The sequence below is a fragment of the Leptonotus elevatus genome, chromosome 2, assembly GCF_054856555.1.
Source record: "Leptonotus elevatus isolate MCC_2025b chromosome 2, RoL_Lele_1.0, whole genome shotgun sequence".
NCBI lineage: Eukaryota > Metazoa > Chordata > Actinopteri > Syngnathiformes > Syngnathidae > Leptonotus > Leptonotus elevatus.
Window position 1 is genome coordinate 19,800,947 of NC_141240.1, and position 139,785 is coordinate 19,940,731.

A 139,785-nucleotide genomic window follows, 5' to 3' on the forward strand; every position below is an offset into this window, starting at 1 on the left:
GGCACAACCCAATAGAGATACTAACTGTTGGCTGGAACTAGAACAGAAGGATTGTAATAACCTCAGACTCCTAGATTTACTCTTTATTACAACATCGATTAAGCGACATAACTGCTTTAAAAATCCAATGATTTCCGCCACCCTGACTGCCTGGTGGAAGGCACTAGAAATGACAAAAGCCCAAGTAGAGCCCAGCGGGCTTTCTCCCCTATGGCATAACCCCGACTTTCAAATTAACAACCAATCGTTTTATTTGAATGTGTGGGAGCAGAAAGGAATTACACATCTCCACCATCTCTTCTCAGATAATATGTTTATATCATATACATCCTTGCTCCAAAAATATAAAATAAAAAACGGAAACTTTTTACATTATTTGCAAGTCAAAAGTATGATAAAGAAACAAATTCCAACACTCCAGGGTACGCTCCAACCGCCTGTTTTAGCTAAAGATATTACCAAGCTTTCTCCGACAACAACAAAAAAACTCTCAAAAATATATAAGTTACTTTCATATACTGATAAAACGTCTTTACCCATCTCAAAATGGGAAACAGACTTGTCTATAGCTCCGGAATCTGTCTTTTGGATTCAAGTTTGTGAAAATGTTTTTAAAATGACAAAACACACAAATTTACAACTTATCCAATATAAAATTATTCACAGAACATACATTACTCAATATATGATGAAGAAAATGGGACGCTCAGACTCCGACATTTGTCTCCAGTGTTTACAAAACACTACAGACACTTATTTTCATGCTTTATGGTTATGTACTCCGGTTATGTGTTTCTGGACTAAAGTCTTAGAAAAACTTTCCGCTGTCTTGGACTGTAGGATACCGTTCTCTCCAAACTTGTGTTTGCTAGGTGACTTAACAACAATTGACTTACCACATAAACAATTTCAATCTATACTTGTAGCCCTTACTATCGCAAAAAAAACAATTCTTGTTAACTGGAAAAATAAACAAACTTTGAATATCGACCAATGGTCTAACCTCCTAATAAATCATATTTTAATGGAAAAAATATCTGCCTCAAATAAAAACCAAATGTCAAAATTTAAAGAAACATGGTCTACGTATATAGAATTTTTTAACCTAAACTTGGATTTTAATTCTGCCTGTTAGCGAGAGCCACAGCAGCGTTATAACTTGCATTGATGTTTCTGTATTAGGCAATTTGTAACTAATGGTTGTGTTTCTATAGTCAGGAACCCGGCTGCTGCCAGCGGGATCGAGCGGATTCACCTCCGATGGGCACCAGGGGTTGATATTCGGATTCACGGCATGCCAGTGGGTTAATTCTGTGGGTGCTGTCCCCCCTGGCTGGGCGTGGGCGGGTCTGCCCCTCTGTTGGCTGCTGGGTGGCGGCTGCGTCTTGGCCGTTCCCTGGGTCTCTTGGGGGGTGCTGCGTTGCGGGGCTTTCCCTGGTGTCGGGGGCGTCGCTCTGGGCCCGGCGACGCGGTTCGGGGCCTGTGGGCCGCCGGGGTGCCCGGTGGTTCCCTCTCCCCTCCCCCTTCCTCCCCCTTGCTGCCTCTCCCTCCTCGCCTCTCCCCGCCCGTCCTCCGCCTCCCTGTCCCCTCTCCCTCGTCACCCTTCCTCCTCCTCTCCCCCTCTCCTTGCGTCCCTGCCGCTGCCCCCTGCCCTTCTTGTCGTCCACTTCCCCCCTCCCTTCCCCCTCCCCGGTACACCTTCCTTCCCCTCCCCTGGGCCGGGGGCTCCATCCATGGCCCGGGTCTCGGTGCTACGGGGGCCGGCGGGGGTGGCTGGGGTTTGGTGTCGTGCCCGCCCCGCTCCGGTGGGCGTCCTGTCACCTCGGGTGGGACCCAGTATCCGGGGGGCGAGCCCTATCGCCCCTCCGGACGGGTCCCATATGCCTGCCGGGGTCCTGGTGGGGTGGGTGGGGGCTTGGTGGGCCGGTGCGCCTCCTGCCCCCGCCCGGTTGGGGAGGGCCCCGCTGGTCACTCCTCTTAACTCACTACACTAGGTTTGCACAATACACTTTTATAGACATATAGGGCACATAACACACTTTGGGGGGTGGGGTAGGGTGGAAACACCGTCTTCACCCTACAACTCCCCTCCAATTTTAATACACCACACAACTTGTGTGGGGGGGGGCGTGTGGGGGTGCCATCGGTTGGGGGCCGCAGTATAGAGCAGTGCTGCGGTCCCCTCTCCGTGTCCCCGGGGGTTGGGGGGCTGCCGGTTGGTCGGGGTGGGCGGCTTTGTTGGGGGGGGGCGGTGGTGGGGGTTGCGGGGTGCTGGGGGTGGGTGGCGGGGGTGGATGGGGGGCAGGGGGTCGTGGGGGGTGCGGGGGTTGGGGGCCGGTGGGGTGCCTGGTGGGCCTGCAGTGCCCCGTCCTGCTGCGTTGGGCCGGGGGCACGGGCCGTGTTGGGGCGGGGGGCGCTCCTGCTCCTGGGTTTGCTCTCCGGCCGGTGGCCCTGGCGGGGCCCGGGGGTCGTCCTTTGGCGCTGCCGCGGCCTGGGGGGCCCTGAGGTGTTGCGCTTGCTCTGTTCCGGCGGGGGTCGACGGCTCCCCTCTTTGGTGGAGATTTTCATGCATGCCAGATCCACCACACCAGCATCTACCGAAACTCAGACACAATCTGTTTCCTCCTCAGGTTATTGAATCGGTGGAGGCTGGTGTCTGCGGATCTAACGCGGCTTCGTCTGTCCTTCCTTCCTTTTCTCGGTCTCTCCTTTGGTCTCTTGAGGCCTCCCTGATTTTATGTTTTTTGGATTTGTTGGGGTCTGGATGTTTCTTGGGCTGGGGAGGAGTTCTGGTGGGGGGGTGTCTGGTCGGTGCTGGATTTCACCTTCCTTGGTTTTCTTTGGTCCCCTCGGGTCTCCTGGTGTTCGGTTTAGGTGAACGGTATGAGATTTTTTCTAATAGGTTTTCTGGTGAGCTAACAAATACACGCACGCACGCACGCACGCACGCACATACACATACTCACCTACACACACACACACACACACAAAAAAAAATATATATATATATATATATATATATATATATATTAACTCTTTGACCGCCATAAACGTTATAAAACGTTTAGCATAAACCTAGGGAAGGGCGCCGAGGACGTTAACTCTTTGACTGCCATAAACATTATAAAACGTTTAGCATAAACCTAGGGAAGGGCGCCGAGGACGTTAAAAGACGTCCCCTATGTTTTTTTGTTTTTTTTTCAAAAACGGGTGCAGGAAAGCCTTGGGCAGCTGTGCTGAAAGTATCAGGCAGATCTGATTAGTAAAAGACTCGTTTTGGCCCCTAGAGGGCAGCGATGACTCTCTTTGCACAAGGTTGGATGGGCCGCCCACCGTGGGCGTCAGTAGAAGACGTGAGGCGGAGCTAGAGTGTTGAGGAGACAATGGCTGGTTCAAGCCATTGTGGCTTGACCAAGCAACCGGTTGCAAGCAACTCACGCTTGAGCATTTTTTTCAAAGACGGAAAGCATCAATCAATACTAAAAAGCGCATTGATGTCGACGATGATGATGACTCCGAGCTTGACGCCAAAGTTGGAAGCCTTGACGCGACTATTACGATCTCGTAGTAAGCCTCACCGGCTAAGCGCGGCTAGCGCGGCTAGCGCTGCTAAGGCCGGAAAACGCGCACAATAGCCGACCGGGTACTTCTACACAATCGGACATTCGATCGGGCGATGGAGAGTTGGCATCGACCAATGCAGATTGATGATGATGATGATGACTCCGAGCTTGACGCCAAAGTTGGAAGCCTTTGACGCGACTGTTTATGATCACGTAGTAAGCCTCACCGGCTAAGCGCGGCTAGAGCGGCTAGCGCTGCTAAGGCCGGAAAACGCGCACAATAGCCGGCCGGGTACTTCTACACAATCGGACATTCGATCGGGCGATGGAGAGTTGGCATCGACCAATGCAGATTGATGATGATGATGATGATGACTCCGAGCTTGACGCCAAAGTTGGAAGCCTTGACGCGACTGTTCATGATTACGTAGTAAGCCTCACCGGCTAAGCGCGGCTACCGCTGCTAACGCCGGAGCTGCACAAGCGGACATTCGATCGGACAATGAAGAGTACCCCGAGTCCAATGCATATTCATCGGAGGAGCGGGTACAGTCTGATCACGGAGAAGACACTGTTTCTGGACTACGATGCCACCATGAATGGAGTGGATAAAATGGATCAAAACATCTCTTATAACCCCGGTGTAGCAACTGAAGGACACGAGGAAGCGAGACGTAACGAAACCGTAACGTAACCGTAGCATGATCCTGATATTAGACTTGATGGCAACACACACTGCAGTGTATACTTGCTATTCCCCGGAAAAAACGGCCTGCAAGAAAGTGGAGCACGCGAAGAGGCAATCTGTTGTGCAAATGCTGTTGCGTCTCCTTGCACGCAGGAGAGTGTTACAAAAAGAAAAACTGTCGTTGAAACATCCACATATTTGTAAATAGCACCACAGTTGCACACATTTGTAAATAGTTTGCCAAATTGTTGTCAAATTGTTATACTGTTGAATGTAAATAAACGTATTTTGCTATCAAAAAACACTTTTTCATTCTTGGTGGTAGTGTTTTATAGAAGTAAAGCACTATTTAGGTGTTTGTGGCATCATTCATGGACAAAAAGAAGTGTCAAATTCACTAGAATGCATGAAATAATATCGTTTCACTAAAAGCTTGATTTCTCCGTATTTTGGTCCAAAACAGGCGAAATTGGGTCAAACTAACCATTTTCTATTGTTGATTACTAAAGAACGGAATAAGGTAGAAACAAACTTTTTTTTCTGATGAAAGATGAAAGTCCAATCTTTCATTTGGTAGTACGTGTGTTTCCATAGTCCAAACAGAACATTTTCTGTGGACCTTGAAAGATCAGTCAAAATGCTTAAATCGGCTGGCACTGACGGCATCCCTTTTCTGAAAACGTCTGGCAGTCAAAGAGTTAAAAGACGTCCCCTATGTTTTTTTTTGTTTTTTTTGAAAACGGGTGCAGGAAAGCCTTGGGCAGCTGTGCTGAAAGTATCAGGCAGATCTGATTAGTAAAAGACTCGTTTTGGCCCCTAGAGGGCAGCGATGACTCTCTTTGCACAAGGTTGGATGGGCCGCCCACCGTGGGCGTCAGTAGAAGACGTGAGGCGGAGCTAGAGTGTTGAGGAGACAATGGCTGATGAAGCCACAATGGCTGACCAAGCAACCGGTTGCAAGCAGCTCACGCTTGAGCATTTTTTTCAAAGACGGAAAGCATCAATCAATACTAAAAAGCGCATTGATGTCGACGATGATGATGACTCCGAGCTTGACGCCAAAGTTGGAAGCCTTGACGCGACTGTTATGATCACGTAGTAAGCCTCACCGGCTAAGCGCGGCTAGCGCTGCTAAGGCCGGAAAACGCGCACAATAACCGACCGGGTACTTCTACACAATCGGACATTCGATCGGGCGATGGAGAGTTGGCATCGACCAATGCAGATTGATGATGATGATGATGATGACTCCGAGCTTGACGCCAAAGTTGGAAGCCTTGACGCGACTGTTATGATCACGTAGTAAGCCTCACCGGCTAGCGCGGCTAGCGCGGCTACCGCTGCTAACGCCGGAGCTTTCACATGCGGACATTTTGTCGGACAATGAAGAGTACCCCGAGTCCAATGCATATTCATCGGAGGAGCGGGTACAGTCTGATCACGGAGAAGACACTGTTTCTGGACTACGATGCCACCATGAATGGAGTGGATAAAATGGATCAGAACATCTCTTACAACCCGGTGTAGCAACTGAAGGACACGAGGAAGCGAGACGTAACGAAACCGTAGCATGATCCTGATATTAGACTTGATGGCAACACACACTGCAGTATATACTTGCTATTCCCCGGAAAAAACGGCCTGCAAGAAAGTGGAGCACGCGAAGAGGCAATCTGTTGTGCAAATGCTGTTGCGTCTTCTTGCACGCAGGAGAGTGTTACAAAAAGAAAAACTGTCGTTGAAACATCCACATATTTGTAAATAGCACCACAGTTGCACACATTTGTAAATAGTTTGCCAAATTGTTGTCAAATTGTTACACTGTTGAATGTAAATAAACGTATTTTGCTATCAAAAAACACTTTTTCATTCTTGGTGGTAGTGTTTTATAGAAGTAAAGCACTATTTAGGTGTTTGTGGCATCATTCATGGACAAAAAGAAGTGTAAAATTCACTAGAATGCATGAAATAATATAGTTTCACTAAAAGCTTGATTTCTCCGTATTTTGGTCCAAAACAGGCGAAATTGGGTCAAACTAACCATTTTCTATTGTTGATTACTAAAGAACGGAATAAGGTAGAAACAAACTTTTTTTTCTGATGAAAGATGAAAGTCCAATCTTTCATTTGGTAGTACGTGTGTTTCCATAGTCCAAACAGAACATTTTCTGTGGACCTTGAAAGATCAGTCAAAATGCTTAAATCGGCTGGCACTGACGGCATCCCTTTTCTGAAAACGTCTGGCAGTCAAAGAGTTAAAAAAAAAAAAGAGCAATGATGATGATGACATTTCCGAATGAACAATACTGAGCTCTTAAAAAAAAAAAAAAGTACTTCAAATAGTGGAAAATGTTTTCTAATGCTAAGGATCGGTTTTGGCTTGCCGTTGCCATCTTTTCATTTATTTATTTTTTTAAGTCACTCGGAGTCGCACATACCAGGGTGCTTTAGTTCAATGTGTCATTTCATGTTTGCTTTTGTGTTGATGTGAGGAGTTGCTTTTGAAACCTGGCGGGCAAAGTTTACTCAAAACATTTTCCCACCGGAATTTTCACTAACCTTTAAATTAAATTATTTTCTGTAATAATAAGAAGCTGCCATATTAATGGTGGAGGCAGAGTCTGAAGTAGTGCTGTTGCCTTCAATAGGTTTTCCTCCATTCTTTGCATTTTGATGACCCATGTGTGTGCGTGACTGTGGGTGGTGATTTTGATTGGGTGTTTTCCCACACAAATATTATAGGGGAAGTGAAAATGTTTGTGACAATAATATGTTCTATGCGCAACCACTAGTCTAAACACAGTATACTGAATAATTTTGTGTTTGTGTAATATAAGTTAAGCAAAAAAATCCACCTGTTTTTCATCTCAGGGCAGCCATTTTGCCTTGTATTGCCACTTGCGGTCGACTAAAAATGACTTTAGTGCCAAATGCTAGGTCCAGACCGAAAACAAAATTGCATCACCTTGCATGCTTTTTTCGCAAAGATGACTATATCGGGGTTACTCGAGGGGAGAAAATGGTTGGGCTCCTCCTCCAACAGAAAAAAAGGTTGATAAATGCTGTTTTTAACGTCTAAATGCTATCTTGGTTGACAGTTCAACAGCTGTAAACAACAATCCACTCACCAGATATGCCAACTTGCTTGCTCCCCATTACCTAAATCTGTTTCTTTTTGGCTTGGTCCCCTTGAGAAGCTGGCTATGTTGTATAGCACCAGGTCCCACAGACCACCATGATATTGTCCCACATTGGGGGGTTTTCACCACACTGTGTCTGTATTTGTTTTGTTTTTTACTTTATTTGGCTATGTGTCTGTTTGTACTGCTTCTTCATGTTACGTAGTAAGTTCATTCTCGACGCCGATTGAGTGTCAGCGTCGCCGCCAAACATTCACATCAGCAAAGCATTGTGAAATTAGCCTGGCAATAGCCAGATTTATTTGTGCTTCACTCAAGGGAGTTCTCCATAATATCAGTCTGGGACTGCTCCGCGTTGATTTGAACGGGAAAGGCGGGGCATGCTGTACAACACATCGAACTGATTGGACGAAGCAGAATCGTGTGCACGTCGACCTAACTTTTGTTTACGACCAATCACGGCAAAGGATGAAAATGTCGTCACCGACATGTGACTACTGTAACTAGCTGATATCATGGTGTTGAGTTCATGTTGTCAGTTTTGCAATGTTGATATGCGGATACAAGAGACTAGTTCAGCGAGAACAGAATTAAATGAAGCGTCCACGCATTCGTCCACCGGTGTCGCCATTTTTGGTTTGTTTCTTCCGGCGGCTTTTGTCACAGCTGCATATCCCGCCCCCAAATACAATGTCGCTCTGTGATTGGTCCGAACCATCAGTGGTTCGTATTGGTGGAAATCAATAGGAGGGGTACAAGATGGATTCTCAGGAGTTTGGGAACTCACAAATACCGCGAGAATACATCTTGCGAGGGCAAGGTTATGTAAAATGGGTGACGGACGAAAATGTTCACTTGAAACGCATGGCCCGGCATGCAATCGCATGTGACCACGCTAACTACATTGACTATATATGGAAATGCGTGGCCAGAAACGCAAACTGACTGCAACTTAGGCCTCAGGTAACAACCGTTATGGCTCACCTATTTTGGGGCTTGGTCATGTGACATTCGTAAGCTGAGACCTTAGATGTCATTTTCAGTTGATAGGAAATGGTAAAGGTAAAATGACAGCCCCCCCAGCCCCAAGATGGTTAAGAATGGCTTAATCTGCTTATTTTATATTCCATCAATGCAATATTAATCAGAATATAGCGCTTAGACTAATGGGGGGAGTGCATAGAACGTATTATGGTGAAGAAAAGTTTTGACTCGACTTTCCTTTTAGGGCCGTTCCGATGTGTGTTTTAGCCGTGTTTTCGCCTGGTAAGCTCTATGGAAATCTGGCACACACTCTCTTGAACAAAGTTAAACTGTGAGAGAGAGAGAGATGTTCATAAACGTCAGAATGAGTGTGCTCACAAGCAGGCAGAAATACAGTACTTTCCGTTGAGGTTCACCCAAAATATAAACAAGCTCATAAATGGACAATTCACTGAACTTGTTCATGCACAACGTTGGCGTGAGATGTTGTGGGACTGACTTTACCGGTAACTATTTGTTGAACTTAAATTATGTAAAACATAACACAACACAAACAGTCTTGAACCTCTAAAGACAGCTATAATGACAATACACCACAGCAATTTCAAATAAGTGGATGACAGCATATTTCGAACATCTCTGTCCAACGACCAACCAACAGCAGAACTACCAACATTGACATCATGGAAAGGGTTGAATGAAGTTTGACAAGAAAGTGACTGTGTGTGTTAGACTTTCCAGAGCTGCTGCTGGGTTAAATATTTACATGTAAAATAGTGGTACACGATGCAAATACACAGAGAGTGTTCCATAACAACCACCAAACATTCTAACAGATTCTCCAGTGAGAAAACATGATATATTTTTAATGACGGCTTTATTGGTCAAAAACATGCTCAAGGCTGACATTAGTTACTGTATTTTTACTCTGTGCATAATAATGTAGTGTAATCACGCACAAAAAGGGTACTTGCCCAGACTAAGCATGAAATCTGAATTGGAGCATAACTTGTGAGATTTCCGTTCAATTAACATTAAGGATCAACACTTCACAAGCAAGTAGGTTTATATTTTTTTGTCTTATTTGTTGATGACCAACACAGAAGTGTACAGCTGATTGCTGCGGTGTGATGATGACCATTGGCCAACCACCTTCCCCTCACCACCACTATCTACAACTCCACCGAACATGCAGTCACCCATGCATGTCATCCAAGACTTTCCATTTCGATGTGAGTTTTTAAATGGTGATGCTGCAAAGTGGGTTCAACTTCAAATATAGTTGCTGGCATTTATATTTTGCTAAATGATGTATTACTATTCCATAATCTACAACACTTGCTCCTTTCTCATCTCAGAGAAGAAGTCACCCGGACTCCTTCTACCTACATTTTTGGAGGTCTTTAACCAAAGCTGTGCTTCTTATTAACATTTTTAACTTGTGGTTTGGTTTGTAAAATAAATATTTCTGTGTCAAGTGCAAGACCCATACATTTTATATTTGAGTGCATTCACACAATAATTTGATGCATAACAGAAAATAATTTATCGACTCAACACAGTATTGTGTTTTTGTTACTCAAAGACTTTTTTTTTTTTGAGGACATCTTGTACAATAATGAAACCATGAAACAAGTGTAAAAGTTACGAAGAACACCACACAGCACTGCATCTGCCCCAAAATCACTGAATCCGACCAAATTAATGTCTCTCCAGTAATGCCATTTATGATACTATTCATTGAAAACATAAGCAGAGTAAATAAACAAACCTGCAAAGTCCGAAGTAAACTATCCAACCATGCTTCCTCTCCTATTTGATCTCACTAAGTCTTCCTGTATAGTGACAGGGAATCAGAAGCTTAGCTAACGAGAGAGAGCAAGAGCGAGAGCGAGAGACAGAGAGAGAGTGAGAGAGAAGGGTGTGGCCGTGTGACAGAGAGCATGAGAGCCTCAACTAGGGACAAAAATAAACCAGCATGTACTTCCTTGATACTGTGAGTGTAACAACACTTTCCCAATATACTATACAGAAAACAATCAACTTGAAAGGCACCGAATAAATTTACAACAAAAGGAATAGTAGTGTGGCGTGATGCAATAAAATGATTCAATTTTTCTTTCAGAGAGCTCTTGAATGTGTCAAGAAATAGTCAGACATGTAGGGGGGAATAACATCCAACTGGAATTTCCAGTAATGGGAGTAAGGAATCCCATCTGTTGATATACACAGTACGTAATTAACTCAGAAAGTAACAAGCATTCACGCGAATGCTATTGATTGTACATTTTCCCCCCCTTCTCGACTTTGCAGTCCAACACATGGAAAATTTGTAAAATAACCTGGATTTTCAGGGGAGAAAAAAAGCCTTTAAGGTTGCACTTTGCCAGCATCCAAAATTTGACTGGCACAACCACAGATGACAAAACTGGTGTTCTACATATCACTTCTTGTATCATCATAAATGTATTAGATTTTAACGTGCAATCCAAATGCCTGTGACTTAAAAATTTTCTTACTTTATTTACAATCAATATGCTCAGTTAAAATGCACACATGTAGATGATAAGTTTAAGCAAATTGCAGATTTGGTTGCCGGCAATGGTTTTCTAAACATGTACTTGTATTGCTTTGCATTCAAAACAAACGGGTAAACACTAAACACCAACTTATTGTATTTTCTATTAATATTATGGTATGATTTTACTGGTCCGGCCCACACGACATCAAATGAGTTTGACGCCACCTACCAGGAAATAAATGTTAAAACGCTGGTGAAGAGAACACTGAACAAATGGCGCCACCTGTCGTCAACATACATCATTACACTTGTAGCCTATCTGGCTCTTACCTTCTTGTGAAGAGTTTTAGCCCAGTGAATGATTTGGAGCAGCCGAAAAGCATCTCCTTCTCTTCCTCTATACAGTTTGGAGGCAGGCTGGGGGTAAAAGGGGGAAGAGGGGAGCAGGAGCGTAGTGAAGAAGTAGATGAGCTGGAACTAAATCCTCCATCTCGATCGTCTTTTCTAAGGAATTCCTCTCCATCAACTGCTTTTTCCTTCCGAGAACAATCGTGGTGGTTCATGCCTGTAACTAACACCTGATCGATGTTGATATCCATGAGGGACAATTTTCGAAGTCTTCTGCTCAAAGGTTTAAGCCTGCCTCATTTTGACAGGAGCTTGTGGAATGTTCTTGTTCAAGCATACTGAACCAAAAGAATTAAAGAACAGTGTAGAATCTCTAAATATCTTCAGTGTCACACAGCATAGAACTTAAATGTTTGACAGCTGACAGCTCAATGACAATTTAAAAGTGTAATCATATACAACCTGCTCACAAATATTAATATATAAAAAATGTTCGCCTTAACGTATTCACCCAATGTAAACGTGAAGATAAATATCACAATGTTACAGTTCACATGACTCAAAAAGACTTCAAATATGGCTACCCCACAAGGCTACAAAGTAAATAATCCACAAGCCAAAGGTCTTTAAACAAGGCACACAAGGTGTGTGTGTATGTAGAGATTAGTGTTGACTTAATCCTTGCTCGCATTTCTCTCCAACTCAGTAGTTTTTACAGTGTCACTCATATCTCACTTCTCTCAGTCCTCCACTGTTTTCCTCAGAGGTTTCTTCGTCCTCCATTTAATTTCATTTCTCTTCTAGAAGTTCACACTTCTCTCCTTCCGTCTTTATCGTCATCGTCGCTGTTTATTTAATCAGTACTCAATTTTCGTAAACGTTGACACGCACGAGAGCTTGCCAGTTGCCACGCTCACGCTCACACTCATGCCCACACACACCCACAACCACACGGATACTTTCACGCGCCCGCCGTGATTCTCTCATTCCCGGCCCGTCCGGCTCAAAACCCGGAAGTGACTAATAACAACAATTCCGCGATCAGGTCCTCACTGTTAGTTGCCCTGTTACATGCCTGAAGAAAATACTTCCCCCCTCACCCCCCCCCCTTTTTTTGTAACTACTACACATACCCCTTTTTTGTAACTACTACACATACGAAGAAAACAATAATAATAATATTAATAATAATAATAATAATAATAATTATTATTATTATAATTATATATAATTAAATTAATGAGCCCTAGACATAACATGGGGAAAAAAATACAACATGTTATATAACATTCTTTCTACCTACCACCGTTTAAGCGTAATACTGTATATCTCAACATTGCAAAGAAGAGCATCAAATTGTGTATAAGAGCACTATTGATTGCTCTGATCCTACTATCCCACATTATTGTGTATCAATTTTATTTATCATTATCATATAATTTTACCTGTGGGAAGTTATAAAGTGCAAATACTACTTTGCTGTAGCCTACTTTTGGTATCTGAACTTTATTTGATTGTTTATATTTCTGAGATGACTTTTTACTTTCGCACCCTGCATTTGAACACAGTTAAAGTGTCAATAAAAAAAAAATCATCAGCCCTGTGATAAATTTGACCTTTTGTCACCTTCACCTTGGAAATTGTTATCAAGTTAAATAATAAATTAAAATTAAAATAAGTTTGATTATTTAATGTCTTATTATTATTGATTCAAATAAGTTTGATTTAGTTTATTGTAATTTCTAGGGTGCAAGGAGAAAGTTTTTCACAGGGTATGATGATTTTTTTATAGGCGTGTTACTTTCTGTTTGTCGCGTCTTTGACTTAGACACATTACTTTTTTCCAACCTGTGCAGATGACAACACATTTTAAAAGTGATGTAAATAGTGAGAGGTAAAGTCAACCATAGTTGAGATCTGGATTGATTCATTGAGATCCTATACATTGGAACGGCAGGGACCACAGCACCATGGAGTAACATGAACCAGGGAACAATAACGACAAAGATGCAACAGATTTGGAAAAACAAGATATTCCCTATCCATGGCCTTATTTACAGGATGTTGACTCGAGGAATGATTCGCGCCGGAGGCGTTGTATCTTGTACAAGCCTAAAAACCACCAGGTTTTGGCGTTCAATACATTTTCATCTAATTAGAAAAATCCCATAGACCTGACAAGATGCTTTTTTTTAGTTGACATTACTAGATAATTTAGCATGTTTTATAATAAAACACAGAACACATTTGTGCCAATTTATCAAATCAGGTATTGTATATAGATTGTGAAAATTATAGTAGACAGTAGACACTGGTCAAAAGTGGCCTAAAAGTGGCTTTTTACACACAGAGAGAGAGAGCGAGATTCCTATATTTATCAACTAACTTCAACTTGCACTGCGCCGTTTAATGTATTTTGTCTGTTTGGTTGGGGGATTGCGGGTAAACATTGCAATGCCGCAACAATTTCCTATATGTTTCTACACAAATGACCTAATAAAGCAATCTTGAATCTTGACATTGTGCACGTGAGAAAGGAGTGTGCATTTCATTTTTTGGGCCACACGTGGCAGTAGCGTTTCAAAATACGATTTTCTGCAATGAGCTGCATTAAAATGAAATATAGATCAGTAACAGGGGTTAATTTTCACAAAGAACGCTGGGGTGACGACCGGGGCCTTCCCCCGCTGGGCCTGGGGTTCGGGGGTGTCGGCCGCCCTCCGGTGCCCCCATCTCCCCCTTCTGCCCCCGGTGTTCCGTCCTTCCACACGGCGGGGGGTGGGGTGGGCGCGGCTGCCCTCTCCGCTCCGCTGTCCGGCCCCTCTTCGGCGCCGGTGCCTGGGTGCGGGTGGTCCCCGGGGGCTGGGGGTCGGGGGTTGGGGGGCTGCCGGTTGGTCGGGGTGGGGTCGGGGGGGGGGGCGGCTTTGTTGGGGGGGGGGGGGCGGTGGTGGGGGTTGCGGGGTGGGGGGGTGCTGGGGGTGGGGGGTGTCTGGGGGATTGGGGGCATGGGGGCGGCTGGGGCTGGGTTGGGGTGGGTGGCGGGGGGTGGATGGGGGGCGGGGGGTGGTGGGGGGGGGCGGGGGTTGGGGGCCGGTGGGGTGCCTGGTGGGCCTGCAGTGCCCCGTCCTGCTGCGTTGGGCCGGGGGCGCGGGCCGTGTTGGGGCGGGGGGCGCTCCTGCTCCTGGGTTTGCTCTCCGGCCGGTGGCCCTGGTGGGGCCCGGGGGTCGTCCTTTGGCGCTGCCGCGGCCTGGGGGGCCCTGAGGTGTTGCGCTTGCTCTGTTCCGGCGGGGGTCGACGGCTCCCCTCTTTGGTGGAGATTTTCATGCATGCCAGATCCACCACACCAGCATCTACCGAAACTCAGACACAATCTGTTTCCTCCTCAGGTTATTGAATCGGTGGAGGCTGGTGTCTCGGATCTCACGCGGCTTCGTCTGTCCTTCCTTCCTTTTCTCGGTCTCTCCGTTGGTCTCTTGAGGCCTCCCTGACTTTATGTTTTTTGGATTTGTTGGGGTCTGGATGTTTCTTGGGCTGGGGAGGAGTTCTGGTGGGGGGTGTCTGGTCGGTGCTGGATTTCACCTTCCTTGGTTTTCTTCGGTCCCCTCGGGTCTCCTGGTGTTCGATTTAGGTGAACGGTATAAGATTTTTTTTTTTCTAATAGGTTTTCTGGTGAGCTAACAAACACACGCACGCACGCACGCACACACACATACTCACCCACACACACACAAAAAAAAAAAAAAGGTATGTATGTATGTATGTATATATGTATATATGTATGTATATATGTGTATATATATATATATATATATTTAAAAAAAAAAAAAAAAAAAAAAAAAAGAGCAATGATGATGACATTTCCGAATGAACAATACTGAGCTCTAAAAAAAAAAAAAAAAAAAAAAAAAAAAAAAAAAAAAAAAAAAAAATGAAATATAGAAATTGATGCTCAAACAAAATCTCAGACCAAACATTTTGACAATGATTGGGATTGCAAAATACCTGTATTGTGCATTCTGGAATGATTTGGCAATATTTGTCTGTCTTGCCCTGAGTCAAACTTCTATGCTAAAACTCCACCCCTATCGTACACAACAGCACGTGCACACCCCTACACACACACACACACACACACACACACACACACACACACACACACACACACACACACACACACCCCACACACACACACACACACACTCCAGGTGGTGGAGTGGTACCGTCACTTCCCTCTGATGCAGGTTGATGAGGGTTTGTTTCCCCACCTGGGAGGTCATGTTTGTATGTGTATGTGTGTGTGTTTGTGTGAGTGAGTGCCCAAAAAAAACTACACACACACACGCACACACACCTGCTCACTTTTTATTTCATCCATCGCCCACTCTGCATTGACGTGACAAATAAAATGCCACTCAGAACCCTGACACAATTTTCCAAGAGATCCTTTCAACACCCACCACTGACCCATTTTCTCTGTTTCATTCCAGTAAAGGACTATAACTGCGAATTTGTCATCAGTAACCCTGAACATGATCCCCTTGCATTTTGCAATCACGTATCTTTTTTGACATTTTAAATAGGAATTAATAAATGTGAATTTCTGTCTGTGTCCAGAACACATACTGTATATCTGGCTTATGTAATTGAATTTGGACATAGTTTCTGAAACAAACTTTCAAAATTGCATATGACCAAAATAAGTTGAATATTAAAAACAATGTATGTATAAATATAAGATGACCTTAAAATATGTATTTTACAATGATTAATATCTTGTCAAACAGTCCCATAGAAGTGTATTACTTAGTTAATGTTTAATTAACATTACATTTATGCAACTGCTTTGTGCTAATTTTGTGGAACTGACCAAAATAAAGAAGTAAAGTAAGGCTGGTCAAATTAGTGCTTTCTCTGTATTGCCATGACTAATGACTATGACAGTATTCTACTTATTGCAAACCACTACTACACAGCACAGTATCATAAACCTTTTTGAGCTGAAAGAGAATGGATTCATGGTTGGATGGACGTGCTTAATATTGCTTTATTTTACATTTTGACTACGTTGTATCTGTAATGCAGTTCATCCTCTCTATACTGTGCAGCTCCATTGATTGACCTACTTTTTGTAGCCCATCGGATTTGATCAAAAAACTGGTCTTAGCTGGCTGCTAACTGACACAATATGCATGGTGAGCCAAACGTAAGTAATTTTTCGGGGGTTATGTTAAGAATTGCCATTTTAACATATAGCCAAAAAGCAACCTGAGAACAAAATCAGGTACGAGTGGAAATAAGTGCAGCAAAAATGCTAACAGTTGCTAAGTTTTGCATTGTTCCGCCAGCAGGGCCATAATTAACATTATCTTAAAGTAAATTCAGAAATTTGGATAGAGCTAAATTTTGCTCATATGTTTAGGATCATAAACAGATCATTTCCAAGCTTGAGCCTTTTCCATTGAACCTTTTCTATTAGTAGAAAGGTTCATCTTTATCTCAAAGGTACATTAACATTACTCCAAGAATTTATGAGGTGCATCTCTTTATTGTTAGCCAAATTCCAATCTGGCCTTCTTATTCTTGTTGCTAATGACTGGTTTACATATTGTCATATATCCTTGATGTGCAGATTGATAATGAATTATCGATTTCTGCGAGTGATGCACCGAATATTCAGCCACCGAAATAAAATTTAACTCGAAAGAATAGGACCAAAATAGGTTGTGGTAACGCAAGCAAAAAAACTGCTGCAAGCAAGCGTCTGTTTGAATTAAACAGCGAACGCGGGGGTGAGTTTGCACCGGTCGGTCGCAGCAGCTCCCGGGGTCATTACGCACACCGGAGGAGAGGGGCGCCGCTTGGTGCACAAAATTTAAGTGGGTCGAAAAAAGACAGAACTGCCGTGTACTGCAGTAGAGGTGACCCACTCTTTCTCCCGCGGCGCCTTCCCTTTTTTTTTTTTATAAGAGACCCTCGAACGCTTCCAGTTTTTCACTGGCATCCCGGTGGCCGTGCTAAATACTTTAGCTAATGCTAGCGCTATTGCTACTAACAGTTTTAAACACAGAAAACTTACCGCTATCTCCGGGTGGCGATAGACCTGTCTGTTCCCGAAGCCGAGTAGCTGGTGCAAACAAATGTATCTATTTATTTTTAAACGTTGGTGAATATGTGAATGTGCCGATTTTAAGTGCGCCGCACCTTGTCCCGCCGCACGCATCCGTCCCCCACCTGTGCGACTTTTCGACTGATTTCTTTATTATCTGTTTTATCTGTTTGACGTCAAATTGGTTGATAATTGCCGATAATTATCGGTCGCCGATATTATCGTGCATCCCTAATCATAACATCACAACCTCATAACTATAAGACCATCAACATTCAATAACGCCATGTTCTGTCATCATTGTGTTGATTAAAGACATTCAAACCAATCTGTAGTCTTTCTAAACGAAGACTTAGGCCAGACAAGTGTAAACCCAGCCTACTTACAATAAATAATATTCCACACTTGGCCTCATGAGAAATGTGGTTCTTTCAAGGGAAATTAAAGGGAAAACAATACCACTTTTGTCCAAAGATTCTACCATAATCAACAAAAAACCAAATGCTCATTTGTGCTACTTTAATTGATTTCCATAATGATTCAGAGGGTTTGAATCACAATGTTGTTATATTTATGAATGAAATACAACACTTCCATTTTAACTCATTCACTGCCATTGACGGCTATAGACGTAAAAAATTAATTTGAACTATTTCTATTAGTTAAACATTTTTTTCCACTTTTGTTAACGAGAGTATGAAAACCTAGATTTTTTTATTGTACATTTAGAACTGATATAAAATGTGTTTAATCGTGAGTTAACTCGTGAAGTCATGCGATTCAATTACGATTACAAATTTTAATCACCCCAATTTTTAATAATCTTTTCTTTTTTTTATCTCGTCAGGCGATTAATTTTTTCAATTGTAATTAATTGCATGACTTCAATAGTTAACTCATGATTAATCACAAATTTTATATCTGTTCTAAATGTACAGTATTTTTTTCCTAGGTTTTCTTACTCACTTACTTAAAAATGTTAAACTAATAAAAATAATTCAAATGAATTTTTGACGTCTATAGCCGTCAATGGCAGTGAATGAGTTAATAATTATATTTCTCAAACCAAAATATCCTTACTTTTGATACTAACAAATATATAAATCGACAATTCAGTATCAATCTGAACATCAAGGCTACATGACAACATGTAAACCACTCATTAGCAAGAAGAATAAGAAGGTCAGACGGGAATCTGGCAAATAATACAGAGATAATTATAATGTTTTGTACTACTTAATTATAATGTAACATGACACGTGGGCAACAAACCACAAGCCAATCACAAGTATACAATACTTTTGCTCACAGGATGTGTGGATTTAAACAAAACCTGTATTGTGTGTTCTAAATTGTGTGAGCGATCTAGATGTAAATTCCTGGAAATAAAAGATGAATTAATGACGTCTTGCCTCCTATTTCTCGTTGCATAGCAAACCCAAATGTTTTCATTCTATAGCAAAAACAGGAATTGGCATGTATTGCCATGCATAGTACTTGTCGCATAGTTTCATTACTGCATAATAGAATAAAAAATGAAGTGAGGCGGAAGAGGAGACCAGACTGAGTTGCCACTACTTTTTTTTCTCTGTTTTGTTGTTTTCCATCCTTCTGGTACATGATGTGGTGCTATGTTATACAACTTTCTGGCTCCAGGCAAGGAGTGCATTGTTCCTCCCCTCCCACTCCCTCAGCTGCTTGACAAATCAACGCTTGTCAATATTAATCACAAGTTTGATCTCGCCCGAGGCAGCATCAGAAACCTCTCAGCTTGAATGCAATTCATCAGAGTTTAAACTATTAAAGAGCTTCAAATTGCAAATGAAAGGTGAACTTTTTATTATTTTAGAAGAGGTGATGCAACAAATAACTACATTTAAAAAAAACATATCTCCATCATTACTGCTAATCATGTTTTATACCATTCATAATACATACTTCCTGGACATTGTGGAATAATTTTACATTTTGTACAATTATGATTACGGTATTAACAAATGTCCTACATTATTATCCACATTTATTATTCTCAATATTATTAGCACATACATTTTGCACTAACATCTAAATGTTCTGTTTTTAATAATAAATCAATCCATCTATCCATCAATCTATCATCTACCTTTATCTTATAAAGCTACAACTCTTGCACTGATTTCCTTCGATTGAGATTTTGGCTGGTCCTGTTTCAGCATATAGTTCAGTTCCATTTGGTACAAAATTGTCACATAAAAAAAAAGGTGTCCAGGGGGCAACACGTTCATTTACTGAATGATTTTGTTATGATTGCGCTTAGGTTGAGTGCGGTTTATTTATTTTGGACTTGATTGGCCACTGAGAAGTTGATTAAAAGGGATTGGAGAGGAACCATGAAGAAGGTACTTATGGCTGACGGTGTAAACATTTTGTGTTTCGAGGAGGGGATTCCATTTTGTTGTTTACGAGTCATACAGTAGATACACAAATGTGTTGTTTATCTTGCATCCATCCAATTTATGTACCACTTAGGGTCGCAGATTAACTGGGGCGTATCCCAGATGACTTTGGGCGAGAGGCCAGGTACAACCTGGATTGGTCACGGCCAATCGCAGGGCCCATACAGTACAGACCACTGGTTCTTGGAAAACCACTGTCTGTACTTTTAACACCAACAACCACCTTGAAAATGACTTAGTTATCCATTAACTACGTTTCTCTGAAACCCGAATGACCGCCAGAGCGCTCTGTCAATCAAACTTCTCGTGTTCACGCCAGAAGATTTTGTGGGATTGACCCTCGGGCAACATTGGCTCTTCTTATAACCAGAACCAAACAAAGTGAAGCTTTGGCGCAAAACAGGGTTCAGTGTCTTGCTCAAGTACGAACCCACAACCTCACGGATGAGAGACGACCACACTACCAAGAGCACACCGACTTTCCTTCCCTGCTTCCCTCCATTTTGATCGTCGACTGCAAAATGATAGCAGCAAAATCCCCACATAAAAGAGGAGAGCTGAGATTTGAACCCCACACCTCATAATTGTGAGTCAGATGTGCCAAATCCACTGTGCTGCTTCATGTTCATCTCGTCTGTTTCATTTGAAGCTGTGCATCCTTCAAAGTCCTGATCTAATTATACAGAATAAATGCATTAAATCCAGGAAGGCAGCGCTTAATGTCTGGCTCTTGTCGATGTTTATTATCTCTAATAAAACAACACATGGCAGGTGCTACCCTTCTGAAACTGGGATGAATGCACAGAGAAGAAAACACGGGGTGATATATAATACCACAGTCCACAAAGAGGCCAGAAAAGAATAATGAGGGGTGGTAAATATCACAGGAGGGCGGGATTTTAAAAATAAAACAGCCATGAATATGATTTCAAAGTCCCTGCTTACATTTCTATTTTGAGATCTCTAATTTCGAAATGCATATATTACGAATAAAACCTCACCGGAGAGAGATTAAACTGCAGAAGCCAAAAAAAAAACACTGACACTTACATAACTCAGTCGTGTCAGTATTAACAGCAGGCAGCTGGCCAGCCATGACCCCGTTCCCTCCCCGCACCACCTCACTTTCACACATATCCTGTGTTAGCGATTATTCTAACATGGGGATGAGAGTAAGATCCGTGCTTACGGGGCCTCTGCACCACCGAGGGGGTGGGGGGGATTGCAATTCACTTTTGTGCCGCACACATTGCATAATATGGATCTATCTATCTGCACGATTCAGACATGCTCTCGCCAAGTGTCTTGTGTCATTGCACTTCACAAATATGACCTGGTTCCTCATTAAGACTGCATCTGACAACTGACTGCATTTACATGCAGTCAGTAACCTTTCAAAACTCTATTAGTTGCAATATTCAGGTTTTAAAAGGCCACGTAAAAACCCAAATATGCTCTCATTTGGGTTTTACACCTTTCATAACCCGAAAATCTTGTTCATACAAACACATTTGAAATACCTTGATTTAAAAGGGGCATTGTTTTGTTTTCTGTGCATGCTCTATTTGAACGGTATTTTGGTCTTTTGAGTACAGGAACTACTTGTATGCGTAGCGCTGTCCTAGCATTTCCAATTTCGATTGGGATATTCCAATTGATCACAATGACCATGTAAACGGGAGTAACTCTGTCCGCTCACGTTATGTTAACGAGTTATTCCGAATGTTTCAAAAACCGAAAATCTGACCTTAATCCGAATTTTGATTACATAAAAACGTAGTCACTGAGCGGAAGAAGGTTTGCAAGTGTTTACGCGCGTAGCAAATGCTGGTTTTTCGTCAGGGTTCGTTAAAGGTTGTCAAGGGTTGAAAAATGTTGCAAAGGTGTTCCCAAACAGTTTTGACTAGTGGCAAACAAAACAGAAGAACAGACACTTCAGGATATGTGCCGATGTTTCCTGAGTTTTTCCCAGAAAAGTCTTGCATTGGAAAATACTTATTGTCTTCAGGGTGTTTCTTTTATGTGCTGCATTCCGTTCACTTCACAGTTTATGGAGTCAAATTACTCAAGTGGAGTCAGCTTTCCACACACACGCAAAGATTTTTGGTCAGAAACTGCGTATTCAATCTTCACATCATTGTGTCATTTGTGAGCATATACAAAATATTTTTCATTTACTTGAAAAAGTTGCAAATGCTTTATTTAGCACATCTATACAAATGATTTTGTACAATTATCAGCTGTCGCTTACACAATCGCATGCTGACGTCATATTGATCAAAATGTATTATAATGGGTCTCTGTTGAATTGTCTCACCTCCCACTATATATTGGCAAAAGAAACGTCAGCGGGTGTGTGGAAAGACTTTTACCTTTTTTTTTCTTTTCTTTGTGCTGTGCAGTACTGTCTTTTCGTTTATATATCGCAATGAGGTCCGTCAGCGCACCAGAGCATCCTTCCAGACTACACTTATATTGACAACATGACTAAGCAATTAAACGTTCTTATCCCGACACAAGACTTGTCATTCGGATGTTCTCTGACACAGATATTTACTGCCGTGTTCGGACGATCACTGATGTTTTGCTATTTGTCTAAATTGGTTTGATAAATGCTCTTACTGTTTGGCAAATCCCCTCTTTTTTAGTGGGATTTACTCTAATTATCATTTTATTTTCATTATTTTGACTCTTATATAAATAGCTATAAAGTATATATTTAGAATACTGTATGAATAGATGATATTATTAGCAGGTTTACGGTGTTGTAATAAGCCCACACAAACACACAACAAGGCCACAGTGTCAACACTTTCAGGTTGAACAGGTTAGCAAGGAATTACATTCCACTTTTTCTTTTGCTTTCAACTACTTTCTTACCTGTAAGACACCTGCTTCCTGAACGTAAGCTGCACAAATTCAGCTTCCATCTGCGAGGCTGATTGCTTGCATTCCTTTTCCAACTCTTCCTCCACGCCTGCAATCTAAAACAATAAATACGTTGTTTTCAAATTCCTGCTTTAATTATCTTGGGCTTTTAAGTGTTTAAGGTATTTCACTTCATTAGGTATACCTGCACAATTTATCCATCCGCTGAACTGCACCCAACTAAAAGCTGTTTCTTGTACTCAAATGTTGACCCTCTCACACAGCTATAAGGGAAACTGAGATTCTACAAGCATCATTCTCTAATTAGTGATTTTCGGTTAAGAACAATTTTTGATTCAAAATGATTTGTTTGACAATGATTTTTGCTTCAATTTACAGATGTTCAAGGAATCGTAATGATCTACTCCAGTCTGACTCGCTAATGCTAACTAGTGCCCTACTCACAGCAATTTTATCACTCAAAAGAATGGCTCCACGCTGCAAAAAAATTTTTTTTATTGGAATAAATTGATTGGGACTTTTTCCTTCTACTGTCTAATGTGGCTACAACTTAACAGTGTATTAGACCGTGTGGAACCACACTGCCAGTGTGCCAGTGGCCAAACCGGGTACAACATGAACAGCGCTCCAAATAAAGGCACACACAGACAAAGGCAAGAGAGTATAAAATAATTTAAATAAAATCAATTTTGGGACATTTAAAATCGATTCTGAATCGTACTAAATGAGAATCGTGATTTTTATGAGAATCAATTTTTTGGGCACACCCCTAACGACTAGGGACTTGATCGTACTTTAAAAAAATAATATAAATAAATCACATTTAGGATTTTACTGTTTATTTTATTCAATACTCAATTTTTGTTTATTTTAACACTTAAGTTATGTTATTATTGAACTTATTGAACTTCATTATATTATTTGTTGCACATCATTGCTGTTCTTATGCAATAAATGTTGCTGTTATAGTTTTTTCAAATCAAAATAACATGCTTACATTAAATGCATACTGCTTATTGTTGTTACTTTTAGTAAGCCTGGCCATAGCTGAATGATATTCAATAATATCCCACTTCGTGCTTTACCACTTGAAATCCGCTCTTGTAGTGTAAAACAGCTGCAACAAGTTTATAGTAGATCAGTTAAGTACTTATGATAGGATGACGTATTGATGGCAGAAAGAGAGCTCCAAAATCAAACTTTGGGTGATTATTATAGTGTCATAGACCACAATGCAAAACAAGAAAATAAACATTTGATTGGTATGGTATGACAATGTAGCTACTCAAAGAGTGCTTGCATTGATACATGAGGGGAAAACACACACACACAAACGGGACCATAAAAAAAGAGATAAACAAACGCTCATACACACACAGACTCACCCGGCGGCAGCTCCCACATTCCTCGTCGCCGAACACGTCCTCGTTTGCGGACTCGTCTTCCAGTTCGGGCCGCTCCACCACAGGAGGCACGGCGGACCCGGAGTTCCTCAGTGAGCCCCTCAACATTTCCAAGCCAAGGGTGCCGCTTGTTCGCTCCTCCGCGGAGACGCGAGAGAGCCACGCTTGTCTCTCAACCGCTTCCTGTTTTTCTTTTTGACCGCTTTTGTTTGACTTTATAACGTGTTGTTTTTGTAATAAAACGGTTTCTTCTCGTCGTGCGCCAGTGGCTGTGCCATGATCGATGTGTCAAGCTACGGACACGCGTTCAATGAAGCACACAGTACAGTACACTGATGTTTACTCGTCTACTTCTATTCTACTATGACGTCACGCGTAATGTTGCAGGAAATAGTCTCGCTCAGTCGCTCTTCTACACATCTCTTTCTCTCCCTCTCTCTCGCCCTCTTTTTTCGCAATTAAACATTTCTCTCCCTCTCTCTCGCTCTTTTTTTCTCAATTAAACAAAGTGCAGTGACTTACTAGTAACGTTTTCCCCATAACAGTTATCACCTTTGGCCTGCAAATAAACCATTACGTTTAAAATGTATCATTATATATTATTATATATTTTTATTAAGTTTAAATACCGAATGTGACGCATTGTAGCACTTTGAGCAGCTAAGATGAGTACACCCTTTGTCTTCAATAGTAACTCAATTCAGTGCACTAGTTTAAACTACTATATGTGCTGCACCAAATATAAAAAAATATTTTTCATTTCATTAAATAATATGCAATCTAAGCCAAAGAAAATGTCACCAAACAACTTGAGTCATGATGTTTAGTTTTGTCTCTAAGAACCTTGCAATAGTTTATTCGTGAATTCTGAGAGGTAACTTGTCACTGGGTGGAAAACAATTTTCCTGTCATTTAATATTTGTCCAGGAGAGGGCGGCAGAACTCGCCTCAGCCAAAATGACAACTCAAACATTGCCCCTTCATGTTATTCATATTTCAAATTTCTTCACCAAAACAGAAGCAACACATAATAATGTAAGTTATATACATAAAAAGACAAACATCTGTGGGTTACAGTTTGTGCAGGGGTTCGCTTAACTGCCTTAAACTGGCCCAAACTCGTTAGCCCATTCCCAGTGATTGTTGTTCAGGGTCCCAATTTAGAAAAAACAGAAAATGGTAAGGAAAATGGATCAATGGCCTTATAACCATTTTGCAGTAAGCAGGAAAGGAATGATGATCTGATAACTATTTGTCTGTTTTGTTGAGTTCAGTTCAAATTGGTGTCATCTTTTTCTTTACAGGCCAACTGACAGGTTTTTTATTACGTGATCCGTAGTTCGCCATATTAGAGGTAGAAATCGGGAGGATAATCTATAGGCTTGAAATGGAAAAACTTGTAGACCGGCCCATGTTCGTTATTTCTGTTTTAGCCTAATGAGTTGTAAAAATAAAATTCCAATCTCCTCAGATGTGCTATGATGATGGCTAAAAAGCTGACAGAGGATAGATAAACTTTGGATGTAGTAGTGGTAAAGAAACAACGTAATGACAAAGTGTCTTAAGCAACTACCATCCCTGCACAATCATCTCCAACATTACAAATATCTCTCACACACACGTACACTACTGATACTGCAGACAATACACACACCGTTGTTGGTTATTCTTTGATTTCGTTTTTTTTCATTTGTAATCATTTCATTTGTATTCACGAAAGCGGTCTCCCCTGTTAATTTGTCATGGCTTATGAGCCGGGTCATGACAATCTGTTGCCTATCTTTAGCCGAGTATTGTGGGAGTCAACTAACATTCTGGTGCATAAGGTATATATTTTAGAAATACATGCAAGACTAAGAGTAAGAAACTGAAATGTAAACATTGAAAATGGGAAGATGTACTTGATGTACAGTACATAAGATACGTTTTGTTTTTTTCAAGCTTTGTAATTATGTTTTGGGGTTTTTTTGGGGGGGGGGGTTGCCTATAAACTACAATAGGGCTGTTAAACATGACACAAAGTGCACCTTGTTGTTTTGTCACTTAAGGCTTATAAACAATGCAATTGCGAGCTTTAAGGTGTGCAGTTTAGGTATGCCCTTTCAGCACTCTAATCTCTACCATTCAAAATCACAGCGACTGCTACTTTCTTTGGCAGCCAACATTTTTAAACTTGATTCATTGCGATTTCAATGCAATGTACGCTTCGCTTGCTTTGAAATTGCATTATTAACCTGCAAATAGTGCAAATAATGTAGTGGTGTGTTTTATGTGAAATAAAAACATTTACTGTTCACAATTTCTGTTGATTTATTAAAATGTTGACAAACACTGGTGGGGTTGGGGGGGTTCAGTTATTTTCTTCTTGGAGCCCCAACAGACCCTAGAATCGCCTCTAGTTGCAGCCAAACACCATGCAGTAATTCACCTATTTTTTATTTTATTTTATTTTTCAATATTTTGTTCAGAATAGAACATAGATGACAGGTCAAAAGTTTAAACTGAAAAAAATTATAATTTTAAGGGAAAAATATGTAGATTGTAAATTTCATGGTGTCAACAAATCAAAAAAAAAAGTTGGGACAGGTAGCAATAAGAGGCTGGAAAAGTAAATTGCACTTATAAAAAAAAAAGCTGTAAGACCAGTTACCGCTAATGAGGTCCATTGGCAACTTGATTGGAGTATAAAAAGAGCTTCTTGGAATGGCAGTGTCTCTCAGAAGCGAAGATGAGAATCACCAATTCCTCCAATGTTGCGGAGAAAGATAGTAGAGAAATATTAGAATGGTGTTTACTAGTGAAAATGTGCAAAAAGGTTGAAGTAATCATCATCTACAGTGCATAATATCATCCAAAGATTCAGAGAATCTGGAACAATCTCTGTGTGTAAGGGTCAAGGCCGAAAAATCATACTGGATGCCCATGATCTTCGGGCCCTTAAATGGCACTGCACCGAAAACAGGAATGCTTACTGTCAGGGAAATCCCAGAAAGGGCTCAGCAATACTTCCAGAAAACATTGTGGGTGAACGCAAGATGAAACTCTAAAGTACGAAGAAGAAGCCATTTCTAAAGCAGACCAAGAAGCGCAGGCGTTTCTCTGGGCCAACGGTTATTTAAAATAGAGTGTGGCAAAGTGGAAACCTGTTTTGTGGTCAGACTAATCACGATTCGAGGTTCTTTGTGGAAAACTGGGGCGCTATATCATACTGACTAAAGAGGACAAGGACAACCCAAGTTGTTATCAGCACTCATGGGTTGCATGAGTGCGTGTGGCATGGACAGCTTCCAGATCTGGAAAGGCATCATCAATGCAGAAAGGTATATTCAGATTCGAGAACAACATATGCTCCCATCTAGGCATCATCACATTCAGAGAAGGTCTTGCATTTCTCAACACGATAATGCCAGACCACATGCAGCACCAATTACAACAGCATGGCTGCGTAGGAAAAGGATCCGGGTATTGAAATGGCCAGCCTGCAGTTTACTTCTTTTACTTATAGAGCACATATGGCGCATCATAAAGGGGAAGGTCCAAGACAGTTGAACAGTTAGAGAGATAAGCGTATGAGAAAAGAATGGGACAGCATTCCTATTTCTGAACTTGAAAAACTTGTCTCCTCGATCCTCCTGCGGTGGAACTGAACTATCACCTGACCTGTGCAACACATACTGTATTTTCCTCTTCAATGTCAAATACAAAATACAGACGTGTATTTAGCTCATTTTGGCACCCCAGAAATCTTGGGAGTATATTTTTGTGTTGTGCCCGCCCCACTCCGGTGGACCTCTTGGCACCTCGGGGTGGGGTGCCATCGGTTGGGGCAGACCGCAGTACAGAGCAGTGCTGCGATCCTCTGTCCGTGTCCCCGCCGCGCCATCGTGCCCCCCCTATTTATTTTTTGAATGCACCACATCCACTCACTGACATGACTGGGAGGCAGGTGGATCGGAGCGTGGGGATATAATTTCCATCTGCTCCGGCTCACCTGCACCCAATTTTAATGCACCACACACACACACTTGTATATACACTGGGTGGGGTCACATTCAAGGTGTAGGGGTAGAGTTCGCCAGTCGGCGAGCTGGCGAACTCAGTAACAGGGTTAGCTTTCACTAAGAAGGCTGGAGTGACGACCGGGGCCTTTCCCCGCTGGGCCTGGGGTTCAGGGGTGCCGCCCCGGTGCCCCCATCTCCCCTTCTGCCCCCGGTGTTCCGTCCCTCCACGCGGCGGGAGGTGAGGTGGGCGCGGGTGCCCTCTCCGCTCTGCTGTCCGGCCCCTCTTCGGCACCGATGCCTGGGTACGGGGGTCCCCGGGGTTTGGGGGTCGGGGGCTGGCGGTTGGTGGGGGTGGGGTCGGGCGGCTTGATTGGGGGGGTGGGTGTTGGTGGGGGTGGGGGTGGCTGGGTGGGGGGTGCTGGAGGTGGGGTTGTCTGGGGGTTTGGGGGCCTGGGGCTGGGTTGGGGTGGATGGGGGGCGGGTGGGGGGCTCGTGGAGGGAGCGGGGGCTGTGGACCGGTGGGGGGCTCGTGGAGGGAGCGGGGGCTGTGGACCGGTGGAGTGCCTGGCGGGCCTACAGTGCTGCGTTGGGTGGGGGGCGCTCCTGGCTCCTGGGTTTGCTCTCCGGGGGTTGTCCCTTGGCGCTGCCGTGGCCTGGGGGGCCCTGAGGTGTTGCGCTTGCTCTGTTCTGGCAGGGGTCGACGGCTGCCCTCTTTGGTGGAGATTTTCATGCATGCCAGATCCACCACACCAGCATCTATCGAAACTCAAACACAATCTGCTTCTTCCTCTGGTCGTTGAATCGGTGGAGGCTGGTGTCTGTGGATCTCACTCTGCTTCATCTGCCCTTCCTTCCTTTCCTCAGTTTCTCCTTTGGTCTCTTGAGTTCTCCCTAATTTGTTTGAATTTAGATGTTTCTGGGGTTGGTGAAAGACTCTGGTTGGTAACCCGGTGGGTAGTATGTAATGTCTGGTCGGTGCTGGATTTCACTTTCCTTTCTTTTCTTTGATCCTTCCTCGGGTCTCCTGACAACCTCACGACTCTAGCTGGATTCTGAAGTATTCGGTTTAGGTGAACGGTATGGGATTTTTAATAGGTTTTAGGTGAACTAATGAATACACACTCACAACCACGCACACACACACACGCACATGCACATACATATACTCACCCACATACAAAATAAAAAAATTAAAAAATAAAATAAAATAAAACATAAAAAGAGAGCAATGATGATGACATGTCAAATCGGTAAAATTACCAAATGAACAATACTGAGCTCTCCAGAAAAAAAAAATATATTAAAAAAAGAAAAAGAATTCTCGCTTCCCATGTGAGAGGCCTGGGTTCGATTCCCAGCCAATGCACTTTGCCTTTACAGAGGCAGCAGCTCATTCTCTAATTTGCTATCGACAGTTATAATCAAACTCATATCGTAATGTAGCATTACTGCTACGAATTGTTATCTCAATGTATAGTTATTTATGGTTATCGGCAAGTGTTGTTATCTCAAAGTGTTGTTAAAATTGCTATTGCATTGGATATTTCCAAAATCGTTATCGCAGAGTGTTGTTATTGCAAAGTATCGTTATCAAAATAATAATATATGTTGCTATGATACATTCCAACAGCGATACGTCCCTTGATAATGTTTTGCTTTGTTGGAGGTTTACATGGTATTCAGAAAGTAGCATTGGTAGTTCAGTGGTAGAATTCTCGCTTGCCATGTGAGAGGCCCGGGTTCGATTCCCGGCCAATGCACTTTGACAGAGTTGTCTCAAATTTTCTTACACAATGTAAAAGTATTGGGATTTCCCCGGAGGAACTTGATGAACTGGTTTGGGAGAAAGAAGTTAGGCTTCCCTGCTCATGCTGCTGCCCTCATGACCCGACCCCGAATAAGTTGTAGTAGACGGATAGAGAAATGTTGTATAATTGTTATTTGTATGGATCATTGGATAGTTCCAAATTGTTATCGCAGAGTCTTGTTGTTTTATAATTTGATGATAGCAATATATATATTGCTATAATGACATATTCCAAGAACAATACAGCGAGTCTCTTGAAATTGCGTTGAGGAAGGACTACAGCCCAGTGGAACACTAGCACCAAGCATTGGCATTTCAGTGGTAGAATTCTCGCTTCCCATGTTAGAGGCCTGGGTTCGATTCTCAGCCAATGCACTTTACCTTTACAGAGGCAGCAGCTCATTCTCTAATTTGCTATCGACAGTTATAATCGAACTCGTATCGTAATATAGCATTACTGCTATGAATTGTTATCTCAATGTATAGTTATTTATGGTTATCGGCAAGTGTTGTTATCTCAAAGTGTTGTTAAAATTGCTATCACATTGGGTATTTCCAAAATCGTTATCGCAGAGTGTTGTTACTGCAAAGTATCATTATCAAAATAGTAATATATGTTGCTATGATACATTCCAACAGCGATACGTCCCTTGATAATGTTTTGCTTTGTTGGAGGAGGTCTACACATTTTTCAAAAACTAGCATTGGTATTTCAGTGGTAGAATTCTTGCTTGCAATGCAAGAGGCCTGAGTTTGATTCCCGGCCAATGCAATTAATTTTTTACGGAGACAGCAGCAGCTTATGTTGGAATTTGTTTGCGCAATGTATCGTAATCTACTGTTATCGTTATTGATCGTGATCCCGATGTGTAGTTATTTACTATCAAGTCTTCATGATGCTGCTGGTGGTGGCCATATTGAGCATTTGTAAAACATTCAAGAAAAACCTGAAGGCATGTACAGCACGTGTCTAAGGTAGAGTTTTCTATTGTTTTTCGTTTATTAACCCCTTATCGGATTAACCCCTGTAATATTGCAATTACTCTACATTCCAAAAACGGCACATTAACAGCCATATCCTCAAATATTTTACCTTCGTTGAGGTCTTTAGCCTAATCATGAAGCAGAACAAGCAAGCATTGGTAGTTTAGTAGTAGAATTCTCGCTTGCCATGTGAGAGGCCTGGGTTCGATTCCCAGCCAATGCAATTTGCCTTCTGAGCTGTAGCAGCAGAGTCTCAAATCTGTTCTCACAATTTATTGAAATCGTGATGCGTGGTTAGCATTAAGTGTTGGTAATGTATAAGAGTCAACAGCAGCTTAGTCTTAAAATGTTCTAATATGTTTCCTCAATGCGATATTATCAACTGTAAAATCAGCAAGTTTTGTTACAGCAATTGAGCATCATCTCACTGTGTTGTTTTCGTAACAAAAACAACAACAACAAAAACAGTATCATTATGGCAACACTGCCGCGAGGTTAATTCTAGATAACTAGCGAGTCCCTTGAAAAGATTTTGCCTTAGTGGAGGTCTCCACCCTATTGGGCAGCCATCACAGAGCATTGGTGGTTCAATGGTAGAATTCTCACTTGCTATGTGAGAGGCCTGGGTTCGATTCCCAGCCAATGCACTTTGACAGAGGCGGCAGCAGCTTACTCTCAAATTGTTCAATTGTTGTTTCTCTGCGTAATGTAAAAGACTTGGGATTTCCCCGGAGGAGCTTGACGAAGTGGCTGGGGAGAAAGAAGTTATGCTTCCCTGCTCATGCTGCTGCCCCCATGACCCGACCCCGAATAAATTGTAGGAGATGGATAGAGAAATGTAGTATGATTGTTTGTAATTTGTATGGATTATCGCTGAGTCTTGTTATTTTAATGTATCATTATGAAGATAGCAATATATATGTTGCTATAACGATACATTCCAAGAGTGATACAATAACAAGACATAGCGAGTCCCTTGGGGATTGCCTTGAGGGAGTTCTACAGCCCATTGGGAACATAACACCAAGCATTGGTAGTTCATCCCGCACCCCCAAACGTCTTTAAGCACCCATAACCCTAGAATCGCCTCTGTCAAAATACATCCATTCATACTCATTCTGGTCTTGTTTTTACATCGATGTATTTTATAAAAAAATTTACACCTACGTACTTTGTTTTTCATGTTTCATTGCAGTGTCTTTATTTGGCAGCTTTGGAGTTATATTCAAATATAAATGCAATATTATTATAATAAACGTGTTCTTTCTGATCCTTCCTGGTGCCATGTGCCCCCATATCAAACTCAGAATGAATGAATAAGTGCATGTTCACACAGCCAGAAGGAGATAGGTTGAAGGCCAAAACAGCTCGTTTGAACACACATTCATTGTCTGTCCCATTGATTAAAAAGCCAGAGTGCTGACTCTGGTGATCTGGAGCCAGTCTAATCAACGTCTGTGTCCGGTCGGCAGCAGCTAGCCGACCCCGAACTTCGGAAAACCTCTACCACCCTACCGTACAACAGATGCGGCTGACCGGCTCAGTTGCTCTTGGCCCACGATTATATGGAGCAACTAAGCCCCTGTGTTAGCAGGCCAAAGCCCAGCAGGATTAGCCTAATACCACTAGTGGTGAAGCGGGCATGGGAAATAACCCTTTTTTTTTTGTGCATTTCATACATTTTGTCAAAACTGAATGTTAAGATTTGTGGTCTTTAATTGTTGATGTTGCTACCATAAATTTAAGCAATACTCTACAGCAAATTGACGTTGAAAATAGACTACATGGTTGTAAACATGCATAGTGCCTACATTGTCTAAATGCCCAAAAAACAAAATAAATACAATTATAACCTATTATGCTGTCGTGCTTGACACATTTAATTCGATCTTCTCACATCCAGCAAACAAAGTGCTTTAATGTGGACTATGTTGACATTTAACCATTTTTAAAAGCAATAAGGAATTTCAAAGTAAATCTCTCTATTCATACCAAAATTTGAAAAGGATCACTTGGTTTCTCTGAGAAATAAAAAATCTATCAGCATAAAGTGATACTTTCTCTGTAGAGGAATTCTCTCTTGCTCACTCACTAAACACAAATCTTATCCTTGATTATTTTTAATTTAACGGAGAGGTTGACAAGTCCAGGCACGTGACAAAAGACAACCATTCACACTCCCATTGATGCTTACAGTAACTAAGCTAACCTAAGGGTCATCTTCATTAACTTTGTTAGATAACCACAGTATCAGTACCTTGAGAGAACTCAAAGGACAGAGATAACCTGCCAACTTCATTCAAAAAGTCAGCATGGTCAAGCCGGAGACACTTCTTTGCTACACAGACAAGAAAACTAACTACTCAGCCACTGTGCTGCCACTGGCGCCAAATATATATGTTTTAAATATGACATCTGATGTTTGGACATTTTCAATAAATCAGGCTTTCTGAGACAAAATGGGAAATTAATGCCTGATGACTAAAATAAGGACGCTCCATTGGAAATCTCCCTGAAGTGAGTAAGCGTGCATAACTGACTTTGATGTAAAACCAGAGCTCTGCTCAGTTTGTTTAATCTGTTGTCATCCTGTGTGCTTTCGTTCGTATAATTTTATACTTGCACTCACAAGGGAAGGGATAGATGAAAAAAGACAGCAGGCAGCGATGAAAAGAGAAATATTTTCCTGGTAAAGTTTTGACTATGGAGATGGTTGACTTTTATATCAATAGATTTCCTGCTGAGTTATGGAGCAGCGAGAAAAAAAAAAAGGTTGAGAATGACCAGTATGACATGTTACTGGTGAAAATACAAACCTATCTGACCCTTGAACCTAATAGCGAGTTGAGTCACCGTTGGCAGCAATAACTTAAATCAAACGTTTCTCGTTTCTCAATATCAGAAGGCAGCCATTTTGCCACTTGCTGTCGAGTGAAAAGGATATCACAGTTGCTCAAGTCTCAGGTAACAACCAATCACAGCTCAGCTTCAGAAAACAGGTGAGGTGTGATTGGTTGTTGCCTGAGCCCTGAGCAACTGTGATGTTATCTTCAGTCGACAACAAGTGGCAAAATGGCCGCCTCCTGAAATGGATAAAAAAGACTGGATGTTGCTGCATAACTCTTACTCCACAAATCTGTTCAGTTTAGACTAGTGAGGTCACATATAATATATTGTTGACAAGAAATGTTTAAGGTTGACTTCTCCTTTAAAGTGAGTTTTTGATTCAACCAAAGGTTGTGGCAATTAGGTGTGCGTGTGGCCTGTGAAATTGAACTATTTTCCACAGCTGTGGTTAGTCACAGTTGCTTCGTGATTTAACAAGGGGGGCAATTACTTTTTCACAGAGGGTGAGATAGGTTTGTATCCCCCCGGTAAATAAATTATTGTTTTCATTGCATGTAGGTAAAATGTTTGCATTCATTTTTCAGCTCACCTTCGCTGAACCTTTTCTTCCTTTGCCCAACAATGTCTCTAAATCTACTCTTGGCCCAGACACCCATGCGGAACAATACAGAGCTGCGCATTGCTTCCTGGCCTTATTGTATTGGCCATGCCTTCCACATCAAGAGCAGTTTGTATTGGCAGCCCCGGGTGTCTGGCGCGTAGGTGGCACTGAGTCACGCCAGCCCCTGGACCCAGAAACACCCCCATCCCCACCCCCAGTCTGTCCATCCTCAACTCAAATTCTGCTGAGTGTGCTAAACGCAACATGACATAATGCCATTCCAGAGGGATCGTGGCTAAAGCCCCTCTTTCTGGTTCTTAGGTATATAAAGAGGATGCAGCCGTTGGGCAGAAAACACCCAGGTTACTCTTATCCACTCGCTGTTTTCAACATCGTTCTTTGATTACTCTCTTCACCTGCTGCACCCCAAGCTGAGCAGCCACATTTCAACACCTAAGCCAAGCCAAGCTGTACCAGACCAAAACCTCTCTGCAGTCATGGATATTGCCATCCAGCACCCCTGGTTCAGACGCGCCCTAGGCTCCATTTACCCAGCTCGACTCTTCGACCAGTTTTTTGGCGAGGGCATGTTCGATTACGACCTCTTCCCCTACACTGCCTCCACTATCAGCCCCTATTACAGACAGTCACTGTTTCGTAGCTTTTTGGATTCTTCCAACTCCGGAATGTCAGAGGTAAAAGCAAGCTGGAACTGTCTGTCTCGATTCACTTACATTTATGTCTCTGCTAATAAATTCCCCAGGTGAGGTATGACAGGGAAAAGTTCACGGTCTACCTGGATGTCAAGCACTTTTCTCCCGACGAGCTGAGTGTGAAGGTCACAGACGACTATGTGGAGATCCAGGGCAAGCATGGAGAAAGACAGGTGAGTCATAGCCGTTTTTTTTTTTTTTTGGTAGGTTTGTGCAAATTCGCTTAGTCTTAACTGATTTGTCTTCCAGGATGACCACGGTTACATCTCCCGTGAATTTCACCGCCGCTACCGCCTCCCATCCAGCGTGGACCAATCCGCCATTACCTGCACTCTCTCCGCTGACGGCCTGCTGACACTGACCGGGCCAAAGGTTAGCGGAGGGAACGAATCCGGCCGTAGTGAGCGCAACATCCCTGTCACTCGTGATGACAAGCCCAATGCTGCTGCCTCTTCCTAAAGGCTCGTGTGGTGGGCGTCGACCAAATAGGACGGCAGCCTCGTATCCTCCACTCATTCTTCCTCTTTTCCCTATCAAGGACACATGGGTCCTTCGTGCTTCATTATTTTCTCTCAAAATAATTCTTAGCATACTCCTAGAGCATCACTAGTAGTCTGGTTTTAACAAAAGTGTCCCAGTGAAGATGCTAAAATTAAGGTCCTCATGATTGTTTGGCTTGCAGGTAACATCAGACTTATTTTGTCACATATTTCTTTAAAGTTCAAAGCGCTGACTGCTTCCATTCATGCTCAGACCCTTTGAACCTTCTACTCTCATGTCTCCAATATATCCTGTCTTTTAGTCTATGCCTTGTTCACTGGATACCTCGATAATGAGAAGTCCATGCGAAAGAAAATCATAATAAAGCTGCAAAATTATCAGAAGGCTACTCCTGTGTCATCAATTGCCCTGAAGTATTTACGGACATTCATTGTAATGAAACCAGAATATGCAAACTTCCTCTTTAATTTTCTTTGCACATAACTCCAATATAATATACATAGATGTTTCAAAATGACTCTACAACAAACAAGTCATATACAAACATACACACACACATAAACACACACTCATCTAACTGCTCTGGTCAACTCTCTGTACCATGAGTCTTCCCAAACAAGAACAGAATAGAGCAAAAAAAACGGAGGAAAACAGGTCAACAAAACATCGAAAGGCATGTCACTTATTTTTCTGTTGACATCCTTGAGCCTGGAAACACACAAATGTTTTGGTTTCACATGAATTTGCAGTAAGGTGGTCATTAACTATTATCACATTTTTAGCCCACCAAATTTCTGGATTATCTTTACTGTATTTTTGTATGTTCCTGTAATTTACAGTTATGTGCTTTACACTAAAATTGGTAAAAATATTTGAATCCCTTTTAAACCTTATGTTACACACATTTACTATCTTATATTTTTACTATCTTATTTTCCTGTCCAAATTGTGCTTTTTAACCCAACAATCATATTTAGTGTTAAGTTACTCATCACCTGTCAGAAATTGCACCCAATCACACTATTTTTTAATGTATTACCTGCATGAGCACCTGGAGGTCCACCAAGGTCTGCTGAGCTAACAGTCTCAAGCTAGGCTGAACACTGGAGGTGAACCTGCTAATACGGGCCTGGAGGTCTGAATCCTGCAGAGCCGCGCCCAGGCAAGGCTGCGCTACATCCTCCAGTAACACTGACTGCAGGAGACGCAAGGAGTGGAGGCACACTTCCCATGATCTGTCTGTTGCATAGACAAATATATGTAAGGCACATGGTGTTGGAGATGAAGTCTCCAAATAAACTTGTTGATCACTCCTTTAATTTCGATGAGAACACTCAACATTGGATTGCCACTGTGTGGAGTTATTTCTCACTGTGCTTTTGCGAGGTTTTTTTTTCAGCTTCCTCACACATTCCAAAAACATGGATGTTGGACTCTATAATGTCCATAAGTGTGAATGTGTGTGTGTATGAATGGTTGTTACTTAATTACATCACAGAAAGTGCATTCTGCTCCTTGGCCTAAAAGTCAGCTGAGATAGACCCCAATTGACGAATAGCAGTATTCAAAAAGGGTGGGTGGATGGATGGAAAATACTGTGACAAAGCATGAGCCATTAAGTCAGTTCATATTGAGGTGACAGCGCCATCTAGTGAGGAATTCATCAACAATGCACAGGAGCTATGTAATTATAGCTCTGAAAGTTATCAACTTAAATTGGACATTTTTATTCAGTTTATTTGACATTATCTTGTTATCGTTTTAAGATTTCTTTCCTCTGACTATTTACCTTCAAGCAGAGTCCAAATAAGAGGCAGCAGTGCTGGGTTCTCAATCATGTACTTGAGCCCCTTCACACTGATACTGGCATTATAGAGACCCATTAGCAGCAATCTGCCGCAAAACACCAGCAATAAACAAAAACATGAACACAACACACCTTGTTAAATGCTGAGAAGAAAGAATTTGACTCATTAAAAACATTTACTTACATCTAAATCATGTAAATTACCTCATCAACTAAGATTTATAGACACAATATAGAAATGATTACACTCTGACTGTTTTTAAATTAATTCCTCTCTGCAGTCATCTTGTTAGTGCAAGAAAAGCACATCAATGAAATAGTCGCTTAAAAGAATTAAAGGAATCAATTAAACCAATAAATATAAATCTCCATACGTACACTTTTAGTTTGGGGAATGCACCAGGCTTCATCAGCTCTAACAGCTTTATCAACGTGTCCAACAGATCATGCGCTGAGCCAGACAAGAAATCGCGCCCACTGGTCACAGCCGCTATGTCTGATTGGCAAGAAGCAAAGAGCAGTTACAGTAGGCATAGTTTCATGAACCTAGCTTTTTTCTAAATACTTGTGTATGACTGCTTCTTACTAGTAATGGTTCCAGCGAGCGCCAAAACAAATTGGTACTCTTGGGTATTGTAGTCCTCAGATCGACTCTTTACATCCTCATCGAGAGTTCTCACAAAGCTCCCCAGAGTCTGAGTGGCCACAGTTAGAAAGGCCGGCAGGCTTCCCTACTCCAAAAGAATTGAACACACGATGGATACACAAAAGTTGTACAGAAGTGCAGTGAACCTCCAAAGATTTGCGGTTCGCCATTCGCACAAGTTCAACAATTTGCAGATTTATTTTTTTACCGATCCACTGTACAGGCCTGTGGGATTGAATATATACCATTGCCAAGCCTTTACAAAGAACTTGATTTTGCATTTTTCTTTGATAAAAGGTAGTTTGCAGCCTTAAAAAAAAATCACTTCTTGCCAAAGTGTCAGTATGTTATACTATAATATTATTAACATTTTAAAATTCTTGGTTCCATTTTATTCATCTAATTTATTTTTTAAATTATCATTTCTAAACTTATCAATGGTGCGATGTGACTATAATGGCCAACCCGAGACCGAAGGCTTAATATTTGTCATGATGATTTCCTATAGGAATATCGGAGGGCTGCATCGCTGGGCCTGGAAAACCACCATTTAGTCATCACTCTCACCATGTTGTCAGGTAAGTTGACCACGTCTCTTCTATTTTTAATTGATTGTATATTCCATAAAGTACAACAACAAACCAGTAACATTTCATGTTTGGAAACTTTCCAACATGAATAAGCCATGCATGCTACCAAGGTAGCAACCTTGGCAAGCATTTGCTTGTACACAATGCCTGTCTTAAGTTCATGTCAGTTCATGTCAGTGCATGTCGTGCGCTCGTTCGCAGGGGTGTAGTATTGGTCTCGGACGCAAGGTGTGTGCGGGTTTGATCTTGCTAACAGCTTAGATATCGCACACTGCACCTTTAACTTATTTTTTTGCCTCCTTTGTTTCTTGTTTTCTAATTACTGCATAAATTGCGTTACTTCTGCATATACAGTATAGCAGAAAATGATTTTCTCCGAAATGCTATGGAGGACATCTGGTGGTCATTGTAGAGTACAACTTTCAACCCGCTTTTGCCAAGTGAAGACTTTTGATTGGTAGCTTTTAATTAAATCTTTGTCCTGTTTTAAACTGTTGATTTGCTACCAAAACCCTAAATATGTCATGAGTTATTCAAGATGACCAACTCATTACATTAAAAAAAAAAATTGTAATTTGTAAGTTTTTAAGTCACATTTTCTGCTGTTGTTTGAGTTTTGCAAGCTAATACTATTGATAAGCCTCATGCATTTTGTTGAATAATTCAACTACTAAATAGTCGTTTATATAACATTGGTTCATGATTGTGTACACACTAAATGCATGATAACGACGCTTTCCTCATTTTTCTTTGTGATAAACGGTTCAGAAAATGGATGGATGGATTTGTTGTTACAAACTTACAGGCCACCGTAAACAAATCAATCTAAACTGCATGCCAGTGTTTTGACACTGTCTTATGGCATCTGTAGGCAATTACAAACCCCTTTTAGCGGTGTGTCAATTACTTATAGAATTTCTCTATATGCGGCAGGAATCTGTGCCTATTGTCCGTGAATAGCGGCAATTCGCCGCACAACATAACAGTAACACACAAAGATAAGTCTTACATCAGCTAGCCACTGCTTAACCATGTCTTCACTTGTAGAGCAGTTCCACAGAAGGCTGCAGACTGCAGAACCAAGACTGAAGCAGTAGTCAGCCTGTTGCTGCAACTCGGCTCCACTCTGCCAGAGTTGCTCACGTAACAGCAATTTCTCCTGCACACATAAAAATGGACAGAAAACACACACACTGAGTAAATCAGCTATCAATTCAACATATTTGATTTGAAGAGTTGCACCATTTCACAAAGTGGAGGAACATAAAAGATGTATTAAAATAAAATCCTTCACAAAGATAATACTGCTCAGTGTATAGCACAGAGGCATACTGTAGTTACCTATACTAGGGTGATTATGTTTTTATGCCACGTGTCATCGACTAAGATAACTCATAAATTGATCTACTCAATTTTCATGAATATTGTCGAGTAAGCATGTGCCATAGAACAATCCATAAGGTTGGCATGTATAAAGAAGGTAGGTGTGGGGAAATCTCGAGCAGCCGAATGATTCTCCACTGACTTTTTGATTACCAATTATCAATGCATCTTTCCCACCATGTTGTTTTTCATTACTTTCCTACAGTGACACACTTTGTAATTTCATGGTTGAAAACTTGCAATTAATTATGTCAATGTTAAATGACATGACTAAAACCTGTTTGTAATGACACAGTGTACTTGTACTTATAAATAAAATAAATTCGATGATTTGAAGTAATGACTTTAATTTGTCAACATAGTGGTAAAAATGTGTGTATTTTAAGATTTTGGCCTAAAATCATCATAGCAATATTTGTAATCTATGGTGTTGAATAATTTGAATTAGGCTTTATCCGTCTAATCACACACAAATCAAGCCACGCATCACTCATTTTAATAACAAGGGATCACACAATTCCAATTAACAATAATACAATACATTTTTTATTATTTGTGCAAGGCATACACTTCTCCGTTCTCCAGTTGAATCATAATTACTTTTTACTGTGGTTATAGTTTGCATTTGTATAAAATTGCACTGTATGCTAAGAGACTGTAAAAACAAGCCATTTGTAATATAATTACACCACCGCAAAAAAAATTATTAAATGAACACCTTTCTAAAAAAAAAAATGTTAAGCCGATTTGAACATGCTGTTATATTTGTAAAGGCAAAATTGGTGACGTATTGAATCTCATGATGCTGAAATTGTTGTTGTTAAAACTACTGTTAAAAATGTATCCAGATCCAGACCTGTAGCTCTCACCTCTCTCTCTCTCTGACATTCAATTTGCAACACCTCCAGTCTGGACTGAAGATGAAGACACTCCTGCTTTAAATGCTCTTGTTCCTGTGTAAGATGCTCTTTCACTACTCACAGACACACACATATGAACACATGATGAATCACGACAATGGTAATTTTGAGTCACATCAACATTCAGTTATGTATCAGTCTCTCCATATTCACACAATAAATGAAAAGCAAGGAAACTGTGAGTTTATGAATATAATCAACACTCTCATCTGCTCTCCTACATTAATTTCAACACTAGTGCTTCCTAGCCTTTATTGAGCCAACGCAACCACCATTGTACATTAGTAACATCTCATTGTACACCACCAAACAAAAATGTCACAAAAAGTATTCATACTTAAATAATATCTTTATTCACAAACTGACTTTCTCCGTGGGAAATCTTAATCTGTTTAATTGAACACAAAGTTGAAATACTTGCAAGAAGTTATGACTTATATGATTCTCTTGTATGAATGAATAGCAACAGGTTTATTGTATACCTTCTGCCATCTATTTGAAGAGCATTTGTTTTTCCTGCCTGTCCCTATACATCACCGGCATAGATAGATGAACAAAGATATATTTATTATTAATATATTTTAAAAAATTCTAACAAAATAAGTGATGATGGGTTCAGGGTCATATGGATGGAACTGATCTGATCTGAGTGGTATTTAGGTCAAAACCTGTCCATCACAAGGCTTGTCTTCTCTCAGTAATTTGCTGGCTTATCCTTGAGAAAATTCTGCAGAAAATGGATGGGTGGATGGATAATTCTAGTCATAGGTTCAGCATGTCTTACCTGTTTTTGTTACTCGAGTTTTGTGTAGCATGTCAATCAAATCACCGTTTACAACTTTAGGCAGGAACTCCCTTAACTGCATAACCTCTGTGGTTAACTTTTCCAGGTCTCTTTTCCTCACTCGAACAAAACCATCCTGAGGAGAAGACGATAGACAGAGGGCAATGGTGGGCAAACTCGGTCCTCGAGGGCCGGAGTCCTGCAGGTTTTGGATGTTTCCCTGCTCCAACGCAGCTGATTCCAATCAACAGGATTGTTATCAGGCTTATGCAGCGGGTGCTGATGAGCTGATCATATATCGGATGTGTTGGAGAAGGGAAACATCCAGAACCTGCAGGACTCCGGCCCTCGAGGACCGAGTTTGCCCGCCCCTGACATAGGGGGATGTCAGACACCAAACTTGTCAAACAGAGAAAGCTCGCTAGTCAAGACGTTTGTTAAACATTGCTTAACCTTTTTAAATGATTATTATGAGAATTGGAATTGTACATAATCACCAATTTTCCTCATATCCAGCTCAATCGTACTAAACTTGTCTACAGCAGACTTTGACAAAGCTGACTTATTCAATTACATTTTGTCTGACCCATGACAAGTAGCTAACAGGTTCCGAGCGCACATTTTATTATAGTCTACCAAAGGCAGTATCAACAGCAACAAAAGTCAATGTATATGATTGAAATTCCAGGGCGATTTCACAGCATGTTCAGACAAAAAGCCAAATGTGAATGAGTTTTGGATTGATTTTACATCATACATGATTTTACCTTAGCTCCATCACACAAGAGAAGTGATGACCCGCCAAATGATGAAGACATGCTATGCTAGGTTCACTTTCTACGTTTATCTTCTGTCAATCCAAATTTAACGATTCCTGGAGAAGAAATGAAGAACAGTATGACTAAAGATTTGACTTTTTTTTTTTCCAAAACGAATTAATACACGACAAAAAATAATCCTCGTACTTTACCACGACGGATAAATGATCGCAAAAACCTGATTTTTTTAAAACGACTTCCTGACTCCCGGTTTAATTTCCGTGTTTTCACTTCAACCGACTGTCATTGCCCAAACCAGTCTGGGGGAAAAAGTCCAGTCCGGTTCTTGTTTGTTTCCAGCGGAGTCGAAAAGCTTATCTCGACTTCCTTTGTGTTTGAATTAAATTGAAACGTGTTTAGACGGCTCCGTGTCACCAGGAAGAACCTCGGAGAGTTTTCATACTTTACTCATGTCTATAGAACGAGACTTTTCCAGCGACGATGAGGCGTTCACGAGCATGTTCCCTATCCACCGCGCTTGTCGTGATGGAGATCTTGGAGCTTTGCTGTCACTGTACCAGCATCACACTCATCTAACAACCGAGGACTCCTACTACGGTTGGACCCCCATTCACTGGGCTGCTCACTGTGGACAGGTGCGGATTAGCTTCAAAGTTCGTAGAAGGAGGATATTCGTGTGTTGTGTCGGCTTTTTCCACGCACACAGCGAGAATCATGATACGGTCGTAAAAAGTATTGTGTTCAAATTTACTGTTGACATTTTGTGGTTTCTCTGCAATTGTGTGTTAATCGTGTGAGCGAATACAGTAGTGATAGGGTAGTCTAGGTAGTGAGTGAAGAGATTTTGTTATTTGAACGTCGAACGTGACTGGTGAGCAAGTTTGTATGTACAATAAAGTTGTGAGGTGGAAAAGAAAGAGAAAAAAAGGCTTGGAATATTTTTGATTGGTTGTGGGGAAACGACACCGAGCCAATAGTAGCTTTAGGCGCCAAGGCGCACAGGAAGTGTCCGGGTGACCCAGTTCGTTTATTTAGTTCGTGTACTAAAAAATAAATAAATACAACTTAAAAATAAAACAAAAAAAGTTAGTGTACTAAATAGATAAATTAAAAAACCATTATGTCATGAACAATGTGCATTCGTGGTTTGAACAAACTGTGTTCCTTGACTTCTGATTTCAAAATAACTTTCCCATAAATTTGTACATGCAACAATATTATAACTATGAATATGTACAGAAACGGATCAGAAAATATATTACACAAATAGTAGCACATCAAACTCTTGATTTTTTTTAATTTAATGTTTCTGAACAGCAACATACAAAGCAAGTAGTATTAGTAGTATGTAATTATATCAAAGAAATAAGCTAAATTTGGTTGCAGCCAAACTCGATGAAAGTGAGATAAACTACTATTTTTCTGTCTCTCTGCCCTTGTGTTGTCCCCCCTAAATAAAAAAATAAAAAATAAAAAACATTTGTCAGCCATCTCATTTGAATGTTTTCATGGTTCCATGCAGTTGGAGTGTGTCATACGCCTGGTGCAGATGGGTTGCAACGTGAACACGGTGTCCAGTCGCTTCAATCAAACCCCAACACACACAGCTGCGCTTGGAGGGCATCCTCGCTGTGTTTTGTGGCTATCGCAGGCTGGTGCAGATGTCAACCGGCAGGTGAGCTGCAATATTAGTGTAAATGTAAATGAAGTTAGTATGACCACTATGGAAAGCTATTTGAGAACTTAGTTAATGTCATATACTAGAACAACTATACTGTATCTTGCTAGTAACCTTTTTTCCAGTACTGCATGACATTTTGGCGCACTGGTATGTGTTATTGTTGGGAATCTTGTAAATTAATACAATTTTAAAATTAAGATTGTAATGCACTGCAGGTCTGTGCTTCTGATAGTGTTAAGGCCAGCTGAGAAGACCTTGCTTGTAGAAAGCTGTTTGAATTAGAGATATTTGATATACAGCTTGAAGTGCATTCACTTAATATGCACTTTGTCCTCACTAGTAGGACAACTTTGGCATACTAGGACAACTAGATCAGGGGTTAAAGTTCTCCGTCGTGGGGACGGATTTCCGTCATTTTGATAATGAGACAAGGGTGCACCACATAAACAAGTTCCCATTGAGACTGCACGTTTGTTGATTATGATCACATCACTAACATTGCTTTCACGCATTGAATTGATTACTTTGGAAACGCCACCTTTAAAATTCTTGAACATTTTTTGAATTTTAATATCTAATTTCATGGTGTGTGTACCTTCTCCGTGGAGAAGCAGCAAGCCATATTAGGAGAAGTTGGCGGAACTGTCCCTAGAGTGCAAGGGTGGCATTGCGGATGGGACATGTCGAGAGTAGAGTCCTCCACGCATTACGCGGCCAATTTGAATGTAGGAGAGGAAAGAGGAAGTTTTTTTTAATCGCTATTCACAGTTTGGAATATACTCACTGAAGAAAAATAAAAAGTTTGAACTGTCAGGGTGCTGCGACATCCTGCAACGGAGGAGCTAGTTGCTAACCCGCTGCATGCTAACGTGAGTCAGAGTTCCACCTCCTTAAATATCACGCACCGATGTACTATTTAAACACCATGTTAACAATAAAAATGTTACGACTGGGATAAAAGTTTGTTTTGCGGTTGATACGCATCGTCATAGCGTAATTAGGTCATAATTACGGCGCGCGTGTGTGTGTGTGTGCGCACGCGCCTGGGTCTTTGTGAAAGATGATGGCAAGGTTATTTGGGTGTAAATCTGTAAATGTTGCCTTTTTAAGCGTTATATGTCCGCTTTTTCCCAATTTCACACGTTATGTAGGCAACAACTGTTATGGAGAAAGCTCACCACCCATCTGCATCCATCCATCCATCTAAATGGGTGTCAGTTATACTAGAATTTTTGTTATTTGTGGCCCGGCCGGGTGTCTACCCCTGCAAATAGTTAGGGTCCACTGTTACATTATTTTAATAGTATGGTGATTGGATTACGTTAATAACTACATTGTTTTAACAGGTAACTAGAAACTGTATCAGAAGAATACAATTTAAAAGTAAGCCTCCCAACCCTGCATATATAGCGTAACATGACCATGTATGGATAGATATTTTATTATCCATTGATACTGTCTTTTAAGTATGCTTGATTTTTATCACTCAAAGTGCATCAAATTTATGTTTTTAATTATAAAATATAAAAAATAAAAATAAATTGCATTCCCAATTACCCTCCTAGAGCAGTCGTGCCACACTTTTCATCCCTGATTTGTGTTAACTGCAGTCAATAAACTTTTTTTTTTTTTGTCATAATATTTATTGTGTGTTAAGGTTGGGATGTAGTGGTATCGACATTAATGATATTAATATTTTGATAGGATATTAATATTTCTAGCCTGTGTTTTCAGGATTTGGTAGGTGAGGCTCCAATCCACAAAGCTGCCAGGGCAGCTTCCATGGAGTGCATCCAAGTTCTGCTGATAGCCGGTGCTAAACTACAGTAAGTAACTTGCTAAGTGGAAATCATGACCACCACACCTTAGCTTTGCTTTGCTTAAAGGTTTAACTTAATCTATCCTAGGACAGTAGTCAACCTGTCTAAGGTTTAACTTGTGAATATAATGTTCTTATAGAAAATACAGTGGTACATTCACTTACGACTTTAAACGCGTTTGATAGTGCAGTGGATTGTAAAATGTAAAGTTAAAAGCATAAAAATTAACAAAACAGAATGTATAAACTAGTTTTATGAAAAATAATAGTAGTGTCCATGTGTTGTGCTGTTACGAATTATTGTGCAAATTATGTTTTTTATATCATTTCTATTAACAGTCTGTGGCAAAAGGAAATCAGCATAATGTTCAAGTCATCAACAGTAAGAGTTTTTATGTTTTGAAACAAGCCTGCCAATGATTTAAAAAAAACTGAAATAAAAATTATTTTTTAAATATGAGTCATCATTGGAAGGTTTGTTAAAAAAAACATTCAAATTATTATCTAGCTGTTGATGACATGAGAATTATGCTGAGTCCATTTGCATGAATATACTTTTTTTAAAAATCTGAGAAAAACATAATTTGCATAGTAATTTGGAACACTGTAAGTGTGTTTTAGGCGTGGCCTTGGGAGTGAGTCAGGAGCTTCTGTAGGCCATTTACATCATAGTTAGTTCAGTGTGAGCTTCTTCCTTTTGCATTGTCGCTTTGCTATTTTTTCCCACCTAAATCAATGAAAGGCTTGAAGCTCGCTCATTTGAAAGCAAAATTTTGACCAAGCAACAGCACGTTACTCCAAAAACTACAGACACTAATTAGTGGTGTTTTGCTATCCATTCACTTATCTTGGCTTTACTGTCCAGTTTAAGGAACAGCAGCGGGCAGACCGCAGCTGACCTCGCACGCACTCACGGCTCAGACGACTGTCTCCGCCTCATTGCCAACTTGCAGGAGCATCTGCTGCAGCTCGGTGAGCTCCAGTGCAATGGGGAAAGAAATGGGAACGTCCCCGTCCATGGTCCTGGTCTGCTCTGTAGGAAAAGGCTACAGTCTGCTTTTGAGAATGGTCAAATGAAGAAGGCAAGGAGAGGTAAACAATGACTCCCATTACTTTCATTAGCAGCATAGGTGGACCTTTATTTGGTCTCTAATTGTGGACGGTGTCTTGCAGAAGTGTCACTGCAGATGCCGCATTCTGAACTTGAGGACAGCATGGAATCCAACTGTGGAAGTGAGTAGACCACATAACCTTAATGCATGTTGTAGTGTGTGTGATGCAGACTAGGATTGCATTTTGCATATTTTATAAGGGGAAAATCTCATGGCACACTATCATATGATATGTCCCAAAAAGTATATACAGTGCAAGTGCTGAGGAATACGAGTTTAATTCATTTCGGGAATGCTAAAACCTCAAAATGCTCATATCACAACTCGTCTTTTTCCCCATTGAAATGAATCGAAATGCCATGAATCTGGTCTAGCACCTACAAAAAAATACAAATGTTTGAAATATGTTATTCAATAAGGAAAAGTTCACAATATGGTACCTATATTAATGACAATCGAATTAAATGTTAAGAAAATACATCTATATTTGCCATATATATATATAATTATTTTTTTTTTAACTTAAATCTGATGGCATTAACTGCTTGCGGCAGTTAACAAACTTGTCAGCAAACCCCAACACCAGATCCCGTCTCGGGCTGTTACCAACTACTGGATGTGGAATATACAGTATGTTTGCACTCTGCACCAATACCAATAGAGTGGACCGACCCCTGCTTACTTGCGGTCCGGCACCTGCAGATTTGCATATTTACAGATCGTTTACCCAATTGTTTTTTCAGTATTTAAAAATAGTTTTGAAGTAACCCTCCCACCACCACCACCCAGGTCAAACATGTAAAATGAATATAGAATGTTTATCAGGATTTTTTTGATTTTTTTTTTTAATTTTGGGGGGGGGGGGGGGTATTAATTTTTTTGTTCCAATGCGCAGGGCAGCCCAACCTGCGAATAGCAGGTGTCAACTATACTACAAATAATTGGAATAAAGAAGTAATTTTTGGACTAATTAAATGAAACTGGGTACTTTAACATAGTGTTGGGTTTGGTTGCACCTCCCTGTTTTCTGGAGTGCATCAAAGTAAAATGAATGTGGTACAAAACATGAAATGCATGGCAATATTCAGTGTGTGTGGAGTGACATCACTTGATTACATTTTAGGTCATGTACTCCCCCCTGCCCCCCGACCAGATATTGCTGCCGGCACTGAGAGCGTCCATCCACCTTCTCCTGTTAACCACGATGACGACGAACCAATGAAAGGCATTCCCGCCTGCGACGAAATCTTGACACGGTTGTCTTGGCAGCAGGGTGGTTTGCAATCCAGTCAGCACAACTCAGCTGACATGTGCGGCTCATTGCATCTGACAGGGAGTCCCAATGGATGCGTCTCCCATCAGCCAGAGTTAGAGAGCCTACAAGGAGCTGATTGCGGCGAATTTCTACTTTATGGACATTATCATGGCTTTGGGGACACAGCAGAGGAGCTGTCTGACAGAGGCTACATTGGACATTAGTCCTCTCAAAATGAAGAAGGTGCCATGCATTTGTGCCAGGACACATAAGCCTCTTGCCTTTTTCTATTTTCTCTGAAAATATTTATCTGACTATTGCTTGTAAAAAAAAAAAAAAAAAACTGTTTCCCAACCTTTGAGGTATGGTACATATTTTACATTAGGAAAAAAACACCACACAAAAATTCCACTGCATGTGAAATTTACAACGTAAACTGCAAACAGGTGGCTGGTGCTACACAGGTAGATTATACCTTCTGCCATCATGAAAAACGTAATTGTTCTGCGGATGCCCATCACCGTCATTATACATCACAGGCTTATGATGAGATCAAAAATTTAGTGGTTGGGAATCACTGTTATGGAATACCAAGCAGGAATTGCCTCTTTTCCTAATACTTAATGTAAACGTTTTGCATTTTTGTAAAGAAATGAGCACGGCAACTAGTGACTTTGTCAGGGTTAGCTTTAAAATGTGTAATGGTTGCATCCTCATGTTACTTCAAATAAACTATCCTGCTGCTTTTTGTTGTTGCTGCAAGCAGGTGGGCTGCGAGACATCTGATCCGCGATGTTATTTCAACTAATTTAATGTTAGCCCAAGAAAACTATTGGTTCATCTGACATGAACGTGAGCCGCTTTGCATTCTTTAGTTATGTTTGAATTGTGCTATGCAGCTAAATATTTAGCATAAACCTTTTTTTTGTTGCTTTCCTGTCAACATTCTCACCATCAAAAATAAAAATTTGTAAAATGCTCAATGAATCTCATCAGATTGTACAAGTGTATCTAGCATCAACTGATTATAAAACAGTCCTCATAAGCACAGAGTGAATTTTTTTATTAGTAATTATGTGTCATATTAAAAGGATAAAAATGAAGTAAAAATCCATCTTCTATACCACCTATTCTGATCAGGGGTGTGGGGACCCGGAGCCTATTGCATCTGACATCAAGCGATAGACCAACTACCCCCTGGCCTGATTGCCAGTCAATCGTAGAGCACAGAAAGAGACAACCATTCATTCGTTCTCGCATTCACACAAAACACTGAATAGGAACTGAACTCACACTTTGAGGCCAGACCAGGCCAGTGAACCGTGACATTCAAGTACAGTCATCTTCCTAAATCCTGTTTGATTGTTTTCTGCAAACTGGCTATGCTGGCATCCAGCGCTGCCAATCCGTCTCGGAATGCCGCCTCATCTCTCGTGTCATAGGTTGACATTGACCTCATACTGCAGTCGGACGAGAGAGTATCCACTTTGCCTTCAGAAAGGAACGAGTCAAAAAGTCGCCGTCGCTCTTTTCCCGTCTGCTGCTCTGATAATTGTACTCCCGGGAAACTGTCGCTGTGTGTCTGACTGTGATCATGGTATAGATGACATGGTGATTTTTCGAGCAGGGTCATTTTCGCTTCATCTGGTGTTTTCGCGTCCCTCTCTGCAGCCATGTGTCCATTACCACCGATGAACGAGGCCTCCGGTTGGCCCACAGTCATCAGGTATTTAGTGATGTGTTCAGTGCCACTGCTCTGGTCAACATAAAGCTCCTTGAGTGCCTCGTCAGACATCGCAAGGTCAACAACTGGGTCATTCTCAGATGCGTTGCCACTCCTAATAATTCTGAAACAGGAAAGCAAATTAAGCTTTGCTACCAAGTTTAATAGCAAACTTGAGTATACAGTAGACCAAGACCTACCTCCTGAGATGTTGTATCTGTTCCAGTCTTTGCTGGGCAAGTGAGGCCAGTTCGCTCTTTACCTGTTCACTGTGGACAAATTTGGCTCTCATGGTCTCCAAATCTGCACATATAGACACACAGGACGGACGGTCTTGTCATTGCACATAATCAATGTGTTGTTGGTTATGCGGGCCACTACTTTGACGTGAGAACATTATGTGCAATGAAAATATGTTTGAAATATTCTGCTGCAAAGTTCTGCCTAATAATTCCAAAACAGTCCCATGGTTATTGATAAGTAATCATGTGTGTTTTTGCTCTGTAAAAAAATTGCTCGTCCGAGTAGGATTGCTGTACAACTCCAAAACTAAATGCAGGTCAGCAAGTAGGTTCCCAAGACTCAACCTGATTTCAACAGCGCATTTTCAGCCTCTCTGTCGCATAACTGTTTCTTTGTGTCCAGGAGAGATTTCCGCACTTCGCCAAGAACGACTTGAAGCTCCTGCAGTCTGGATTGAGCGTCGGCAAGATCTTCTGGCAGATTAAGCACTAAAGAAAAAACATTTGCCTTTAGTCATTTAAAAGACAAGAGTATTTTCTCACAATATATAACAGTACTCATGTATCATCGAAATAGCCCATGGATAGATGATCGATTACAGTGAACTCCTTTTTATTGCAGCAGCACATTCCACAGGCCCACCCACAATATGTGAACAACTGCAGCACAGTAAAGCAAAAACAGATAAATGCTTGAACATGCCAGACATGTTGCTGCACAACACTGTGCTACACTGAAGGTCCACAACTCTGTGCACTGTAAAAACCCAAGCAATAGGAGGATCCTTGAGAGGATTTATTTAAATTGGCCATCATATGAATTAAAATGGGCAGACACAAAACTTTTACCTTGAGAGTTGCACAGGATTTCTGTGTTTTGTTGTCTCTCTTTCCCCTTTAACTGTTTGTTCAGAAACGCCACTCGTCTGAAATAAAGATATGCATTAACATGATGGTGTCCCACGCTGCAACAACTTCTAACCTTTTGCTGTACCTGTGAAGCTGAGCGTTCAGGTTTTGCAAAGCCTGCAGGTCTGCAGATTTCTCAGGGGCGAGACCACTGGAGTTTAACTGCGGTGAGGACACGGTCATCTCCAGATGACTGAGCAGCTTCTCTGCAATACTGCCTGCGCAACCAAAACAGCAACAAATGGAGATAGAAACATGCATGTTGTTATGATCTGATTATTTACTGATCATTTAGTGCTAATTATTTAGCTCCAAGCAACAGCTAATGGCCTCCCCGGGGCTTCATGGACTAATTTCAGAACAGCAGAACTTTACAGGGGGCTGAGAATTACCATTAGCACTCAAAAAAGTCAACACAAATAAACATACCTTTTCCAGCTATCAATGTCTTGAGCTCTCCTAGAAGATACTGAACAGTCCTAAGTTTGCCAGCATTAATGTCCTCCCCACTGTGTGTGTCATGATGGCTGTCATACGGCTGACCGGGATCATACTTCGTGTCGTAGGCCTGCACCCTCAAGAGTGTCTTACTTTGGGTGTCTGTGTCTTTCACAGGCACAGAATCAACATCCTCGCCATTAATGGAGGCCCTGTGGTAACCGGCAACTAACTGGCAGTTGGTCTGTGCATGAGTCTGTTGACTTGAGGGGTGGGTGGAGTGGAGCGCAGAATCAGACTGGGTCACAGAAAGAAGGACGGATGTCAAGGGCTGGGAGGGAGCAGAATCATGAAGCGGTTGAGACGCCCGCAGTGACGGTAGTAAGTGAGACTGTTGGATGGTGTGTGCCTTCTTCACTCCCGATTGGGAAGATGGAGGGCATTTTGCTCTTGGAACTTGATTAGAACTGTGTTCTGAAGGTGGAATAATGCAAATGTCAATTAACACCTTCAGAGCAATACAGCCCCCTCCCCCAAATACTATATGTTTCAGGTGCAAAATACCTTGAATGATATCTCAGGTTATATTAATAGTTTACACCGCAAAACCAGAAGCAAGTTAGTTTTTGAGTTTAAAAAATAATAATCTGAAGACAATGATTAATAAATCCAAATGCCCTGCAATGTTGTCAAATCCACTGATTGATGTATTTAGCTGTCTGTAAAATGGTGGAAACCATTTTGCGCATTTGCATTATAGCCACATTCAAATCTTGCTAGCAGTTTAAATTGTGTCTTGAATGTAATGTTATTTTTTTAAGTAATTCCCTGCCCAGTCATTTGAGAACATTTACATTTTTTCAACAACCATACAATATTGTGGTCTATAAATTCCACTGAATCTATCAAATGACCTAATCAATACCTAAAATGAAACTATAAGAGTGATGACCAGTCAAAGAATGAGTACATTTTCAGGGGACTACCTGTCTTTGGAGGGTGTTTTGTGCTGGACTTTGTCCCCTGTCTGGTGGATGATTTTGGTTTGGCAGCACCCCCGTTCACTGCTCTGGGAGGTAATGTCAAGGGTTCTAAGCACAGGCACATACCAAACAGACAGTTACATTGCAGCACAAATGATTTCTATAGTACTAGCTGTTAATCTGTGACTTAAGTGACAAGAAAGCCCTCTGACCTTTGTTGTCCGCCTGGAGCATGCCAGAGAGCAAAACTGCACAGCGATCCAGCCCCGAGTGCAGATTGGCAACCTGAGACAAAAATGTGGGATGTTTTCACAATAATTTACAATTTATGTACTTTGTTGCACAAATGGCATGTTGGATTGATGATTGTCAGTGGTTGGATGGATGGCATAAATGGATATTAATACTACTAATAAATAAATATTATCTCTTAATGGTCTGAAATGTCATCACCAATCCCTCGAAACACAACTCTTCCAAGACTAGTGGTGCTAAGTAACAAAGTACAAATACTTTTTTTTTTTTAAACAGTTCTCGGGTATCTGTGCATATACATATATTGTGCGTTTCTTTTTTGATAATTTTTCTTCCTTCGTTTGAAAACTATCTGTAGTTTCTACTCCTTTGTCAAAATAGGCTTGTTACTTTTTTCAACATCCACCAATGATGACGCTACACAAAAAAATGCAAATAGAGAACCCTAAACTCAACAGCAATTACTTGATTGAAAACTTTGTTTCCTTCCATCCATCCATTTTCTCAATTGCTTATCCTCACAAGGGTCGCGGGGGGCTGAAGCCTATCCAAGCTGGCTTCGGGCAGTAGGCAGGGTACACCCTGAACTGGTTGCCAGCCAATCGCAGAATTAGGACTTTTGAAAGTGTGTCACACAGAAGTGACATCATCTCGCAGCAGCCAATAGAAAAGCACCTTCAGATGATGTTGCTCCGAGGCGACAATTTTGCGTGCTTGACTTTTGGCTCCAATGGCTGGGTTTGCCTACTTTTTCCATTTAATTCAGCCGAAATGCAACACTAGGTAAGAAATACAACACTTTTTTCATTTTACCATGGTGTTTTTTTTTTTATATTGCACACAAGTAATACAATTTCTTTTAAACTAATACTGAAATTAAAACTAAGCATTTATTAAATAACTCAAATTAATAAAAACGAACAAAACCACCCTGAACACTAAATAAGACTAACTAAATAAAAAGAAAAACTCAAAATGAAATGAATTTCAAAACTATAATAACCCGGTATGAACATACTGTAAGTTTATAGGAGGAAAAATATTGTGTGTGTTTTTGTTTTGTCAAATAGGTATTGTATATTATTGACTGTAATAATTCAGTTTACTTTTGACTTGCATTATATACACATACTTTTTTACTTGTACATAAGTACAGGGTTTAATCAGTAACTTTACTGTTACAAATCTTTTTTTGGTTACTGTACTACTACTTAAGTACAGTGTACGTACTTTTCCCCTTCATATTGCTTTTTACAAAGTACCCCAAATTATCAAGAATTGTTATATAAAACCACGATCACTGACCACAAACATCCATCCTTGTGTGCTATATTTTTCGAAAAAGTTCACCTCGTCTTGGGGGTCTGTGGAATACAAAGAGTATGCCGGTTCTTTTCGTCCTGGAAAGGTGGCTCTGTTCATGTAATAGGAGAAAAAAATTCTGAATTAGGAGCATGTCTTGTATGGAAGAATAGTGTAAAATACAAAAGGAATGAACTTGCCGTTTCCTGACCTGTTGAACCTTGGCTCCTCCACCTGTCAGCCTTCCAGATGTTAATACCTGTCAATCACAATCTTATTGCTTCAATTCATTAAATTCACTTGTGTCCATACCACTTATTCTGTGTAAGGTCATACAGTCAAACTTGTGCCTGTCCCAGCTAGGTGAGAAGTACCAGACCAGACTGATTACGTTTCAATCAGTGTGCCGAGTTAATGGAGGTAATGACCTGCAATAAAGTCAACTATCCACATCAGGTCTGTCACTTAAGAGGCAGACAACCATTCAAAATAACATACACGCCTATGGACAATTTTGAGATTTCTGTTAACGTATTTATTAATTTAGTCTGGATTTAGACTGCAGGTAACAGTGCTCAATTCCCATACATGAACATTGCAAGTGTCACATATCCAATACGAGAGTGTAAACATTTAGAATAATCAGATTAAAAACCATGCGCATTATTTTGGTGTACAATACACCCGTTTCCCAAATGTATTCGTATGTGTGTGTGCCACTGAGTGAATTAGAAGCAATAACTTCGTGCACTTTGATGTCGCTCTATCAGGTTGATTAGGACAGGTCTGCCACATCGAATATGGCGGACGCGCAGACGTATTACAGCCACGGGCCAACCAGTTGGATGCGAACCTCTCTCAAACATCCACTTCCTTCAATTTAGAAAAATCCACAGCTAAATGAGTTGCACAGAGTATCGTGACCACATAGCGTTGGGGTAATAGATATGGTTTGTCCATAGATAGCTGGGCTAAAGAGCCAATTGAACACAAATGTAAAGCAAGTGACACACATGAGACGCACCAAAAAAAGTACAGCGAAAGTAATCGAAATCGTGCCCGTAAACGTTGACAACGGTCTGACCTTTCGTTTCATACTTCCTTTCATTGCTGAGACACTTCATCAGCAAAAAGCCAACCTCTGCCGCTCCTTTAATGTTGCTACTGTGCAATCACACAGAGTGAACTTAGCGTCTTCATTTGGAATATTCTTCTTCTTGTTATCTTCCTTTATGGCGGGTAGCAAGCTGCAACCAACCATAGTGCACTACCGCCACCTATCATGGTGGAGCGTCACAACATTATCGTTCCTGAGTGAAAAAAACCACATTGTTTTTCCGTATATATTTAAATACATTTAACCTTACCTCTTCTAAATTAGGTGCCCTCTTGATTAGATTACCCAACTGTCCAGTAATTATATATTGTACATCTAATTTGTAGCCATAAATTACTTCTTTTTTCTTCTTCATTTGTGACCACGTGTCTAATTATATCTACATTGTGGCCAAACTTTAAAGAAAGAAAGAAAGAGTCCGAGAAGTGAGAGCAGTAGCAACTGAAGTTTTGAAATAAATACTTCAACATTGTTAAACTGAACATTTAAGTAAATAGAAAAACATTGTAGAAATAGCTCAGTTTAAAAATGTAACTATCTATATAGTTAGTCAACTTTACATTTGGGTAGTTAAGTGATAATCCATTAGGCGGGAAAGTCGCAGACCTGGCAACCCGCGCTAGCCTAGCTTAGTTTTTCTGCCGCGCGCTAATTGTGCACAGCTGAGCAGCAGCAGCAGCCCGTGACACACCAACGCGAAAAGAGACTTTTGAGTAAAACTCACCTGCCAGGAAAAAGATTTTACAGTACAGTATGCATGTTTCTCTATAAATTGTCTCGATTTGTGTTTCCGTGAAAACAAAAGTTAGTTGGCAATTGAGTTTTGTCCGTAATTTTAACTGCGTCATAGTTTCGTCAAGAACAAATTGACTCTCAAGGTAGTTGGGCTAGTTTGAGCTAAATGGGCGCCTATATGTGTCTGTTCCTTTTTAGTAAATCGACTATTTGTGCAATGGCTACTCGTTTCCCCCCATTTTTGGTGACTTGCTTATTCGGATACTCTTGTTAAAAAAAAAAAAGAAGAAAAAAAAGACCGCCATTGTTGGAGGGCTGCGTAGAATACCGTTGTAGTTAAAAGGCCTACTTTTTGCGGACCACACTTTTTTAAATTCTAGTTGGCTCATAAAGAGGTCAAGCTCCACAAAATACGTCTGAGCTGAAGTTACACAAATGCACCTACTTAAAAGAAGTCTTATAATTTATATCGATGATTTTTCTTGTAAAAATTAAAATTCTCAAGTCTAGTCCAATTGTTTGAGGTCAGCCATTTTACAGCCTATTCCAGTATCGTAAATGTCCTTGAGATAGATTTTGCGACAATTGCCTTGTCAGTTACCTTTATGTAATTTTGTATTTCTTTTAGGTGACTTGAAATGGATTCTTTTGACGAACAGGTGAGCTTGCTGTTCTCAACCTGCTGCAAGTAATTATCTAATCAAGCCCCACCTTCATGCTCCCGTTAACACTTGTTTTTACCGAATTTGTTTGCAGGAATTTGGGAGCAGCCCCTCTCGGGATCACAGTATGTTAACTTGGCGTATTTATACTGTTAAGATGTTGCATTGCAAGTTGTTGATCATCACCCCTCATCTTGCAAAGTATGCTTTAAAGGAGAAGTCAACCCCAGAAATTCTTTACAATATGTTCTCTGCAGCTACCCTAGTCTAAACATAGTATTTTGATTATTATTGTGTTTGTGGAATATGAGTTAGTAATGAGTGAGTAGCAAAATCCACCCATATTTATCCATCTCAGGGGATGGTCATTGCGACGACTGAAAATGGCATCAGTTGCTCATGTAAAAAGTTTGACTTTTTAAAATTTCATGTTGAAGTCAGGTTTTAATATTTTTATGCAAACAAGATGACTTCTGGAATGTAGATGATAGGTTAAATGTAAATTTAAGACAACAGTACAGCAGGTACCAAAGATACAAACACATTTGGTTTCAAGAGGCTTTTTGTCAGCTGAATTGTTTATAAGCCGTTACTAGTGATGGAGAAACCGAAGCTTTCTGAAGCAGTCAATCAATATGAAGCAATGTGTTGAAATGTTTCAGTGTTATGAAGCATTTGCCACGAATCAGTGTGGTGACATCTGCTGGACAAAAATATATTTCATTTACATTCAGCAAAAGGGCAAAATGTCATTAAGAAATAAGACACTCTTGTGTCAGTTTTAAATGAAAAAGTGAAATGCTTGTGCAACAGAAAATTGGCGATGGTATTTGAATAAAATGCTTTTGACACTGGGACACGGATTTTTAATGCAGCATTTGGTTTCAGTCGGTTCCTATAACCTCCAGCTTTGGAGAAGGTACTTTCGGTGATTTGATTTATATTGTAAATCAGTGTATATAATGTGTGAATGAATGCCTCAAATATGTGCAATTGAAAATTAATCTATAGCATAATCTAACCACCTCCACTGTAAAAAAAAAAAAAAAAAAAAAGGGGGGGGGGAGGTAGTGATATTTACTTGGGGGGGAAAAAACTACTAAACTTTTTTATTATATTGTAAATTTTGCAAGGAGAGTTTTTGGTACATTTTCCCAGTTTATTTTAAAAAGTTACATGACTGTTGAGCGAACTCATGAGCTTCTGCTTTGTAGGCAGACACTCGAATTAGTCTTGTTGTTTGCCATTGTAGGCTAATGTATTTCTGGTGTGACTAAATGGAGCAAAAAATGTCTTGAAAGATACGAGGATTCCACCTGAAACCAGCAACACAGCGGGAGTGGCGTGGCTCAGCTCCTACCAACACACTTTTCCATATATGGCACGAAATACGATACCCAAGGTCCTAGATTAGCCCAGTAAATCCCAAGATTTATGAAAATTAAAGTTTAACAAAAAAATTAATACATTTGATAGAGTTGAGGGAAATGCTTATTTAGGTTTTGAATGCGTGCAAAGATGCAGTTCAGCAAACGTATGGGTGCAGCAAAATGAAAATGCAAGAGGCTTGAATTTGACGTGATTTTTATAAGGTCTTTTAGTACTACACAAAAAGAATAGAGTTCATGAATGAAGTGTTTTATGTGCAGGGGTAAATGGGCATAAGGCTATGATGGTAGTTTTGAAGTTGGTTTTATTCATCATGATTTCAATTTCAGTCAGAGTAATCCTGATATTTTCCACAATCGTCCAGACCTAGTCGATGTGCATGTTCATCTTCATCAAGTACATTTAGGGGCACATTACAGTGTAAATTAACTTGCAATGTAAATATTCATCCCACTGCCCACTCATTATTACAATATTACTGGTTAATGGGCTGAAGTGTGGAACAGAAGTGTATGACAGCAACAACAACAAATATTCAATAGTCGTAATTATTTAAACAAAAATCTGCCAACTTAGTGGTTGCACTGGTGCGAGAAGTTGACATTTTTAGTTGTCTCAAATTTTAGGAGCAAAATGCTCCCATTTGAGGAGTCAAGGCCAAGAAAACATCAGTGAGGATGGATTTGATGAAGTGTCAAACTCAAGATGGCACGAAAAATAATCCAGACCAACAAATAACTGATGAGGAAAAATACAATGATGAGAATGACAATGCTGAGGTTACTGTCACATTTAAAGGGGAAGTTAACCCATTAACATGAAAAGTGGCCGAGAAAAACACATCTGGGAAATTGGTCAACATGTATGAAGACATTTATCATGGAATTGTCAAATGCAGTTTTGGGAGAAATTCTTTGGTGTACATGATTTAAAATAAAGCATGGTCATTTTTGACCTAGAAACACAACAGGTGTTACTATTTCTAACTAAAGACAAATTCTAATGGTTTCAAAGCAAATGTCAATGGTAACGTTGACCTAAAGTACTCTCTAATAAACAGTATGCCTACTGTCATCTGATTATGTATTATACTAACAATAACTGAGAAATAGTTTTTTAAGTACTTGTTTTAGAGTATATGAGATCAGATCAGTAAGGCACACAGGCCACTAAAAACATGCCGGTAGTTCCAAATAAATGGTAACATTCACTTAGAAACTTGAGTCAAACAAGCAGCGATATGCACAAATTAAAATTTTTATCATGACTCTTGGTGGAATGGTAATTTTTGTCTGGGAGCACAAAATTGTTTAGCATGAAATGAACACAACAGGGTTCATGCCGGTGTGAACAATTGCACATCGTCTTAGGTTAGCAATTAGCATGGCTTCTCTGTCTTTACTCCAGTCATCCATTTGTGTGCGTGATACTGAAGTGTAGCTTATTCATCGCCATGGTGGAAATAACAGATTTAGGAGTGTTGCACTATCTAGCCGGCCTAAAATCGTTGCCATCATCTCACTGTTGTGGCATAAGTAGGACTTACTGCACCTTGGTAACATAAGCGAGTTACATCACGTTAACGTGCATGCATCCAGCCCACTTTCTCTGCAGTTGAATTTTTGGAAGAACTTAAACATTTGTGATTCTCAGATTTGCTATGGGCTATATGCCACGGAGGAGGCAGGACTTCCATGTGTCACACACCGGTGCTGTTTCCGTTTGCGGTTTGCGACGTCTGGGCTGCGCCACGGTGCTTGCGCTTCCGCCCTTGTGCTATTTGGTTGCGCGTTCCCGTCGATGGGTGCGTGTATGTAGTGTGTCTCAGTTCTCCGAAGCGTTTTAGAGAGCTGAGACGCCCTGTGTGCTCGCGCCCATCGTTGATGGCGGGAGGTGTTGGGACGCGGCCTGCGTTTCTCAGGGTGCGTTGCGTGTGTGACTTACAGAAGTCTGGCATCTATCCCATTCACAGTTGAAATGTGACACAAAATGCCATTTTGACTCGCTAACTGTGAGGCCTAAACTGCTTATTTTGAGCCTTGCTTTGTTAACTTTATTTGCTTCATAGGTCGTGGCAGAAGAGGGAGAGGAGAAGGATTTAAGAGCTCATTTTCTTCAGGTGCATATGAATGTAATTACACTATACTGATGAGGAATCTTTGTACACTTAAAGATGCCATGTGTCCCACCTAAGTTAGTTCTACCTGATGGTGATGTTGTACATTTAAACCAGTGGTGGGCGGTGACCTTTTAGAGTGGGCATACTGGAGTGACACACATGCGATTTTGGGGTATTTTTATTCTGAATGTTAATATTAAATATGATTTAATTATTATTTTATACCACTGTATAGGTATAAAATTAAAGCGTAAATATTCAGGACTGACGCAGGTTGATGCGCACACTCACTGTAATGTAACCAGCTCTGTGGTGAGTGAAATGACACAATTGCATGCCCACAAATTTGCCAATGCGTAGGAATTTACAGTATTTTGAACTGGTTCGTGCCCATGAAGTGGCCTCAACCCAGAAGAGGAAAAAAATGACATCGCAGAGAAGCAGTAAGAGATTTCAACCAATAATCAAGTTTGCTAACCTGTGGACAGCCAGCTAGGAATTAATCTTTCTCGTACGTCCTGGCTTGAAAGTGACGGATGAAATTCTTCCCTGTTTTCGTGATGATTACTTCAGTAGGACAACCACTAACCACTTGAAATTATATTCTCCTTTTCCTCAAAAGTTCTCCGGGAAAACGGCACTCATTGTGACTCGGCGATGAACTGAACCACTAACTGTTTACCGCAGAACATTTCAAATAAGCCTATCATTCGCATGCACGTTGACAGATAAGCTGCGTCACTGAGAGCTTTTTTGCCATTCACAATGCACACGTACAGTCAAGAGCCTCTCGGAACTGACACAACTTGATATCTTATTGCCCATGCGTGAAACAAGCTGTTGGCTTTTCAGTTTTCCGCAGCGAAAACAGGACAAATTACACAGAAATATAAGACCAAAACAGAACTAAGGTATTGTGTAGGACACTGACAGATAAATATTTTCAATGATTTTATTGAAGGGCGTGGGCATGCACTGCATTTATAGCTTATGACCGCTCGCCACTGATTCAAACTGTAATTTATCTTACGCAAAGATGTGACATTACGTTATTAACGTAATCATACATATAATTTGTATTGTATCAATCGTCTCAAAAACACATGCAAAGTAAAGATTAAGATTATGTGTTGAAGCCAAAGTATAAAGTATTGTTTTGTGTTATAGTGACTGATGAGAACAGGAATGTGAATGTTTGTTTTTGTGTCCTTTAGAAATGGACAGCTGGAACGATGGAGGAGAAAGAGGATCTTTCAGAGGAAGAGGCAGAGGTGTGAGGTGTTTTAAAAATAATAACAATAATTGGAATTTCCTCTATTATAATTTTCTGTCACCTGTTACTGTAGGGGTGTATAGTTGGGGAATGTATTTTGGCGTGTGTGTGTGTGTGTGTGTCCTGCCTCATTAAGTATTGCCTTTCCAGTTTACCACGTCTTACTAATAGACACCTAAAACTAGAGGTTTAACATTGATGAAAATGTGATGGTAACAGCTTTTGGACAATATTGTAATCGTAAAGAAAGAGAAACTGATTTGAGTAACTAAGCCTATTAAAGTTTGTATGTGAATCTCCAAGTTCCTTTCCAGACATGAACCACCTTCCATTTAATGTTTTTTTTTTTTAACTACTAGTCCTTGACTTTTTTCATGTTGTGAACAGCCTTCAGAGGAGAAATACGAGGCAGAGGAAGCCACGGTGAAGGTATTTTGTGAAGCAAAATTTAATTACAAAGGCGGATTAATCTTTTCTTTTTTATTTCAAGGTCGTGGTCGAGGTGGCTTTGGAGGAGGTACAGGACAATTCTTATATTAGAATATATATATTTTAGGCGGGCAGGGTAAATTATTTTCACACAAAAATGTGTCTCAAATCTTTGCAGGATATCGTGGAACAAATGAGGAAGTCCTCGCCCATGGTGGTAAAGTTTTTAGACGCAATTCTTTAAACATGCACAGATGTGATGTTTGACTATTTTATTTTTCCCCCAATCAATACAGCAGATACTAAGGAATCAGAGACAGAAAATCCAGACGGTAGTGTCCGTAAGTTGATGGGTTATGTTTAATATGTATCAATAGTGTGATAGAGCTTGTAATTAAAGTCTGTACTTTTAACCTACAGGACCAAAAGTCACCTATGTTCCTCCAGCCCTCCCTGAAGACGAGAAGTCTGTGTTTGCACACTATCAGCAAGGCATTAACTTTGATAAATACGATGAAATCACAGTGGATGTGAGTGGAAACAACCCACCACCTGCCATAATGGTAAGTTGTTTTTTTCAGTTGCTTAGCAGCCAACCATAATCCTTTTGTATACTTGTAACTAGGGGTGCAACGGTACAGGTAGCCTCGGTTTTTGAGCCATGGTTTCGGTTCATGAATTGTGCGTAAAAGAACTATTTTTTTCCCTAAAAATTCTCTTTATTTAGCTTGTCAGCAAAAATTGCGTTGTGCAACGACAGTTTTAACACTATACAGTAGTAAATATGTATACAAAACCACATCATAATAATATACAAAAAATCCGTATACATCAGGGCATTGATGCTGGAGATGCTTGTTCATGTTGCAAGTGTTTTATTTTTTTACCAATTTTGGCCAGGAGCAAATTGCCGCGTTTCTGCCTTTGAGGCCGGGAGAGTGTCATTTGTTTTTATTTTTTCTCGGTGTCTTGGCTTTGTGTCTCGGCATTTCCTGGAGTTTTGTTCGGCATTTATGGCTGGCGCAGATTCGCAGGAATTGTAGGGTGGATGGCAGTGAAGGACAGCACCGTCTGTCTCCGTCATTTGTTTCAGACAGTAACATTTCTGTTCGCTGTTTTCACTGCCTCGTCGTTGTATTCGATAACAAAGCAGAAAGGGGGTGAGTTGGCGGAACCGCAACAGTGATTGGACATAAGCTCGCGGGGGGAGAGCTATTCTGCAGCAGGCTGCCGCCGCATGTGGACACCGGAGAGGCACGCACACACACAGTGGCCTGTAAAGCATCGATACAAAATTTGCTGCAGAACCGAAAACCCGTAGTCCATAAGGGCGTATTGTCCCGTGCAGGGCGGAATGAGCGGTTTTGTCTAAGACCGAGAACTGTTGCATCCCTACTTATAAATATATGACCATATATAACCACGTTTCCATGCAGACCTTTGATGAGGCAGCCTTGTGCGATTCCCTGCGACAAAATGTCAGCAAATCCGGTTATTTAAAGCCCACCCCAGTTCAGAAGCATGCCATTCCAATTGTCTCTGCTGGTCGAGATCTCATGGCCTGTGCCCAGACCGGATCTGGAAAAACAGTAAGAAAATTTGTCGTTGTAGTCCTCTTCGGTACAATGTGTTGTGACCCCTCGTTGTGCTTGTGTCCCCAAGGCTGCATTCCTACTTCCAATTCTGCAGCAGCTAATGGTGGACGGTGTGGCTGCCAGCAGCTTTATTGAGCAGCAGGAGCCTGAGGCAATCATTGTTGCCCCAACCAGGGAGCTCATCAACCAGATTTTCCTGGAGGCCAGGAAGTTTTCCTACGGGTATTATTACGTTTCACTCTCAGCCTTTGCAATGCTTTACTTGTCTTTGTTGTCTTTGTTCTCTGGTTTTACCAAGCAGAAAAGTAAAGTTTTTCTTGGCAGATTTCTACCCTTCAATGGGGGCAGATTTGCCAACCTTTGAGCCAAGACACACCATCACAGGGTACACCACCAAACAAGAAGTGGATGCACAAATTAATATATAGACTTTCTGCCATCTTGTGGAAGAGCATTTAAGTGTTATGCCTGTCTTACTTAAACGTACTGTAGATGCATTTGCATTTGGGCCGATTAAATATAATTGGAAATTTTCCCACAGCACACCTGATGATCTCTCATGCCACACTAGAGCAGCTTGAGTGGTTGAGTCATTGCATTCGGATACTAGCTCAGTGGTACAGGCGCAATACAGTCACCTGATAGATGGTGATGAATCATGTGGAAACAAACAAAAGCCTCTTCTTTCAACTAAGGTGGTCTTTTTATTGTAATGTGAAAAATGTCAAAATCATTTGCCTTATTCAGTCCATTGGTAAGATTAACTTCTGTCAAATGTCACACTATTAGCCACATCAGAATTTATCATTTCAGGCTGTATTGTCGAAGCTGAAATTAATTGAATTGAACTGTACTGTACTGCTTGATGAAAATTTGACTTTGCGATCTCTCTTCTTGCAGAACCTGTGTGCGTCCAGTGGTTGTGTATGGTGGAGTGAACACTGGATTTCAGCTAAGAGAAATTTCTAAGGGCTGCAACATAGTGTGTGGAACGCCAGGCAGATTGTTGGATGTAATTGGACGTGGAAAGGTAAGCTAAACAAATGAAATCAAAATTTCTGCTTTCTAACCTGAAATTGTGGTTTGACCTCATCTGAATTTTGGCAGTCCTACTTTTGAGACTGGGACCAAATTGTAATCCTTGATTTAAAAACCCACATTCTAAATGTGGGTTTTGTCAGCCTTCTGTAAGGTGAAGCACGGCCCATGAATATAATTAGTGATTACGAGACCTATGGTTATATGAATAATGTACGTTGATAGATAATCACTTTAAAAATAATAATAATAATAATCATGGACCACATTACTTAAACAGGTTGAAAATATTTGGTAGGTAATTGCGATCTACTGTTTGGCAACACGCCGTGGTGTTCTTCTGCCGGTGACTTAATGCATCACTGCTCCACTCCACTGCAGTTAAATGCTAGCAGTATCAGAATCAGATCTGTTAGCCAACAGCTACTTGAGGCTAACCACAATCGCTGAGGGTCTGAATAGATTCACATCAGTGGCGAGGACCAAGGTGAAGTTTCATCGCCAGATTATGTCCAATAATATGCAGACAGCAACTGCGTGCTATCAACGACTTCATTTGTCATAGAATAAACGCTGAGCACTGCACTGCACTGCACTGCCATTACTGTTAAACCTAATACTAGAGATGGGCGAGTACTAATACCAGGTATCGGTGCCGATACCAGCCTTATTTTAAGGTATCGGTACTCATGACAGTGGCCGATACTAAGGCTGAACAATTAATTCCATTGTCAAATTGCGATTTGACATAACGCAATTATGTAATTGTGAAAGGCTGCAATTTAAATGCCAATTGGAAGGAAAGGGAGAAAGAGGGAGGGGGGGAGCAGGAACGTCACCGCTGTAACTAAAGCCTGGTGCCATAAGTGCACGTAATTTTGGTGAGTTTTATTTGTCTCATGAGACCTTGTGACGAGTGTCTAACGTGTTTAATCTGTTTGATCTTGGTTTTAAAACAACACGTTAAAAATAAGACTGGTATTGGCACTGATACCTGATATCAGTAGTTGCCAATCAGTCAGGGTGATACCAAAAAATAAAAAATACCTGAGCAGGTATAATTTTCCTTTGCCGACACTTAAGCATCTGTGAGTTCACTGACTGGAGATTGCTAAGTTTTATTTTATTAAATATGTATATTGAATTTATTTATTGATAAATACAGTATTTACATGGCATGTTTCATGCAACATGAAAAGTTGGATATGTTGAAGTGATAAATTGTAACTAACTGTAATTGTAGAAAAAAAACGGATATAATGGCTTCATTTTCCTTTATCTTAAGGTCCTGTAATAATAATAGATCTGATATTGTTTATTATAATTAAGTTTTTGTTGGGTAAAAAAAATCATTGAAAAAGACTTTAGAGGACAAAAAACGAGAATTGAGTATTGATATTGGTCTGAAAAAAAGTGGTATAGAACATCCCTACTTAATACTAATAATACTTTTAATACCAAGCGGCCATGGCTCATTAAAGTGTAGGTGATGGTGAGTGATACTTTTAATCATTTGTTTCAGCCTTGAAAATATGTCTTAACGGGGAAATTGCTGGTGAGTGTACCTGCTTGTGTATTCTCTTACATTGGTTGTATCATTAATAGTGTACCTTGGGACCATATAGAACTGAGAAGCCTGTGTGCATGCAAACAAACGCACTACTTGTTAAAACGCATCACATTAGGGTTGCTGTAAAAAGTGCCTGACACATGGGTTTCAGATCGGGCTGACCAAGCTGCGGTATCTGGTTCTGGATGAAGCTGACAGGATGTTGGACATGGGCTTTGAACCTGACATGCGCCGCCTGGTTAGTTCACCCGGGATGCCGCCCAAAGAGAACCGCCACACTCTAATGTTTAGCGCCACCTTCCCTGAAGACATCCAGAGGTGTGTCTCCTGACAGCAGCATTTGTGTTTTGTATCTTGAAGCTCATCTTTTCAAGGTCTCAAAAGACTAGCTCTTGAGACCTTGCCAATGTCAAATGACCAAACTCAGAAGACAGGTGTGCCATAATTGGTCATTACCTTAGTTCTGGGCAACTGTGATGTCATTTTCGTCCGACAGCAAGTAGCAAAATTGCCTGAGATGGATAAAAAGGGTCGACTTTTGCTACTTAATTCATATTCCACAAACACATCATCAGTCACAATACCATACACTGGTGAGGGCACATACAACAGGGCCCAATCATCCTATTTATGAAAAAAATATGGCAAGCTTTTTCAAGATGTGCGTTTAATAAATGTCCCTTACAACGATTTCATGAGACGTTAACTAGTTTTGTTTTATTTTGTTAATTAAAGGTTGGCTGGTGACTTCCTCAAGGGGGACTATTTGTTCCTGGCTGTTGGCATAGTAGGTGGGGCTTGTAGTGACGTTGAGCAGACATTTGTCCAAGTCACCAAGTTTTCAAAGAGGGAGCAGCTTCTTGACCTTCTTAAGACCACCGGTAAAAAATAAATAAAAAAATCCAAATTCTCTGCTCTGTCAATGTTGATGGTAATGACTGCTGGCATTTGCAGGAAAGGAGCGCACAATGGTGTTTGTGGAGACAAAGAGACAAGCTGATTTTATTGCTACTTTCCTGTGCCAAGAGAAACTTCCCACAACTAGTATTCACGGGCAAGCATTGCTTCATTCGATATCACACCTGCTCACTTCCAATGAACTTGTAACATATTGTGAATGTGTGTCACGTCACAGGGATCGCGAACAGCGTGAACGAGAGCAAGCCTTGGCCGACTTCAAGACCGGCAAATGTCCCATCCTTGTTGCGACGTCGGTCGCTGCGCGCGGCCTGGACATTCCAGATGTGCAACATGTGGTGAACTTTGACCTTCCCAACAACATCGATGAATATGTCCACCGCATCGGCAGAACCGGCCGCTGTGGTAACATTGGCAGGGCGGTGTCTTTCTACGATCCAGACGGCGACAGTCAGCTGGCTCCGTCCTTGGTCACAATCCTGTCCAAGGTTAGGATCATCACTTAACAATCTGGGCTCCATTTTATTCTATTCAGTTATAGGCACAACTTCAAGGTCGTAGGGTTGAATACTAGAAGGCTACTCTAAGGCTGCGTTCACACTGCACCTCAATGCCAATTTTTTTCACACCAGACCTTGGCCTCTTTTGTATGTGGATATAAATCGGATATGTATGCGATGCGTCTGCACTGTGAACGCTCATCTGCACTAGTGTCACGACACCAAAATTTTGACTTTGATACTATACCTGCATGAAATGCCTCTATCGGTACTGAAACGGTACCGCGACAAAACTCTAAAACATCAGCAAAAGCAGCAAAATTAAAAATGACAAAAGAACTTCAAATCATTTTTATTTATTATGAATTCAAAATATTGGGATGTATACATGTTAATTTATGTACATACTGTATATATTTATGTTTATAATGTATGTACTTTCACACAATTCATGCCATATTCGTGAAGTACTGTATTTGACTGCATTTGATGTCATCCGTTTTAAATATAGGCAATACAGTGCCACTCCAATGACTCAATGTAACGTTGCTTGAGTGTGCGTGCATGTCTCTGCTCTTCTCCATTACGCTCCCAATTAGTCGAATGCGTAATCAAATACTACAAACTTGGAACAGAATAATTCACGCTCCACTTATTTTTAAGAGAAGTGTCAAAACTGCGTCACAACCTGTGTCTGTTGCTTTGTCAGTCGTCTGAGCTTTTTCTATGCATAAATATGATTTCCTACTGTGTGCTTGTTCCTGAACACACCTTGAGCCCACTGCAGGAATGATTGCTGCTTTTTCTTCTGCTTCGCCGCGAAAAACATTTGCTCTTATTACAAAACGTTTCTAAAATTGAAAACCACACGTATGTTCTTCATTTGTTTATTGAAAACATGCGGAGCCAATGCTATCGCATGGCTTCCACTCTGCTTGCGCGCTCCCGTGGAGCCTCAATTAACGCGTCATACTTCTCAACGAGGAGTGCACATCCAGCCATCTTCCTGCGCCCTCTCGCACACACGCTGAAAGAGTCGTGTCGTTTACTTAAGGCGTTTTCTGCATATCGGTAGACAGGCGGCCATGCGTGTATGTGTACCTGCCTTTAAAACAGAGTTGGCGGGCTGTCTCGTATTATTATTTTTTTTTAGTACCGGTATTAAGAAAAATTGATACAGAGCGGTTTTTGATGTCAAAACATCGGGTTCCAGTACCAGTATCCCGTGCAACACTAATCTGCACGCATCTGATCTATACGTCATCAAAAGCCAGTGTTAACTTTGTATTTGTCTTTAATTTAATCACACTGGAAGCATAAAGTTGACGTGTGGCGATTCGTAGAAATTCAGCCCTGCAGACGATTCATCACGAACGGCGATGATGCAACGTCATCTTCGGTAGCTTTCCCAATGAAATGAGAAAATCGACGTGTCCCCTAATTCCCCCCAAATATTTCTATTACCTCGCTACTCTGGCGACTTGAGATGAAAAAAATGAGTGACTGATTTCTGTTACTGTTTGTAAACAGCACGTTCAAAACTGATGCACGAAGAAGCAGAGGACAGCAGCCAAACAGCAGCGAGCATGAAAACATTCCACCAACCAGGAGCGCGGGCGTTCGCACAGCTGAATTTGCATAATGTTTGCAGACAAGACACATGAATCGAACTCCTAACACATCCGCGAAACGAGTCCACCAGACCACCAATCTGTAGCGTGCGTTGGCACAGCTAAATTTGCATATGACACTAATAAAACTGGCTTGCCTCGATTGGCTGGGGATGAAACGTTACGAGTCGGGTTACTTCCGTGAACACTGCGTGATGTTGTTTTGGGTGTACGTCATTTGACGTGTGCTCTTTGTGCATGCGTGTCGCATCACGGGCTGTCACATTAGATGTAATGTAATGTGAGAATGGTACATAAAAAGATCGGATTTAACAAAAGATCTGAATTGGGCATCACGCTCTGCAATGTGAATAGCCCAAGTGTTGATTCAAGCTTTGTTGTTGACAGGCCCAACAAGAAGTGCCATCATGGCTGGAGGAGTCTGCATTCAGTGGAGGCACCACCAGCTTTAACCAGGCCAAGAGCTTTACCTCAGACTCCAGGAAGGTAGTCCCCTTTTTTGTGGCTTCTTTCTTTTTTTTCATACACAATCCCCACCCCAAATTTAAGTATCTTGATCCTTTCTCTAAAACTTTCTTCAGTTTCAACAGGCAAGGGGTGAGAGGACCCAGCCAGCTCCTCAGGTTGCTGTTGCTGCAGACGATGACGATTGGGAATAGAGCCCCACCCAAGCACTGGCTCTTTTTTTTTCTTTTCTTTTTTTTGCGTGAACAGTTAATTAGTGCTCCGTGTTTTTATCGCCACGGAAAAGATTGTTTAAAAGTGCATGTTGGTGTTAACTGAGAAAAGATTGGGTTTGTGAACAAGTGTTTTCATCTGCAGGATGTAAAAAAATAATAATAATACATTGATTTTATTTGATTTTTTTACGACTATTATTCACCGTTTAAAATGGAACTATGGCAATGTGGCAATGTGGAAGGAAGAGGAGTCATTTAAGATCTGTTTTGTTTGTCTACTTGGATAATAAATATTTGTTCAATGCAATGACAATGCTGTTTGAATTTAGTATCGCTGTTATTACATTACAGCTGCGAGAACATTATGAAATTAAACCTTAACTTGACTTTAGCTGTTATGCAAAAAGTTATTTTAACTTTTCAATAAGTTAACTGCACAAAACTAAAACCTGTGAAGCGTTTTTACTAAATGTAAAACATTTGTGTTGAGTTTAATGTTGGTGTATATTGTGGACAAATAATGTAAAAAAAAAAAAAGGGAGAAATGGAAATTAAATTATTTTGTAAGAGACCTCTAATGGAGCTAGTTGCTTGACGTTTTAAGTTGGCTTCTTAGGTAACAGTCATATTTAATTGTTAACCAAAACGTGTTTACATTGTTTCTATTCACAATGAAGTGAATATACACAGAATAATTGGATTGCATAAATGTAGATACAAATATTAGGGGTGAAACAAAAAACTGTTTGAACTGGGAGGGAATAATAACATTTTGGGGGGATATCTGCGGCTATGCAAATCGTGGGTGCCAAACCGAGTTAAGGGACACAAAAATGCTATTTAGCCAATAGTACAATAAGATTGATATTCTAACATAGTTCTTATTTACAGATGGATAGTGTTAAGTTATTAACATTGTTTTTTAGTTTTAAATTATATTTTAGCCGTTTATAATTTAGTTAACTCAGTATGGCTAAATGAATAGCATTTTTTTGTGTCTCACACTCCTGAGAAAATAAGGGAGTGTATGGGTCTGGTATCTGTCTCTTCCGAAGGAGACGGGCCGATGTGTGATTGTTTCTCTCTAATCTGATTTATAGCTATGGGAACTTGCTGAACTTGCAGAAGGGAGGAGAGAGGGATTTTCTTGTATTCATTTAGTTGTAAACAGGTGTGTTGTGGGCTGACCTTTATCTGAACCCTTTTTGTGAATAAATAACGATGTGAGCTGGAGAGAGGGAGCCACATTTGAACAGAGACATCGCTTGGATGAATTTGTCAATGTGGACCAGAAGCTTCTGTTAATAAAAAACCTTTGCAAAGGAACTCCTTCAACAGAATCTCACCATTCAGTTAATTGAACACGCAAAGAGTACAATACTTAATATTGTCTACTCTAACAATAGTTTTAGCCACACCTATTCAAAACAAAGGGGAAGATGTGGCTCTATCCAGCCATCCATTTCAAACATAAAATTATAAATATCTTTCCAAAAATTTATCACAGAGGGCATTCTAAAAACAAATGCACCGGGTTGGGGAATCCAGGTCCAGAAAGTATAAACTACCAGATTGGCTTTAGCCACAGGTGCACGAGATTGTTTAAGGGTTTTTACTTTGTAGACCTGGATTCCCCAACCCTACACACGCTGAGGAGATCCTTCACCAATAGGAGTAATCAATGTCGATACTTTTTTTTTTTTAAACCGGAAGGGGGGTTATTTCGATACAGCATTCGGAGCGGGATTGCTTCCATGTTGACTTGGGAACACAACTGATTTCCGCTAGATTTTGTCGTCGAGCCGCGGTGCATTCTGGGTCGAAGTCTGACAGTGAAGCCGAGCCAAATATGGCTGCTAACCTCAGGCAGCGGAAAGAGCCTTCAGATTTAAGCTTATGAATGAAGTTTGTAATTTTAAATATCCCCCGCCAGTCGCACCGATCCACCTGTGAATGACTTAACACGTTCGCTCACCGCAACCGAATTACAAACAAGTGAGGTTAAAGTCTCGTATGAATTCCGACGAGAAGGAGGACTGTGAGTGTGCGCCACCACAGGCCGACATTAGCCCAGAAGGAGGAGCTGACAGGTGGGTACGCGACGAGGAAAGAGTCGGGGATGCTGCAGCGTTAGCTGACTATTTTCTCAGCTGCTCGTGTGACGTTTTGTGCTCTTTTTTGCTCGGTAGTGTCCAACATAATACCATTGTGAATACATAAAATTATTGTTCTAATGAACAAGAATAATAATAAAAAGCCAATTTTTCTAAGTCGGCACAGTCTTTGGATGTGTTAGCTTGCTACTAGCTTGTTTAGGCACTACAATATCATTTCTCGTTCTCTATTCTGTGACCCATTGTGCGAATTGATTCTACTTTTCTCTTTCGTGTCTTTTTAAATAGACTGTGAAGTGTCATTCTGAACGTTTATTCACAACTATATACATTTGTCAAATGTTAATGTTGTTTGCCTGGCGCTTTGCATCATCTTGACTTGGACTCCCTTTTGCTAATTAGCTGCAACGCTGTGATAGTATAGTATTTTAAGTGTAATGTGCACTCACTCTCATACCCACACTGTTTATGCATTAAGCGTGCTAATTTTTTATTTTTTGCTTGTTCCATTAGACAATACGACGAGCCTGAAATAGAAAACCCAGAAGCAAGCCGAATGTAAGTGGTTTCCAAACACTAAAGCCCTGTATACATTTATTGTTGGGAATCTGTATTCCGATGTCAACAAAATGTCAAGGGGAGTGTCAGAGTCAAAGTACTGCCAATAATCCAGATGCTACTGTGTCTGTGTTGTAGGATGATAATTACGTTGTTGTTTTTTTTGTATATGGGGAGCACAGTGGGTGAGTGGTTAGCACATCTGCCTAGCAGTTTTAACATTTTAGGTTTGAAGCTCGTCTCCGGCATTCCTGTGTGTAGTATGCATGTTATCTTCGTACTTGCGTGGGTCTTCTCCAGGTGCTCCCTCCACCATTCCAAAAAACGTGCCTCACGGGTTAAAATACTAAATTGTCCAAAGATGTGAATGTGAGTGTAAATGTTTGTTTGTCTGTATGCTGGACAACTGGTCCCGGATGTCCCCTGCTTCTCACCCAAATTCAACTGGGAGAGGCTCCATGCAGCTCACACGGGACATGAGTACGGAAAAATGCTATAGAAAATTGATGGATGGATTGTTTGTATATATTTGGGCTTACATACATGTCATTTTCCTATGCTCTTAAATTACATTTTGCCTCCCTTCTGACAAAGCAGCATTAGCTGCCTGACAACAGTACACATCTTTAGTGAAAACTTGGCCTCAGCGTATGAATATGAAAGGTTATAAGTAAAAAATAGTTAATTATCTACTTAGAACAAGTGTTAGATTATTTTAGCATATAGCAAGCAAGATATGTGTGGGCTTAGCACACAACTCTGAATATTAAAGTTTGTGCTAGATTAGATTTTTCATCATACCTATTCATAATTTTTCAGATTTTGTGATTTTTCAAACACTATCTTTCACGTATGACTATGAATACGTAATATAACATTGGTACGAGCCACCGATGTATAATCAACAAACATAAACGGTGTCGTGACTATGCTAAGGGTAGCTAACATCAGAAACTAGAATTTGACATTTTCCTTAGTAAATCCTGAATGTAATTTCACACGTACAGTAGAAACTTTGTACTTCCTAGCAGCTAGCATGGATGAATTTACTTTGATGATACGACTCGCGTTATTCAGGTGATTTTGTTGTTGTTACTTTATGTCATTTTGTGAAGAATCCAGCCATTTTGCTTGGAAATGGACTGGGGAGAAGAAAAAAACGAACTCGCTGAGTACATGCAACATGTGTGTGTTGTGTGAGTGGCATATAATGTGACATTGGACATGATTCATGTTCTTATAATACGCTATTCATTGTGCCGCTATTTATTCCTTGCTCTTTTGTTACTGTACACGCAGGAAGCGAGCAGCCGCCAAGCATCTAATAGAGCGCTATTACCACCAGTTAACGGAAGGCTGTGGGAATGGTTCGTGCTCCAACTCATGGTGTGCCTCTTCTTCCGGCTTCTGCCGCATGGACAATAACGCGGCAGCTGTCAAAGCCCTCCAGCTCTACAAGGTCAATGCAAAACTCTGTGACCCCCACCCCTCAAAGAAAGGTACAGCTTCGGTTTACCTTGAGAACTCGTCGTGTAGCAATACCAAGATGAACCATAAGGATGTCCACTCTGTACGGGACAATTTTAAAGGTCAGTTAAAAATCAAATAGAAGTTCATAATAACGTCTGACGATTAATATTTTTGCCTTTTTCTTTTTTTTCTTTAAACAATGGATTGCACGCCAACAGAGTTGCAACACATGTAGAAAGACAATATAAAAGTACTCAGTTATATATAATATATCAGTTTATCTATTCTTTGTGTTTTGATGAGGCGCAAAATGCTAATTTAGACTTGTACACTGCTATGCAAAACTGCTTATTCTAAGCCTTGTGTGGTTTAAAGGAGAACTTAGCATGCCTTGAGGCAACCATTCTACTGTTGTCTTTTTTTTTCAGTAATTGGTAGTTTTCATTATTTGCATTCACCCACCTCATTGTTTAATTTGACAAGTGGCATGGCTTTTCTATCTTCTTCATGGTTTATATTTTTGTATCGCAAGACGCATATACTACAGAATGTAAGCCTACTGTATGGACACTTTATAAAGCCATGTTTATTTCTTTACATTCCTTCTGTTTTTAAACAATGCATTGCTATTTTTCTTTATTTAAAAACAACATTGCCGCGTGTAATAACTGAGCCGTCTGCGTGGCTAAATTACTATCACCACCACAAATGTCATCTTTATACTTCATGTTTCAAGTGGGATTGAATTCAAGTCAAATATAAAGTCAAAGCTGTTACTCGAAACAAATTTGCCCATTCACGTACGTCTCCCGAGACGTGCGGACCTTGCGTATGCGTCAAGCATAAATCAAGCTGAATGCCCCCGCCTACGCGGAGTGCATATTGGACTTTTGCTGACGTCGAGGTTGGACATATGCGGTCGCATTGCAAAAATTCGGATACGTATCCGATCTAGGACCACATATGAAAGGGGCTCAAAATTGAGCCGTTCAGACTGACGTAAAAAAAGTCAGATACAGGTCGCATTTGGGCAAAAAAATCCGATCTGGGTGGCATTTGCCTGCAGTGTGACCAGGAGTAATTCACCACTATCTGGCATAAAAATGAGGACTTGACTATTGTGTGTTGTCTTTTCAAATTTACATTCTAGTTTTGGATTTAATCTTGTCTGATGCCTCTACAGATGTAAATTACCTGACAGAGGAGAAAGTGTACGAGATTTTGGATATCTGCGGTGAGAACGAGGATTACTCCCCTCTTATCAGAGTAATCGGCCGAGTGTTCTCTAGCGCCGAGGTCCTGGTGCAGAGCTTCAGACGGTCGAATCCACACACCAAGGAGGAGCTTAAGTCCCTTCAGGAAAAGGACGAGGACAAAGATGAGGACGAAAAGGAGGCCGCGACCTGCTCGACCATAGCCATGGAAGAGGACTTCTCGACTTCTTCATCATCACGGCTCGGAGAGGGCTCATCCGGAGACAACGCTGTCCAAAAGCTGGCCCCCGACGAGGTGACGGTGGACATTGAAGCGGTGCGCCGGGTGTACGATCGCCTGCTGTCCAATGAGAAGATAGAGGCTGCCTTCTTGAACGCACTGGTCTACCTCTCGCCCAATGTAGAGTGTGACCTAACATACCATAATGTTTATTCCCGTGACCCGAATTACCTGAACCTGTTTGTTATAGTCATGGAGAACAGCAACCTCCATAGCCCAGAGTACTTAGAAATTGCCCTCCCGCAGTTCTGCAAGGCCATGAGCAAACTCCCGCTGTCCGCTCAGGCCAAACTCTCTCGACTGTGGGCGCACTACAGCACCGAGCACATTCGGCGAATGGTGGAGACCTTCCAGCAGCTCATTACCTACAAAGTGATCAGCAACGAGTTCAACAGCCGCAACCTGGTGAACGACGACGACTCCGTGGTGGCGGCCACCAAGTGCTTGAAGATCGTCTACTATGCAAATGTGCTGGGCGGCGACCTTGATACGGAGCACAACGAGGACGAGGACGAGGAGCCCATCCCGGAGTCGAGCGAGCTCACCCTGCAGGAGCTGCTGGGCGAGGAGAGGCGGAACAAGAAGGGTCCTCGGGTGGACCCCCTGGAGACAGAGTTGGGCATCCGCACCAACGACTGTCGGCGGCCACTCATCCCCTTCGAGGAATTTGTCAACGAGCCTCTGAACGAGGTGCTCGAGATGGACAAGGACTACACTTTCTTTAAGGTTGAAACTGAAAACAAGTTCTCTTTTATGACGTGCCCCTTCATCCTTAATGCTGTCACCAAGAATCTGGGCCTGTACTACGACAACCGCATCCGCATGTACAGCGAGCGGCGCATTACGGTGCTGTACAGCTTAGTGCAAGGCCAGCAGCTCAATCCGTACCTGAGGCTGAAGGTCCGCCGGGACCACATCATTGATGATGCTCTGGTCAGGGTACGTGTGGCTCGGTCGTCTGCTTTCAAGGATTAAGACCATTGATAACTGAAGAAATGTACTTCTGAACAGCTGGAAATGATCGCAATGGAGAATCCTGCAGACTTGAAGAAGCAGCTCTATGTGGAGTTTGAAGGAGAGCAAGGTGTCGATGAAGGAGGCGTTTCCAAAGAGTTCTTTCAGCTGGTGGTTGAGGAGATCTTCAACCCAGATATTGGTAAGACAACCCAGCCTTACTGAAACGTCAGTAAAACTGATTGTAGGGAGCCACTGTAAAATTTGGAACGGGAGTTTATGCAGGTGGGGATGTTACACTGTAAAAACTGGGCTGTTTAAACAAAAAAGTAATTTATACATGTATAGAATTATAATATATATTATATAACAGGCCGCAAAATCCTCAATGTCTTGAAATAATTTAATTTTTACTATACTGGAGCTCTTGCACTTTGACTAAAAAATGCTCCGATACTGTAAGGTAAAATTTAAAAGACGACCGCATTTTATTAGCCGACTGTAAATAATGATATGCAAAATGAAAGAACTCCTGAGTTGCTGCAACAGGCCGTCCAGCAAACATCAAGTTTCTCAAGCCCTATTGCCAACTTCTCTCCACACTGCTCAGCTCCAGCCGAGCGCTAGTCACAAAGAAGCTGCAGAGAAGCATGTGACGTAAAGAGAATTAAATGTCTTGGCACAATTTTATTTTATAATTTGTGGTATTGTCAAGACACAGCCTTATATTTATGTTTACTTACATTATTTTATAGCTGACATGGCAGATAGATTCATACTTATATATCCACCAAACTTGACGTTCTTCATCTCTTTACTACTTTATGTAATGCTTTGACATAGTGCCTTCTTGTGATCTGGCTGAGACACAACTTAACTGAAATGCCTTGTTGCACAGGTTACTTCAAAATGGTTGATAAGACTGTTAGGAAAAAATATAGCTGAATGTGAAAATGTCAGTAATGGCACGTTTCTACCCTTAAAAAAACGCAATAGCAAATGCAATGGCACTATTTGAAGAAAAACGTACTCGTGAGCTGTAGTAAAATCTCAGAAATTGCCTTGTGATTTTTAAGGACAAAATGCTTGAAGCAAATGAAATGTAACGCTCTTACACAAAAACTGTCCATTAAGAAGAATTATCTTGGAAGTCAAGGAACAAGCATATTTTGCTTTGAGTTGATATATTTAATCATGGTTTGACTTTTGAACTGCGCTGCTCAGTGGAAACAAGGCTTGGGTATTAATGCAACAAGTGTTGTTTTCCTCTGGCAGGCATGTTCACATATGATGAACTCACCAAACTCTTTTGGTTCAACTCTTCGTCATTTGAGAACGAGGGCCAGTACACGCTGATCGGCATCGTTCTCGGCCTCGCCATCTACAATAACTGCATCCTGGATGTTCACTTTCCAATGGTGGTCTACAGGAAGCTGATGGGCAAGAAAGGAACCTTCCGAGACCTTGCCGATGCCAATCCTGTAAGTGTCCAGTTGTCTGTAATTCAAGTTGACTGTTTCCATTTACAATCAGGCTTTTTTCCAACTTGTGCTGGACAGATTCTGCACCAGAGCCTTAAGGAACTTCTGGAGTATACGGGCAGCGTGGAGGAGGACATGATGATCACGTTCCAGATTTCTCAGACAGACCTCTTCGGGAACCCACTCATGTATGATTTAAGGGAAAACGGGGATAAAATTCCAGTGACAAATGAAAACCGAAAGGTGAGCCACGCCCGCCGTCTTGTAACGCTGGAACCGTTAGACACAATTATTTTCATTGTTCGATGTGTGCAGGAGTTTGTGGCACAGTATGCAGAATACATGTTGAACAAAAGTGTGGAGAAGCAGTTCAAAGCGTTCAGGAGAGGTTTCCACATGGTGACCAACGAGTCGCCACTCAAGTACCTCTTCAGACCGGAAGAAATTGAGCTGCTTATATGTGGGAGCAGGGTGAGCGATCACGTATATCGTACAAAATTAAGAGCAACGGCCACTTGATTAGGTACACCTGTCATACACCATCAGAGGTCGGATTAAAAAGCTTGATCAAATACTGACTTGGCAAAGACGTATGTATGTTTGTACTTTGGCTTATTCTATGCACGTTTTTGTGGTCTTGCCTTCCAATCGGCCAATTTACAGAAGATGGTTGAGTCTGCTGTTGCTGGATTATAACGCTCTGTAGAGCAGCGAAATGTCTGACCACCAAGATGGAGACGTTCTTAATATTTTAGAGCCTGGCTCGTATCTGCTATGTTCTACTTTAGAGCAAACTATGCTATGGAAAGCAATATGAGTTTGGCCTGCCTCACTATGAACATAACATAAATAGCTGTGCAGGTGTACCTAATGAGGTGGCCGGTCAGTCCGCCCAATTGCTCAGTTGGCTTAAGTTCCTGTTTTGTTGTTTGTTCAGAATTTAGACTTCATGGCATTAGAAGACACAACGGAATACGATGGAGGCTACAACCGAGATTGTAGAATCATCAAGTAAGCTAAATCAACATGTAAAGCAGGTTCCATGCAAGCTGATGGTTTTTTATGTCAACGGATTTTGCAAATGTTTCCTCATTGTGGGGTTTGTTACATTTGCAAAAATTCGCTGACATAAAAAAACATCAGCTTGCAGGTTCTTGCTTTGTGATTACTGTTGTTGTGTTGAGATTGCCAGTGCAGTAATCCCCCTTTTTTTTGGGGGTGTAGGGAGTTTTGGGAGACATTGCACTCTTTTGGTGAAGAACAGAAGCGCCTCTTCCTTCAGTTCACCACAGGCACTGACAGAGCACCCGTGGGCGGGCTCGGCAAACTGAAGATGATTATCGCCAAGAACGGGCAAGACACAGATCGGTGAGCACCACATTCCCGCTACTATGGAAAGTCATTTGAGCATTTAATGACCATGTACTAGTGCACTATTTGTCCTCCCTAGTAATAGGGTTACAAATTTTCAAAGTTGGAAACTTTTTTACTTTGTGTTGAAAGCTGCTCGAGTGGAGTGAAAACATTGACGGCTAGAAGATTATATTACTGTAATGCCCTTGCATATGGGCAAGGACAGCTGTGACAAAACAAAATGTTTCTTTTATTGTGCTTGGATATAAAACCATGAAATTAGCAGGGAAGGCAATTTGGCCTATTTCCAAAATTCCCTATCTTAAAATGTCTATGGGAAATTATTGAAAATGTCACCACTTTACAAACCTACTTGTAATACAATTCAGTAGAAGAACCACTACGGTGCACTAGTAGAATATCTTTCTTACTAGTAACGTCCAGCATTGTCCAATATCAATCTGGGACTGCTCCACGGTGATTTGTTGGGGAAAGGCGGGACATTCTGTACAAAACTTCAAGGTGATTGGACGATGCGGCATCTTGTTCACATTTGTTTTGACCAATCACGGTAACAGATGAAAACTCGTCTTCGGTCTCGTCTTAGAAGAAAAAGCAACCCATGAACATATTCACCAGATAAAACATGTATAAAGCGCCGCTGTTCAACATTCAACAAGGAAACGGTGAGTAATTCTGCAAGAACAGAATTAATTGCAGCGTCCGTTCGTCAATTTTAGATTAGTTTGTTTCCCACGGTGTCTGTGATTGGTCCAAACATTCTCCGGAGTTTGTGAACTCACAAATACCCCCCCCCAAATAGTCATACATATTTCCATTTAAATGTATTCATCCAACAGCATAGACAGGTAACAAAGTCTTTGAAACAAACAGAAAAAGAAATGAAAAAACTCATAAAATAGACCAAAAAAACAGTTGCACGTGTCAAGAAAATTAAACAAATACATATATATATATATCATAGTGTCGTCCTTGTTAATCACGAAAATACATTCTTAAAAAAAAAATCTAGAGAACATTTAGTGCCCAAGTGTTTCTACACCTTTTTTTTTTTTAATGTGTAAAGCATTTTGAGTTGCTTCTTTACAAGGTGCTAGACCAAAAAAAAAAAAGTTGACTTGATACGTTGTGGCACAGTGCTATGGTTGCAAACTTGGAAGAATTTACAAAGTTAAGGAGAATGAACCAGAGATGTACAAAATGCTGGCTCTTAATTAATAGGGAGCTTACTACACAACTGCACAATTGTGACTAAAACAACCACATTTTGTGAAAGTGCAGTTAAACATTAGGAATTTTTTTACTTCATATTCATGTTTTTGAGTTTAAAATAATTGCTTACCTTGTTCAACAAAATATTAAAAACTCGAGAGTTCTACGTACATATGAGCACAGACTTGACATACAAGTGACTTGACTTGGGTGGTGTTTCAAGATAGGTGCCATTGTACTGACTTTGAAAAAAATCTATATAGATTTTTATGTTTTATTTTGCTTTGACTTGGATGCAAAAATGTAAGATGTGCGCTGTATGATGGCAGTGAACTTGACTCACAATTCTTTAATAAAGAGGTTTGGAGCTGTTTATTGCAAATCCCGGTTGAAGTTTTACTGCCAAAATAAACAACTCAGAGATGCAAACAATTCAAAATGCCAGAGAGGGGCTAAGTAATAGCCTTGGTGTTGCAGTTGTTATACCCCTTTAATCAATGTGCATTTGAATGCAAACAGTGGTGTGCCTCACGTAGACACATTTTCTTATACCCTCTACCAAAAACGTATTACTGCAGCTTACTGAGGAGCCGTGACGGTCTCACGTCTATCCATATGTATAAGGTGCACATACCAGATGGAGCAGCACAATGTCCAATGAAGTGAAGCAAAAAAGTGGCAAAACTGTTTAATTATTTACTTTGTATTTATTTATCATTTGTCATTGCTGTTTGTTATTTTATTATTAAAAATAATATTATAGTTTTTTTTTCTCATTAATGAAACCCATTAGAAAAATTGTGGTTACGTTTTTGCAGGGGGGCTGGAACAGTGGCATTTCTCAGTTCTCAGTTATGCACGTGGCTGCGGAATGAATTAAATTAGTATCTCAAAGCACCACCGTCCGTACTTGTAAATGAATCTGTTGATATCTCACGCTTGATATTTGTCTTATTTTGCGTGGTTGTCTCCTCCTGACAAAACAAAATGTTTAAATTCATGCTTATCTACGACACCCCGTTCTTAACTTCCCATGAAAGTTGACCATCCGATACAGTTGTGGAAAAACTTTACTAGTAAAACAGTTGTTCTACTAGTGCACTCACTAACTTGTCTTATTAAAGGGGACAAAGCATACTAGTTCATGGACCTAAAGCCAGATAAACTTGCCATAAACTATCTTGCATAATCCTGACTATGTCATACGTTTCCCCTCAACAGGCTACCAACATCTCACACTTGCTTTAATGTGCTACTGCTGCCCGAGTACAGCAGCAGGGAGAAGCTGAGGGAGCGACTGCTGAAAGCCATCACCTATGCCAAAGGGTTTGGCATGCTCTGAGCCCCCCACCCCACACGGCACAATACCACTCTTACACCACCTTCTCCAAACGCACTGCGAATAGACTTCTTTTCCAACCCGTCTAGCTCTGCCCACTATTTTTATTTTTTTTATCCGACACAATGTTAGCGGCAGCAGGAGGAAATAAATCCTTCTACTGTGCTTGCATTATCAATTAATGTCATCTTTCAGTGTAAGCACAGAGATCTCCTGATCAAAGTACCCACATCCACTTGGCATGGGTGTGCTGCTGCCTCCCCCTTACCTTTTTATGTACAGAGAGGATGATTTTTTATTTATTTGAGGTTTAACCCCCCCCCCATCCAACAGTGAAGCAAAGGTTATTAACCTCTGAGGATGGGACAAACAATTTAGTATCATCTAGGATTATTGAACAAAAAGTTGTCCAGTAGAACATTGTAGAAAGTAAGAAAAAAAAAAATACAGTCGCCTTTCCTGGATTGTGACTTTCCCTATTGTGGGACTAATAAAGGTTTATCCCATTCTTATTCTTGCTCTTCTTAAAAAACAAACAAAAAAAAACTCAGCATTGCACTCTCAAGGGGTCCCCACCCCCCATTGTTATTCTTTTGTGGGGATGGGACGCCGATCCGACTGAGGTCATGTCAGAGCTGTGTAAGTGCACTTAGACTTTTTTTTTCCCAGAATGTGCTTCTTTTTTTTTTCTTTTTCTTTTTGGGCCCGCGGGCCACCATGATTGTCTGAAGCATTTTTTAGTTACCACGTCTTCCTGTGTTGACAATACTAATGAAATAATAAAATTTTAAAAAACAGTATTTATATATCAGCACGCTTGGAATTGACATTTGGACCGGTGTACATAATACAGTTGCTGAAATCCATAAGGCACTTCCTGTTGTCCATCTCTGCCGGAAATACATTTTGCGGACGGATGTTTCACCAAATCTGCCCGTTTCACCCACTGGGAGTGAGAATGAAGTCCATTGCTGTTATGACAGCTTCCACTCTGTGCCATTGAGGGCCTGATTTGCCATCATTTTAGTTCGTCTTTGTAGGGCAGTCAGTACTTAGACCAAATCCATCCATCCAGCCTGGGGCCTTACTCAAATTGTTCTTGGAAAGCATCGAAAATGTATCAACGTAAGGAAGTTGGATTCAGCTGGAACAAAGGAGTTTAACCCAACCATTGCCTGATTGATAGATGAATTAAAAGGTGTGCCCCAATATTTTTGTCTTGTCAGTGTGTGTGTGTGTGTGTGTATATATAGTCTGCAATCGATAGTCTGTGAAACCCAGACTAGATTATTTTGTATATACAGTATGTAGAAATTCAAATAATCCCAAAAGGTTCCAATTTTTTGGCAAGTTGGAACTGTATACAATATTTTGTCAGTACTGTACATAATTCGCTTGGTGTCATATTTTCTTAACAATAGTATGTTATATGTGGCCCCACGAGTCGGAAAACCATTCCGATGAATATTGCGTTTGTGGAGTATGAGTTAAGCACCACCTTTTTACTGAAGCTGAGCCATGATTGGTTGTTAACTGAGCCCTGAGCGACTCATTGATGTCATTGTCAGTCGACAACAAGTGGCAAAATGGCCGTCCCCTGAGATGGATTGAAAACATTTTGGTGCTTAATGCAATAGTAACCAGAATATTGTGTTACGAGAACAATTATTGCAAAGAAAATTCTGGGGTAGAATTCCCCTTTAAAGAACAAGCGTCATAAAGTTGCATATTAAGATTGTATATCCTTTATTGTGAACATGAGCCATTTGTCTGTGGAGAGAAGTTGCTAAGCGAAAGTAGCCACGCTATTCATCATCTTCTTTGATGGTTCGGACCTGGTTTGTCAAATTACTGAGTCGTTGTTTGAGCTTGCGCTGGGATGATTCATGATGTTCCGTTAGCTTCCTCAGCTTGACCGCCATGATTTCCATGCTCTTCTCCACCGCGTTCACTTTTGTTTCGAAGTCTTTGGCGTCTGCAGCTGTGACAAGCGACTCGTCAATGAGGTTGTCTTTCATCAAGATGGCCCGCCCCTTATCTTCCAGTGCATTCTTCGCATCAGGATACTCCGTGAGCGCCTCCATCAGGTCACCCTTGGATAACGCAAACAGGTCGGAGTAACCCACGCTTCGGATGTTGGCCGTTCTTCGATTCCCCGCCTTACTCCCCTTGATGCCCAAAATGCTGATTTCTCCAAAGTAGGCGCCATCGCTGAGAACCACGAACTGTGTGACCCCATCATCTGCCACCACCGCTAACTTCCCTTCCTTGATGATGTACATTTCCCTCCCGATGTCACCCTTCTTACAGATGTAGTCGCCAGGACTAAAGACTTGGGGTTGCAGTTTGAGGACCAACTCCACAAGCAAACCCGCCTCACAATCTTGAAAAATTCGCACTTTACTCAAGGTTTCCAGATGAACGTTGATGGCGATCTCGGCTTTGAGCTTATCCGGAAGGTTCTTGAGCACCTGCTTTTCGTCACACGTTTTCTCCTCCGTCCACAAGTAATCGAACCACTTGACCACTCGGGCCTCGAGGTCTTTAGAAACCTTTCGGAACTGCATGTACTGCTTGATGGAGTCTATCTTGGCCTGGAACTCCACTCGGGCGGCGCTCATGTTGGATATCATGGCACCAACGTTGCCTACGATTGTAGCAAAGATTAAAACTCCAGTGAGGAAGTCGGCCACGACAAAGAAGTACTCGATATCACGGACTGGTGGTGGCGTCTCCCCGATAGTGGTCAGGGTCATTGTGGACCAATAGAAGCAGTATATGTACTGCCTGGTGAGCCATTGAAATTCTGCATTCCTTGTTGCTGGATAAACCCACGTGTCCGAGCCAAAGCCCAGAACCTTAGAGATCGCAAAATAGATGCAAGCATTCCAGTGGATGATGATGATGATGTAAAGTACAAGATTACCGATCCGGAAGATGTTTGGGAAATTGGTGCGAGTCTCCGTTCGGTCGAAGAATTCAAAAAGTCGAGCCGACCTAAAGAGGCGATTGAACCTCCACTCGGGATAGTTCATTCCAATTATGAGGAAGACAATATCAGTGGGGATGATGGATATGAGGTCCAGTCGAAACTGCCGCGTCTTCGTGTACTTTTTTTTCAGAGTCTTTTCATCTCGTACGAGCAGTCCTTGCTCCAGGAATCCTATGACCAACATCAACGTGATTATTGTCAAATGAAGTTTTTTGGGTAAACTGCAGACGATCAGCAAAGGTCACCAACCCGTTCTGGTTCTCACAAAAGTGTCCGCGAGGTAGAGGGCATCCGAGGTGTAGTCCAACACGAGCCACAATGTTGAGTTGTTGTTCTGCAGCTCGTTGAAGCAAGCCCTGTAATGCACCAACATTCAAAAATACCTTTAAAATGTTCTGAAATGACCAAATTCAACACTGAAAACACAAATGTGCACACCTGGCAATCAGCAGCATCATATTGTAGAAGACAGGGATGGATATGGTTGCTAACCAGTAGTAGTATGTGTCTGTGGCAGGGTCCATGATCCACACCTCTTTTCTGAACAAGACAGTTAATCACAGTCAATTATTTCAAGGGACCTTCAGTGATCCCTAGCGCCACCTTGTGGTGAACTAATAATTCATACATTTTAAAAACCAACTGTTTATGTTCAGTAATGTGCAAAAAAATGTTGTGTCGCATAAATGTTTTTTTTTTTTTTTTTGTATATAATCGTAGGTCTACTAATTATATGACATGGCTGTAGTCTCACCTTACAAGATCTGCAATGTTTCGCCGCCATCTTCCTGCTATGGATGCCCAAAGGACAACTTCGCGAATGTAGTTAGCTCGGGTAGTGCTTGCATCGAGTGTCGGACCCAATGCCTAACTCCCGTGATTCAGGCCCGTCGCTTTTCACTTTCTGCTTTGCTCCCACAAGCTTTTACTAGTTGTATTTATTTTTACTAGCTCCTGCTGCTAGACGCACTTGTTAGCCACTCCAGCCTATGGCTCCGACTCACTCCCGCTAGCCGCTCTTGTTACATGCTCGGGCTAATTCCGGGCTCACTCTGTATTTTGGCGGCGCTCACCGGGCTTCACAACGGCTGCCAAGTGTCCGCAGCTCGCCGAGATGCTCGTTTGCTCACGCAAAATAAGAATTGGTGGGAGGCTTGCGAAATGTGGTCTCTCTGAGCCACCATAGTGTGTGTGCTCCTGTGTGCTTCTAATGCTATTTTCTGACCACCGGATGGCGCTAAGGACTACGCATTGGATCTTTCATCAGAACTTTTGAAAATGTTGATCTTACATTTGATTTTATTCAAGATATTTGATTACAACAACAACAACACACACACACACACACACACACACACACACACACACACACACACACACACACACACACACACACACACAAAAGCTGTGTTAGTTTAAATAAAAATAGATCTTGGCAAGTGAGTATAATCTCATTCAGTTCATGGAACAGTTGTCTTTTCGTTTGAATACGATGCTAAAAATATTAAGTAAATGTAGCTCCTGATTAAACATCGTTTTACTGAGCCAAATGTATTTTATTTTTAACTAATGTAATTCAAAACCAGTATCATTCTATTTTATATAAGAAATTAATGTGAAACTTACGGTTCTTCCTTTTTGTCGTCTTTCTTGTCGTCTTTCTTGTCGTCTTTCTTAGGTTCTGCCTTCTCTTCTTTCTTCTCATCTTTTTTGCTGAATAACAAGATGCTCATTAATCACTGCCATTAACGGCTATAGACATCAAAAATTCAATTGAACTATTTCTATTCGTTTCACATTTTTCCCACTTTTGTAACAAGAGTATGAAAACCTAGAAAAAAATGTTTATTGTACATTTAGAACAGATATACAATTCTTGATTAATCGTGAGTTAACTATTGAAGTCATGCGATTAATTACAATTAAGAATTCTAATCGTCTGCCGCCCCTAATTTTTAATAAACTCTTCTTCTTTTTTTTAATTAGGGGCATCAAGCGATTACATTTTTTTTGAAACTAATAGAAATAATAATAAAAAATTTGGGCGTCTAAGTGTTTATGCAATAGCTCAGGTGTCCTCAGGAGGGCACTGTAACAGCACAGTTACACTCCCAGTATGGATGGATGGACGTGGTTGTGTAATAGTGTCATCTTACCCGTCATTGTTGTTGCAGTTGTTCATGTTCTGTTCAGCCAAAGCCCACTGCAAATGACTATACGGACAACACATAATCATAGTCATTTATTACTGTATGTATTGTCACTATTTGGTTGTGTGATGTTTCCATGATATAATCATTAAAATAGGTCTTGACTCTTGACACCATTTTGGAAACATATCGAATATAGTACCAGTACTGAAATATAACTCGCTTTGAAAGACCTTACATAGTTTGCTTGTTTCTGTCCAAAATGTTCTTCAAAGCCAAATTTTATTTTAGATGCCAAAACTTCGCAATGAATGATTGTTCTGGTTCCATGGTTACACAGCTCACCTCTTCTTCATGTTTTTTGCTTTACAGTAGCTCATACTGAACTCCACGGGGCTGCTTCTGCTTCTTCCGGAGTGCATCATTTGAGCCAGCCTTGCAAGAGACAACAAATTAATTGCACATGATGATGATAAAGGTCTGGGTTTTTTTGCATAGTGTGTCGCTACTACTGCACTTGTTGCTATTGCTTTCCTTATGATCTTTGCCTTAGTGATACTTACCTTTGTAGTGGTTTTGATTGTAGGTGTCCATCAGTCTGGACAGAAGGGGAAAATAAATAAATCAATCAAGTCACATTGACTTTCTTTCATGTGATTTATTTATTGTATTGTGTTTCTCTGTGTTGTGCCTTTTCTACAGTCGTGTGTTGAGATATAAGCATTTGGGGGATTGGTCCAAAGAACTATTTAGAATGGTCTACATAATCAGTTAAAACGTTTCTCTGATAGGCTGAATGTATTTTTTTATTTCTATTTATCTATTTATGAATATCTTGTTGTCTTTTCTAATAACGGTTTTGATATATAGATGTGCTTATGCATTATATTAAGAATTGCCCTAATCACCTGGACTCATTTTTGGAAGGGAAAAAAGAAAAAGGCCCCAAAATTCTCTATCCCATCATAACTCGAACCTTGTCATAAGACTGCAATGTTGGAAGATTCATTTGACTCCTTCAGAGCAACGCACACAGTGACAACTTACAAGAAAGGAGGCCACGCGTGCATATGTGAGTTGCAAGAAAAACAGGTCATGAAGACAGTATGACTAAGAAAGGCCTATTCCGTGGTTCGACGACACCAACAGATACATGAACTTCCTTTCGATACTGTAGATAACTGGTCACATTTGTGACACAATTAATAAATGTATACAACATAGGGGTCGACTAAAGATTTTTTAAAGCCCATTTATGTTTATTGTAGTAAAAATTGAGTCAAAGTCGATTCACCGATGACTCTTCAACGAGCTGATATTTGGCACATGATGATTGACACAATGATGTCATGCTGACGTTATGGAGAGAACGACCATTAGGCTGAGAATCGACTCGTCAGTTTCGATCAGCAAGATTTGGAAAATAATGCGAAATGCGGGCTCATTGCGGTAACTGTAGGCTACTTTCGACATGAATGCATTTGCAATCTAATGAACGATCGCAAGGGATGGGATTTGTCCGTGTTATTTTGAGAATGCCATTTCTGTTTCAAGAAATGAGACAAACTAATGGAGAAAAACTGTAATTCTATCGCTACAAAAAAGCAGCTTTGAGATAAGGGAAGTGAATGTTTTTTTGTTTTGTTTTTTGCAAGTTGCTTTAGATACAGTAAGCGAACTATCTTTGCAAAAGAAAGAATGTTTAGATTGAGTCTTGGGAGCTTCACTCAAATCCTCCTTGCCCAGATTATGGATCTAAAATTAGAATTTGTAGACTTGTATATCACTTCAAAGTTATTTTTGATCAAAGTGACCATACAAAAACATGCATGCATTTACCTTTATTTTAGCGATGATTATGAAGGCTCATCGTGCACGCTGCAGTCATTTCCATGTTTGCTCTCAATTCTGAATGGAAGCAGTCACACCAAATATGAGGATGTTGTTATCTATATATGTGTGTGTGTGTGTGTGTGTGTGTGAAGAAAGCAAAAGCAAACAAAACATTGAAGAAAAAAAACCCACTTGCAAATTGTAGAGATCTTGTCCTGCTGTTGATTAGACTCGCTATGTTCACGTTCTCTGGTCCCTTCCAAGCCAAGGTTGTGGGGAGGAGGCAGGTGGGAGAGGGAGGAGACTCAAAGAGAAAAAGGATCACCAACAGAAGCCTGAATATTCTGGAATAGGTCAACCCACTTTTTTTTTTTACCACAAAGGATGAAAATAAGATGCTTTTGTTGGTGTTTTTAATGATAAACTGAGTTTTGCATTTATTAGACTCATCTATTGTGTCCTATTTGAACAAACTCACTATTGTTCACAAATTCTTATTTAGGGCCTATCATCATACAGCTTTCATAGTTTTGGTAAGAATCAACATCAATACACAACAATGAAATCAACAGTAGTGACTTTTGTCAAAGCCGCCTATTTATTTATATCCCTTCCAGTCTGGACAAAGCCTCTTACTGTGTGTGTAGGCTGAAATGACTCAGCTGTAGGACAATCCTTCGGCAGCTTGAGTTAATCTGAGCGTGGCTCCTTAAACCCTCCCCTTCAGCTTCCATAAACCTCTGAGGTCAGAGAACAAACGTGAGATACCTGTATGTATCATTCATAGATAGATAGATAGATAGATAGATGGATGGAATTATTTTTTTAGGTGAGATCAGGGGCATTGCAAATGTTAAATATTATTTTTCAACAAAGTATTGTATGTTAATACACTTTTAGTTTGGTGATGGACGGGTTAAAAAGGACAAAGTGCATAAAAAATAAACAAATAATCGCTTAAATAGTAGGGGGGCTGGGATTCAATTTAGGGGTGTTCAACCCCCCCCCCCAAATGAGGTAGAAACGCCCATGCCATGGTATCTTTTTTTTTTAATAAAAAAAAAAAAAAAAAACGGGCATTTAAACAGGGGTGTGTAGACTTTTTTTATGTCCATGCTGACAGAAACAGAAAAATAGCTTTTTTACTTTTGTACATTAGAATTTGAATATTTTTTTAAATTGCAGTGTACAATGAAATGTCAGGGTCTTTTTTATTATTATTATTATTTATTTATTTATTTTAAAACATCAGTGCTTTTTAATTTGCATTATTATAAAAAAAAAAACATTTACCTTGTACCTACACTTCCACTTAAGTACTGTGTAAGTATCGGTACTTCTGTCACCTCTGGTGATTTGCTATGTTCGACCGAATGTACGTGCCCACAACGAGTCATTATTTAGCACAAAAGGAGGCAAAAGGGATGCATCGCACTTCACATCACATTTATATTCTCTGGTGTCACCTGTTGTTCCCACAGGAGGAGGATGGGTTGGAACATGTCGGCCCACTTTGTGACGCTGATGATCATCACCAGCCTCTTGTGCATTCAACATCGATGTTAGCAGTATTTCGTGGCAGCAGCATCATTAGTCTCGGCAGCACACTTATGGAGTGGAGAAAAAAAAGAGATAACATGTTTGCCCATTTTGAAGATTTCAAGGCTTTATTTTAAATGTGCGCTTTTATAAATATCCGTCAATTTCTTGAATTCTCAAGTGCAAAAGTGGCTTATGTGTGTATAAAGAGTTTACTTTTGTCATTGTACTAAATTGTCTGACTATATGTATGGCTTGCTTACCCTAAGTCAGGGATGGGCAAACTCGGTCCTCGAGGTTTTGGAGGTTCCCCTCTTCCAACACAAGCTGATTCCAATCAACAGGATCGTTATCAGGCTTACGCAGAGTTTGCTGATGAGCTGATCATATATCAGATGTGTTGGAGAAGGGCACATAACACAACTTGGGGGGGGGCTTGTGGGGGGTGCCATCGGTTGGGGGCCGCAGTATAGAGCAGTGCTGCGGTCCCCTGTCCGTGTCCCCCCCCCCCCCCCCCACCCTATCTATTTATTTTAATGCACCCCATACACTCAGTAACATGCTTGGGAGGCGGGTGGATCGGAGCGTGGGAATATAATTTCCCTCGGCTCCGGTTCACCTGCTCCTAATTTTAATGCACCCCACACACACACACACACTTGTATATACACTGGGTGGGGTCACATTCACGGTTTAGGGGTAGAGTTCGCCAGTAACAGGGGTTAACTTTCACAAAAAACGCTGGGGTGACGACCGGGGCCTTCCCCCGCTGGGCCTGGGGTTCGGGGGTGTCGGCCGCCCTCCGGTGCCCCCATCTCCTCCTTCTGCCCCCGGTGTTCCGTCCCTCCACACGGCGGGGGGTGGGGTGGGCGCGGCTGCCCTCTCCGCTCCGCTGTCCGGCCCCTCTTCGGCGCCGGTGCCTGGGTGCGGGTGGTCCCCGGGGGCTGGGGGTCGGGGGTTGGGGGGCTGCCGGTTGGTCGGGGTGGGGTCGGGGGGGGCGGCCTTGTTGGGGGGGGTGCGGGGGTGCTGGGGGTGGGGGGTGTCTGGGGGATTGGGGACCTGGGAGCGTCTGGGGCTGGGTTGGGGTGGGTGGCGGGGGTGGAAGGGGGGCGGGGGGTCGTGGGGGGTGCGGGGGTTGGGGGCCGGTGGGGTGCCTGGTGGGCCTGCAGTGCCCCGTCCTGCTGCGTTGGGCCGGGGGCGCGGGCCGTGTTGGGGCGGGGGGCGCTCCTGCTCCTGGGTTTGCTCTCCGGCCGGTGGCCCTGGCGGGGCCCGGGGTCGTCCTTTGGCGCTGCCGCCAGCCTGGGGGACCCTGAGGTGTTGCGCTTGCTCTGTTCCGGCGGGGGTCGACGGCTCCCCTCTTTGGTGGAGATTTTCATGCATGCCAGATCCACCACACCAGCATCTACCGAAACTCAGACACAATCTGTTTCCTCCTCAGGTCATTGAATCGGTGGAGGCTGGTGTCTGTGGATCTCACTAGGCTTCGTCTGTCCTTCCTTCCTTTTCTCGGTCTCTCCTTCGGTCTCTTGAGGCCTCCCTGATTTTATGTTTTTTGGATTTGTTGGGGTCTGGATGTTTCTTGGGTTGGGGAGGAGTTCTGATGGGTGGCCCGGTGGGTGGTGTCTGGTCGGTGCTGGATTTCACCTTCCTTGGTTTTCTTTGGTCCCCTCGGGTCTCCTGACGGCGGTGTTCGGTTTAGGTGAACGGTATGAGATTTTTTCTAATAGGTTTTTGGTGAGCTAACAAATACACGCACGCACGCACGCACACACGCACATACACATACTCACCCACACACACACAACAAAAAAAAAATAATAATAATAATAATAAAAAAATAAAAATAAATAAAGAGCAATGATGATGACATTTCCGAATGAACAATACTGAGCTCTTTATAAGAAAAAAAAAAAAAAGATGTGTTGGAGAAGGAAAACATCCAAAACCTGCAGGACTCCTGCCCTAAGTAATGAAATTATTCCGTTAGCTTGAAATAGACTCCAATCACTGTATGTACAGGTTTTTACATTTGATTGTTTTATATTTATGGCACCCTCTAAAATTGTTCCCCTTGTCCCTCCCTTTTGATGACAATTTTATATATCAAAAACAACAGATGAAATAAGTTGACATCTCTTATATGGTTTTGTTATGTGATATCGTTGTTATTGTCTTATAGGCTATAACAGCCATATTTTAAATCACATGTGTCAAAATCCGGCCCTCGAGGGCCTGAGTCCTGCATGTTTTAGAGGTTTATCTACTCCAACGCACCTGATTCATTGATCAGGATCATTATCAGGCTCCTGCAGAGCTTGCTTGATGACCTTAAATATGAATCAGCTGTGTTGGGTGGGAAACCTCTAAAATATACAGGACTCAGGCCCTCAAGGACTGGACTTTGACACTACTGTTATAAATATTAGTAAGTGATTATGCTCTGAAGTTGTACTTGCAAACCTGTTACTAAAACCGTTTTTTAGCCATCTCGAGGAAAGGGGAAAAGAAGTGAGCTACATGACTCAGCAGAAATCCATCCACCTGCAAATTGCTGTGACAATGTGAAGACCTAAAATAAGTCCTCTCTTCTAATTTTCACATTTTCAGCCGTAATGACATGTCACTCGAAGAGATCCATTCATTAATAATAATAATAATAATAATAAATTATGAGGTGGGTTTTTTTCTTTTTTATTCCATAGGTAAGCCTGGTCTTGACCAGTTAGCATAGCACAGCTAGCATGTACGCTTGAATAATAATAAAAATTAAAAACATTAGTTGCAACATTGTTGCTGTTGACTACTACTAAAATTACAATAGTATTGTAATGAAATGTAACTTTCTGTTATTTAACTGTAAATGATTTATTCAGCAATAGTTTTCAAATAAATGTTTCTCCGGTATTTGTAACCGGAAAATTATCTGACAAAATATCTCATAAAGATTTGATGGTTGTGCTGGATGACTCAAATTAGGCCTATATGATGGCTTATTACCTGTTTTTCTTCAAAACGTAATGCAAAAAGTATCAAATAAATGGTCAACTTTGGCGCCTCCAATGTTGTGATGAAGCAGGTGTTTTTAAACGCAGAACTGGAGCTGCCTAGCTGGTTTGTTATTCATGTAATACTGCTGCCCTCTTGCGGTCAAATAGATGCAGAAGCTCAATGGAAAACAAAATGCATGTCCTAATATTTGTTCATCCTGCAGATGCATCATGTCTCTGTTGCCATTTTTTGATGCACAATTGAATCCATTTTATCACACAGAACACATTGTGTCAATGGCCGACGAAAACTAGATTTAACTTTTTGGCCAGACATCCCGAAAGTTATTTTGCTACAAAAAGTGCACCATAACGACAGATTAGTGAAGCACGGCAACGACAATGAATTTTGCAGCAGTTTTTCTTCAGCTGGAATTGGGGCCTTAGTCATGTGGTGGGAAAGTTTGAACAGTTTGAAATAGCAAACAATGTTAGCACCTACCCGGACAGCTGAACCTTATTTGGGGTTAATCAGAGGCTCGTATAGCCCCTTCAGACCCGCATTGTTTCTGCTGGACAAAATTTATTTTTGGTTATGTGCTGATTTTGACTCTTTTCTCGACATAAGAATATAATGGAAATTTTGTTTTGGGGTTATCTCGTGTTTTTAGTTGTTTTAGTGGACGCCAGGATAATATGGCTGTAACGTGTTGTAATGTAAACTTACCAAGTTTACAGGCAACATTTTTAACATGAACATCATGCAAAACAACTTGTGATTGGTTAGTTAAGATCCAATCATGAACGAGAAGCGTTGACGTCATCCAAATTATGAGTTTTATTGGTTTAGACACACTAATGTCCACTGCAACCATCTGTGGGTCTGAAGGGGTTAAAATGGTGGCAACTCCAATTTAGTATGAGCTTGAATGAGTCAACACTTTAGACGTGCTTCTCTCAGGTGCAGTTAAGCGTGGTAAACAGTATAAAATATAAGTCAAAGCACAAGAGGAAGGAGTATTAGGATTTTATTAGTTTCTATCTTAGATTAAATGGCAAAGGGTGCATGAAATGACGGTAGGTTGTACAAGTTCAAGTGTTTCAGATGTGTTCTTATACACGAAATTGCCAACATGGTTCATCATCGAAAAGCCACAAGAGCTTATTGAGGTTCTTTTTTAATCTGATATGCATGAACATTGTAAGATTTAAGCGCCCTGGTTCCGCCTACATTCATCGCCCCAACGCCCCTCACGTTTCAAGTGTGAGCCACTAAAAGGTTGCAAGGCAAACAAATGTTGACCCTTTTACAGATCATCACTTTGGTATTGCATGTATACATTAACAATATTTTTGCACAGAAACAAAATGTACAACTGTATAAATATACAATTCATCCACCATGTTTGATGGCTAAAAACATTCAGAGGACACGCGTCACGATATTGCGATGAGTCCAGAGGAAAAGAACATAAAGCAGAATCAGCACCGTGTCTAACCCACGGGCTGGAAAGCACAAAAAAAAAAAAGATCAATTAAAAAGGCATTTAATAAAAACCCCTTCACACTTTTAAGTGATTTAAGCACAAAAAGAAGTAAAACAAGGCCCCCGATGATCAAAGATAAAAGACAACAGAAAAAAGAGGAAGGAGGAAAGAAGTTTCCTGGAGTGCAGCCTTTTTCATTTAAGATCAGAAGAGTGGTCCGAGCCAATCAATCACTATGGGCCGTGGAACATCACGCTGGAAAAATGAAGGAAAAGCGAGGTACCTAGGCAGTGATATGACAAGGATGAGGATGAAGATGGTCAGGGTGGGAGGGGGATGGAACGGATGGTGGTCCACTTGTACACTGGTGAATGAACAATGGCCCCAAATCGCTTGTGGGAAAATGTCACTTACAGCAGAATAAATACGCTTGCGTGGTCTAACAGCTACTTTTCCCCACTAAAATTGTGCCATAATGCTAACCGGAAGCAAGTGTGATCGACTTAGCCCCCGACTACTTCATGTCAGAAAGTTGGGGAGGGGAGGGGAGGGGAGGGGAGGGGAGGGGAGGGGAGGGGTGTCGACGGGAAAGTGCTCTACTGTTCCGGTGGCGGTCATAAACCGTTGACCGAGAACTTGATGTCAAAGCGTCCCTGGTAGCGGTCCTTGTCACTGTAAGATATGTTGTCGCCGTAAATTTTGCACTCGATGCGCAGCTCTTCGTTCCTGGTCAGGTTGGTGAATTGCAGCGCCACCAGCGGCTGCAGGTAGTGGGGGTGAAGCAACTTGCCGTAGTAGGGGTAGTACTGCAGCGGGAAGCCGCCGCCGATGCCATAGTACTTGATCTCGCCAATTTTGCCGGCGTCTTCCTCTCTCTGCAATGGGACAGGACAGACGGGGAAGATTCTTTATGTGGATAGTCCGTACTTTATTCATCAAGTGAAAGAAAATAGATTGTCACAGCTGAAATATTCACTCATATAGACTGGGATAGGAATGACTAATAAAGTACAAACAAATACAAGGGCAGAATTGAGACTGAATGATTGAAGAAGAAAAAAATCTGATTAAGCTTTTTGGTAAGAATGAATACAGTGATGCCTTCACTTAAGAGTTCCCCGAGTTTTTGGAGTTATGAGCCGTCGCTTGGTATATTTTTTCAAAAATTGTACTTGCAACAATGATTTTTTTTTTTTTCATAATCGTGGTGTCTATTCTGCTTTCCCTGAGCAGTTTAGCACATTGCAAACAGTTCCTCAAAAATGATGCAAAGTGTGCTTGCTTCAAGCTGTTTATTGACACTCCCATTTTAAGTTTATCCTCATAACTAAATATACAACAGAAAAGTTACATAACTTACTTAACCAACCCATGTAAAATTGTCTTATGAAAGACCACTAATCTTAATGCTAGCAAAGAATGTGAAACTAGCATAGATATCGCAGTAGTATTGAATTGAATGGTGCAAATGCCTGCGGACACAACATTTAGCAATACTGTACTCGTGTATAGACTAACGTTACTGCATCACCAACTCAGTATCAATCATATCAGCCTATGATCACAGTATTATTATGCATCATCAAGATGTGCCCACCAGTAGGAGTAGCACAATCTCCATCGATTAAAACGGTACAAGTAGGTGTTTTCTGTTTTGGGAGGGTGGAACAGATGAATGGCGTTTCTATTCAACTAAATGCAGAAATTTGATACCAGATACAAGCGTGGTCGCAGAGCGAATTGAGCTCACAAGTCAAGGTACCGCTCACTGCAAGTGTAATTATGCAAGAGTGCAGACTGGAAAGTACATCATCAACAGTGACTGAACAACACAGCCAAAACTGTTGATATGCAGTTTGAAATAAAATTCAAGACATGAAAACAACCAACACAAATATGCTAATCATACTCACAACATCCTGCAGTCACGTTTGAACAATGCGTGCATATTGAGAGGTATGAATATGGAAAATGGTACGCATGTTAAAATAAATCATATCACGTATCACAATCTAGTACCTCATAAGGAACAAACTGCGATGAGTCCTGAGTTTGAACTACCTTATTGGTGCAGTAGATGGGGATCATATTGGGCTGCACTTTGTGTTGAGCATCTTCGGGGATGCTGTCATTTGAGAGAGGACCCTGAACACAAAAAGATAGACACGTAAAAAAAAAAACGAAAGAAAACTGGGACACAGATGCAAGGCGTGGCTTTGACCTGATGGGTCCTATGCAAGTCAATACTTAAAGATCCGATTTAACATGGCCAGACTGGTTTGAATCGGCTGTGCGCTGAATGATCTAGAACAGGAGTGCCCAAGTCCGGTCCTCGAGTGGCCCTATCCAACCCGTTTTGGCCGTCTCCCTCCTCCAACACATCTGATTCATGATGAGGATCGTTATCAGGCTGATAAGTTGATCATTTCATTCAAGTGTGTTGGAGGAGGGAGACATAGAAAACAGGCTGGACAGAGGCTCTCGAGGACCAGGCTTGGGCACCCCTTGATCGAGAAGAAATTCCCATTTGGCATTAAGATATGTGTACACTTTAGAATTTAGAAATCCCTGCAGTTGTAATAATATCAATTGCTTTTGTTTTGGGTTTTTTGCTAGTCGAGGCCAGGCTTGACCCAATCGTGAGGGATTACGCAATAGTTGACAGTAAGGCACAAGTGAAAGACTCGACTCACCCGAGGGTGGAAGTTAACAATTCGATTGAGCTTGACGATGATGCAGGGTTGACCTTTGTCAAAACCGAAGTTTTTGTCTTTCTCCTCCAGGCCGGAGCAGGGTCCCAGCAGCGTCCTGGAGAAGCGGCATGCCTTCCTGACGCCCGAATCGCTCTCCAGATCGCCACGGTTCTTGTATCCCATTGGCTCATCTGGACAGGACATCAAGCGCGTGTTCAACGTGGGACTGGCTCGTCTTGTTTTGGCATTTTGTTGACATACCTCCGCAGTCCTCAAATTTCATCTGGTTGAGTTGCTTGTCGTCGTCATACTTGGCCAAGAAGTCCCTCAAGGCCTTGGTGTAAGACAGATAGGTCTCCACTTCTTGAGGGCTAAAGGACACTTCGGATTTGTCAGATCGCGGGGTGTGCGAGAGGCCTGCAGCACAAACACGCAGGTACGACTAACATGATTATTCTCCTCACTCAGTTGATGATGCATCATTTGAGATGAGATTATGAATTACAGCAATTCCACACATTTGCAGTTTGCTTGACAAAATTCGGCTGAGATGTTGCTTACAAACCAATTTGAGCCTGAGAAAGTTTTATGCACAGCACACTTTTTTTTTTTTTAGAGTGCCATATACTGTAAATAAAATTGAGGTAAATGTTTATTACTTCACTATGTATTCTAGTTGCTATAGTGAATTTTGGAGATTAAACCAAGTTTTTTTGTTTGTTGTTACAGACAACTCATTTAGTATTTAATTGCATATCAGCATTTGGGAGAGACCATTTGAAACTTTACATTACCCTTAAAAAGAAATGCCTTTAATTTGAAACAAAAGCAAAAAAAGAAAAAGAAATGCACCATAATCGGGTGTACATTTTGGGGCTGTTAAAATTAAAGCGTTAACTAATTAATCACAAAAAAGTACCGCATTAATCATGTATTAACGCAGATTAATCACACTACTAATTTTGACAGCGGATGGTTACGTTAAAGGTAGCACAGGTTGTTTGATCAATAAACATAACTACATTCATTAAAACAAAGTTTTTAATAAATGTTTGCGTATGACATTCAGAATATTTGTCAATGTCAAACTTTTTTTTATTTTAATTTTAAATTATGCAACTAATTAACTGATTAGAAATAGAGAACGATGAGCGCGAGCAGTGGATCAAAATTTTGGGGAAGAAATGTTGAAAATTTGGTGCTCTTTACATTTAGAATGTTGATAAAAAGCCTTTTTAATGAAGCGATTAATCATGATGAATCAAAATTCGAAGCTGTGATTAATCTGATTAAAAATGTTACTCGTTTGCCAGCTCTAGTACATTCATATGAAGAAGTCTCGTTGGATCTTCCACCAACTAAACTTAGCGTCTCAAAGATGCTTGTCTCTGTGTCACTGCAACATACTTCCTTGACACCAATTCCTACTTCTGTATTAGCCACTACTGTACTTTAACGGAATCTTAGAGCACTACAGAAAGAGCACAGGAGATGTGAAGAAGTGAGATTTGAAGCTAACAACTGACGATGGGTTCCACAAAGAAAAAAAATGAACAGGTCAATTCATGAATAGCAGACTGCACGTGGTTGGGGATTCACTTAATGCAGTGCTTCTAAAATAGGGGGGCCCTGGGCTGGCGTGGTGCGATGCCAGGGGTGTGACCTCAAGGAACATTTTTTTTCCTGCTATAATATAATTAAGTGTAATTGTACATCCACTACAGTAGGTGGCAGTGGCACTCATTGTCAGAGAGGGCAGAAGGAGTATACTATTAGCTCATCTGCAGAGGTGTACTTACAACAATTTTATAGACAAATTAAGCTATTTAATATTTATAGTCACAGCAGAGAGTTGGGGGGCAGGGTGCGAAATCTTCTTTTGAGCGTAACAAAAAAAAAAACTGAGAATCCCTGAAATTGTTGTTGCCAACTTTAGACAATCTAGCAGGCTACAACACACCAGCTAATAGCATTTAGCCGCTTATTTGAACATGTGTCCTACTAGTGTGCTCAATTGTCTATGTACTAGTAGTATGCTTTTTTTCCTCCCTCATTTGTAAGACAATTCAGAGTACTAGTTCAACGACTAGGGCACACCAAACAACAAAAAGTGTAGTCTAGTATAAGAAAGTATGAGAAAAACAGCGCTCTATAGCATTACACTCTAAAAAGATGCCATAAAAACATAATTAGAATGTTAAAAAGGAAACAATTTTGGCTTTAATTCAATAGACATTGTGGTGCTCCTTCCGTTGTGCACGCCTTGGCCACAAAGGACAGTATTACATACATCATGATCAAACCACATACATTTGATGATCAAACAAAAAACACTTAATTACTATGCAGTAATATTAGCCTTTTTTTTTCTTTTTCTTTTTTTACAGTGAAAAGACTACAGTATATGCCTGAGTATTGTCATAAACCCTGTACGTGTTGCACTGTTTTGCTCATATATCAGTTGTTTACACTTTTACAACAATACATTAAATTATGTGGTTAAATGTCTTTTTTTTTTTGTTTTACAGTAATCGCAAACGCACGTGCTAGGAGGGCAGAATAGCCGCCGTCTACTTTTTCTCAGGACTCACTTCAAGTCACTTTCACATCAAGGTACCACTGTACTCTACAAAAGTACGGCATCCCTGAACTAACAGGACCGACTTACCGGGGGGTGCGACTCTGTCCTGCCATGTTGGCTTGTAGTTGCTCAAGGTAAGAAGCATGGCCTGGATGGTGCCGATGAAGATGCCAGCCAAGCAGCCGTAGAAGATGATGTAGAAGACAATGATTTTGACTGCGGTGGGGGGTAGAAGAGAGAAGGCGGGGTCACCGCGAGGCAAAACCTCAAGGTCGCAGCGAGGTCAAAAAAACTGACGAATCTCCCTCCAACCCTCCAAAAAAACTAAACAAAAACCATGACGTACTACGCTGTTGCAATATTTACAAACAACTTCGGTATTTGAATAATTTTCATGCTTCTAATCCAAAAGCAGCCCCTTTAGGCAACAAACTAGTCCGAGAAGAATTCATTGAGCCCTCTTCTGCTCGTTGCAAACCGTAAAGTCACCGGCACAAACGCTAGAGGCAACCTAGACACAGCCATGCCTCAGCATTAATCATAAAAACATACACCAGAAGTGGCTGGCGTCTCAACAGAATTCCACCATGAAGCTGAATGCAATGAAACAGTTATGCTGACGCAGGAACGTGGGTTCCTCGTCATCGTCACATGAGGTACTGCAGGTGAAAAAATATATATATTTCTTATCACGGAGGATCCGGAATGAGGTAAATCCAGAGGTCATGCTGCTGCTAGCTACCTTCGACATTAGGCTGCAGGAAGCAATGTCAAAAAGGGCAAGGCAGTCAGACTCCATTAATAACTCACATATTACTTCTTTGAAGACTGCTCGGGTGTGCTTATCTCAAACGAGCTGCAGTTCTAAGATACAGTAACCGGAAAAGCATGCATTCTGGCAATGATATAAAGGTCCTATGTCGTCCATGTCCAATGTTTCTTGTGGCCGTTTAGTGATGCCTAACTTAACTGCATTGTGCTGAGATACTTTTTGCATTATTATAAATGTGGTATTTAATAAATAACAGCCATGAATAGTATTCATGATAGGCTGTTGTGGATTCATCAGATAATAATGCAAAAGTATGTTTTCCTTCATGTAATATGCTGACAGCCTGCCACAGCAGTGTGTGATGCTTCAGCAATTTTATTTTTATTTTTAAATACGTGCCCAGAAGGTCAAACATGAGACATTCGCCTCCTCTTTGCATACGCCAAGCAGCACTCTCCCAGTGTAGTCTGCTGCACAGCACAGTGCTTGTGACATTGAGAGGCGCTGCAAGGACATGCGCACTGGCGCCTCACGAGAAACCCGAGAAGGTCGAAGCCTTAGTTAATCAGTGGTATTGTCCGTTAAGATTACAGACACCTGATCGGAGGAACCCGATACGGATCGATAGTCCTCCCTCCAATCCACTCCACTTCGGAGCAAGGCCATATCACCTTGACTCACCTTGGATTGTGATGCATTTTTAACCCTTTGACGGTGGCCAGTCCGTTAAAAGAAAAGAAAAAAGCCGCTCGACGTCTAGCAGTTAGAATTGTGAAGCGCTCTATCCCTCTCGTACTCTGTGGCTTTCAAGTGACATTTGCGGGTATATAAGATATCGACGGCGACATAACGGGTCGAGTTGTGCATAAACGCAGCACGGGCAAAATCAAACAGGTGGCAAGGAAGCACGAGGCGGCTCATACTTACACCAACTGCCTCCTGTGCGACCGAGCAGCTCTCCTTTCTCCGAATCCCACAGAAACTTCTTCCATCCACCATCGTCGGTTTTCGGAGGCATGTTTTTAGTCGGTTTGGATTATTTCCCCCCTTCGTTTCGGTAGTATTGCGGCGGAGCCCGTCCCTGTATTTATACCAACTGCTAGCCGAGCCGAAGCAGAGGCACCCAGCTCCGGCTTGTTGGACGGCTCCCAGATATAAAGAGTCCGGTTGAGGAGGGGCCCGCCCCCATCAAACGCCCCACGATTTACCTACTCGAAGAGGCGGAGCGGCGCGGGCCAATCGGGAAGCGGGGAAAAGCGTGCGTAGCGTAACGTCACAAAGACGCACAGACAACCTATGGAGTCAGGACATTTTCTAGAAGAATAAAAAAACAATTAAAAAAAGATGTCTTTAATCTCTGTCTTCTGAATTATATGACTTAACTGGTACATCACGGGTGTCAAATCTGAGGCCTATCGCATCTTTTTTTTTTTGTGGCCCGCTAAAGCAAATAAAGTGTGTTTACTTCATGTCCCTGCTTAATCGATTTGTTCGTTTCATTTTGGCCGTTTTCCTTAACTTTCTTGACTTAACTTTTCACAAATTGTAAGAACATTTTCACCAAATCTTTTCTTAACATAAATTGAATGGTACTTGTATACTTAAATATTTTGTATCCTTTGTGAAAAAACTGAAGAAACTGCTTTTTCTCCATCCAAGTCTAACAGTCAATTCAACAGTCAATAGCTATTGAAATTATTAGGTGGCAAAAATGCAACGGAACTTCGGTTCACAAACTTAAGTGCGATTAGTTCCAACAAAGTTATTTTGCCATTTTTTTAATCGGTGTGTCGATGACAGTAGCAACAGCACCATTTAGAAATAAGTGAAAACACACTTTATAATGAAGAAATAACATGTTTTGTTCACTAGCAAATCATTGAGCAACATCTTATGCTACGTTCAGACCAAACGAGAAATAAATATGGCTTCACCCCACATGTCTATGTTTGTTCGCCAACTTTCTTGCTCACTATTCTCCAATCCGACTCCTTTTGGGCTGAAGCTGCTTATCGTGTGGACAAATCTGAACATCCGGGTATTTCTGCAATTTACGCAATGCAAACTTCCTTTGCACAGTGAAAACAAATGGTGTTTGCTTTTGCCTGAGGCTAGCATACAAACCAGGCAGATTGTTATAGTAGTCAAACGGCATTTCATCACATTTTGAAATCAAAATAATCATCCCAATCCAAAGTACAATTCTTTTCCATGAGCGGAGAACTTCTGTTCACAGAGTCAAACCACCATTTTGTCTTGTGATGTAACTATGTGCTTTGTGCTGCTGTGTATGTGACCTAGTAAGTACATTCTCAATGCATATTGGCTTCCAGTTAAAAATTTCCAACGCTGTCAAACGGGTGAATTTGTGGGTGCTCGCACCTCGCAACGCGACATGGGACAGACTTGTCCCTATCCACGCGAATTGCATTTACTTTAAATGTAATCGTGCCAACATTGCCAAAACTGTCTTAACGTAGTGTACAGAGGCTACCTCATGAAACAAATATCAGCAACTGAGATTTGAACATTTGGATCCGATCAAAGGAAAAAGAATAGCAACATGCAAGGTTTGGAAGTCAAAAATAAGATTGACTGTAGTCCTACCCCACAAATGCTTTATTCTCCAAATTTGTGGATGTGTTCCTTTGGTGGGTATGCTAATGAAACTTTTGACTATTTAATTTCTCAATTTGTATATCTCAAACCTTGCTTAAAAAAAACATTCATAATTTCACCAATGTAATTCATTATATCCCTAACGTTTGATCATCATGACCTTATTTAGTTTCTTAGTCATTTTGTTGTAGTTCTTAAAATGTTTTGAACATATTCCGTTATTAATAATTCCAATTTTGTATTGTATTAACAAGTAATGAAACTAGTGGAAATGTATCATTCTCAAAGTATGTATTTTATTTAGGCAATAACGTGGAGTAAAAGTGTGTTACGGTCCCTTAGGAAGGAATGCAAAATGTATGAAGAATCACCATGAAGTCACCAAATCAAACCTAGCGTGCGTCCACAAAAACACAGTGACATTCTTGTCTGGAGAGCACACACTGCTGTGTGTGATGTGTGTGCTGGTGCGTGCATGTGTGAAATCGCTCAGCAATGTGCTTCGGCTGCTTGTTGAAATGTAAACATGGATGTGTAAGACGGGCTTGGCCTAGCTGGTGGTACCGACCTTTAAATATCACCTCAAGGACAAACCTGCACTGTGATCAATTCCTGGTATTTCTCACATTATGCTGTATGTATTAGAACAGGCATGTTCAAACAATGACCAAGGGGGTCCTTTATTTCGCCAACTGTGACCTTTGACACGGTCAGCAACACTATTAAAATCACTTTCTTGCTCGTGGCTTGCCGATTGATATTGGAGCAGCAAAAAATAAGAGTTTTTTTTGGGGGGGGGTGGGGGGTCATTGACTAGCTACAGCAAGTTTCTCCAAGCAGGACATTTTCTCGACAAGCCATGCAGAGGATAGTATGCTACTATCGCCATTAATGAAAACATTGAACTCCTATAGCAGGCGTTCTTGCAATGCCAGGGAAAGTCTGCGCATATAGTGCAATTATCGCTTTGTGTTTTTGATCATCAAAATCTTCTACTTGAAACCTTCAAACAACTTAAAGTTGGTATAGATAAAGCTTTATTACTCTTCAAAGCATCTGCTGAAATGAGTTTTTGTTGATGGTGAATTGCAGTGAAGTCTTCTGCATAGAATAGACTTTCCATGGCTTTGCATGAATGCCTGCTCAGAGAGTTCATTGTTTCATCAGTCCTGGTATTTAACAGGCTCTTCACTGAGTAGTTTGTAAAGAACAGCTCTTGTTTTGATAAACTTCACATGGAAAGTAAATTGTACTAGGCGTTGGAGCGGTGAGACCGCCATTAAGCTCGGCTAACTGGTGTCGAGCAATAGCTGAGGACAGAAAAACCTTTTGGGCACGGTAATGATGCGCTAACAAAAATGGCAAAGCTTAAGCTTGTCAAATCCTGATGGCTTCACGTCCTTCCCAATGATACCTGAAACAAAATAGAAACAAAAAGTATGTACACTATCGTGGCTTTTGGGAAACCCTGTACGGTTGCCATTATCAAGTGCCAATGAGACAATTGGCGAAAGGTGGATGATTCGGACATTGCCTAGACTTTGGATTGGACTAAGTAGAGACCACCAGAAACCACACAATGGGACATCATTTAAATCACCTTGACTCCATGTCCCTTTGCCATTCAAAATAAGGCATGTTAGATGGTTGGTGCGAAAACCATTCACATTCACACAACTAATAAAAACAGTAATAGGTACATTTTTTGGGGCTTTTTATTTATTTATGTGAACAATAAATAAATCAAACTTTCCACCATTGCCTGGTGTTCTTGTGAGGCAACCTAGCCAAATATGGAGACAGCAGAACCAGCAATGATAACCTGCCAACTACCAGCTCTTCTCTGCTTGTGTACATAATAAACATGCATTTTGTGAGGGTTTGTGTGTAAGCGGGGTGTGTGGGTGGTGTCGGTGTGGGATGCAATCGCGCCAGACAGGTGCAAGCAAAGTGATTTGATGAGTTTGAGGCCCACACACCAAAGTCACACAAAGGCATTATTATCTTTTTTTCTTTTTATTATTATAATGGGTTTTACAGTATACACACTTTTCAGGAACGTCCAAAATGCCGACCAGGCTGCATTGAGTTCTACTGGATGTAGATGCTGCATAATAGAAGAATAAGGGGCAGAGAAGGACCCCAACTAAACTCCATTATTAGTCATTGTTCCCACAGGGTAGAGAGAATTATTAGTGCAAGTAAGGTTCTTTGTTTGTATGCGTAACTGCTCAACGTAGAACTTTGAAGGTTTATTAATTGAGTAACATTGATGCTATTGCCATTAGACCGTCTACGGCATTTCTAATATGTTAGCGTTAGGCTAACTTACATTAGTCATCATATTGTTTGGTTTTATTGTTTGAATATTCAATGTTTAATTGTCTGATGTGTCAGTAATACAGTAAACATGATCTTGGAGTAAGAATCCTTCATATTTGGAGGATTGTGGAAGCGACAGTTTTTCTATTTTAGTTTAATAGTGTCCTCAAAGTCATGATTCTTGACAGTGAATGTGTGAGATCAAGCAATAAGGAATACTTTACAAAGTATGCTTTAATACGTGTGTTTTGCTAAGTTGAAGTGGGAGTGGTAAAGCTATTTTGCATGTCATGTAAAAAAAAAAAAAATCAATTAACTGACATATTTTAAACATTTCTCAGTATCTGCGTCACTGCAAATCACAGCCACAATAATAAATACAGTATTAAAGAAATCTCAAAACTGAGCATTATTTTCTGTCTGAATACAGAATGTTTGATCTGAATTTAATCATATTAGTTAGATTGTGCGGATGTACTAATAATGGCCAGTGGGTGTACGTTGATCATATGTGACTGTGAACCATAATTGCAAAAGTGAACTCAGAAAAATAACATTGAATTGAGAGTTAAGTGAACAGAAATCTCAATTAAACAACAAAAAGAAAAAATATCTACCCTTTAAAAACATTTGTGTGAAATATGGCTTTAGTGTTAGCATTTTTGCGGTGAAGATTTTCCTCAGGCGAAAAGCAGTAGGCTTGCAGCACATTATGCAAAGTAGACGTTTGGAAGTGCTGCTTTTGAAAGCGCACGTGATCTGTGGCTGCTCGGCCAGAAACAAGGAGGTGCAGTGAGGAATCATTTCCTGAAAAGAAAGTATGTCATGTACGCTAAACTCTCGCTGCAGCTCTTCAGTCTAATGACTAATGCAGAGAAAAATAATTTTGGATTTCTTTTTTTTGGTGCAAAAGCAGGATTACTTTCTTTGGGGAAGAGTGGTCGACATAATATCAAGCTCCCATTCAATTTTGGAGCATATGCAGGCTTTATTTGTGAATACTGCATGTTTCATAATTTAATATCTTAAGCAAATGAAGGGGGTGCAGATCTATTATGTGATGTAGAATTGTTTGATCTTACCAGAGCACTGTGCTCTAATGAGTCCCTTTGGAGTGAGTTCTTGCCATCCATGTAAATGTATTCAAAGTCCAAAGTGCTCAAAGAGTTTCATTTGCCATTAACTGAGACTCTTTTGATATGACTTACATGACTCTGACTCAGGTCTGTATCAGAACCTAAATGTGCTACGTCCTAACTTACCAAGCTAACGTGCAGGCATCGGTCAACTACAGGGCGCACAGACAAGTTTATATCCGTTTGTGGAAAGACCATGTGAATGGCATACCCTATAGAAATGTCCATTGTCTTTTTGCAAGCCAAGGCTACCACATAATGCTAGAGGTCAATAATTGACAGGTTCATTATTGCAAGCTTAAATGCCCCCGTCTCAAAGGAACTTGGTTAATGTGTAGAGTTTTAAAAGAATGTTTGGCTCCATTTAACTTTTTCAAGCATGCACTAAAAAGCATCAAACGTTTAAAACAAACATGAATGCTGATGGGGTTTTCAGTGATTGACAGATAGCACCATCGATGGGAAAAAGTGATGGTGAAAAATCAATAGCTGCAACTTCCTGTTGGCTAACACAACTACAAAAATGTCCGCATGTCATCATATGGAAAATTAGCCTCCACGTGACCTTGAGTGAAGATCACATTTGCAATTGTGGGAAAATAACAAAACACATGGACAATTTATTGACTGGAGACTAATTTATGGCGAATCCAAAGTCAGCTGTGTGGAATTTTCTGTGGGTATGCCAATTTTCATCTGCATCATCAAAACCTTCTTCTTTGGGAAACTATAATTTGCCCTGTGAGGTGAATTTGAAATAAAGCAACAATCCCATTGATAATATATTTGAATTCTGCCATACAGATTCTGAAGGCCCTGGGTAGATTAGCTTGTCTTGCCAGCGCATAGAGGCTGAAATCTAATTGGTCAAAAAAAAAAAAATCTATCATCCACATAACACATTGAAAGCAGTGAAGTCATCAGATAGTGCATGAGCTAGCAGAGAAGGCATAACTGGGCCTGACTTCCCACCACTGCGTTGTAGTAAAATGAAGGGAACTGTTACGAAACAGCAAATAGATGTGGAGGGGGGATGGGCGGGGGCGGGGGGCATAAAAACAAACAAAAAGCCACTATTTCTGTCCGTTTTTAGCTTCCCCAAATAGTCATTTTGTCAAAACGCCAACCTTTGGTTTTTAAATAATGATTCAATTTGAAGTTGCTGCACTAGTTAAAAGTAACAACCTGGTGCCCATAGCGTAATAAACACCGCCTCCATTAAACATTCATTGTTCTTCCCTCCATGCTGGAGGTGTTTGCGAGTCACCGGAACTCCTTGAATCTTGGCTGGCTAGTTTGAAACGGACGCTCTTGCGAAACATTTGGTTACAAATTAATCTACATCTCACTCACATTTAGCAGCCACTTACACCAGTCCAAAGTTTAGCCCTCAATCCGTCCAATAATTCATGTGATGGTTAATATTTGAGAGAGAGAGATGAGCCAAGCCACTGAAATATACTGCAGCACTTTTGAACTGGACACACTTTGAGTCCCACAATAGAGGTTATGAAACTTGGAAACAAAGAGGAAACAACCTTCTCAAGGAAACAATTCAGCATTTTGGGAAACCACTCAGACAAGTTAGCAGTGTTGTCACGACTCACATGAATATGGACAGACATGCACAGACACATTTTTCTTGCGTCAAAGTCCCTGTAAAGTGGAATTCGGAGATTTGTTTTCAATTACATGTGTGTCGATAGTTGTTGAAAACATGAAAAAAAAAACGGAGAACTACAGAGCACTGAATAGTGGAGATATAGCGTTAAAAATGTTTCTCACCAGTGGCCAACATAATTCCAGATTTTTGGGGGGGCCGTGGCTAAAATGGTGCCCAGTGACACATTTGGGTGTCCGGCATGAATCGCCCCTCCTCCACACTATACAAAACTTGAACACCTTCATTCACAGTCAATTGTGGCTTAAGGCTTAATTTCTACCACTACAGCAGTCAGTTAGCTCGCCAACTGTAAGGCAAGGCAAGTTTATTTGCATGTGGGTTACAACATTTACTAAAAGAACATAGATTGGCAATGTTAAAACATTGGACAGCAAACTTTAAAAATATTTAGCGTAAGGAAGTTTAAAAATTATAATAATAAATACAAAATGCATCTATGCTGTCCTTTGGCAGGTAGAGAGCAGTGTTAATTTTATCAGACATTTTTTCAATTTAGTGTCAGTTTTAGTCAAGTTTCAATCACGCTTATTGTTATTATTTTTTTTTTTTTGTTAAATCATAGTCAACATCCTGTTTTTATTTAGACAACTTTTAGCCAACTATAAATCTCGCTGTTTAGTCGTTATTTTAGTCCAAGAAGACATAATTTTATTCATCTAGTTTTAGTCATCCAAAAACTGCCAATGTTTTAATCTAGCTTTAGTCAGGTCAATCATTTTACCTCTGTATACTGTTTTTTTTGTTTTTGTCAGAGATGATGTTGAACATTTCGGATCTAAAACAATTTCATATAAAATTTTCTCTCATCATTTTGATGAAAAACAATTTGACACACAATTACAGTATATCAACAAGTGGCTACAATGGCTCCATGCTACGAGCTATAAATTAGCCAGCATTAGTTAGCAGCCGGATTAACATTATTGTTGGAACGTTTTAGCCGTTGGATTAATGTTACATTGTAATTATCATATTATACTTTATTTTTTAACCTGTCACCGTGAATCCACCTCCTGTGTGTCCCATGTGTTTGTGCATGTTGCACTCGCTAGCTGCAGATTTGAAAGGTGGTGTGTCACTGTGCGTCACATGACAGTGTCACAGTGACAGATTAGCAGATACAAAAATTTTACAAAATCCTATCATTTTTATCTGGTCTTTGTTCATAAACTAAAATGTCCATAGATTTTAGCCCCGTTTTTATTAAGTATATTTTCGTCTTGTCTTCATTAGTCGACGAAAATGCATATACTGATTTAGTTCCAGCTATTGTTTTTTAATGAGGGTTTTAGTCTATTCTAGTTTTCGGTGAAAATGTGTGTTGACACAGTTATTTTTATTTAGTTTTTGTTAACAAAATTAACACTAGTTGAGAAGTGCCCAGAACGCCTGTTAGCTTGCGAGCTAGCGGGTGCTAGCGCCTTTTGTCACAGCTTGGAAAGTCCCGCGATGGCGTGGTGGCATACACGGCAGCCACCGGATGCTTGAAGCAGATACATTTTCACAGCTCAAAAGTGTAGGAATGTGTAGCTATGAGAGAGATGCTACACAAACTAGCATTTATCTGTGTGGTGTGCTGAATGTGTGAAACGACGCCTTTCAGCGTTTAAGAGCGGAGACGATGGCATAATTTTTTATAACTTAGATTTTTATTTTTATTTTTTGAATTCAAGCTTCTTCTCTTTGGTGTGTCAAATTTGCAAGACATTTGTTTTTACTCTAAAGAGACTTTAAAGTGAATTATTAAGATTTGTTTTTTTCAGTGTGACCTCATATTTACACCTATGGAAAGGTAGAAGACCAAAGGACAATGCAGGCCCAATGCCCTTGTTGCTCAAGGTCATTTGGCTCGCCCCCTGTGACCGCAGCAATATAAGTCACACAACCATTAACAGATTGTTTGACTGATGTGGGAATATTATGCTGTAAATCAGGCTTGTGTCTCATGCACTATCAAGAAAATACAATCCAACTTGTGAATATGTCATCCGTTACCGAGTCGGAGGGAAAAAGTTTGGATGGAGGTCAAACGGTTCAATTGTGACGACAGCATCCATATCGTGGTTATGGATCATGAGCCAATTGCATTCAGTGTCAACATAGTGTCTCTGTGTTTGTGTTTTTTTAAAAGGATCTTACTACCCTGCCCTTCACCACTCACCAGTCGTCTTGACCTCTAAACCATGGTGGCGGCCATTGCTTAGAGAGCAGCATTCAACCAGCCTTCTTTCTTTTCTCTTTTTTTTTGCCTTTATGTAAAAACATTCCATTTGATGTGTCCAGTAAAATCCCTACTAACATCTAAGTTACAATAATATAGGGTAATATTTGCTTGTTGAAAGTGAAGATTTTCTTTGACGTGTTTCCAAACAAATGGCATAGTTTTTCATAGGAAGTTTCTTTGATGCATTGTAGCTAACGATCATGCATACATGATGCAAGTTCTTCGAGTTGTGTCCAAAGGAGGAGTCACCTTGCCCTTGCGGGAGCTCTGCACCACTTCCTGTCTTGCCTCCAGTGTCCAGCCCTCCTCGCTCATGACTACTTCCTGCTTCCATTCGCATGACCTTGCCCTCATCGCCCCACCTGCAATTGCCTTCTGATGTGGGCCGAGGCTCTCAATAACCTCTGCGGGAGACATCGGTCATGTTTCACATGACCACAGTATAATGCGGCTCGTCTTTGCAATTACTGTACAGTGCATCCTCTGCCCGCCCAAAGAGGAGCTGCAATAAACTCCGCCTCCTCCTCTTCTGTGTAGATCACCTGAGTGGTGAACCAGGAAATAGAGTCGCTGCGGCAAGTGCAACGTCCTTCAAGGGATCTCCTTCAACTGAACTCAGATGGATTTTTTTTTGCACGCTCATTATTACAGTCTTATGTCCATCACACACACACACACACAAACGCACACACCCACGCACACACACACACACGTGTCTTTGTCAGCATGTCTGGTGAAACGTGTTATCAGTGGCAGCAAAATAATTGCACACACGAGACAGAATGTACTGAGAGATAGAGAGAGTAAGAGAAAGCGAGAGCGTGCAAAGCGTCTCAGATTGCAGGGAAAAAAAATCTTCAAAAGCAGACTGTGTCCTCCAGATGTCACCAGTGATGGAAAAGTACTGTCCCTGCACCCAAAGCAGCTTCTCCTTCAGTCGGGGATTAAACGATTACCAACTTATTTCGCTTTCTCTCTTCACCAGAGCGGTCTACATAATTGAAGAAAATGTGGACAAAATGTATCAAGACTGTACTCGTATATCTTAGTCTGTGGCACAATCGTTACAATGTGATACAATTTACTGTTCATTGTGATACAATTTGCAGGTCACACAATGAAAACCGAGCATGGTTGTCTTTTTTTTGTAAAGGCTAAACTGTTGTGGTGTGTCTCATTACAGGTGACTGCAGGAGTGCAGTCAAGTAGTCTCTAGCATTGATACGTTCCGACACAATTGCTTCTCATTTAGAATGAACCAAAATAGGACCAGTGAACCATTAGGCTACTCTAGAGCAAAGGTCATCAATTTGGGCACAATGATATAGTCAACTTAACCCTTGTAGGTTGTCAACGGCGAGTCCTTGTGTGTGTTTCCAAAACAAGTTTATGTACAGTATGTACATGCCGAAGTCGGAGCATCAGAGGGATGATAGTGGAGTTAGTGTGCCTGCCAGTGCTACGTGGCGAATGTACCATATGTCATATTAGGATTCCAAAAGGTGGAACATTTTAGGAACATTTACGGGAAGTTTTGAGTCAATTTCTGGAAAGTTTCTGACTATTTTCCATGGGAAGTTAAGATGGTGATTTATGGAAATATTCCAAGTAGGAAACGCTTCATGCATGGGAATGATAAATTGGGAATTGTGGGTAATGTAATGAAAAGGTATCATTTTCTAGCACAAATACAAAACATCTTGTTTTGTCATAAACATACATGGATGAAAAGCAGGTTACTTTCTTTGCCACAACAATTACAGTACATTAACTGCTTCTCGTTTTTTTAAGCAGCTGCGTATCCCAACCTTGCTCGTACCTTAAATATTGTCTTGCAACACAAAGAAAAAAAACATGACAGTGAGCATTTGTAACTCGAAAAAATTGTAGTTCAGTGAATTCCTGGTTTATTCTCATGCATTGCCATGGCAAGTTTCCAACTTAGAGAAATTCCTGAATTTGCAACTTTGCAGTACATCCAGTTTATCTTAATCATGGTCACGGGTGAGCTGCAGTCCCAGGTGAGTTTGGGTTTTGTTTCCAGCCAAACGCAGAGCAGGAACAGTGTATTATCCAATGAAAAAGTTTACCTTTGTTGTTTTAACAACTCTTTTCACAAAACTCATTTTGACATGGCAAAACAGTAATGCAGAATTATACACGGAACAAATTCCCAGAAACTTGGGGACGGGTGCACTTGCATGCTCTGGTGCTTCATTTGATTTTTAAAATGCACAGATTGACCAGGTCATTCATAGAGGAGTTGCGTTTTGTAAGTTATAATTATTCTGTAAAATTGTTGATTTCAATAATATATTTAATTGAACAGCACAATGTCCAATGACATTAGCTGAAGCAAAATGTTTGACAATTAAAAAAAAAAATCCTTTACATTCTATTTAACTATGGCATTACTGTATGTTTTTATAAGCATAAATGATGGAGGACCATTTTTCTTCTTAGGAAACTCAATATATACTATATCCCCCTACCCCACAAATGATACAAATGTAGTCACGGGACAAATTTGTATCTCAAGGCACCACAGTATTTACCAAAATATGTTATTGTTTACTTACTACATTAATAATTTACAATAAATCTATTAACCAATAATTTTATGAGATATAAAATATTTAATACATTCAATTAAAGATTTTTTTTTAGGGAAAAATATACATACATGCAATAAATATTACAGGATTCCTAAAATAAAAAATAAAAATGCGTAGAGGTCTAGATTAAAGAACGGGACAGATGATTTTGAAAACGCCGCCTCTTTTTTGTCATAGTCCAAGGAATGTCAAGGAAAGCATTGTTTTCCGTAATCCAATGTTGAAAATCAAGCCAAATTTTTTTAACATACTCGCATGAAAAGAAGAGATGATCCAAATCTTTATTTACACTTTCATTAAAACACAATTTCCCGAATATATCTTAAATTTCTCCTTCAAAATTTATTTTGTAGGGTAAATATTCTTAATAATTTTAAATTGAAGTTCCTTGTTTTTTGCTGGGACCGAAAATTTCAAATATTTACATCTAATCGCTTTTCTATCTTCTAATTTAAAGTAATTAAGAAACAAACACAAGTTTAAACTCGTTTGAGAGCATTTGACAGAGTAATTTTACTCCAAACCAGTAAGAGGTAGTTAAGAGCTCCAAACTGTCGAATGAGCAACAGAAAACACAGCGAAGAAGAAAGCTCCAGATGTTGACGTATCAGTAGTGACCTACCTGTTACGCATGCTAATATGTATTCATGCACAATTTAATACGTTAAACGTGTGTGTGAAAGGGTCATGGATCCCGTATTGTACCTGATAGCGGCTGCTATCCTTTCTGTTTTGCTCTTCTTTGCTGTGAAGTTGCGGAACGGAACGCAGGAAGGTAAAATCGGAGTTAGCCGACGAGCTAACCGTTAGCGTCACTACTCGGCAAGACATTTGATAGACGTTTTGTACAGCTAAACTTTTTAACGGTCGCAAACTGTAGAGGCCGAGGCATGCCTGTATTTAACCGATCATTTATGCCGTAGTTACGACCTTAGTTAGGGCACTCCACGCATGTTTTGTTGGCTACGTGAGCAGCAAAAAATGTCAAGTTGGTAGAAAGTACTCACGCACTGTACTTAAGTAAAAGTACAGATACATACTTATGTCATACTGACTCAACTCCTGTACGTGAGTATGTAATAAAACATAGAGTCTGAAATGTGTTTAACGTCAATAACTAATGTACCTGTTTTGATCACTTGGAAGTTGGAACGACTTTTATGCAATTAAAACCCCTACTAAATACAAATATTACATTATAGCTAATTGTGAAAAATATTTTTTTACCTGGCACACGACAATGTTTGACACAAATTATTTTTATAAGCAGTGTTAGCAGCACATCATCACAATTCTCTTAAATAAGGCCATCGTAGAATGAATTTTCATCAGTGTAGTTCAATGCAACAGCCCTGCATTAAACTAGTGTGAATACTGTAACACATTTTATTTAACCTGTTTGCTTAAATTAATCTTTATTAATATATCAGGTAAATCTAATCCACCACAAAGACCAAGGTAACATTTTTTGTTCATCTTTGTGGGTTGGCAGCTGACAGAGAGCATGAGGAAGCTGTTGTCCGAGCGGCGGGCGTCCGTCCGCGAGCTGTTGTGGAGGAGCGAGGAGCTGGCATGCCGCGTAGGAGGAGAAATCTTGCAGGGGCGATGGCTAACAGAAGACCACAGAGAGAAGTTGTGCAGCTGGGTAAACTGACTTTTAGATGCATTTGAGCTCACTGAATTGCAATTCAATTTGTTGTTGCCAACTAAATGTTAATTGAAAAATCGCTTCTTTAACTCATTCACTGACATTGACAGCTATAGACGTCAAAAATTCATTTGAACTGTTTCTATTAGTTTAACATTTGTTTCCACTTTGGTTAACAAGCGTATGAAAACCTAGAAAAAATTATTGTACATTTAGACCAGATATAAAATTTGTGATTAATCACGAGTTAACTATTGAAGTCATGCGATTTATTTAAAAATGTAATCGCCTGACGCCCTAATTTTTAATAATCTTTTCTTTTTTTGAAAAAAATATTTTTTCTTTTCTTTTCTTTTTGAAAAAAAAAATTAAAATTTTAAGAAAAGAAAAGATTATTAAAAATTAGGTCATCAGGCGATTAAATTTTTCAATTGTAATTAATCGCATGACTTCAATAGTTAACTCATGATTAATCACAAATTTTATATCTGGTCTAAATGTACAATAATTTTGTTCCTAGGTTTTCATACTCTTGTTAACAAAAGTGGGGAAAAAATGTTAAACTAATAGAAATAGTTCAAATGAATTTTTGACGTCTATAACCGTCAATGGCATTGAATGAGTTAAGAACTAGGGGAAATGTAAAAAAATGCAGCAAAACTTTCCTTGTTTGTGTGTGTGTGTGTGTGTGTGTGTGTGTGTGTGTTTTTTAACTAACCCTCATCTAATTGTCATCAACATAATGTTTTTTTCCCCGTGGTAACTCCCCCACCCCTCTACAAACCTGTGGTGATTTCAGAAGAAGAGCAAGAGCGTCATTCTCAGGATGAAGAAAACGACGATGAGGAAGAGCAGAGCTTCCAGCCAACTGCAAAAATTGGGGCCAAGAAGCAAAGGAAGCTGGAAGAGAAACAGGCCAAGAAAGCCCAGCGAGAGGTGAGAGTCTGAGCATACAGTAAACACTAGCGATAGACAGATGATCAACAAGGTGACGATATTCGGTATTGGCCTTTTTAAAAAATTGACTTGACTTCACTGTAGTGTTCTAAGATCATTCGAGATTGGAGAGGAGCAAAGTTTAGCTTGGGTCATTGGTATCTTTTCGCTGCATGTGTATATTTCTGCTCTGCTGTAATGAGTTAATAACTCTCCTTTCAGGCCGAGCTGGAGGAGCGTGAAGAAAGGAAAAAGCTGCAGGAGCTTAGAGATGAGGAGAGACGACAGGAGGAGGAGAAAGAACGGCTACTGGAAAAGAAACTGGTCTCTTTTTTTTTTTTTCTGAAATTCTTTTCCTTACCTTATCTGTGCACATGAGATGACATTTTGTCGTACCTGCTGATTGGTCTTTCATCAGGAAGAGGACGAGCATCGAGCCAAGGAGGAGCAGGAGAAACGGGAGGAGGAGGAATACCTCAGGCTCAAAGCTTCCTTTGTTGTAGAGGACCAGGGCGAGGAGGAACAGCTCACTGAAGACCAGGTCAGGTCACTTCAGATATGACGCAACATCTCAAATAATTCAAATAATCAACATGGGATCCGCTTTTGCCTTTCAGTCACGTAACCTACTGCAAGAATTCATCGAGTACATAGAGGTGACAATTTTTATTTTTTTTTCATAAAATGAAGATCAAATGTGTTTGTGTTGAACCTTGCCCTTTTTTTGTGCACCAGAGCTCGAAAGTCGTCCTACTGGAGGACTTGGCCTCTCATTTTGGAATGAGAACAAAAGATGCCATTGACAGAGTGCAGGACCTGCTCGCGGGAGGCTCGCTCACAGGTTTGTCTTCACAATAACTAAATCAACTTTATTGAGTAGGTCTGAATCATTTTGGAAAAATAATCCTGTGATTGAGAGTTAACATGCAGTTATTTTTTCACGGTCCTCTTCTTGTGTATTTGAAATAATAAATGAATGTATTGTTTTGTGAAATTTAAACACAGTAGTTTTTATTAGAGAACTTTACCCATCAGTATTTTCTTTTGCTTTCCTGTATTTCTGAGTGTTTGTTTACATGGTTCGTTCATTATATACAATTTTCCTTTTTATTTTTTATTTTATATACAATGTAATGAAACTTGTACAGTTTAGTTGGTGTTCTATTTTATGCTTGTTGTATAAAATAGGTTCCTTCCATAAAAAGGTGTTCTTAAAGTAGATACAACTGAGATAATAGTTATGTATTTTTTGGGGTCAATTTCTATAATAATAATTTTTAAAAAGTACATTTCCAATCATTGTGCTTATTAAATATGACTTGAATCACATTATGACAATTGATCACTCTGATTGGCTGTTAGCTAGCGAATCGGTGATGCAACATAATAGCAATAGAAAAACGTATTTTCTAGTCAATCGCGCTTAGCTACATGTTAAACAATGACTTAACGGCCATATTCTATGAGTGTAAAGGTTAATGGCAACCTATGTCCATGTGTGGCCCGTGCACATGTGACTTGCAATATGGAAATTGCATTGTACTACATCGGTGTCGGTTTGATTTCAATTAATTGATGCACATCTACGCAATTGTACGTGCACTTTTTACACAATTTAGAGCAATGTTCAAAGGTTTTCATTTGAGTGTTGCGCACAGAAATATCAAAGGATGCAACTCTGTGTTAAACACACTAAATCAATACATCAAAAATTTTTATACAGTTTCTGTATTTATGTTATAAATCAGGATACAGTAATACCACTCTTTTTTTCCAAAGTAAAAGTACTTACATTCGAGTACTAATCAATACAATCAATGTACCAATACTTGATATTGCCATTGTCATGCAACTATGATGATTTTATTTTTTAACTAAATATTGTTCCAAAATACAAACTTATTATTTTATTACTTAAATATAACAAATTTTAAAGTAAGAATTTGTTACTGACATTTTATAATGCAAATATATGTTTTTCAATGTCTTGCCAAACATTTAAACTAAACAACTTTGTAGCACAAAGCATTTCGGTTTCTTTCTCAAATGACCCACTGGCTGGACTTTGACACTTCACTTTTTAGAGGGTTGTCAACTTTTTTCGTCTCCACTTTTAATACCCAATTGATTTGAAGCCAGTGAAAAATACATTTATTGTACGTGTTAAAGGTACAGACAAATGATTGGAGTCCATATTTATGAAATCTTGGAATTTTTTTTCTTTTCTTCTTCCAGGGGTCATTGATGACAGGGGCAAGATTATCTCCATCACTCAGGCAGAAATGGACGCAGTGGCTCAGTTCATCAACCAAAGAGGTCGAGTTTCTATCACAGAGTTGGCCCAGGCCAGTAATACTCTGATCAATTTGAAACCAGAGAACCGCAACACTGCCTGACGGACATGACGTAACTTCCTGGTGAATAATCGACTCGTGATCTCACATCTTCGTGCGGGCCATCATCAGACACCGTCTAACAGTAGAATGTTCAATCTCCACTTAATATCACCCTCACGCGATGGACCCTGCTGCCCGAATCTTCTCCAGGTCATACAAACACACCCTCTAAAAATAATGACTCCCAACCACTGTGCTGAGAGAATTGAGAGGTGTGCTTTGGGAATTTGTCAGAAAATTATTTATTGACAACAAATCATGTATCTTTGTTCACCCATCTATGCCGGTGATGTATAGTGACAGGTGTGTACTGTACGTGTGTCATTTTCACCTATTAAACTACCTTTGAAAAGCAGTCTGATGGCTCTTGCCAGCCTGCTCGCTTAGCGGATAGCCGCTAACACTGGAAACTGGTGCCACATTCTACAATCTCTTGTGTATTTAGAGTTCTTTTTAGCATCCTTAACTCATTTGCTCCCAAAAATGTATAAATGTGTTCCATTTAAACTGTTTTAAGTGTCTTCATAGGTTGTTTTTTTTAAATGCTAGAGCACACAGAAGGCTTTGAATGCAGCCTCTCAATTGCAAAGAACGGTTGAAGAAATGGTAGTTATTACATAAACGGCCAGCAGGTGGGAGCAGAGAATAGGAAATTAACCATGTTGAAAAAACCCTCAATTACTCAGAATTCTAAATTATTTAGAATTCTGAGTAATTGAGGGTTTTCTATTTAAAATAGATTTGTGAATATAGATGAAATTTAGCTATATTATAATGCTAATTGCTGCAAAATGGAAACATAGATATATACTTTTTTTTCCTGATGAAAGAAGAGACTTTAATCTCTGCTTTTATGAAGTCAAAATCCAGTAAAACAACCAGGAGCGAAGGGGGTTGCTTCAGTGAAAATGGCTGGGAGTGAATGAGTTAAAGGGTAAGTCAACCCCCCGAAAAGTTCTTTACAATAATATGTTCTATGCAGCTTCACATCTCAGCTTCAGAAAACAGGAAAGCTGCGATTGGTCGTTACCTGAGCCCTGACCAACTGTGATGTCATTTTCAGTTGACGGCAAGTGACAAAATGGCCGATAGAGAAATGATAGAGAAAAATGGGTTGATTTTGGTGCTTAACTCAGTTGCTCCCAAAAACGTACAAATACGTTATATTTTAAATATTACCTGTGTCCCAAAAACAAATTTATACTTTTTTTTTAATGTTATGCTAGAGCTTACAGAAGGCTTTGATGCCGCCTCTGAAGACAACGATTGAAGCAATGGTAGTTATTACAAAAACGGCCAGCAGGTGGCAGCGGAGCAAAAGAGATCAATCAGGGCCATGTTGAAAAGAAGCCGATTTCTCCACAGTTTTCACCAGGTTTGTGAATATAATGATGAAACTTAGATATATTCTAATGCTAATTGCTGCAAAACGGAAGCAGATGGAAATATACTTTTTTCCTGATGAAAGAAAAGACTAATCTTTCTTTTGGTAGTTTTTTTTTAATAGAAATAAAATATTCTGTGGGCCTTGCAAAATCAGTCAAAATCCAGTAAAACAGCCGTGAGCGAAGGGGGTTGCTTCAGTGAAAATGGCTGGGAGTGAATGAGTTAACCCATACCGCACAAACAATAATAATCAGATTACTGAGATTTTAGACCAGTGGGGGTTGATACATACAACAACATATTGTTGAGAACATTTTTGTGCTGACTTCCACTTTAATTAGCGATTGAACATGATTTCAGGATCGTTGTGTTGATGTTGGTGGAAACCGTTTGTGATGGCAGATTAAACTTAAACTGGGCAGATACTGGAGGACTCGTTTCACCCCTAACCATAAATTCACAAACTGCTTTCTGTATTCCTGTCTTTCATCGTGTCTGTGATTTCTGACGTTCTTTTCGTTAGCTCCCACGTGGAGGTGGTTCCTCGATCCTGAAAGCACGAGAGCAGAATGTCAGTCCGACGGTCCACGATACAAACGTACGATACTTCCAGTTCCTCACTTTTATAAGCACGCCAAGAGGTGCCAGGTTCTTTCTCAGGTCGTCACTTGCTTTAAGGAGCGGGATTCTGTCTGGATAAAGTGCTTCTTGGGACTTCCCAGGAGTTGTTGACTGACGGGTGAGAGCGAACGCTCTGACTTGACTTCGGAATTGCGTCATCTGCTCCACAACAGCCTGGAGGCTTCCCGACTTGCTCATTGCCGCCACCTCCTGCATATAGAAAAACATTTGCCATCTGGGCCTAATCTTTAGAGAAAGGGTCCTCGAACCTTTTGGGTCCAGGGATCCGCACAGAAGACCTATGAATAAATTGCTATTTGTAGGTTCCACATGCATCCTGACCTTGTTGTAAAACAGGTCAACCCCAAACATGTCCAAGATGTCTCTTATGTAGGCCATCATGGCTCCAAACACTTCTGGACTTCTGGTTGCTCCTGCAGCCTGATCCGTCAACACAACTCAAATAAACTGATCGGATGTGACGTCATGGTGCAAAGGACCACACTGTGGACAAAATGACAAGCCTGAGTTTGTTACCGTGGAAACGGGCTGCAGCTGGCAGTTTCCCTGGTAAACCAAATCCATGATGGCATTCATGGCTCTCGGGGTATCGAAGTCGTCAGCCAGAGCCCTTGTCACGCTCGCTTTCGTCTGAGCTAACCTTGTCATTTGGAACCAGGAGGCAGCAATGATGTTATAGCGTTCACAAGTCCTTCCGTAGAATGAAAATAACCCAAAGTGGGATCAAACCTCTCCCAGAGGAACACGTCTTGCACCGGCAAACACTGCAGTTGTCCCTTTATGTAGGCCTGAGCGTCATTACAGAAGGTCGACACGCTTGCCAGGGAGGCCCGAGCCTCCGACATGCTGCTGTCGCTGTAGTCTATAGCTGCAGAGACACAAATGAAAAGCATGAACAGAACAGTTCAGTCATCACCTGTACAGCTACCGTACAATAATTACTGTCAAGAGGATGTTGAAGTCTTGAATGAGAGAAAAAATCGGGTTGGAATGGCAAGTGTTAACCTGAGTATAACACAGTAACACTTTTCAAAATCAGATGATGGGTTCCGTACAAATGGAGGTTCATGGTCAAAAAATGCCTTCAATTTCAAGTAAAACAGTAAAATCTCAACCGTTTCGTTTTATTTCATCAGCCGCTTGGAGAACCCTTGCTTTGATTGGCTGGCAAGTTTCAGTTAAAAATATTCACCAATTGCTTGTACGGGCATTTTTACAGCAGGGTTCGATATTCTCAAGAGGATGGATGTACAGTATTTTTTTTTTTTTAAATAAAATTGTCATTACCTGATCTGTATTTGGTCAAGAGGCAGAACATACGGAACTCATCGGTGGAGTGAGACTGCAGGAAGTCCTATTGATGTGTGGGGAAAAAACAAATGTATTTATTATGAGGGAAGTCAATCCAAAAATTTTCGTTACAATATGTTGTATGCACCCCAGGGTTATTATAGTTTGAGAATTTTTAGTTTTAGTTTTGAGTTTTATTTTATTTTTTAAATGTTGTTAGTTTTAATTAGTTTTCAGGGTGGTTCTGTTAGTTTTTATTAGTTTGAGTTACTTCATAAATGCTTAGTTTTAGTAAGTTTCAGTATTAGTATATATTTTTTTAAGTGTGTATTACTTGTGCGCAATATTTAAAAAACACCATGGGAGCAACGTCATCTGAAGCTGCTTTTCGATTGGCTGCTGCTGGATGACGTCACTTTTGTGTGACACACTATCAAATGTCCTTATTCCGGTAAATATCAAAATAAGTCATCCCCAAAGGCTCATGCATTAAATCTATGACCAAACACTAAAACAAAGGACATTTTTGCTATAATTATAGTTAGTTTTAGTTAGTTTTGTAAACATAAAATGTAGTTTCAGTTAGTTTTCGTTTTTTAAAAAGCATTTTTGTTTTTATTTTATTCGATTTGAATTTTAGTTATAGTTTTTTCGTTAGTTTTAGTTAACTAAAATAACCTTGATACACCCTCACTCGTCTAATCGCGGATTTATATTATTTGTGGAGTGTGAATTAAGCAGCAAAATCTACCCGTGTTTATCCACCTCAGGTAATGGCCAATCACGCCTCACCTATTTTCTGAGTGTGGTCATGTGGCATTCGCGAGCCGAGTCGTGATTGGTTGTTACCTGAGCACTGAGCAAATATGATGTCATTTTTAGTAGACAAGCGGCAAAATGGCCGACACCCGAGATGGATAAAAACAGGTAGATTTTGCTGCTTTATTCATATTCCACAAATGCAATATTAATCAGAATACCATGTTTAGACCAGTGGAGCTACATAAAACATAGTTTTGGGTTGAATTCCCCTTTAAGCATCTTTGGCATTGTAACAGCATCTCTCAGCATTTGTGCACAATTGAAGAGGAAATTTCACAGTGAGTTACCTTAATGGTGATGTAGTTCTTCAGAGATTTAGACATTTTCTCGGCACTGCCTTTGAGGTGCAAATGTCCTAAACACATGTCAATTAGAAAATGATTTTTGTGACTTTAGCAGCCAGAAATAATCTCCATTCTGATTTTCTGTCTTATTTCGCACGTTTGGTGCGTTGACTTACCCGAGTGCAAGAAGTAGTTGGCCCATTGGTCGCACTGATGATAGGCTTCGCTCTGCGCCACCTCATTCTCATGGTGAGGGAAGGCCAGGTCGATGCCACCCGAGTGGATATCCAGCTGACTGCCAAACACTGAGCTGCAACCAGCGCACAAGTGACGTCACAGCCTGCGCGGAGCCAAACGACCGCGCCGAGGGGATGCAAACCTTGCGATGGTGGAGCACTCGATATGCCACCCTGGTCTTCCTGGGCCCCAAGGAGATTCCCAGTGGGGTTCTTGAGGTTTTGATGGCTTCCACAGAGCAAAATCCCTCACATCTTTTTTACTGGAGCTTCCTGGAAAACCAAACAGCCATTCAAACTCAGCTGCACTTTTAACGCCTTATTATCTTCTTCTTTTTTTTAATACGTCAGTTTTTATTTTATTATTATTCAAAGGGTTAGCAAAGCTAGTGGAACGTAGCATTTCTACTAGTGCATTTTTTTGAGCAAGTAATCTTACTGTAGGAACTTGGAAGTACAAATGCCATCCAATTCTTACCAGCTCCTTCTTGAGAATCTCCACCTGCCCCAAACTTGCCGTATCGATCCCCAATGGACTGGATATCAAAATACACGTTACCTGCAGGTCAAATGAGTTTGTGGATTTTGATGATTTGGTGAGGGACGATCAAATGATGCCAATGCCGAACCCCCCAAAATGCTTACCTTCTTTTGTGGCATACGCATTTCCGTTCTCGATGATCCTTTGAATGAAGGCCACGATTTGCGGAACGTTTTCAGTGACTCTTATATACACTGCGGGAGGGATCACCTAGATTTTTTTGAAGCCACATTTGCAGTATATTAACTCATTCACTGCCATTGATGGCTATAGACGTCAAAAATTCATTTGATCTATTTCTATTAGTTTAACATTTTTCCCCACTCTTGTTAACAAGAGTTATGAAAACCTAGATTTTTTTTATTGTATTAGAACAGATATAAAATTTGTGATTAATTGTGAGTTAACTAGTGAAGTCATGCGATTAATTCTGATTACAAATTGTAATCACCTAATGCCTCTAATATATATAAAAAAAAGATCATTAAAATAAATAAATAATTACAATTATTTTTTTTTTTAAAGAAAAGATTATTAAAAATTAGGGGCGTCAGGATTTTAATCGTAATTAATCGCATGACTTCACTAGTCAACTTACGATTAATCACAAATGTTATATCTGTTCCAAATCTAGGTTTTCATACTCTTCTTAACAAAAGTGGGGAAAAAATGTTAAACTAATAGAAATTGTTCAAATGAATTTATGACATCTATAACCATCAATGGCAGTGAATGAGTTTTTAAAAAATCATACAATCCAAATTTCTGTTACTTTGTTTTAGTAAAATACTGTACAGTGCTATTTTCCTTATTAAAAAATACATTCTGAAGATTCTGGGTGTTCACACACCTTCAATGATATCATATCCTTCTTAAATTCCTCTTCATACATTCTGGCTATGATGGCGGGCGAGACCTTCTCCTGGGAAAAAGAGAAACTCTTTAAAAAATAATAATAATAATTATACTCACCAACAATAATACCAACTGCTAACTCACCTGCCAAGCTCTTTGGATGATTTTGTCATCAATGTCTGTGATGACCATGGCGTGGATGACCGTGATGCCAAACAACCTGGACAAGATTCTCTGTAGCACATCGAACCTGACGTATGAACTTGAGGAGAAAAGATGGTCAAATGTCTATAAGCAAGAAAAATGATTTAAGTCATTGTGTGCAATTGTTATTACCATGCATGGCCCAAATGGGCGTGGTCGTACACGGTAGGTCCGCAGCTGTACCTGAAGCACAAGCGCGATATTGCGGGAGATTAGTAGCACGTTGCAAAAAAAGAAAATACAAGGGTCCTCAGTTTACCACGGAATACCTTAGTTGAAATTGTACTTAAAATATATATATATGTCGAATCGCGCCGTAGACTTACAATGTACGGTCAGCACCCTCTTAGAACTATAAAACAATAGTTTGTGATTTTTCCATTATTTTTTTTTACTCAGTTAGTTTTAGAGTTATTTTTTGAGTGGTTACTTTTAGTCAGTTTTATACATGTAAAATGTAGTACCAGCATTTTTTTTGTTTCTTTTTCTTTCTTTTTTTTTTACTTTTGTTTTTAATTACTTAACGATTTTTTTTTTAGTTTTAGTTACATTGAGAATAACCTTGCTGATAACATCACTGGTCATCACTTGTTAGGTGGCTAATCTTATGCCTGAAGGAAGACCACATTTCCCATGAGGACATTGCGTCGTTTTGGAGCTCACGCCAGTCAAATTGACTTCCGTCTTTGTAACGAATGGGCAAAGGGGGAAGTGACGAATGCCATTAAGCAGTCAGCACATTTGTAGTTTTTTGTGTGGCGGTGTTTCTACCATCCTCCTCAAAGTTGTTTAGTGCCAGTAAAACGGATACAGACCCCCCTCAAGCCATGGCAATGGTACCATCCAACTAGTTTTAAGTTTAATCAGAAGAGTTATGAAAATATTTGATTAAGGTTGAAAAGTTCCTTAGTGCTACTTTAAGTTCTTGGTCTCATGATGTCAAATGTGAACAGCACTATGAAGAGGATTGTTTAATAAATACCAGTTCTAAATGAAGCAGAAAATGTATTGGTCCATTCATGGATCAATTCAAACCTGCACATCGACCAAGTGGTAAGCACGTCTGCCTCGCAACTCAGCGGTTCAGGGTTCCAAGCTTGGATGAATGGATTGTACGCCACGAATATGAAACAAATCCGTCAGTATGGTAAACCGCGCATGTCATTGCCGTCGTAAAGCGAGGACAACATATCATTCATCTGAACGTGTTACCAAGTTGCTGTTCCCTCTCGAGCCAGAATCAGAGGTTCTTTCTGTTTGGTGAGGCTGTTGAAAGTCTTTAAACCGGTATCAAATCCGGTGGGTAAGACCCACTTCTTCTCAGTTCTGCTGCATGATCCACGGATTTTTGCTCTTACATCGAGTCCTTTGGTTCGCCGTAGAAATGACTTGATTGTGTTTCTCCACATTCTGTGACCTCGGAAATAAGCAAAACCCTGCTTTTGGGAGCTAATTCAGCGCACACGATATGTTGCTTAAGGTTCTTCCAGTCATAAAATGTACACGTGAAAAGCAACAAATATATAATAAAATGAAATACACGTTTGATATACACACGAGACTAAGAAGTAGACTCTGTCACGTCCATAGACGTCGTATTTACATAGATACCGCTTGAACGCCAAAATGTACGTCGACGTAGCTGCCATATTGAATGTGGAAAATTGAGCGTGAAACTCATTAATTTGCTTCTTGGGGATGTTTTAAGTAGGAGTACAGATACTTGTATAAAATAAGACTCCTCTCCAGCAATGAAGCAAACGTACAAAAAGTACAATGTTCATAAATACTACAAAAGTAACTAAATTAATTAATAAAAAAAAAATCCTGTTATTACAATAAATACAATACCAGTTTTGATACCTTAGCACATAAAAAACATGAAATATTTTCCCTGCGAGTGTTGGCTCAACCTTTATGTTATAACACACAAAAGTGTTCTCATACCTTTGTTATTCATATAAACTGTCTTGAGATAACAGAAAAAAATGCTGAATTATCTCATGATAGCAACTGAAAAGACACACCTTACTTGTATTGTATTTGTGTTTTGTTTGCCCCCCACCCTCCTTCCAAAATTAAACGAATATTTTTGGAAAGCCAGAAACTTATTCTTATGCTGCTAAAGAGGCCATGGATGGAGACTAGCTTGCTTCTCCGAATCAGTTGTGTCACCACTCATCACCCTTATTTATGCTCTCCCATTTTTTTGTGGCCTATAAATTGCTAGGTCTCAGTTGAGTTTTTAAGGCTTTACTTCTCTCTATTTACCTTTTTTTTTAAATGTGTCATCATCCGTGGAGCTTGCAAAAATCAACAAGCCAATTTTGACAAAATATTGTACATATGTGATTTCCAACGTAGTAAGTAAAAGACTAAGCACAAACAGTTGCTGGGAAAAATAAATACTCAATTTGCCACATCCAATATGCCAGAGGCCCTGGCCAACCAGTCTGTCTACGCTGTTTTCTCGCGAGACCATGATACCCGGAAGTGTTCCGAGCGGTCATGTGATTTACGAATGTTGCTGCTGCACCCTCAGTTTCGAAACAAAATGTCGAGTTAGCTCCGTGTTTGTCTGTATGCCTCCAGGGAGAATCCCTTTATTTGAGCCCGTAAGATGCAGAACGTCATTAACACAGTTAAAGGAACGGCTCTCGGAGTGGCAGAGTTTCTCACGCCAGTGCTCAAGGTAAACTTAAATGTACTTCACAAGCTACCTTGTGGCTCGTTGGCTAGCATGAGATGTCTTATTTACCCGTAAATAGAGCAATTATTAATGATAGGCGCAATGTTGTGTTTTTTTCCCCTCTCAAACATAATGCTATACATGAGTGACATGTTTGTGGAAATGCCGGTGCACCGATTGCACAATAAACATCAGTGTAGCACAAGTAATGTGTATTATTGATTTAAACTACCGGTACTGTAGATAAATGAGACATAAAAAAATGTGTCCATCATGGAAATGGGCACTTATTCTGGAGTGACCCAAATATGTGTTGGGTCAATAAGATTGTAGACTGATTTGTTGTTGTGAAATTTCCACAGGAATCCAAATTCAAAGAAACTGGAGTCATCACACCAGAAGAGGTGAGGTTAATCTATACATGCTGACTTTTTGTTTGTTTTCCACATTCTCTAGTGTTTCCCAACCTTTATTGAACCTCACTGCACTCCACCACCAATGATGTTATAAACTGCACATACACTGAAAAAATGATGAAATTGTTTCTGTGTACTCACAAATTCATGATTGTGTGACATCTGACCCGTTCAGTTGAACTCAAAGCTTCTTTACTTGCAGGAATTGAAGAAAGACACATACTTCTTAAATTGTAAACTGTAAAGAAAATATTTGGACTAGTTAATTAAAATTGCATAACTTCCCTTGATATTGTGGTTGGGAATCACTAAAATAATAAGACCCTACATGTATAATAAACACACACTGTTGCATGTTTCCTTGTGTGTGTCAGTTTGTAGCTGCTGGGGATCATTTAGTTCACCACTGCCCCACTTGGAAATGGTCAGTATCATTTCATCCAAATGAAAGGTGCTTTTAAATACTCTATGTGGAATGGAGTTATTGTGTCTTGTTGCAGGGTAAATGTGTATAGTCTGACTGTGTAGAATAAGGAATAAGGCAGTCATGAAACCTTGTGACTCAGGAATGTGCATTTCGTTGTTGTGCCGTTCTTGTTAGATTTCACAGAATGGTGCAATTCTCTGCTGGGGGAAACACGATTTGTCGAACTGAAAGCATTGTGCTCATCTCGTATTTATTTTAGGATGCAGCGTATGGTTACTTTGACCTTACTCTTGGTACGAAGGCAGTAAATAAATTAACCACCGGGTTTAGACAACACACAGTTGTGCCTTGAGATACAATTTTAATTTGTTCTGTGACAATGCTCGCAGCCTCGTAATGCAAAAGATATCGCAAATCTACTTTGTGCATTGAAAGGAATGGAAATGTCCATCATTTATTATTATTATTATTATCATTATTTGTATTAATTAATTAATCTATTTCAATTATTCCAACATCCCCCCCAAAAAACAAACAAACAAACAAAAAATGTAACTTTTATAAATAAGGAAAATAGCAATGTGTAATATTGTACTTTATAAAACTGTACAATAATGACCAAATTAAATACAATGTAAAGAATTAAACTTTTTGGCCACTTTTTTTAATTGAACGCAATAGATATTGTAGTGTTCCTTGTGATGGTTGCGCTTTGGCCAACTGTGGCAGTAAAATACAGACATGGTTGGACATACATGGAGACAGACATTCCTCAGTGAGCTGCAGTAATATTAGTCGTTCTTCGCAGAGGATAAAGAATAGATGTGGGTATTGCTGGCAAGTGGATCAAAAAAAATTAATCGGATGACGGCTCGTTGAAGCCAGGTTAGTTGCATCTCAAGGCACCATTGCATGACATCTGATAGTGTTCATTGTAATTAAAGCCAATTAAATGATTCTATGGTGATGACTTTTGTTTTCATTTTCTTTCAGGGCCTCTGGGGAAGAAGTTAAAGTAAAGCCTTATTTGCCACCTGATAAACAATTTCTCCTGACTCGCAATGGTAAGAGCAGTTTCTTCTTCAAATCGTTGAGGTCAGAGACGGCTTAAAAAAAAATATTAAACTTGCTGTCCTCTATCCAAACATTCCAAATAATAGGCCCGCTATCCATTTTGATCAGTGTCTTTCAGTTTACAGCACAATATTGAATTTGAATTAGTCTAGTGTATGCTCTCATTAAATGTACATTTGAGAGAGACTATCATCCATCCAATGATTTTTTTAAATTTGGTATGCAAAGAATTACTGCCTGAGTACAGTGCAATACATAGATATTTAATGTTTTAATACATAGAAGCCACTAATCCAGTTTCGTCATGACAGTTTCACGTTTCAATCATCTCGTTGCTTACTTTACAGTAGCCGAATAGTAAAGGACAACGCATTGCTCTGGACTCTGGAGTGTGTGAATGTTTTCGTGTGTGTGTGTGTTTTCAGTTCCCTGTTACAAGCGTTGTAAACAGATGGAGTACTCAGACGAGTTGGAGGCCATCATCGAGGAGGACGATGGAGATGGGGGATGGGTGGACACTTATCATCACGCAGGCATGGCAACATTTCACATCAAAGAAACTAATATCGTATTTATACATCAAAGCATTTTTTTAATTTTAAATTACGAGACTGTAAGTGAAGCAGGGCTGTCGTTTTCTAGTGTGTGATCCGTTGTGCACTGATTAAATCCGTCGTACCACTGTGTAAAAAACCCCCCAAAAAAACGGTTTGTGTGAGGCAGGGAGAAAGAGTGCATAAAAGACAGATTGTCTGAACTTTGGGATCACTTTTCAAAAATAAAAAAAAAGATGGCAACATGCAATTTTGTAACAATGCTGTTTTCCTTTGTAGGTGCATTAGGTGTCACTGATGCTGTCCAGGAAATTTCATTGGACAATAGCAAGGTATTTGTTGTGGTTTTTGTATTAAGCCGTTTGATACTTAATATGGAACTAAATAGTTTGACACTTTGGGTCATACGCACAGTCCTGCTGTCCCCCACTGGCCTGCTTTCACATTGCTCGGTCCGAAAACACTGTCGATCCTATTAACCATGAGATGTCCATTGTGCGTCTCGTGCGCCTTCATATGAGCAAGGAGGCTGTGGATGTGGCCTTTCTTCTTTTTACAGTACAGATAACTTGACCTGACTCGCACTAACCAGTCGTACCCGACTTGAGATGTCAAGTGGACCCAAATACTCGGTGTGCTCGTGTGCCAGCCTCGTTTTCAGCTGTGTTTTGACCCGATTCAAGGACAAGAATATGAATAGCGCATCTGCGGCAAGTGGCGATGATGGTGAAGACGACGAAGATGGCGAGGCAGCAGATATGGAAGGTACTTGAAATGGTGACAATCTTAGCCAATCTCATGGCTAGCTGCATAGTCAATTTGATTGGTTTGCTCCTTTCAGAATATGAGGAGAGCGGCTTACTGGAAACGGATGAGGTAAGCCGGCGCATTTCAACATACTGTACGTGTGAGCGTCCGTGTGTCAAGGTGCACCGTTTCCTCTCCAGGCAACCCTGGACACTAGTAAAATGGTGCAAGCCAAAGTGAAAGCGGAACCCGGGGGTGAAGACGCCATCCTTCAGACAAGAACTTATGACCTTTACATCACGTACGATAAATACTACCAGACGCCTCGACTCTGGCTGTTTGGATATGATGAAGTATGTACCTGGCCGTTAACAGCCAACACCTCATTGTAGTGTACTGTATTGCATCATTCTTCACTTTAAGATCTTAAACCTCGCAGTGCATTCTCAACAGTTTCAAGGCCCCCTGAGCAAGGCATGTAATGCACAAACTGGTTCAGGTGTGTGTAATGCGATACTGGCCACATGTAGTATTGCAGAAAACCTGTGTAATTGACAGCCCACTATATGAAATGTGAAATTCAGAGTGTGGCATTGATTTGAGGGGTTAGGGTTAGTCCCCCCCCCCCCTCTCCAATAGCTGAAGACAGGTGAATTTGGGTTAATGTGAGCTCAGACCTCCAAAGCTAAAATAATTACAGGAATAAAGTCATATTTTTTCAGTTCTTTTTAAAATATTTTTATATAATAGAAAGCATATTACTTGAATAACATTGTTTTTTTTATTGACTTTTTAAAATAAGACATTCTCTCATTAAACTTAGAGTTTCATATCATATTACAACTTTATTATCAAAATGATATAGAATTGTTCTCATGTTGACTTTACCATTGATTATAATAAATAATAAACATTACAACTTTTTTTTCCTCTAAAAAATGAACAGAATAATAAGTAACTTTTTAATTCCAGTGGCATTTAGCAGTACACGTTAGTTACATTGAATTGATCACGGTTGTGGAAAAACTCTAGCCAAATAGTGTGCGAATCACTCCAAACCGGTGTTATCAGCTATCATTCTCAGAGACTCGGGGTTTGCTTTGTGTTCAAGTTGTTGCGACCTTTTCTTCCAGGACAGGCAGCCTCTGACTGTGGAACAAATGTATGAGGACATCAGCCAGGATCACGTGAAGAAGACGGTCACCATTGAGAACCATCCGCACCTTCCTCCGCCCGCCATGTGCTCCGTCCACCCCTGCAGGTGAGCAAAATTGCGAGAGAAGAGTTGACCTTGACAAATGTTTTCATCAAGGGATAGGTTTGCTGCATTGTGAGATACAGTACAACAAAACGGCAAACTCACTATATATAAATAATTTCCACTTAATTGGTTATTTTTCAGTAAGAAATGTCTCTGATGCCTTATTTTACCGAAGGACATGTATCCTTTTTCTTTTTCTTTTTCTAGACATGCTGAAGTGATGAAAAAGATCATTGAGACTGTGGCTGAAGGAGGTGGTGAACTTGGAGTGCATGTGTATCCTTTCCGTTTTTCCTTGCGCAACAAATCAAGTGGTCAAATCTTGAGATGTGTTTTTCCCCCTTGACTGTGCTTGACAGGTATCTTCTCATTTTTCTCAAGTTTGTCCAGGCGGTCATTCCCACAATAGAATACGACTACACAAGACACTTCACCATGTAGAAATGTGGATTGTGGAAAATCACTAATTCTGCTTCTGTGATTACATATGATCTTTTTTGGTTACGAGAAGATGTTTGTGTCATTCGGAAACACTTTGCACGGGTGTAAATGACAAACAAATGTGCTTCCTAAATGGGAATCTGTGTTGAGTGAGGGAGGATAAAATCATGTAGTTCTCAAATATGTTTTGTCTCAAGGTGCAAAAATGGAAGTTGTGCACATAAGTAAATGTGACTATTGATCAGTATCATTACAGTGCAAAAAGACTTTCAACAGTTATCCAGCACTGTCCTAAGTAAGGCTAGGCTAGTTACATCCGTCATGCTTTACGGAAGCGCTCGTCCTTCCTGACCGCATACAAAGCCACATTCCGCCATTGTTTGGTTTAATGTGATTCATACTTTGCTACTTTCAATTTACCATAAGTTCGCCATCAATTCCTTTGGACTCTGTCTGCCGCTTATGCTAAAGGCTCGTTTTTTTTTTAGCCGAGATGTCGAGTTGACATTAGCACTGAAGCCGAACCAAAAAAGGACCCGGAAACGAGATGAAATCAAAGCCAATATGGTGATAAAAATGTTGGTACCCTTCCATTAAACAAAGAAATATCAAATACAAAACAATAATGCATACACATGACAGAAAATAAAAGTAAAGAATAATACATTGGTGCTGAAATGTGGCTGGTTGCCCCCCCCCCCCCCCCGTTAGTTTTACTAGTTTGTTTTTAAAATATTTCTCCTGGAACATGAAAATAAAGCCATGCTGCAATTTTGGTGCTTAATTTTCACTACATTGTACCTTTACAAGTTTAAAGTCATTGCATGATCCTTTGGGGGGTTTCTTTCTTTCATGGAAGGGAGCCAAAAATTTTCTCCCCATGTGAAGCTCCAAAGGAAACCGTCAACATTGGTGTACTATTGCATGGTTTACTTAAAAGCTTTGTTTCGTTCACACATATGATACACAAGTTTGTTTCAATAAAAGAATGTCAAAATAAACTGGCCACACAACTTTGATCCTGCCTGGAGTTAGAGAATAAAATCACTTGATGATTTGTCACTTATCGACGCAGCTTGCACTATCCTTACCTTAAATGGAAATTTTAGTAGAATTAGATCGAGTTGAACTGGAAGGAAACGGGTCTTATTTAAATTAATTGACATGAAACTTTAAACTAACTAAAACGACTAAGAGGTTCATTAGGATTTGGTATTGGACAGATTTTTGGCTTTCTGTACAGTACTTAAGCTTATCACTACGTTTCATGTTTCATTGGGACACAGTTGATTATTATACGGTATATACATTTTAGTGAGAGGATACCCAATTAAATAAGAAACCTGCCGTTTTGTCTTAATACTCTGAATGTGTCGATGGGCCTTTTGTAATAGGCTGAAATATGGTTATTGTTTCGAGAACATCATTGCACATCTTCTCGCCCAGCAGCTTGTGTGGTTAACTTGGCAACAAACAAAATCTTTGTGGCACATTGTGTAAAACAATAAATAATATATACAAACCATGGCTCGCTGAGTTACATTATTAATATACTTACAGTAAATGCAGTCTGTGCTTGACCTATCACTGTGCTAACATTGTTCTGTCTTTTCCAGTGATTGGAAGTAAAATTTCACAATACTGTGCTTAAGTAAATTTACTGTTACGAAGTTAGCCACGCTATGGGAGCATTTTATTGATGGTGTTAAGTTATTAACATTGTTTTTCAGTTTCAATTTATATTTTAGCCGTTTTGGATTTAGTTATAGCAGTATGGCTCAATGAATAGAATTGTATTCTTATCTGTCTCAGATTTATGAGAGGAGAAGGGCAACGGGTTTCTTCCATCTGCTATTTTGAAGGGAGTGTAGTCTGGTACCTGTCGGAAGAGACAGGATGATGTATGATTGTTTTTCTCTAATCTGATTTATACCTATGGGAACTTGCTGAACTCGCTGAGGGAGTAGAGAGGGATTCTCTTGTATTTACTGAGTTGTAAACAAATGTATTGTGGGCTGATGGGAGGAGACTTTTCGTATTCACCCACTTTTCAATAAATAATGATGTGCCGGAGTAGAGAAGACACAATCTGAACAGAACACGATTTGAGTGTCGTCAGTTTTTGTCATCAGAAGCTTCTGTTTTAATGATACCTTTGCAAAGGGACTTCTTCACCAGAATCTCACCATTCAGTTAATTGAACACGCAAAGAGTAGAATATAAATATTGTCTACTTTAACAATGGCACAAAAGTTGAGCTAATGCTAGCTAGCGTTTGGTTAAAACAAAAATGTAACATTAGCTATTTTTTGTGATTGTTGTTTTGTGTCTTAGCAAAATGTAAGCCAATAAAGAGGTCAATGTGGGTGCATGCAGATAAGTGTTATTGTTGTGCAAATTATTCCGTAGTAATGACAGTAAAAATAAATAAAATTATGTACTGAAGTGAATTAATTTAATTATAACTGTTTGATTTATAATATTACTATTTAGAAGTGGACATAACTGCTTTAATTTACTCAGTATGTCTCTGTGTGAGAATTCAAGTTGGTGTGGGGGGGTTGAAGCGAATGTGTTAATTAAGATTCCTTTGTCTTTTACAAACCGGTTGAGCAGGAGGGGGTGGAGTGACATCTCTTCTTGCTCTGAAAACAACGTAAATCGTTATCTTGTGAGTGAGGGGGAGCATTTTGGCGATGTGTATTGATGTATCATGTGACTGTTTGAGAAGGAGAGGAACGGCTAAGGATTGGCAGAAGAAGACGGGGAGGAGTTTGAAGAGTCACGAAAGGATACTACTGACTGGAACAGGAAGAGGAGCGACACACATGAGGGAGAGCATGACGGCGTTTGGTCGACTTCATGTGTCCATAAGCTTATGTAAAAATAAATCCTGATTTCACCGATCTCATTGTCTGAATTTGATAATCAACATTATGAACACGGGAAAACAGAACGATTTTCCAACAGTACTGAAGTCCTTTTCACACATCCGGGAATTAATGGCTGTACATGACGTATAACAGCTATAAGGAACACACCAACAAAACCTTACCAAAATAAGTTTAAATGTAGTTTATTCTTTGTATTAGAATTTATCTGTCCTACAACTCCCCTCCAATTTTAATGCACCACACAACTGGGGGGGGACTTGTGGGGGTGCCATCGGTTGGGGACCGCGGTATAGAGCAGTGGGTGACCCCTCGGGTCTCCTGACGGCGGTGTTCGGTTTAGGTGAACGGTATGGGATTTTTGGTGAGCTAACAAATACACGCACGCACGCACGCACATACACATTCTCACCCACATACAAAAAAAAAGAGCAATGATGATGACATTACCGAATGAACAATACTGAGCTCTTTAGATTTTTTTTTTTAAATAATTTATCTGTTCTCCGTGCAGCGCTATACTCTAACCACCATGTGGCAGTAGTGTGCCAAAAGACTTAGTAATCGGTATATGACTAACGAAGAAGTGTTAGTGTCGCCACCAGTGTGTGTACAGTGGAGTCAAAGTTGATGTGGTTGTGGAGGTCATGTAACTTTCGTACAACATGTCTTTGTTGTACCCAACCCTGTGCCTCTGCGCGTATGGCTTATTTTCCAACCTGAGGCCGTCGGAACCTTTCCTTACCGCTTACTTGATGGGACCAGACAAGAACCTGACCGAGGCGCAGGTGAGGATGCTACCCAAACGAAATACTCCGTACAGTACGCGGATACCACGCGACCGGTACAATCTCGATTGCCTGTAGTTGAACTAAATCGACCGCTTTGTGTTACTGTACTTCTTTTCAGAAAGGTAGGCAGGAACTTAGCCGACGTTGTGACATTGAAAACATATTGCTTCATTCTTGCTTCCGCCATCAGTATGTGGCACTAAAGCGCAATGCATTTGCAAAGTATTCACTTCACTTTCCCCCCACATTTTGTTCTTTCATAAAGCCATATTCCAAAATTGTTACATTTATTTCTCAACCTCAAAATTCTATACACAAGTTGAAGTAGCTTTGCAAAAGGCTGAGAAATTACTTATTAAAAAGATAACAGATGTAAATGGATTAAAGAGTCTTTACTCTCCCAACGATAGATTGATGGCTCTCAAAAAGTAGGAATATTGGGCTTTCGGGTGAAAGTTCACAATGAACCTAAAATTCCATTTAGCCTTTTGACAGGTGAGCTTTATTTGACCTACTTAAGACATTGGACTGTGCACATACATACTGTATGTCCATTGGTTGTTGTGCGTACTGCAGACCTTTGAATTACCTCTCTTAAAACCCTCTTACAGTGGACAAATGCTAGTTTTGTTGTAGTTTTTTGTTGTTGTCCTGGACAAGTTAGTAAAAGTAGCGCTGGTTTTAGACTGTAATCCCTAAAGAAAACCAATGCCAAATGCTTTTGGGATTTGTGGTTAATCTCAAATATTTTTTCCATCTACATTAATAAAGAACGTTTTTGTTATGCAGGGTGAGGAGAATCTCACACTGAAGTATTTAAACACAAGGCAAATCAATAATGTTTAAAAACATGATAACATCAAAATATAAAACAGTTAGGCCTAAATGACAAACCACAGATAATCAAGTTAAAAATCACTACTCTAAGGTAATCCTGACTGATACTGAAAAGCAATAAACAACAAAATAGTTATTTTATTTATTGTTTTGGTTTATTTGGTTAGGCTTTGGTAAAAAAAAAAAAGAAAAGACAAATGACTAAATATGAAAAAGTAAATTTTTCTGCTTCAATTAAAATTGATAACTTGCTAAACACTTTGATTTACCTTCACCACAACCACTTATCAAAACTACCAAACAAGTGTGGTACAATATTTGTGATTTGAAAATTGTATTCTAAAACATTGCAATGTCAATATGAATGTGATTAACTCATTCACTGCCATAAATTAATTTTAAAAATATATATTAAAAATTAGGGGCGACAGGCGATTACAATTTTTAATTGTAACTAATCGCATTACTTCACTAGTTAACTCACAATTAATCACAAATGTTATATCTGTTCTAAATGTACAATAAAACATTTCTAGGTTTTCATACTCTTGTCAACAAAAGTGGAAAAAATGTTAAATAGAAATAGTTTAAATGATTTTTTTTTTACGTTTATAGCCGGCAATGAATTAATTAAAAAAATAAAATAAAACATTATTACAAATTTGGGGCGTCAGGCGATTACAATTTGTAATCATAATAAATCGCATGACTTCACTAGTTGACTCACAATTAACCACACATTTTATATCTGTTTTAAATGTACAATAAAAAAAAATGCTAGGTTTTCATACTCTTGGTAACAAAAGTGGGAAAAAATGTTAAACTAATAAAAATAGTTCAAATGAATTTTTGACGTCTATAGCCATCAATGCCAGTGAATGAGTTAATATTCTCATAAGTAATTGGCACCAATCAAAATAGCTTTGTAATTACTTACAGATGTCACATGATGGCAGCAAAGAACTTTTTTTCCCTATTAGACAAGGCTATGTCTTAACTAAATCAAGCACCTTCATTGGCCCAAAGATGCCACAAAATGGCGCCAAAGCAATATTGTTATATTAGACATGGCTTTCAGCGAATAGAAATAGTTTTGAAATGAATTTTTGACGTCTATAGCCATCAATGGCAGTGAATGAGTTAAATGTTCAGCCCTAACTGTAGATTGTGAAAACATGAAAATATGTTGAATTTCATTTTGTCTTTTGCTTTGTGTAGGTTGTCAGCAAAATCTACCCAATCTGGACATATTCCTATCTGGCATTGCTGTTCCCCGTCTTCCTGGCCACGGACTACCTCTGTTACAAGCCCGTGTTGGTGTTGCAGGCGACTAGTTTTGTGGTGACTTATGTGATGCTGGCCAAAGCACAGGGCCTTCGGGCAATGCAGCTGCTGGAGTTTTTCTTCGGACTGGCCACAGCTTCGGAGGTGGCCTACTTCTCGTACATCTACAGCGTGGTGGAGCCCGCGCACTACCGGAGGGTGACGGCTTACTGCCGCAGTGTCACTCTCTTCGGCTCGGCCGCCGGCTCGCTGAGCGGCCAGCTGCTCCTCACCGTGGCCGAAGTGCGGTTGGTGCACCTGGTGTGGGCCACGCTCGCATCGGCCGCCGTAGCCTTTTTCCCGCCTTGGTTTCTGCCCATGCCCAAGAGGAGCTTGTTTTTCCACAAGAAACCAGAGGGGGCGCCAGAGAGGCAGTGTGACTACAGCAGCGCCCTCGTCGACAAGGTTGACAACAAGGAGCCGCCTGACAAGCAGGACGTCGCCACTGTGAGTCCGATACTGCAGTATCTACTAAAGTAGTGCTTTGGGGACGTCATGTGACATTTTGGTGCCAAGGAACTGTGTTAAAGTAAGTTGAGGAGCTTCATGTAGTGTTCTGCCGCCATCTTGCGGCATCTATAGGCAATTATGAATCTTTCTAGTGAGGGGTATCAATTACGCAACGGATTTTCTCTTACTTTGTCGGTACTGATGTTTCGCAGTTCAACAATTTGTCCATTGTGTCAATCAGGTGTCTCCGTCGTCTGAGGAGACAAACGGAAGCTGTGGCTTCCCTGAGGTGGTGAAGATGCTTTTGGCTGACTTCCTCCACTGTTACAGACGAGGTCCCCTGCTCGCGTGGTCCCTCTGGTGGGCGCTGGCAACATGCGGATACTTTCAGGTGCTCAACTACGCCCAAGCGCTGTGGGAGAACATCCGCCCCTCCAGCGAATACGACATCTACAACGGTTACGTGGAGACGTTGTCCACACTGCTAGGTTCTGCAAGATTGGTGTCCCGTGAATGAAAATGCTGGAAATGATGTCTAAACTGAGCATGTCTTTAGGGGCTGTGGCTGCCCTCCTGGTGGGCCACCTGCCTGTGCGTTGGACTGTGTGGGGTGAGCTGGTCTTGTGGGCCCTGTCGCTGCTTATGGCAGCGTGCGTGCTGGTCATGGTGACGCTGGGGAGCATCTGGCTGTGTTACGGCTCCTACGTCCTTTTCAAAGCTACCTATATGCTGCTTATCACGGTTGCCACGTAAGCTCGCCACCGTTTGTATACTGTACTGTACTGTTAGTTCCACAAGTGAGATATGAGCCTTTGTTGGGCAGATTTATTTATTTGTGCTTTGACTTACCAGTTGAAGTTTACTGTCGCATTCAACTTAAAACAAGGAAAATGACACACTTTGCTTTTAAATTACATGGCTTCAAAGTCTGTTTAGCTTAATGCTAACAAACAATGCAAAATGGCTGCTAATGTAATGGAATATATTTATTTTCTGCAAAGAACGACTATTATTACTGCGGCTTGCTGAGTGTTGTGACTGTCATATCTGTGTATTTTACTGCCCTCAAGTGGCCAAAATTGTGCATACCAGATGGTGCAGCACAATGTCTCATGGAATTGAAGCAAAAATGTTACAAAAATTGTTCAATTGCTTTCATTCCATTTAATTATGTCATCACTGTATGTTTTTTAAGATAT

The 139,785-nt window shown here is 40.5% G+C and overlaps 13 protein-coding genes, 1 long non-coding RNA gene and 3 other non-coding genes across 36 annotated transcripts in view; 10 read left to right on the forward strand and 7 right to left on the reverse strand.

The window, feature by feature from the left end:
* Nucleotides 1-11,313, reverse strand: part of LOC147178726 (diacylglycerol kinase zeta-like) — a 72,371-nt gene extending 61,058 nt beyond the window's left edge. The window contains 1 exon segment of the mRNA XM_086067661.1: nt 11,227-11,313. The gene's annotated coding sequence lies outside the window, so the exon portion shown is untranslated.
* Nucleotides 11,314-14,463: 3,150 nt separating this feature from the next.
* LOC147178727 (uncharacterized) lies at nt 14,464-24,420 on the reverse strand. The gene is made up of 3 exons (XR_015094008.1): nt 24,060-24,420; nt 22,666-22,769; nt 14,464-14,856 (listed from the first exon to the last, which is right to left on the reverse strand). It is a non-coding gene; the product is annotated as an uncharacterized LOC147178727 (long non-coding RNA).
* A 2,075-nt stretch (nt 24,421-26,495) lies between these two features.
* On the reverse strand, nt 26,496-43,076 carry hsf2bp (heat shock transcription factor 2 binding protein). Of its 4 annotated transcripts, none has more exons than XM_086067863.1 (10): nt 42,883-43,076; nt 42,429-42,535; nt 41,662-41,797; nt 40,827-40,930; nt 39,584-39,733; nt 37,925-38,069; nt 37,717-37,834; nt 37,321-37,424; nt 36,571-36,770; nt 26,496-26,822 (listed from the first exon to the last, which is right to left on the reverse strand). In XM_086067863.1, the coding sequence occupies exons 2-10, from the start codon at nt 42,477-42,479 to the stop codon at nt 26,730-26,732; spliced, it is 1,101 nt and encodes a 366-aa protein (XP_085923989.1). In that variant the 5' UTR covers nt 42,480-42,535; nt 42,883-43,076; the 3' UTR covers nt 26,496-26,729. The 4 variants fall into 4 exon arrangements, with proteins under 4 accessions (XP_085923989.1, XP_085923988.1, XP_085923987.1 ...); XM_086067862.1 differs by having other exon boundaries at nt 42,658-43,076; XM_086067861.1 differs by having other exon boundaries at nt 26,497-26,822; nt 42,627-43,075.
* On the forward strand, nt 29,768-29,838 carry trnag-gcc (transfer RNA glycine (anticodon GCC)). The gene has a single exon. It is a non-coding gene; the product is annotated as a tRNA-Gly (tRNA).
* Nucleotides 30,587-30,657, forward strand: trnac-gca (transfer RNA cysteine (anticodon GCA)). The gene has a single exon. It is a non-coding gene; the product is annotated as a tRNA-Cys (tRNA).
* trnag-gcc (transfer RNA glycine (anticodon GCC)) lies at nt 31,022-31,092 on the forward strand. Its single transcript has one exon. It is a non-coding gene; the product is annotated as a tRNA-Gly (tRNA).
* Nucleotides 34,661-35,908, forward strand: cryaa (crystallin, alpha A). The gene is made up of 3 exons (XM_086067866.1): nt 34,661-35,012; nt 35,081-35,203; nt 35,280-35,908. Exons 1-3 carry the CDS (start codon nt 34,815-34,817, stop codon nt 35,487-35,489), a joined length of 531 nt encoding a protein of 176 aa, XP_085923992.1. The 5' UTR covers nt 34,661-34,814; the 3' UTR covers nt 35,490-35,908.
* Nucleotides 42,632-49,355, forward strand: ankrd10a (ankyrin repeat domain 10a). Its single transcript, XM_086067865.1, has 6 exons — nt 42,632-43,075; nt 43,963-44,115; nt 45,856-45,947; nt 46,806-47,032; nt 47,114-47,173; nt 48,176-49,355. Exons 1-6 carry the CDS (start codon nt 42,890-42,892, stop codon nt 48,529-48,531), a joined length of 1,074 nt encoding a protein of 357 aa, XP_085923991.1. The 5' UTR covers nt 42,632-42,889; the 3' UTR covers nt 48,532-49,355.
* On the reverse strand, nt 49,354-60,832 carry ccdc14 (coiled-coil domain containing 14). Of its 7 annotated transcripts, none has more exons than XM_086067846.1 (12): nt 55,527-55,785; nt 55,244-55,436; nt 54,371-54,418; nt 54,208-54,221; nt 52,815-52,887; nt 52,606-52,710; nt 51,611-52,093; nt 51,267-51,399; nt 51,122-51,198; nt 50,618-50,761; nt 50,231-50,333; nt 49,354-50,154 (listed from the first exon to the last, which is right to left on the reverse strand). In XM_086067846.1, exons 2-12 carry the CDS (start codon nt 55,281-55,283, stop codon nt 49,647-49,649), a joined length of 1,728 nt encoding a protein of 575 aa, XP_085923972.1. In that variant the 5' UTR covers nt 55,284-55,436; nt 55,527-55,785; the 3' UTR covers nt 49,354-49,646. The 7 variants fall into 7 exon arrangements, with proteins under 7 accessions (XP_085923972.1, XP_085923971.1, XP_085923974.1 ...); XM_086067845.1 differs by having other exon boundaries at nt 54,208-54,271; nt 54,360-54,418; nt 55,527-55,783; XM_086067848.1 differs by having other exon boundaries at nt 54,208-54,271; nt 54,360-54,418; nt 54,496-55,436; nt 55,527-55,783.
* On the forward strand, nt 55,882-70,122 carry ddx4 (DEAD (Asp-Glu-Ala-Asp) box polypeptide 4). Of its 7 annotated transcripts, none has more exons than XM_086067853.1 (19): nt 55,882-56,027; nt 56,640-56,670; nt 56,768-56,798; nt 60,131-60,181; nt 61,396-61,452; nt 61,842-61,883; nt 61,945-61,971; nt 62,062-62,100; nt 62,180-62,224; nt 62,304-62,446; nt 63,320-63,472; nt 63,546-63,700; nt 64,379-64,508; nt 66,238-66,404; nt 66,822-66,967; nt 67,041-67,140; nt 67,222-67,492; nt 69,523-69,621; nt 69,717-70,122. In XM_086067853.1, exons 2-19 carry the CDS (start codon nt 56,650-56,652, stop codon nt 69,792-69,794), a joined length of 1,755 nt encoding a protein of 584 aa, XP_085923979.1. In that variant the 5' UTR covers nt 55,882-56,027; nt 56,640-56,649; the 3' UTR covers nt 69,795-70,122. The 7 variants fall into 7 exon arrangements, with proteins under 7 accessions (XP_085923979.1, XP_085923982.1, XP_085923983.1 ...); XM_086067856.1 differs by having other exon boundaries at nt 55,883-56,027; nt 62,062-62,097; nt 62,183-62,224; XM_086067855.1 differs by having other exon boundaries at nt 55,884-56,027; nt 62,062-62,097.
* Nucleotides 70,123-71,577: 1,455 nt separating this feature from the next.
* Nucleotides 71,578-82,611, forward strand: LOC147178736 (ubiquitin-protein ligase E3A-like). Its single transcript, XM_086069194.1, has 11 exons — nt 71,578-71,905; nt 72,443-72,487; nt 73,787-74,076; nt 75,141-76,390; nt 76,463-76,607; nt 77,681-77,886; nt 77,965-78,129; nt 78,202-78,357; nt 78,824-78,897; nt 79,111-79,254; nt 81,694-82,611. The coding sequence occupies exons 1-11, from the start codon at nt 71,829-71,831 to the stop codon at nt 81,812-81,814; spliced, it is 2,673 nt and encodes an 890-aa protein (XP_085925320.1). The 5' UTR covers nt 71,578-71,828; the 3' UTR covers nt 81,815-82,611.
* Nucleotides 82,612-83,540: 929 nt separating this feature from the next.
* On the reverse strand, nt 83,541-89,127 carry LOC147178737 (cyclic nucleotide-gated channel alpha-3-like). 3 transcript variants are annotated; one of them, XM_086069600.1, is made up of 9 exons: nt 88,979-89,127; nt 88,793-88,861; nt 87,517-87,551; nt 87,299-87,388; nt 86,960-87,016; nt 86,430-86,516; nt 85,242-85,343; nt 85,053-85,159; nt 83,541-84,974 (listed from the first exon to the last, which is right to left on the reverse strand). In XM_086069600.1, exons 4-9 carry the CDS (start codon nt 87,376-87,378, stop codon nt 83,617-83,619), a joined length of 1,791 nt encoding a protein of 596 aa, XP_085925726.1. In that variant the 5' UTR covers nt 87,379-87,388; nt 87,517-87,551; nt 88,793-88,861; nt 88,979-89,127; the 3' UTR covers nt 83,541-83,616. The 3 variants fall into 3 exon arrangements, with proteins under 3 accessions (XP_085925726.1, XP_085925727.1, XP_085925728.1); XM_086069601.1 differs by lacking the exon at nt 88,793-88,861 and having other exon boundaries at nt 88,979-89,055; XM_086069602.1 differs by lacking the exons at nt 86,430-86,516; nt 86,960-87,016; nt 87,299-87,388; ... (1 more) ...; nt 88,793-88,861; nt 88,979-89,127 and adding an exon at nt 85,558-86,095.
* Nucleotides 89,128-94,323: 5,196 nt separating this feature from the next.
* atp1b1b (ATPase Na+/K+ transporting subunit beta 1b) lies at nt 94,324-101,998 on the reverse strand. Its single transcript, XM_086068547.1, has 6 exons — nt 101,773-101,998; nt 100,161-100,289; nt 97,754-97,909; nt 97,493-97,683; nt 96,861-96,944; nt 94,324-95,674 (listed from the first exon to the last, which is right to left on the reverse strand). Exons 1-6 carry the CDS (start codon nt 101,861-101,863, stop codon nt 95,414-95,416), a joined length of 912 nt encoding a protein of 303 aa, XP_085924673.1. The 5' UTR covers nt 101,864-101,998; the 3' UTR covers nt 94,324-95,413.
* A 12,020-nt stretch (nt 101,999-114,018) lies between these two features.
* On the forward strand, nt 114,019-118,780 carry ddrgk1 (DDRGK domain containing 1). The gene is made up of 8 exons (XM_086068187.1): nt 114,019-114,220; nt 114,938-115,090; nt 115,893-116,029; nt 116,252-116,353; nt 116,448-116,570; nt 116,647-116,685; nt 116,765-116,870; nt 118,265-118,780. Exons 1-8 carry the CDS (start codon nt 114,133-114,135, stop codon nt 118,423-118,425), a joined length of 909 nt encoding a protein of 302 aa, XP_085924313.1. The 5' UTR covers nt 114,019-114,132; the 3' UTR covers nt 118,426-118,780.
* A 436-nt stretch (nt 118,781-119,216) lies between these two features.
* On the reverse strand, nt 119,217-126,272 carry cars2 (cysteinyl-tRNA synthetase 2, mitochondrial). Its single transcript, XM_086068183.1, has 15 exons — nt 125,898-126,272; nt 124,818-124,868; nt 124,626-124,743; nt 124,477-124,548; nt 123,731-123,836; nt 123,564-123,644; nt 123,229-123,358; nt 123,026-123,159; nt 122,853-122,920; nt 121,741-121,807; nt 121,183-121,321; nt 120,970-121,093; nt 120,775-120,873; nt 120,433-120,642; nt 119,217-120,361 (listed from the first exon to the last, which is right to left on the reverse strand). The coding sequence occupies exons 1-15, from the start codon at nt 126,092-126,094 to the stop codon at nt 120,269-120,271; spliced, it is 1,689 nt and encodes a 562-aa protein (XP_085924309.1). The 5' UTR covers nt 126,095-126,272; the 3' UTR covers nt 119,217-120,268.
* atg3 (autophagy related 3) lies at nt 125,839-133,821 on the forward strand. Of its 3 annotated transcripts, none has more exons than XM_086068185.1 (13): nt 125,839-125,984; nt 127,278-127,377; nt 127,737-127,778; nt 128,165-128,214; nt 129,211-129,281; nt 129,717-129,824; nt 130,125-130,177; nt 130,529-130,610; nt 130,687-130,721; nt 130,793-130,945; nt 131,726-131,853; nt 132,061-132,129; nt 132,213-133,821. In XM_086068185.1, the coding sequence occupies exons 2-13, from the start codon at nt 127,306-127,308 to the stop codon at nt 132,292-132,294; spliced, it is 945 nt and encodes a 314-aa protein (XP_085924311.1). In that variant the 5' UTR covers nt 125,839-125,984; nt 127,278-127,305; the 3' UTR covers nt 132,295-133,821. The 3 variants fall into 3 exon arrangements, with proteins under 3 accessions (XP_085924311.1, XP_085924312.1, XP_085924310.1); XM_086068186.1 differs by having other exon boundaries at nt 125,897-125,945; XM_086068184.1 differs by lacking the exons at nt 125,839-125,984; nt 128,165-128,214 and having other exon boundaries at nt 127,230-127,377.
* Nucleotides 133,822-135,777: 1,956 nt separating this feature from the next.
* slc19a2 (solute carrier family 19 member 2) overlaps nt 135,778-139,785 on the forward strand; it is a 5,976-nt gene continuing 1,968 nt past the window's right edge. The window contains exons 1-4 of the mRNA XM_086070223.1: nt 135,778-135,973; nt 138,032-138,583; nt 138,828-139,074; nt 139,143-139,335. Of these exons, the coding sequence (XP_085926349.1) occupies nt 135,851-135,973; nt 138,032-138,583; nt 138,828-139,074; nt 139,143-139,335 (1,115 nt within the window). The 5' untranslated portion in view covers nt 135,778-135,850. The remainder of the gene's footprint in view (nt 135,974-138,031; nt 138,584-138,827; nt 139,075-139,142; nt 139,336-139,785) is intronic.

Coding starts and splice junctions, on each gene's coding strand:
- cars2 (XM_086068183.1), bottom strand. CDS start 126,094: ATGTGGAGAAACACAATCAAGTCATTTCTACGGCGAACCAAAGGACTC. Junction 122,921..123,025: donor CAACTACTTCTTGCACTCGG/GTAAGTCAACGC, acceptor ACATGTGTTTAG/GACATTTGCACCTCAAAGGC. Junction 121,094..121,182: donor GACGTGTTCCTCTGGGAGAG/GTTTGATCCCAC, acceptor CCAAATGACAAG/GTTAGCTCAGACGAAAGCGA.
- LOC147178737 (XM_086069600.1), bottom strand. CDS start 87,378: ATGATGCACTCCGGAAGAAGCAGAAGCAGCCCCGTGGAGTTCAGTATG. Junction 87,017..87,298: donor GCAAAAAACATGAAGAAGAG/GTGAGCTGTGTA, acceptor TTGTCCGTATAG/TCATTTGCAGTGGGCTTTGG. Junction 86,517..86,959: donor AACTGCAACAACAATGACGG/GTAAGATGACAC, acceptor CTTGTTATTCAG/CAAAAAAGATGAGAAGAAAG.
- ccdc14 (XM_086067845.1), bottom strand. CDS start 55,267: ATGAAAGGAAGTATGAAACGAAAG. Junction 54,419..55,243: donor AAGGAAGTATGAAACGAAAG/GTCAGACCGTTG, acceptor TGTGATTGACAG/GTATTAACATCTGGAAGGCT. Junction 50,155..50,230: donor CAGATACAACATCTCAGGAG/GTAGGTCTTGGT, acceptor TTCCTGTTTCAG/AATTATTAGGAGTGGCAACG.
- atp1b1b (XM_086068547.1), bottom strand. CDS start 101,863: ATGCCTCCGAAAACCGACGATGGTGGATGGAAGAAGTTTCTGTGGGAT. Junction 100,290..101,772: donor TCGCACAGGAGGCAGTTGGT/GTAAGTATGAGC, acceptor CCCCCACCGCAG/TCAAAATCATTGTCTTCTAC. Junction 97,910..100,160: donor GGACAGAGTCGCACCCCCCG/GTAAGTCGGTCC, acceptor TTTGTGCTGCAG/GCCTCTCGCACACCCCGCGA.
- ddrgk1 (XM_086068187.1), top strand. CDS start 114,133: ATGGATCCCGTATTGTACCTGATAGCGGCTGCTATCCTTTCTGTTTTG. Junction 116,030..116,251: donor CCAAGAAAGCCCAGCGAGAG/GTGAGAGTCTGA, acceptor CTCTCCTTTCAG/GCCGAGCTGGAGGAGCGTGA. Junction 116,871..118,264: donor CGCGGGAGGCTCGCTCACAG/GTTTGTCTTCAC, acceptor TTCTTCTTCCAG/GGGTCATTGATGACAGGGGC.
- ddx4 (XM_086067853.1), top strand. CDS start 56,650: ATGGATTCTTTTGACGAACAG. Junction 62,101..62,179: donor GGAAGTCCTCGCCCATGGTG/GTAAAGTTTTTA, acceptor CAATCAATACAG/CAGATACTAAGGAATCAGAG. Junction 67,493..69,522: donor TGGTCACAATCCTGTCCAAG/GTTAGGATCATC, acceptor TGTTGTTGACAG/GCCCAACAAGAAGTGCCATC.
- hsf2bp (XM_086067863.1), bottom strand. CDS start 42,479: ATGTCTTCATCATTTGGCGGGTCATCACTTCTCTTGTGTGATGGAGCT. Junction 38,070..39,583: donor TTAAGCAGTGGCTAGCTGAT/GTAAGACTTATC, acceptor CTTTTGGAGTAG/GGAAGCCTGCCGGCCTTTCT. Junction 36,771..37,320: donor TATTTGGACTCTGCTTGAAG/GTAAATAGTCAG, acceptor TCTATGCAACAG/ACAGATCATGGGAAGTGTGC.
- cryaa (XM_086067866.1), top strand. CDS start 34,815: ATGGATATTGCCATCCAGCACCCCTGGTTCAGACGCGCCCTAGGCTCC. Junction 35,013..35,080: donor CCAACTCCGGAATGTCAGAG/GTAAAAGCAAGC, acceptor TAAATTCCCCAG/GTGAGGTATGACAGGGAAAA. Junction 35,204..35,279: donor GCAAGCATGGAGAAAGACAG/GTGAGTCATAGC, acceptor TTTGTCTTCCAG/GATGACCACGGTTACATCTC.
- ankrd10a (XM_086067865.1), top strand. CDS start 42,890: ATGTCTATAGAACGAGACTTTTCCAGCGACGATGAGGCGTTCACGAGC. Junction 44,116..45,855: donor GTGCAGATGTCAACCGGCAG/GTGAGCTGCAAT, acceptor CTGTGTTTTCAG/GATTTGGTAGGTGAGGCTCC. Junction 47,033..47,113: donor AATGAAGAAGGCAAGGAGAG/GTAAACAATGAC, acceptor GGTGTCTTGCAG/AAGTGTCACTGCAGATGCCG.
- LOC147178736 (XM_086069194.1), top strand. CDS start 71,829: ATGAATTCCGACGAGAAGGAGGACTGTGAGTGTGCGCCACCACAGGCC. Junction 77,887..77,964: donor ACCTTGCCGATGCCAATCCT/GTAAGTGTCCAG, acceptor TGTGCTGGACAG/ATTCTGCACCAGAGCCTTAA. Junction 78,358..78,823: donor TGCTTATATGTGGGAGCAGG/GTGAGCGATCAC, acceptor TTGTTTGTTCAG/AATTTAGACTTCATGGCATT.
- atg3 (XM_086068185.1), top strand. CDS start 127,306: ATGCAGAACGTCATTAACACAGTTAAAGGAACGGCTCTCGGAGTGGCA. Junction 128,215..129,210: donor CACTGCCCCACTTGGAAATG/GTCAGTATCATT, acceptor ATTTTCTTTCAG/GGCCTCTGGGGAAGAAGTTA. Junction 130,946..131,725: donor GGCTGTTTGGATATGATGAA/GTATGTACCTGG, acceptor CTTTTCTTCCAG/GACAGGCAGCCTCTGACTGT.